Source organism: Artemia franciscana, chromosome 11, assembly GCF_032884065.1.
Source record: "Artemia franciscana chromosome 11, ASM3288406v1, whole genome shotgun sequence".
NCBI classification, from domain to species: Eukaryota; Metazoa; Arthropoda; class Branchiopoda; order Anostraca; family Artemiidae; genus Artemia; species Artemia franciscana.
In genome coordinates this window covers 45,148,753-45,292,931 of record NC_088873.1, presented here as the reverse complement: position 1 = coordinate 45,292,931, position 144,179 = coordinate 45,148,753, and the positions used below count along the sequence as shown (strand labels likewise).

Sequence of the window (144,179 nt, the reverse complement as noted above, 5' to 3'; positions counted from 1 at the left end):
AACCTAACGAGTCAGTTTTGTTAATAATCAATAGCCTAAAATCTATTTTATCCATCTATCAAATTATATTTTCACAATTTGTTTACCGTTTTTTTAGATTAAAGCTGTATGAATCATAAGAAAGGCCAAAGTATATCATAAATTTGACGCATAAAATGTAAGGTTTTGTTGACATTACTGTTTTCAAAAAAAGAGTTTCTCTTGAAATTTCACATGAAACTTCTGTCAAATTGCAGCTTTTTGTATATATAGGACTTTTGATAGGAAATATATGTACTTCTAGAAATAAATTGGCTTTTGCAAAAAAAAAGTTATGTTTTGACATAAAAGCTGGATGACGGTTGACAAAAAAAAAAAGGAAATATAATCTAGAAATCGAGGGCGATTTTACGCATTTGTGAAATAAAGAATAGTTAAAATAAAAACAGATTTTTCAACAGGGATCTCCACCAACCTGCAGTAAAAAAAGAAACCTAAAATCTTGGAAAACACTCTGTGGATTACTCCACAGAGTGGAGTAATCGGGATGAAACTTGGTTGGAAGAATAATTACAAGTTCTAGATACATGATTGACATAACCGGAACGGAATCGTTCTATTTGGGGTAGCTGGGGGGGGGGGGGGAGGGGGTGGGGTAAATCTGAAAAATTAGAAAAAATGAGGTATTTTTAACTTACGAACGGGTGATCGGATCTCAATGAAATTTGACAGTTAGAAGGATATTGTGTCTCAGAGGTCTTATTTTAAATCCCGACCGGACCTGGTGACATTGGGGGGGAGTTGGGAGGGAGAAACCTAAAATCTTGGAAAACACTTAGAGTGGGGGGATCGGGATGAAACTTGGTGGGAAAAATAAGCACAAGTCCTAAATACGTGATTGATATAACTTGAACGGATCCACTCTCTTTGGGGTAGTTGGGGGGAGGGTTAATTCTGAAAAATTAGAGATAAGTATTTTTAACTTACGAACAGGTTATCGGATCTCAATGAAATTTGATATTTAGAAGGATATCGTGTCTCAGAGCTCTTGTTTAAATCCTGACCGGATCCGGTGACATTGGGAGGAGTTGAGAGGGGGGAACCTAAAATCTCGGAAAACACTTAAGAGTGGAGGGATCGGGATGAAACTTGGTAGTAAATATAAGCATAAGTCCTAAATACGTGATTGACATAATCGGAACGGATCTGCTCTATTTGGGGGAGTTGGGGGGGGGGGAGGAGGTTAATTTCGAAAATAATAGAAATAATGACGAATTTTTAACTTACGAAGGAGTGATCGGATTTTAATGAAACTTCTTATTTAGAAGGACCTCGTAACTCAGATCTCTTATTTTAAATCCTGACCGGATTCAGCATCACTGGGAGGGGAGTAATTGGGGGGGGAGGAACCGATAATCTTGGAAAATACTTAAAGCGGAGGGATCAGGATGGAACTGGATGTGAAGAATAAAAACAAGTCCAAGATACGCGACTGACATAATCGAACCAGATCCGCTCTCTTTGGTCGGGGTGGGGGGGGGGCGTTGTGGGGGGGATAATTCGGAAAAATTAGAATAAATGAGGTATTTGTAACTTACGAACAGGTGACCAGATCTGAATGAAATTTGATTTTTAGAAGGATCTTGTGCTTTAGAGCTCAGATCTTAATGAAACATGATATATAGAAGGATCTTATGTCTCAGATGCTCCATTTCCGACTCGAATCTGATCCGGGGACAGGGGGTTGGAAGGTGAAACAGAAATCTCGTAGAAAGCTTGGACTGGACAGATGGGGATGAAACTTGATGGGAAGAATAAGCACAAGTTCTAGATACGTGATTGACATAATTGGAACGGGTCTGTTCTCTTTGGAGGAGCTAGAAGGGGGGTTAATTTGAAATTTTTTTAGAAAAACTGAGGTATTTTTAACTTAAGAACGGGTGACCAGATCTTACTGAAATTTGAGATGTAGAAGGAAATCATGAATCAGAGCTCTTATTTCAAATCCCGACCAGATCTTTGACATTGGGGGGAGTTGGATGGGGAAATCGGAAATCTTGGAAAACGCTTAGGGTGGAGGAATTGGGATGAAACTTGGTGGGTAGAATAAGCATATGTTGTAGTTACGTGATTAACGTAACCGTACTGGTTTCGCTCTCTTTGGGGGAGTTAGAGGGTGGGGCTCGGTGGTTTGGCGAGTTTGGTGCTTCTGGACGTGCTAGGATGATGTAAATTGGTAGGCGTGTCAGGGAACTGCACAAATTGACTTGATAAAGTTGTTTTCCCCGATTCGACCATCTGGGGGTCTGAAGGAAGAGGAAAATTAGAAAAAATTAGGTATTTATAACTCATGAGTGGGTGATCGGATCTCAATGAATTTTCATATTTAGAAGGGCATCGTGGCTCAGAGCTCTTATTTGAAATCCCAACCGGCATTAAGCCTCTGATTTTCCTTTTAAATCAATCTATTTATTCATAGAATTTTGCTAGAGCTCATACCATATGAGTTCTTGGCTCTTCCGGCCTCGTCACAAGTGCCATATCAGCTCTTAGCTCTTGTTTTTTCAAATATTGATCTACTGATTGATTACTGTCTTTTTGAAGTGATTGAACCTAACGAGTCAGTTTTGTTAATAATCAATAGCCTAGAATCTATTTTATCCATCTATCTAATTATATTTTCATAGTTTGTTTTGCATTTTTTAGATTAAAGTTGTAGCAATCATAAGAATCAAAATTAATATCATAAATTTGACACATAAAATGTAGGGTTTTGTTGACATTACTAAAAAAATGAAGATAAAAATGAAGATATTAAACCATTTCATGATTACACATGGTAAAGAATGTGATTAAAGGCTCTTTTCCTATGTCAAAAGTCTTAGTTTTCGAGGGTAATAGCTTCGTCCGTGGAAAAAATGAAGATATTAGACTATTTTATGATTGCACATGGTAAAGAATGAGATTAAAGGCTCTTTTCCTATGTCAAAAGTTTTAGTTTTCGAGGGTAATAGCTATGTCTGTGGTAAAAAAGAAGATATTATACTATTTTATGATTGCACATGGTAAAGAATGTGATTAAAGGCTCTTTTCCTATGTCAAAAGTCTTAGTTTTCGGCGGTAACAGTTACGTATGTTGAAAAAATGAAGATATGAGTCTATTTTATGATTGCACATGGTAAAGAATGTGATTAAAGGCTCTTTTCTTATTTCAAAAATTTTAGTTTTCGAGTGTAATAGCTATGTCTGTGGAAAAAATGAAGATATTAGACTATTTTATGATTGCACATGGTAAAGAATGTGATTAAAGGCTCTTTTCCTATGTAAAAAGTTTTACTTTTCGAGGGTAATAGCTATGTCTGTGGAAAAAATGAGGATATTAGACAATTTTATGATTGCACATGGTAAAGAATCTGATTAAAGGCTCTTTTCCTATTTCAAAAGTTTTAGTTTTCGAGGGTTATAGCTATGTCTGTGGAAAAAATGAAAATATTAGACTATTTTATGATTGCACATGGTAAAGAATGTGATTAAAGGCTCTTTTCCTATGTCGAAAGTTTTAGTTTTCGAGGGTAATAGCTTTGTCTGTGGAAAAAATGAAGATATTAGACTATTTTATGATTGTACATGGTAAAGAATGTGATTAAAGTCTCTTTTCCTATGTCAAAAGTTTTAGTTTTCGAGGGTAATAGCTATGTCCGTGGAAAAAATGAAGATATTAGACTATTTTATGATTGCACATGGTAAAGAATGTGATGAAAGGCTCTTTTCCTATTTCAAAAGTTTTAGTTTTCGGGGGTAAGAGCTACGTATGTTGAAAAAATGTTGAAAAGAATGTGATTAAAGGCTCTTTTCCTATGTCAAAAGTTTTAGTTTTCGGGGGTAAGAGCTACGTATGTTGAAAAAATAAAGATATTAGACTATTTTATGATTGCAAATGGTAAAGAATGTGATTAAAGGCTCTTTTCCTATTTCAAAAGTTTTAGTTTTTGAGGGAAATAGCTTCGTCCGTGGAAAAAATGAAGATATTGGACTATTTTATGATTGCACATGGTAAAGAATGTGATTAAAGGCTCTTTTCCTATTTCAAAAGTTTTAGTTTTCGGGGGTAATAGCTTCGTCCGTGGAAAAAATGAAGATATTAGACTATTTTATGATTGCACATGGTAAAGAATGTGATTAAAGGCTCTTTTCCTATGTCAAAAGTTTTAATTTTCGAGGGTAATAGCTACGTATGTTGAAAAAATGAAGATATTAGACTATTTTATGATTGCACATGGTAAAGAATGTGAATAAAGGCTCTTTTCCCATTTCAAAAGTTTTAGTTTTCGGGGGTAATAGCTACGTCCGTGGAAAAAATGAAGATATTAAACTATTTCATGATCACACATGGTAAAGAATGTGATTAAAGGCTCTTTTCCTATTTCAAAAGTTTTAGTTTTCGGGGGTAAGAGCTAAGTATGTTGAAAAAATAAAGATATTCGACTATTTTATGATTGCAAATGGTAAAGAATGTGATTAAAGGCTCTTTTCCTATTTCAAAAGTTTTAGTTTTTGAGGGTAATAGCTTCGTCCGTGGAAAAAATGAAGATATTAGACTATTTTATGATTGCACATGGTAAAGAATGTGATTAAAGGCTCTTTTCCTATGTCAAAAGTTTTAGTTTTCGAGGGTAATAGCTACGTATATTGAAAAAATGAAGAAATTAGACTATTTTATGATGGCACATGGTAAAGAATGTGATTAAAGGCTCTCTTCCCATTTCAAAAGTTTTAGTTTTCGGGGGTAAGAGCTAAGTATGTTGAAAAAATGAAGATATTAGACTATTTTATGATTGCACATGGTAAAAAATGTGATTAAAGGCTCTTTTCCTATTTCAAAAGTTTTAGTTTTCGGGGGTAAGAGCTACTTATGTTGAAAAAATGAAGATATTAAACTATTTTATGATTGCACAGGGTAAAGATTGTGATTAAAGGCTCTTTTCCTATGTCAAAAGTTTTAGTTTTCGAGGGTAATAGCTATGTCTGTGGAAAAAATGAAGATATTAGACTATTTTATGATTGCACATGGTAAAGAATGTGATTAAAGGCTCTTTTCCTATGTCAAAAGTTTTAGTTTTCGAGGGTAATAGCTATGTCCGTGGAAAAAATGAAGATATTAGACTATTTTTTGATTGGACATGGTAAAGAATGTGATTAAAGGCTCTTTTCCAATGTCAAAAGTTTTAGTTTTCGAGGGTAATAGCTATGTCCGTGGAAAAAATGAAGATATTAGACTATTTTATGATTGCACATGGTAAAGAATGTGATTAAAGGCTCTTTTCCTATGTCAAAAGTTTTAGTTTTCGAGGGTAATAGCTATGTCTGTGGAAAAAATGAAGATATTAGACTATTTTATGATTGCACATGGTAAAGAATGTGATTAAAGGCTCTTTTCCTATGTCAAAAGGTTTAGTTTTCGAGGGTAATAGCTTCGTCCGTGGAAAAAATGAAGATATTAGACTATTTTATGATTGCACATGGTAAAGAATGAGATTAAAGGCTCTTTTCCTATGTCAAAAGTTTTAGTTTTCGAGGGTAATAGCTATGTTTTTGGTAAAAAAGAAGATATTAGACTGTTTTATGATTGCACATGGTAAAGAATGTGATTAAAGGCTCTTTTCCTATGTCAAAAGTCTTAGTTTTCGGGGGTAAGAGCTACGTATGTTGAAAAAATTAAGATATTAGACTATTTTATGATTGCACATGGTAAAGAATGTGATTAAAGGCTCTTTTCCTATGTCAAAAGTCTTAGTTTTCGGGGGTAAGAGCTACGTATGTTGAAAAAATTAAGATATTAGACTATTTTATGATTGCACATGGTAAAGAATGTGATTAAAGGCTCTTTTCCTATGTCAAAAGTCTTAGTTTTCGGGGGTAAGAGCTACGTATGTTGTAAAAATTAAGATATTAGACTATTTTATGATTGCACATGGTAAAGAATGTGATTAAAGGCTCTTTTCCTATTTCAAAAGTTTTAGTTTTCGGGGGTAAGAGCTACGTATGTTGAAAAAATGTTGAAAAGAATGTGATTAAAGGCTCTTTTCCTATGTCAAAAGTTTTAGTTTTCGGGGGTATGTTGAAGTATGTTGTGAGTATGTTGAAAAAATAAAGATATTAGACTATTTTATGATTGCAAATGGTAAAGAATGTGATTAAAGGCTCTTTTCCTATTTCAAAAGTTTTAGTTTTTGAGGGAAATAGCTTCGTCCGTGGAAAAAATGAAGATATTAGACTATTTTATGATTGCACATGGTAAAGAATGTGATTAAAGGCTCTTTTCCTATTTCAAAAGTTTTAGTTTTCGGGGGTAATAGCTTCGTCCGTGGAAAAAATGAAGATATTAGACTATTTTATGATTGCACATGGTAAAGAATGTGATTAAAGGCTCTTTTCCTATGTCAAAAGTTTTAATTTTCGAGGGTAATAGCTACGTATGTTGAAAAAATGAAGATATTAGACTATTTTATGATTGCACATGGTAAAGAATGTGATTAAAGGCTCTTTTCCTATGTCAAAAGTTTTAGTTTTCGAGGGTAATAGCTATGTATGTTGAAAAAATGAAGATATTAGACTATTTTATGATTGCACATGGTAAAGAATGTGATGAAAGGCTCTTTTCCTATTTCAAAAGTTTTAGTTTTCGGGGGTAAGAGCTACGTATGGTGAAAAAATGTTGAAAAGAATGTGATTAAAGGCTCTTTTCCTATGTCAAAAGTTTTAGTTTTCGGGGGTAAGAGCTACGTATGTTGAAAAAATAAAGATATTAGACTATTTTATGATTGCAAATGGTAAAGAATGTGATTAAAAGCTCTTTTCCTATTTCAAAAGTTTTAGTTTTCGGGGGTAATAGCTACGTCCGTGGAAAAAATGAAGATATTAAACTATTTCATGATTACACATGGTAAAGAATGTGATTAAAGGCTCTTTTCCTATGTCAAAAGTCTTAGTTTTCGAGGGTAATAGCTTCGTCCGTGGAAAAAATGAAGATATTAGACTATTTTATGATTGCACATGGTAAAGAATGAAATTAAAGGCTCTTTTCCTATGTCAAGTTTTAGTTTTCGAGGGTAATACCTTCGTCCGTGGAAAAAAATGAAGATATTAGACTATTTTATGATTGCACATGGTAAAGAATGTGATTAAAGGCTCTTTTCCTATTTCAAAAGTTTTAGTTTTCGAGGGTAATAGCTATGTTTGTGGAAAAAATGAGGATATTAGACTATTTTATGATTGCACATGGTAAAGAATCTGATTAAAGGCTCTTTTCCTATTTCAAAAGTTTTAGTTTTCGAGGGTTATAGCTATGTCTGTGGAAAAAATGAAGATATTAGACTATTTTATGATTGCACATGGTAAAGAATGTGATTAAAGGCTCTTTTCCTATGTCGAAAGTTTTAGTTTTCGAGGGTAATAGCTATGTCTGTGGAAAAAATGAAGATATTAGACTATTTTATGATTGCACATGGTAAAGAATATGATTAAAGTCTCTTTTCCTATGTCAAATGTTTTAGTTTTCGAGGGTAATAGCTATGTCCGTGGAAAAAATGAAGATATTAGACTATTTTATGATTGCACATGGTAAAGAATGTGATGAAAGGCTCTTTTCCTATTTCAAAAGTTTTAGTTTTCGGGGGTAAGAGCTACGTATGTTGAAAAATGAAAATATTAGACTATTTTATGATTGCACATGGTAAAGAATGTGATTAAAGGCTCTTTTCCTATGTCAAAAGTTTTAGTTTTCGAGGGTAATAGCTATGTCCGTGGAAAAAATGAAGATATTAGACAATTTTATGATTGCACATGGTAAAGAATGTGATTAAAGTCTCTTTTCCTATTTCAAAAGTTTTAGTTTTCAAGGGTAATAGTTATGTCCATGGAAAAAATGAAGATATTAGACTTTTTTATGATTGCGCATGGTAAAGAATGTGATGAAAGGCTCTTTTCCTATTTCAAAAGTTTTAGTTTTCGGGGGTAAGAGCTACGTATGTTGAAAAAATGAAGATATTAGACTATTTTATGATTGCACATGGTTAAGAATGTGATTAAAGGCTCTTTTCCTATGTCAAAAGTTTTAGTTTTCGAGGGTAATAGCTATGTCCGTGGAAAAAATGAAGATATTAGACTATTTTATGATTGCACATGGTAAAGAATGTGATTAAAGGCTCTTTTCCTATTTCAAAAGTTTTAGTTTTCGGGGGTAAGAGCTACGTATGGTGAAAAAATGTTGAAAAGAATGTGATTAAAGGCTCTTTTCCTATGTCAAAAGTTTTAGTTTTCGGGGGTAAGAGCTACGTATGTTGAAAAAATAAAGATATTAGACTATTATATGATTACAAATGGTAAAGAATGTGATTAAAAGCTCTTTTCCTATTTCAAAAGTTTTAGTTTTTGGGGGTAATAGCTACATCCGTGGAAAAAAATGAAGATATTAAACCATTTCATGATTACACATGGTAAAGAATGTGATTAAAGGCTCTTTTCCTATGTCAAAAGTCTTAGTTTTCGAGGGTAATAGCTTCGTCCGTGGAAAAAATGAAGATATTAGACTATTTTATGATTGCACATGGTAAAGAATGAGATTAAAGGCTCTTTTCCTATGTCAAAAGTTTTAGTTTTCGAGGGTAATAGCTATGTCTGTGGTAAAAAAGAAGATATTATACTATTTTATGATTGCACATGGTAAAGAATGTGATTAAAGGCTCTTTTCCTATGTCAAAAGTCTTAGTTTTCGGCGGTAACAGCTACGTATGTTGAAAAAATGAAGATATGAGTCTATTTTATGATTGCACATGGTAAAGAATGTGATTAAAGGCTCTTTTCTTATTTCAAAAATTTTAGTTTTCGAGTGTAATAGCTATGTCTGTGGAAAAAATGAAGATATTAGACTATTTTATGATTGCACATGGTAAAGAATGTGATTAAAGGCTCTTTTCCTATGTAAAAAGTTTTAGTTTTCGAGGGTAATAGCTATGTCTGTGGAAAAAATGAGGATATTAGACAATTTTATGATTGCACATGGTAAAGAATCTGATTAAAGGCTCTTTTCCTATTTCAAAAGTTTTAGTTTTCGAGGGTTATAGCTATGTCTGTGGAAAAAATGAAAATATTAGACTATTTTATGATTGCACATGGTAAAGAATGTGATTAAAGGCTCTTTTCCTATGTCGAAAGTTTTAGTTTTCGAGGGTAATAGCTTTGTCTGTGGAAAAAATGAAGATATTAGACTATTTTATGATTGTACATGGTAAAGAATGTGATTAAAGTCTCTTTTCCTATGTCAAAAGTTTTAGTTTTCGAGGGTAATAGCTATGTCCGTGGAAAAAATGAAGATATTAGACTATTTTATGATTGCACATGGTAAAGAATGTGATGAAAGGCTCTTTTCCTATTTCAAAAGTTTTAGTTTTCGGGGGTAAGAGCTACGTATGTTGAAAAATGAAAATATTAGACTATTTTATGATTGCACATGGTAAAGAATGTGATTAAAGGCTCTTTTCCTATTTCAAAAGTTTTAGTTTTCGAGGGTAATAGCTATGTCCGTGGAAAAAATGAAGATATTAGACTATTTTATGATTGCACATGGTAAAGAATGTGATTAAAGGCTCTTTTCCTATTTCAAAAGTTTTAGTTTTCGGGGGTAAGAGCTACGTATGGTGAAAAAATGTTGAAAAGAATGTGATTAAAGGCTCTTTTCCTATGTCAAAAGTTTTAGTTTTCGGGGGTAAGAGCTACGTATGTTGAAAAAATAAAGATATTAGACTATTATATGATTGCAAATGGTAAAGAATGTGATTAAAAGCTCTTTTCCTATTTCAAAAGTTTTAGTTTTCGGGGGTAATAGCTACGTCCGTGGAAAAAAATGAAGATATTAAACTATTTCATGATTACACATGGTAAAGAATGTGATTAAAGGCTCTTTTCCTATGTCAAAAGTCTTAGTTTTCGAGGGTAATAGCTTCGTCCGTGGAAAAAATGAAGATATTAGACTATTTTATGATTGCACATGGTAAAGAATGAGATTAAAGGCTCTTTTCCTATGTCAAAAGTTTTAGTTTTCGAGGGTAATAGCTATGTCTGTGGTAAAAAAGAAGATATTATACTATTTTATGATTGCACATGGTAAAGAATGTGATTAAAGGCTCTTTTCCTATGTCAAAAGTCTTAGTTTTCGGCGGTAACAGCTACGTATGTTGAAAAAATGAAGATATGAGTCTATTTTATGATTGCACATGGTAAAGAATGTGATTAAAGGCTCTTTTCTTATTTCAAAAATTTTAGTTTTCGAGTGTAATAGCTATGTCTGTGTAAAAAATGAAGATATTAGACTATTTTATGATTGCACATGGTAAAGAATGTGATTAAAGGCTCTTTTCCTATGTAAAAAGTTTTAGTTTTCGAGGGTAATAGCTATGTCTGTGGAAAAAATGAGGATATTAGACAATTTTATGATTGCACATGGTAAAGAATCTGATTAAAGGCTCTTTTCCTATTTCAAAAGTTTTAGTTTTCGAGGGTTATAGCTATGTCTGTGGAAAAAATGAAGATATTAGACTATTTTATGATTGCACATGGTAAAGAATGTGATTAAAGGCTCTTTTCCTATGTCGAAAGTTTTAGTTTTCGAGGGTAATAGCTTTGTCTGTGGAAAAAATGAAGATATTAGACTATTTTATGATTGTACATGGTAAAGAATGTGATTAAAGTCTCTTTTCCTATGTCAAAAGTTTTAGTTTTCGAGGGTAATAGCTATGTCCGTGGAAAAAATGAAGATATTAGACTATTTTATGATTGCACATGGTAAAGAATGTGATGAAAGGCTCTTTTCCTATTTCAAAAGTTTTAGTTTTTGGGGGTAAGAGCTACGTATGTTGAAAAATGAAAATATTAGACTATTTTATGATTGCACATGGTAAAGAATGTGATTAAAGGCTCTTTTCCTATTTCAAAAGTTTTAGTTTTCGAGGGTAATAGCTATGTCCGTGGAAAAAATGAAGATATTTGACTATTTTATTATTGCACATGGTAAAGAATGTGATTAAAGGCTCTTTTCCTATTTCAAAAGTTTTAGTTTTCGGGGGTAAGAGCTACGTATGGTGAAAAAATGTTGAAAAGAATGTGGTTAAAGGCTCTTTTCCTATGTCAAAAGTTTTAGTTTTCGGGGGTAAGAGCTACCTATGTTGAAAAAATAAATGAAAATATTCTCCTTGCTAAAACGCAAATAGATAAACTTTTGAAGAATCCTTGACATCTCTTTAAAATAATAGCCGGAAATGTATCATGTGTTTCTTTTATTTGTTCTTTAGAATTATTCAAATTAGCTTCTTACCGGTATATGCCATGGTTAGCATGAGAATTAGAAAATGTGAAACTATTTTGCCAGAAAAATTTAAAGGTAAATGTGGCATTTCCCTAAAAGAAATCGGAAAAAAGCTGTAGAACAATTTGTTTAGTTGTCAAACTGAACAAGTTCTATTGTTAAGCTAGCTCGTTTGTTCATTTATTCTCATTTTGTCCTCAAGTTAAATATAAGTTTCTATTGTTTCCTTTTCATAAGGGTTTTCCTATGGAATTTATATTATGTAACATATCGTATTTGATACGGTAATAATATATTCTACGAGCCTTCAATCTCTCAAAATTAAAATTTTGGATACGTTTTGAGTAAAGGACCTCAGAAGCACTGATGGATCCAGGCAGGGAGGGGGGGGGGCAAGGGGTGTACGACTCTCCCCTTGAAAAGGTGGTGGATTTGTGGTTTGGGTAGGGACGAAAGTAATTTTTTTCGTAATTGGTTCTTATATTGGTTCTTAAATGACGTATATCGTCTTAAATGACGTATTGGTTCTTAAATATGGTGGTTATGGACTTAGAAATAAGTTACTGAAAATTATGAATGTGATTTTTGAAAAAGGGTCGCACCTAGCAATTTTAAGAAAATCCTAATTAAAACCTTTGTATAACAAAAGTGATAAAAGCAAATTGATTATTTTTGAGGTATCAGCCACAGCCTTTCTAATTAATTAGTTTCCACAGCTGGCTAATTAATTAGCATGATGGTAATCATAATAAGGACACAGGACTGAGACATTAATAATGAAAAAGTGCCTGAGTTATCGAACACCTTTTGTCGTCATTTCTATAGATTATGAGCAATGGTTTGATTCAGCTTATTGAAGACCTTTAGCAAAGGTATTGTCTTTTTATGGTGTAGCCTAACAAACAAATACATCAAAGTAATTAGTGCTATGTACATAAATATCAAAGCTAAAGTCAAGGTAGTAAAAGAGGTTAGTAGCTGGTTTTTTTCAAAATCAGGCGTTAAGCAGTTTTGTGTTCTCTGCCTATTTGGATAGATTGTTTTGATGGATTGGGCCTAAGGAGATAAGCAAAGGCTAATGTAAAACATGGAACCAATGGAGGAAGTAAACATTTCTTGGAGTTAGATTTTGTTGATGATTTCAGCATCCTAGATGAAAGTATGAGGAAAATGAATGAGCTTCTTGACGTTTTGCAAGTTCAGGGTGCTACATTAGGTTTGAAAATTAATGTTTAGTAGACTAGGTTGCTAAGGCTAGGAGTAAGTCAAAATGAACAGGTGACATTGGGTAACGAAACATTGATCAAGCAGACAGCTTAATTGACCTAGGTAGTAGTATTAGTAAAAATGGTGGGTGCATTGAAGATATTAAAAACTGAATACCTAAGTCCCAGGATATTTTTCCACAGTTGAAAAAAGTTTGACAGGATATGAAGAAAATTCTTCAAGCCCCGATTAGAATATTGGAAGCTAATTTGATGATAGAGTTAAGTATGGTTCTGAAGTGTAGGTGCTTCTAAAAACAGGAAGATTTTAAGATGCTTTCCAGAGAAATTGCCAATAGATTGTTTTGGGTACCCAACTGACTGACCATATTTCAAACAGTAGACTATACAAAAATGTGGTTCTAGTTTGCGTACCTATTATTTGTTTCCTGTGTATTTGATGGTAAGACCAATTTGGTCTCAGTGGTAAGAAATGTAAAGGATTTAACAACTTCACAACTTAACAATTTCAGCGTTTAATCGAAGCGAGGGAGCAAAACCAAAGTGTTGCGAGTGTTCTCGCAACACTTTACTTGGCGAAGCCGAACAAAGGTTGGCGCATCACCTCACGTCGGCCTTGCTACGTAGATCTAGTTTTTATCTTGCTCTTAATTGTTGCATTCTTTATAGTATATTCAGAATGTGTGCATTATATTCAATGTTAAGTACATATAAATTGAAATTGAAATATTCAACTAGTATTTACTGACGATTTTGTAATTTTTTTTTGGTTCCCACAATAGACTATTAATTTTTTTTCCAAGTCTGTATAAAACATTGTGGGTACAACGAATCAGATATACCAAATTTTCGAAACAAAACTGAATATTTCGCATTAAATTCTAAACTATAAAATTTAAGGATAAATTATATGATTTTATCAGCAATTATCTCATAGTCAACGCCACCTATATTTGAGATGTATGCTTTTTTTCAAAGAATATAGATGGCAATATCAACTTGTTATAAATGACTGATCTGTTGTATTTCCAATCCCAATGTGCCATCACAGCTTTATGCTAGTATTGTTTGGATAAAACTAACGAGTGAGTATGATGTCTGAATACAAAATACATATTTCTTGCTGCTTCAACTCAAAACATTATAATTAAAATCAGTTGTTGCTAGAACCAATGTTATTTTATCAACATTTTCCTTTTCTCTGTGATTTCATTTATATTATAAACATTTCAATAGCATTTACCCTAATTCATCTTTTCAAGTAAGTAGATGTCACTTCGTTTAAAAGGAAAGTAAAAATTCCACACCTACTATAATTTTTTTAATCCTCGATCACTCTTTATCTGGGTGATATATGCTTTCAAAATTCGATTTTTAATCTCTATAGTTTGTTGCATATACTACTTGTTTTCTTGCTGTGTTTGTTTCATAGTTTTCTTAAAGCAGTAAATGTATATAGTTTTTTGTTAATATTCACTTTTTGCAGTTCAACTTTTAATAAAAATTTTGCGAACTTCAAATTTGAAGGGCCATGTAAAATTCGCAAAATTAACTATCGATTCTTTGTTTTTTTTTCTCATTATATTAAAAAAATTTTAATTTTTTTCTGCAAAAGCTATAGTCTAACATTTCCCAAATTGTTCAATAGCCCTCCTTCCGCCAATTCTTTCGGTAACACTCTTGAGACATATCCTTGTGCCTGAAGGCACAGGTTTGTACAAAATTGACACATTTTCATAAATTATAATTTCTCTCTCTTATTCCTAGAGACTTCACGTAGTTGCAGTTAAATGATTAGCTTGTCTCGAGAATTGCTCCTTTTATATAAGCATAAAAAAATTAGTGTAATCTCTTTAATGATTATTACCTTGTAAAATATTCTATCAATGCCTGGTAAAAAGAGAAGTTTGAATATAATTAAGAATATTTTATTTTTCAGTAAGACGACAAGACAGTTATAGCTTCTATTACTCCTTCGCCGGGCTTGACCATGGATAATAAGAGTTGGAGTCAGTTGAAACCATAGATGATGAGTATCGTCTTATGTTCAGGGTAAGATGCGAGTTTTTTCCTGAAAATTCTTTAACAAATTTCTTGCCCTGATGCTTTAAAAGAAAAAGACTTTCGCCAGCTTTGCCTCTTATTCAGACTATCAGTCTTGGGTTTTTCATCAATTAGCCATGTCTTTTAACTCTTTAATTTTAAGGCCACCAACTTCATTCTAATTTTAAAATCTAACTGTTTAAATTCGCCTAAAGATGTAAGTCAATTAGAAGTGAGAAAGAAAAAAATACAACAAATAAATTAGTTTTTTCAATGGACCTCTGTCAATTAAATGAAGGATATTAACTTAATTCAGGAAGGTTCAGATTCCATAGTTTAAATTATGTTATGAAAGAGAGAGAAGAAGAAGAGGTTTTGAAGTAAAACAACGGAAAGAAACACATCAGTTAAATTATATTTAAAACAATATTACAATTTAAAATAACTTTTTGAACAAAATTGAATATTTAAATATGATTTTAAACAAAACTAAAACTTATAACGGAAACCAAATTCAAAAACATTAATTTTTTCTTAATTCCAGTGTTAGGCATTAAAGCTTTAAAACAGAAGTCTTATTTTTAATTCAAAAGTTTGAAGGGCCATAAGCAAAAGTGTATGTACTAATATCAATGATATTGTTTTACGTGAAAAATTTCCAAGATCTGCGTTTTTCCAGTTTGGAGCAACTGTCAAAAGTTGCCATGAGAGCCTACCTGATGTTGGTTATGACCCGAAGAAAACATAGAGGTTGGCAAAAATCTGTTATCAGTATTCTTGCTGTTACCTAACCGGTGTAATTGAAGCTGAAATAGGCCCTAATTAAAGGTATAAATACGTCTGGGAAAGCTTAGTTTAAATAAAGGAAAAGTAAGGTAGTTTGGCCATTGGGTGGGAGGGAAGTTTGAGCAGTGAACATCAAATGATGAAAGGTATAAACATGTGTGGAATGTATAAAAGCAGTACCAAAAAGTAAAAATTTGAATGAACAATGTATGGTAGCAATTTAAGGAGGAAGGTCAGAAAACTACCCCCGAGCTAGAAGCATGGGGATTTAGATTGTAAAAATAAGCTGTGATATTGAAAAGCAAAAATTAGCTGGTACAAAGGAACGATAAAAATTTACTGAGAGAGACGGGGTTATTTTTAGCTGAAGGGAAAGGAATCAAAAGTAAGAAACAAAAGAAGCAGATCTAAGAGAGGCCTAAGAGAGTCCCCCTGATAAGATTGATGCAAAGATATGCATGGAAAAGGGATGTCAATTTTAATAAGATTAAGAAAAACCCGAAGACTGGGTAGGGGTGGGGGCTTAAGCAAATAAATAAATATCAAACCAAAATGCTCAGAATTTTGAATTTTGTACATATAACCAAGACATCTGGAAGGGTTCGTTCTAGGAAGTATTTCTATTTTAGGAAATAAATCATTAAATAGATTCAGAACCCTTTACTGGTATTTCAATTGGAGTAATTAAAAACCACCATTCCGTGTGGTAAGTAAAGTAGGGACATATGAGAAAATATTGGTAGACGGATCAGAAGGTCCTCCCAGTGTAGAGGGACATGGACAGGAATATGTTAGTCTAAGAATACGCAAGCGCCTCAAATTGTGGGTCCATAAACACTTTTAAATTCAGAGTTATAGATTTTATATTTTTTGATCCTATTCGGATTTTGTGTAATAGCTTTGGCATGCGGTGTAATTTGATGGGACGTAAAAAAAAAATCAATAAAATTCTAGTTAATTGAGTTTTACTTTCATTAGCTCTTGGGCTCAAAGTAAAGCTCCTATGATGTTAAACACTCTAGGTCACGGACCTTTTGAATCCCCCCTCTCCAAATTGATATCCCAAAGATTGCAACTAAGATTTTTTATTCCCCCGTAAAAGTTTTGCCAACCTCAGCAAAGTTTCAAAACTGTCCTATACGATTTAGTATTGCTGCTCTTAATTTAAAGAAATGGTTGGATCCATTATCAAAGAGGTAAAACGTGCCTCAACAACCGAACCCAAAAATGGACACTTGGAAATGGACAAGTTTAAATATTCGAGATGGAGTAGCATCAGAAACTGAAACTTTCGCGATAATAAATGATGCCCAAAAGCTTTACCAATTGCTTGCTGAGGCCGTTTCCAGAAAGCAAGAAGAACGTCCCACTCCAAAAGAAACAGACTGGAAATTCTGTGCTGAAAATATGTTGAGAAATGAATGATGTCGTACAGGCTTTTAATCTGTTCAGTCTGCAAACACTACAGACGAATCGTTACTGGCCTCAAGCATCACCAACTTCTCCCCATCCCCTAAGCACCCAGGACCTTCAAGAACATGCGGTGTAATGAATGTGGATCACTTGACTCGTAAAGAGTAGCAAATACCTAGCAAAGATTCAGTACTACTTGAAGAGTTGCCTATGCCTTTTGGATTTGATCTTGAAATTTGATAAAACAGTGAACGAAATCCACTTTTTAATACACTACTATTTTTTCAATTTAAAACAATTTGGAGGCTAGAGGGGGGAGGTAAATTTTAAAACTCGTCTCTGTTTCTCTTCAAAACTGAGCTGTTTTTTACTTTCATTTGACGCGTTTTCTCTATAGGTTCAGCATATATTTTTCCCAACATATTAAAAAGGCGGGGCAGCAATAAAGATATTGTAATAAAAATTTATCGGTGTTTTTTTTTTGTCTTCTCAGGATAGTTTGATATTTTTTTTCCCAGGACATCCCTCCCGCCCCAAATTTCTGTTAGATTCTAAGAGCGTTCATTTCTCAATATTAATTAAAATCAATAAGGGGGGAGGCCTTATTGATTCTACTTACTTGATTTACCTGATTATATAGATGATTTACCTGATTATACCTGAATTGATTTACCTGACAAACAAGGTTTTAACAAGTCTTTAGTTGTTTTTAAAGCGTCTTTATATACTCTGTATGTCTGTGTATACTCTGATATAATTTTAATGACCCGTAATTACCTTTTTTTTTTAATATTTATCCACTGATTGATTACTGTCTTTTTTGAAGTGATTGAACCTAACGAGTCAGTTTTGTTAATAATCAATAGCCTAAAATCTATTTTATCCATCTATCAAATTATATTTTCACAATTTGTTTACCGTTTTTTTAGATTAAAGCTGTATGAATCATAAGAAAGGCCAAAGTATATCATAAATTTGACGCATAAAATGTAGGGTTTTGTTGACATTACTGTTTTCAAAAAAAGAGAAAAGAGTTTCTCTTGAAATTTCACATGAAACTTCTGTCAAATTGCAGCTTTTTGTATATATAGGACTTTTGATAGGAAATATATGTACTTCTAGAAATAAATTGGCTTTTGCAAAAAAAAAGTTATGTTTTGACATAAAAGCTGGATGACGGTTGACAAAAAAAAAAAGGAAATATAATCTAGAAATCGAGGGCGATTTTACGCATTTGTGAAATAAAGAATAGTTAAAATAAAAACAGATTTTTCAACAGGGATCTCCACCAACCTGCAGTAAAAAAAGAAACCTAAAATCTTGGAAAACACTCTGTGGATTACTCCACAGAGTGGAGTAATCGGGATGAAACTTGGTTGGAAGAATAATTACAAGTTCTAGATACATGATTGACATAACCGGAACGGAATCGTTCTATTTGGGGTAGCTGGGGGGGGGGGAGGGGGTGGGGTAAATCTGAAAAATTAGAAAAAATGAGGTATTTTTAACTTACGAACGGGTGATCGGATCTCAATGAAATTTGACAGTTAGAAGGATATTGTGTCTCAGAGGTCTTATTTTAAATCCCGACCGGACCTGGTGACATTGGGGGGGAGTTGGGAGGGTGAAACCTAAAATCTTGGAAAACACTTAGAGTGGAGGGATCGGGATGAAACTTGGTGGGAAAAATAAGCACAAGTCCTAAATACGTGATTGATATAACTTGAACGGATCCACTCTCTTTGGGGTAGTTGGGGGGAGGGTTAATTCTGAAAAATTAGAGATAAGTATTTTTAACTTACGAACAGGTTATCGGATCTCAATGAAATTTGATATTTAGAAGGATATCGTGTCTCAGAGCTCTTTTTTAAATCCTGACCGGATCCGGTGACATTGGGAGGAGTTGAGAGGGGGGAACCTAAAATCTCGGAAAACACTTAAGAGTGGAGGGATCGGGATGAAACTTGGTAGTAAATATAAGCATAAGTCCTAAATACGTGATTGACATAATCGGAACGGATCTGCTCTATTTGGGGGAGTTGGGGGGGGGGAGGAGGTTAATTTCGAAAATAATAGAAATAATGGTGAATTTTTAACTTACGAAGGAGTGATCGGATTTTAATGAAACTTCTTATTTAGAAGGACCTCGTAACTCAGATCTCTTATTTTAAATCCTGACCGGATTCAGCATCACTGGGAGGGGAGTAATTGGGGGGGGAGGAACCGATAATCTTGGAAAATACTTAAAGCGGAGGGATCAGGATGGAACTGGATGTGAAGAATAAAAACAAGTCCAAGATACGCGACTGACATAATCGAACCAGATCCGCTCTCTTTGGTCGGGGTGGGGGGGGGGGGCGTTGTGGGGGGGATAATTCGGAAAAATTAGAATAAATGAGGTATTTGTAACTTACGAACAGGTGACCAGATCTGAATGAAATTTGATTTTTAGAAGGATCTTGTGCTTTAGAGCTCAGATCTTAATGAAACATGATATATAGAAGGATCTTATGTCTCAGATGCTCCATTTCCGACTCGAATCTGATCCGGGGACAGGGGGTTGGAAGGTGAAACAGAAATCTCGTAGAAAGCTTGGACTGGACAGATGGGGATGAAACTTGATGGGAAGAATAAGCACAAGTTCTAGATACGTGATTGACATAATTGGAACGGGTCTGTTCTCTTTGGAGGAGCTAGAAGGGGGGTTAATTTGAAATTTTTTTAGAAAAACTGAGGTATTTTTAACTTAAGAACGGGTGACCAGATCTTACTGAAATTTGAGATGTAGAAGGAAATCATGAATCAGAGCTCTTATTTCAAATCCCGACCAGATCTTTGACATTGGGGGGAGTTGGATGGGGAAATCGGAAATCTTGGAAAACGCTTAGGGTGGAGGAATTGGGATGAAACTTGGTGGGTAGAATAAGCATATGTTGTAGTTACGTGATTAACGTAACCGTACTGGTTTCGCTCTCTTTGGGGGAGTTAGAGGGTGGGGCTCGGTGGTTTGGCGAGTTTGGTGCTTCTGGACGTGCTAGGATGATGTAAATTGGTAGGCGTGTCAGGGAACTGCACAAATTGACTTGATAAAGTTGTTTTCCCCGATTCGACCATCTGGGGGTCTGAAGGGAGAGGAAAATTAGAAAAAACTAGGTATTTATAACTCATGAGTGGGTGATCGGATCTCAATGAATTTTCATATTTAGAAGGGCATCGTGGCTCAGAGCTCTTATTTGAAATCCCAACCGGCATTAAGCCTCTGATTTTCCTTTTAAATCAATCTATTTATTCATAGAATTTTGCTAGAGCTCATACCATATGAGTTCTTGGCTCTTCCGGCCTCGTCACAAGTGCCATATCAGCTCTTAGCTCTTGTTTTTTCAAATATTGATCTACTGATTGATTACTGTCTTTTTGAAGTGATTGAACCTAACGAGTCAGTTTTGTTAATAATCAATAGCCTAGAATCTATTTTATCCATCTATCTAATTATATTTTCATAGTTTGTTTTGCATTTTTTAGATTAAAGTTGTAGCAATCATAAGAATCAAAATTAATATCATAAATTTGACACATAAAATGTAGGGTTTTGTTGACATTACTATTTTGACAAAAAAAAAATTTCTCTTGGAATTTCACATGAAACTTCTCTTAAATTACAGCTTTTCTTATTGTCAGGGCTTTTTATAAGAAATACATGCACTTCTAGAAATAAATGGCTTTTGCCAAAAAAATGTTGTTGTTTTTTTTTTTTACAAAAAAGCTACATGACGTTTGGAAAAAACAAGGAATTATAATCTAGAAATCAAGGGTGATTTTAAGCATTTGTGAAATAAAGAATGGTTAAAATAAAATTGTATGTTTCGACTGGGATCTCCACCAATCTACAGTAAAATAAAACAACCAAAAATCGAACAAAAAAAAAACATTTGAAGCAAACTCTATTTTGCGGAAAATCTTTTCCGTAAGAAAATTCCGCTGGAGAACCCCGCCCCTTCACCGGAAATTCCCATTGGGACCCTCCTCTCTATGGACTTTTCCATCTGCGGAAAATCACCGAAGGAAATTTTGACATTAACTTATTTCTTTAAATCTTTTATTTGGGTTTTGTGGCTGGGGTTTGAGCTCCATTATTGGATTGAGAAACAGAATATTTTAGTTGATTTACTTGTTGATTTGAAATTAGGGATTTCGGCCAATCATTCATGTGAGCTTTCGAAAGACTCCTTGATAAAGAAGAATGTACAAAAATTAATGCTTTGGTTTCCTTTCTGATTAAAGTAAATAGAAAATTACGTTAAAATGCTAAATGAATATTTTGCGAAAGTAAGATCCAAATTATCGCAAATATCTTCTATTCTATCTGTTACATCATCCCTCTGTTTTTCTCTCTATTCCTAGCCCCCTCTACACCTCGTTCCTCTTTCATTTACCACCTCTATTAGTAAACATATTTCTTAACCTCTTACTTGACTTTTTTCTCTTCGTTCTGCTCAATGCTGTCATATTCCCTTTGATAAAGATAAGTCTAGTTTTATATCATCTTTTAAAGTTGTCAAAGATTTTTTTTTACATCTGGTTTTATATTCATAGCTGTCAACTATTTTATTAAGTCTGAGAAATCACTCTTTATTAAAATAAATCGCGGTCTTTAAATTGTGATAATGTACATCTTAGCTTCACATATCTCAGTCCATTGGGTCAATTATAAGATCTTCAAAGAAAAAATCCTTACCGTATAATTTACAAGACATTTTAAAGTTTATTTTTTCAGTCACGGTTCTCATGGGAGTAAGGTCCACAGAGTCATTCACTTACGCACAAAGTTTCAGAGACACGGATGGATACTATACTCCTTTTATTTGTGGGATTCAGAATGATCCCATCAAGAAAAAAGGCTCTGTAAAAAAAAAAAAAAAAAAAGATTATGACTCAGTGAAATTTATGTTTAAAATATTGAATTCAAAATTAATGTATCAGGAAGTATTACTAAACCTGGTCAATTGTCCAATTTTAGTAAAAATTATATTTTGAAATAATTTGACTTTCAAAATAAAACATCTTGCCCTGACAGTGTACTCCCTTCTCCTGATTTACTCATTTATTGCTTTAATAACATATTTTCCTGCTATTTTTTTTTCATTGTTTAATCCGTTCTAATACTGCTTGTGTTAATTAGCCTCGAATATATCCAGTTTAAAATTAGTGACTGTGATGAATATTCGCGAAAAAGCACTTTCAAATGTTAAAAATTTGAATAATAATCCTACATGGAGTGTAGCTCTTGTGTATGTAATACTTTTCATTTGATTCATTTTTCAGGGTAAATATTTTACCAATGATAAACTTGAATTTCCACTTTTTGTTGTGTCTGATTTTTGCAAGCAGAAACCCCTATGCTCCACAGACAAAAGATAGATAGATGAAAAGTCTTGCTACAATATGGAACAGTTATAAGTGGAACAGTAGGGTGAGGCATACCACCATTTAGCAACGTCCACACTTTTCTCTTTGATATTGCATTTGATTCCACATTTTTGTCTCAAAAATCAATAAATATATAGAATTAAAAAGGAAAAAATATTGCTCAACATATGAAGAGGGCTGCAAGTTTTGATTGTTTTGCTTTTCGTCTGATCCCTTGTAAAAAAACAGAACTTCTAAATGTTTTGTATTTAAGCCAAAGTTATATTTAATTATTCCAGTTTAATTTTTTTAGAGTTAAAATTGATTGGAGAGTTACAGGCGCCCATGCCCTCTTTCTCGCAGATAGTCCATGTGTCATATAACCATGCCTCTTGGGCTTACACAGCCCCCACAGAGAGTGGGGGATAGGGCTGCCATTTTAGCCTGGGGGCCTATAGTTATTATGGAAGAGGTGATAATGTTAACTTTGGAGGATGATCGTTTGATTGATCTTTTAAAATTCTAGTTTTCTTTTTAAGAGTCAAAAGTGATTGGAGGGCAATAGGCCCCTGGAGCTTGGGGGACAATGGTTGTAAGTTGTGCCCCAAGGGTGTATAAGGTTATTTTGGAAGGGGTAGTGATATATACGCTGGAAGAGGCTGATTTGATATTAAAAGTTTTCTTTGTTAAATCGATTAAGTTAAAGATTAAGTTAATTATTTGTTAAATTCTTTGTTAAGAGGGGCTAGTGCAGCTAGCCCCTCTAGCATCCTTTTCCCCAAATATATCTGATCAGAAATTTGAGATAATGTTTTGTTAAAAATAGTCCACTTGTCATATAACACTGCCTCTGTGGTTTACACTGGCCCCCAAAGCTTACGGAAAAGGGCTATAAATTTTGGCCCTGGGGGTATATTTGGTTATTTTAGAAGGGTTGGTCATATCAACTTTGAAGGAGGCTTGTTTCATAAGAAATCGAAAGTTCTAGTTTCCCTATCTTATGAGTCAAAAGTCATAGAAGAGCAACAGCCCCTCCATGCCCTCTTTTTCCCAAGTATATCGAATAGAAATATGGAGACAGCAGCGTTGTTCAAAATAATCCCTGTGACATATAAAAATGTTCCTGGGGCTGACAATGCTACCGATCTAGGGGGCAAGAGTTTTAAATTGTGACCTTGGGGCATATAAGGTTATTTTCGATGGGTTGGTCATATCAACGCTGATAGAGGCTCATTTGATTTGAAATTTTTAGTTTTATTTTTAAGAGTCAAAAGTTAACAGAAGGCAACTAGCCCTCCTAACGCCCTTTCCCCCGATATGTATCTTGCCAAAATTTTGAGAAATCTCTGAGGTTGACACAGTCCCCTAAGATTTGGGAAAGGGCTCTAAGTTTTGTCCTGGGGCATATAAGGTTATTGTGGATGTGGTTGTCATACCAATTTAGAGGAGGCTTATTTGATCGGAAATTCCAAGTTCTATTTGTTTCTCAGACGAGTTTAGTATCCACACAAAAACCATTAAAAAAGATTTGACTTTTTTGTCGCTATTAAAGAAAAAAAAATAGTTATAATGCTTTATTTCGTTCCCTACAAATAATCCATATTTATCACATATTTATCACTATATCTATCACAAATAATCCATGTTTACTTTTCTTATTTTGTCAGTCCATGACGGCTAGACTCTTCTTAAAGGATTTAATTGATACCTGTCCTGGACTATAGAATACTGTTTATAATACTGTTATAGAAAACTGTTCTGTAAATGTGAGCATTAATTTTTGAAGTGAAATTCATGTGAATATCAGTTGCAGGAAAGCAAGATTCTAACGAGTATTCAAACAACTTAAAAATTGACGAAAGGAAAAGAAGAAAAGGAAACAGCAAGCTCTGCCGGTGAGGAAAAATTTCCTGACCAGACCGAGAACACTCAATACCCTAAAGCCAATCTTCTTTTAAAAGGTTTGTATAGCCAGTTGAGGTGCTATTGATTGATATGAATACAAAATTGATATAAATCAACATAATTTGAGGTTCCATCCTGGGACTATTCAGTCCACATGGACAGTGAAATAAGAAAATTGGTTCTAAAGCAAAAATTGAATTAGAGTATATTAAAGTTAAATTAGGATTATGAGGGAAAGAATTAGGATTGAACTCTAAATGTATTTGAATCAGAAATCAAAACATAAAGAAATAGAATTCAAAGGCATTATAATTAGGATTTTAAAATAAAAAATGGAATGCAAAAAGTAGATTTAGAATCCAAACAACTACATTAGAAAGCAAAAATGAAAGTAGGAAATTCTTGGCCATTTCTCTTGGTTTTCTTCGGAGCTCTTATGAGCCTTTGACAAAACTCAGAAACTAAGAAGAGGTTAAATAAAAATATTCCTCCCACTAGTTTACATGAGTTGTTCAGAAGTCAAATCGATTAAAAAGAACTTCTCAGATTTTCTAGTTTGAGGTTTTTTGTTAAAGGACTTAATTGAATAAAGTCAGTGTCTTATTCCCTAATTTCAGAAATCTGTTCAAAAAGTCGCTGAGTAATTGATTTATTGATTGACTATTTGACGAGTTGTTTTTTGCCAAAAATATGAAAATATTCTCCTTGCTAAAATGCAAATAAATAAACTTTTGAAGAATCCTTGACATCTCTTTAAAATAATAGCCGGAAATGTATCATGTGTTTCTTTTATTTGTTCTTTAGAATTATTCAAATTAGCTTCTTACCGGTATATGCCATGGTTAGCATGAGAATTAGAAAATGTGAAACTATTTTGCCAGAAAAATTTAAAGGTAAATGTGGCATTTCCCTAAAAGAAATCGGAAAAAAGCTGTAGAACAATTTGTTCAGTTGTCAAACTGAACAAGTTCTATTGTTAAGCTAGCTCGTTTGTTCATTTATTCTCATTTTCTCCTCAAGTTAAATATAAGTTTCTATTGTTTCCTTTTCATAAGGGTTTTCCTATGGAATTTATATTATGTAACATACCGTATTTGATACGGTAATAATATATTCTACGAGCCTTCAATCTCTCAAAATTAAAATTTTGGATACGTTTTGAGTAACGGACCTCAGAAGCACTGATGGATCCAGGCAGGGAGGGGGGGGCAAGGGGTGTACGACTCTCCCCTTGAAAAGGTGGTGGATTTGTGGTTTGGGTAGGGACGAAAGTAATTTTTTTCGTAATTGGTTCTTATATTGGTTCTTAAATGACGTATATCGTCTTAAATGACGTATTGGTTCTTAAATATGGTGGTTATGGACTTAGAAATAAGTTACTGAAAATTATGAATGTGATTTTTGAAAAAGGGTCGCACCTAGCAATTTTAAGAAAATCCTAATTAAAACCTTTGTATAACAAAAGTGATAAAAGCAAATTGATTATTTTTGAGGTATCAGCCACAGCCTTTCTAATTAATTAGTTTCCACAGCTGGCTAATTAATTAGCATGATGGTAATCATAATAAGGACACAGGACTGAGACATTAATAATAAAGAAGTGCCTGAGTTATCGAACACCTTTTGTCGTCATTTCTATAGATTATGAGCAATGGTTTGATTCAGCTTATTGAAGACCTTTAGCAAAGGTAATGTCTTTTTATGGTGTAGCCTAACAAACAAATACATCAAAGTAATTAGTGCTATGTACATAAATATCAAAGCTAAAGTCAAGGTAGTAAAAGAGGTTAGTAGCTGGTTTTTTTCAAAATCAGGAGTTAAGCAGTTTTGTGTTCTCTGCCTATTTGGATAGATTGTTTTGATGGATTGGGCCTAAGGAGATAAGCAAAGGCTAATGTAAAACATGGAACCAATGGAGGAAGTAAACATTTCTTGGAGTTAGATTTTGTTGATGGTTTCAGCATCCTAGATGAAAGTATGAGGAAAATGAATGAGCTTCTTGACGTTTTGCAAGTTCAGGGTGCTACATTAGGTTTGAAAATTAATGTTTAGTAGACTAGGTTGCTAAGGCTAGGAGTAAGTCAAAATGAACAGGTGACATTGGGTAACAAAACATTGATCAAGCAGACAGCTTAATTGACCTAGGTAGTAGTATTAGTAAAAATGGTGGGTGCATTGAAGATATTAAAAACTGAATACCTAAGTCCCAGGATATTTTTCCACAGTTGAAAAAAGTTTGACAGGATATGAAGAAAATTCTTCAAGCCCAGATTAGAATATTGGAAGCTAATTTGATGATAGAGTTAAGTATGGTTCTGAAGTGTAGGTGCTTCTAAAAACAGGAAGATTTTAAGATGCTTTCCAGAGAAATTGCCAATAGATTGTTTTGGGTACCCAACTGACTGACCATATTTCAAACAGTAGACTATACAAAAATGTGTTTCTAGTTTGCGTACCTATTATTTGTTTCCTGTGTATTTGATGGTAAGACCAATTTGGTCTCAGTGGTAAGAAATGTAAAGGATTTAACAACTTCACAACTTAACAATTTCAGCGTTTAATCGAAGCGAGGGAGCAAAACCAAAGTGTTGCGAGTGTTCTCGCAACTTCGTTTAAAAGGATGTCACTTCGTTTAAAAGGAAAGTAAAAATTCCACACCTACTATAATTTTTTTAATCCTCGATCACTCTTTATCTGGGTGATATATGCTTTCAAAATTCGATCTTTAATCTCTATAGTTTGTTGCATATACTACTTGTTTTCTTGCTGTGTTTGTTTCATAGTTTTCTTAAAGCAGTAAATGTATATAGTTTTTTGTTAATATTCACTTTTTGCAGTTCAACTTTTAATAAAAATTTTGCGAACTTCAAATTTGAAGGGCCATGTAAAATTCGCAAAATTAACTATCGATTCTTTGTTTTTTTTTTCTCATTATATTAAAAAAATTTTAATTTTTTTCTGCAAAAGCTATAGTCTAACATTTCCCAAATTGTTCAATAGCCCTCCTTCCGCCAATTCTTTCGGTAACACTCTTGAGACATATCCTTGTGCCTGAAGGCACAGGTTTGTACAAAATTGACACATTTTCATAAATTATAATTTCTCTCTCTTATTCCTAGAGACTTCACGTAGTTGCAGTTAAATGATTAGCTTGTCTCGAGAATTGCTCCTTTTATATAAGCATAAAAAAATTAGTGTAATCTCTTTAATGATTATTACCTTGTAAAATATTCTATCAATGCCTGGTAAAAAGTGAAGTTTGAATATAATTAAGAATATTTTATTTTTCAGTAAGACGACAAGACAGTTATAGCTTCTATTACTCCTTCGCCGGGCTTGACCATGGATAATAAGAGTTGGAGTCAGTTGAAACCATAGATGATGAGTATCGTCTTATGTTCAGGGTAAGATGCGAGTTTTTTCCTGAAAATTCTTTAACAAATTTCTTGCCCTGATGCTTTAAAAGAAAAAGACTTTCGCCAGCTTTGCCTCTTATTCAGACTATCAGTCTTGGGTTTTTCATCAATTAGCCATGTCTTTTAACTCTTTAATTTTAAGGCCACCAACTTCATTCTAATTTTAAAATCTAACTGTTTAAATTCGCCTAAAGATGTAAGTCAATTAGAAGTGAGAAAGAAAAAAAAACAACAAATAAATTAGTTTTTTCAATGGACCTCTGTCAATTAAATGAAGGATATTAACTTAATTCAGGAAGGTTCAGATTCCATAGTTTAAATTATGTTATGAAAGAGAGAGAAGAAGAAGAGGTTTTGAAGTAAAACAACGGAAAGAAACACATCAGTTAAATTATATTTAAAACAATATTACAATTTAAAATAACTTTTTGAACAAAATTGAATATTTAAATATGATTTTAAACAAAACTAAAACTTATAACGGAAACCAAATTCAAAAACATTAATTTTTTCTTAATTCCAGTGTTAGGCATTAAAGCTTTGAAAACAGAAGTCTTATTTTTAGTTCAAAAGTTTGAAGGGCCATAAGCAAAAGTGTATGTACTAATATCAATGATATTGTTTTACGTGAAAAATTTTCAAGATCTGCGTTTTTCCAGTTTGGAGCAACTGTCAAAAGTTGCCATGAGAGCCTACCTGATGTTGGTTATGACCCGAAGAAAACATAGAGGTTGGCAAAAATCTGTTATCAGTATTCTTGCTGTTACCTAACCGGTGTAATTGAAGCTGAAATAGGCCCTAATTAAAGGTATAAATACGTCTGGGAAAGCTTAGTTTAAAAAAAGGAAAAGTAAGGTAGTTTGGCCATTGGGTGGGAGGGAAGTTTGAGCAGTGAACATCAAATGATGAAAGGTAAAAACATGTGTGGAATGTATAAAAGCAGTACCAAAAAGTAAAAATTTGAATGAACAATGTATGGTAGCAATTTAAGGAGGAAGGTCAGAAAACTACCCCGAACTAGAAGCATGGGGATTTAGATTGTAAAAATAAGCTGTGATATTGAAAAGCAAAAATTAGCTGGTACAAAGGAACGATAAAAATTTACTGAGAGAGACGGGGTTATTTTTAGCTGAAGGGAAAGGAATCAAAAATAAGAAAAAAAAGAAGCAGATCTAAGAGAGGCCTAAGAGAGTCCCCCTGATAAGATTGATGCAAAAATATGCATGGAAAAGGGATGTCAATTTTAATAAGATTAAGAAAAACCCGAAGACTGGGTAGGGGTGGGGGCTTAAGCAAATAAATAAATATCAAACCAAAATGCTCAGAATTTTGAATTTTGTACATATAACCAAGACATCTGGAAGGGTTCGTTCTAGGAAGTAGTTCTATTTTAGGAAATAAATCATTAAATAGATTCAGAACCCTTTACTGGTATTTCAATTGGAGTAATTAAAAACCACCATTCCGTGTGGTAAGTAAAGTAGGGACATATGAGAAAATATTGGTAGACGTATCAGAAGGTCCTCCCAGTGTAGAGGGACATGGACAGGAATATGTTAGTCTAAGAATACGCAAGCGCCTCAAATTGTGGGTCCATAAACACTTTTAAATTCAGAGTTATAGATTTTATATTTTTTGATCCTATTCGGATTTTGTGTAATAGCTTTGGCATGCGGTGTAATTTGATGGGACGTAAAAAAAATCAATAAAATTCTAGTTAATTGAGTTTTACTTTCATTAGCTCTTGGGCTCAAAGTAAAGCTCCTATGATGTTAAACACTCTAGGTCACGGACCTTTTGAATCCCCCCTCTCCAAATTGATATCCCAAAGATTGCAACTAAGATTTTTTATTCCCCCATAAAAGTTTTGCCAACCTCGGCAAAGTTTCAAAACTGTCCTATACGATTTAGTATTGCTGCTCTTAATTTAAAGAAATGGTTGGATCCATTATCAAAGAGGTAAAACGTGCCTCAACAACCGAACCCAAAAATGGACACTTGGAAATGGACAAGTTTAAATATTCGAGATGGAGTAGCATCAGAAACTGAAACTTTCGCGATAATAAATGATGCCCAAAAGCTTTACCAATTGCTTGCTGAGGCCGTTTCCAGAAAGCAAGAAGAACGTCCCACTCCAAAAGAAACAGACTGGAAATTCTGTGCTGAAAATATGTTGAGAAATGAATGATGTCGTACAGGCTTTTAATCTGTTCAGTCTGCAAACACTACAGACGAATCGTTACTGGCCTCAAGCATCACCAACTTCTCCCCATCCCGTAAGCACCCAGGACCTTCAAGAACATGTGGTGTAATGAATGTGGATCACATGACTCGTAAAGAGTAGCAAATACCTAGCAAAGATTCAGTACTACTTGAAGAGTTGCCTATGCCTTTTGGATTTGATATTGAAATTTGATAAAACAGTGAACGAAATCCACTTTTTAATACAGTACTATTTTTTCAAGTTAAAACAATTTGGAGGCTAGAGGGGGGGAGGTAAATTTTAAAACTCGTCTCTGTTTCTCTTCAAAACTGAGCGGTTTTTTACTTTCATTTGACGCGTTTTCTCTATAGGTTCAGCATATATTTTTCCCAACATATTCAAAAGGCGGGGCAGCAATAAAGATATTGTAATAAAAATTTATCGGTGTTTTTTTTTGTCTTCTCAGGATAGTTTGATTTTTTTTTTCCCAGGACATCCCTCCCGCCCCAAATTTCTGTTAGATTCTAAGAGCGTTCATTTCTCAATATTAATTAAAATCAATAAGGGGGGAGGCCTTATTGATTCTACTTACTTGATTTACCTGATTATATAGATGATTTACCTGATTATACCTGAATTGATTTACCTGACAAACAAGGTTTTAACAAGTCTTTAGTTGTTTTTAAAGCGTCTTTATATACTCTGTATGTCTGTGTATACTCTGATATAATTTTAATGACCCGTAATTACCGTTTTTTTTTTAATATTTATCCACTGATTGATTACTGTCTTTTTTGAAGTGATTGAACCTAACGAGTCAGTTTTGTTAATAATCAATAGCCTAAAATCTATTTTATCCATCTATCAAATTATATTTTCACAATTTGTTTACCGTTTAGATTAAAGCTGTATGAATCATAAGAAAGGCCAAAGTATATCATAAATTTGACGCATAAAATGTAAGGTTTTGTTGACATTACTGTTTTCAAAAAAAGAGAAAAGAGTTTCTCTTGAAATTTCACATGAAACTTCTGTCAAATTGCAGCTTTTTGTATATATAGGACTTTTGATAGGAAATATATGTACTTCTAGAAATAAATTGGCTTTTGCAAAAAAAAAGTTATGTTTTGACATAAAAGCTGGATGACGGTTGACAAAAAAAAAGGAAATATAATCTAGAAATCGAGGGTGATTTTACGCATTTGTGAAATAAAGAATAGTTAAAATAAAAACAGATTTTTCAACAGGGATCTCCACCAACCTGCAGTAAAAAAAGAAACCTAAAATCTTGGAAAACACTCTGTGGATTACTCCACAGAGTGGAGTAATCGGGATGAAACTTGGTTGGAAGAATAATTACAAGTTCTAGATACATGATTGACATAACCGGAACGGATTCGTTCTATTTGGGGTAGCTGGGGGGGGGTGGAGGGGGTGGGGTAAATCTGAAAAATTAGAAAAAATGAGGTATTTTTAACTTACGAACGGGTGATCGGATCTCAATGAAATTTGACAGTTAGAAGGATATTGTGTCTCAGAGGTCTTATTTTAAATCCCGACCGGATCTGGTGACATTGGGGGGGAGTTGGGAGGGAGAAACCTAAAATCTTGGAAAACACTTAGAGTGGAGGGATCGGGATGAAACTTGGTGAGAAAAATAAACACAAGTCCTAAATACATAATTGACATAACCGGAACGGATTCGTTCTCTTTGGGGTAGTTTTTTTTGGGGGGGGGGGGCTAATTCTGAAAAATTAGAAAAAAATGGGGTATTTTTAACTTACGAACAGGTGATCGGATCTCAACGAAATTTGATATTTAGAAGGATATTGTGTCTCAGAGCTCTTATTTAAAATCTCGACCGGATCTGGTGACATTGGGGGTTGGGGGGTTGGGAGGGGGAAACCTAAAATCTTGGAGAACACTTAGAGTGAAAAAATCGGGATGAAGCTTGGTGGAAAAAAGCACAAGTCCTAGATACATGCTTGACAGAACCGGAACGGATCGGCTCTCTTTTGGGTAGTTGGGGGTGGGGGTTAATTCTGAAAAATTAGAAAACAAGAGGTACTTTTAAACTTACGAAGGAGTGATCGGATTTTAATGAAACTTCATATTTAGAAGGACCTCGTAACTCAGATTTCTTATTTTAAATCCTGACCGGATTCAGTGTAATTGGGGGGGGGGACCGAAAATCTTGGAAAATACTTAAAGAGGATAGATCAGGATGAAACTAGTTGGGAAGAATAAAAACAAGTACAAGATACGTGACTGACATAATCGGACTGGATTCACACTCTTTGTTGAAGTCGAGGGGGGGGGGCAGGAATAATTCGAAAAAATGAGGTATTTGTAACATATGAATAATTGATCGGATCTTAATGAAATTTGATATTTATAAGGATATTGTGCTCTAGAGCTCCGATTTGAAATTCCGACCAGATCCTATGACATTGGAGGGAGAAACCGGAATTCGTGGAAAACGTGAAAGTTGGGTTATCTTTATCTTACGAAGAGGTGATCGGATTTTAATGAAGCTTGATATATAGAAGGATGTTATGTCTCAGATGCTTAATTTTCGACTCGAATCTGATCCGGGGACATAGGAGTCCCTTGATCAAATTTTCATAATCTTGGAAAAAGCTTAGAGTGGAGAGATGGGGATGAAACTTGATGGGAAGAATAAGCACAAGCTCTAGATACATGATTGACATAATTGGAACGGATCTGTTCTCTTTGGAGGAGCTTGGGGGGGGGGGTCTATTTAAAAAAAATTGAAAAATTGAGGTAGTTTTAACTTAAGAACGGGTGACCGGATCTTAATGAAATTTGATATTTAGAAGAAACTCATGTCTCAGAGCCCTTATTTCAAATCCCGACCAGATCTGTTGACATTGGGGAGAGTTTGAGGTTGGAATCGGAAATCTTGGGAAACGCTTAGAGTGGAGGAATCGGGATGAAACTTGGTGGGTAGAATGAGCAAATGTTGTAGATATGTGATTGACGTAATTGTACTGCATTCGCTCTCTTTGGGGGAGTTAGGGGTTGGGGTTCAGTGCTTTGGTGAGTTTGGTGCTTCTGGATGTGCTAGGATGATGAAAATTCGTAGGCGTATCAGGGAGCTGCAGAAATTGACTTGATAAAGTCGTTTTCCCCGATTCGACCATCTGGGGGGCTGGAGGGAGAGGAACAATTAGAAAAAACGAGGTATTTATAACTTACGAGTGGGTGATGAATGAATTTTGAATTTTGACATTTAGAAGGACATCTTGGCTCAGAGCTCTTATTTTAAATCTCGACCGGTATTAAGCCTCTGATTTTCCTTTTAAATCAATATTGATTCTTAGAATTTTGCTAGAGCTCATACTATATGAGCTCTTGGCTCTTCCGGCCTAGTCGCAAGTGCCGTATGAGCTCTCAATACTGTCTTTTTTGAAGTGATTGAACCTAACGAGTCAATTTTGTTAATAATCAATAGCCTAAAATTTATTTTTTCCATCTATCTGATTATATTTTCACAATTTGTTTTGCATTTTTCAAGTTAAAGTTGCATGAATCATAAGAAAGTCCAAATTAATATCATAAATTTGACGCATAAATTGTAGGGTTTTATTTTGAAAAAAAAAAGAATTTCTCTTGGAATTTCAGATGAAACTTCTATTAAATTACCGCTTTTTTTATAGTTAGGGCTTTTGATAGGAAATACATGCACTTCTAGAAATAAATGGCTCTTAAAAAAAAAACGTCTTTTTCTTTTTTACATAAAAGCTGCATGATGTTTGAAAAAAAAAACAACAAGGAATATAATCTAGAAATCGAGGGTGATTTTACGCATTTGTGAAATAAAGAATGGTTAAAATAAAAACAGATTTTTCAACAGGGATCTCCACCAACCTGCAGTAAAAAAAAAAAAAAATGGATCTCCGCCAACCTGCAGAAAAAAACAACAAAAAACCGAACAAAAAGAACAACCTTTAAAGCAAACTCTGTTTTGCGGAAAATCTTTTCCGTCAGAAAATTCCACTGGAAAACCCTGCTCCTTCACCGAAAATTCCCTTTGGGACCCTCCTCTCTACGGACTATTCCATCCACGGAAAATCACTGAAGGAAATTTGTGACATTAACGTATTTCTTTTAGATCTTTTCTTTGGGTTTTGTGGTTGTGGTTTGAGCTCCATTATTGGATTGAGAAACAGAATATTTTAATTGATTTACTTGTTGATTTGAAATTAGGTATTTTGGCCAATCGTTCATGCGAGCTTTCAAAAGACTCCTAGATAAAGAAGAATATGAAAAATTAATGGTTCGGTTTCCTTTCTGATAAATAAACTAAATAGAAAATTACACTAAAATACTAAATGAAAATTTTGCGAAAGTAAGATCCAAATAATCACAAATATCTTCTATTCTATCTCTTACATCATCCCTCTGTTTTTCTCTCTATTCCTAGCCCCCTCTACACCTCGTTCTTCTTTTATTTACCACCTCTATTAGTAAATATATTTCTTAATCTTTTACTTGGTCCTCCTCTCTTCGTTCTGCACAAAGCTTTCATAATCCCTTTGACAAAGATAAGTCTAGTTTTATCTCATCTTTTAAAGTTGTCAAAGATTTTTTTTTACATCTGGTTTTATATCCATAGCTGTCAACTATTTTATTCAGTCTGAGAAATTACTCTTTATTAAAAAAAAAAAATTCGCAGTCTTTAAATTGTGATAATGTATATCATAGCTTCACATATCTCAATCCATTAGGTTAATTATAAGATTTTCAAAGAAAACATCCTTACCGTATAATTTCCAAGACATTTTAAAGTTTATTATTTCAGTCATGGTTCTCATGGCAGTAAGGTCTAGAGAGTCATTCACTTACGCACAAAGTTTCAGAGACACGGATGGATACTATACTCCTTTTATTTGTGGGATTCAGAATGATCCCATCAAGAAAAAAGGATCTGTAAAAAAAAAAAAAAGAAAAAAAAAAGGAAAACCAGATTATGACTCAGTGAAACTTACGTTTAAAATATTGAGTTCAAAATTAATATATCAGGAAGTATGACTAAACCTGGTTAATTGTCCAATTTTAGTAAAAAGTATATTTTGAAATAATAAGACTTTTAGGGACGTTTTATACTTTCACTTAACGAGATCTGTAATTACTTACAGGAGTCGGTAGCGTAATGTCTATATTGTCAGAGATTTCGTTATAACTGTTCACAACACAAATTTTTCTAACATTTTTCAAAATAATAGAAAATGTATTGCACATTAGCATTTCAGGGTATAGATTAGCACACTAAGGGGTTGTAAAGTCATTTCTGTGGTTAATGAATTACTTAATGTATGCTAGTTTTCAAAATAAATCATCTTACCCTGACGGTGTACTCCCTTCTCCTGATAAACTCATTTATTGCTTTAATAACATATTTTTCTGTTATTTTTTTTCCATTGTTTAATCCGTTCTAATACTGCTTGTGTTAATTAGCCTCGAATATTTCCAGTTTAAAATAAGTGACTGTGATGAATATTCGCAAAAAAAGCCCTTTCAAATGCTAAAAATTTGAATAATAATCCTACATGGAGTGTTGCTCTTGTGTATGTAACACTTTTCATTTGATTCATTTTTCAGGGCAAATATTTTACCAATGATAAATTTGAATTTCCACTTTTTGTTGTGTCTGATTTCTGCAAGCAGAAACCCCTATGCTCCACAAACAAAAGATAGATAGATGAAAAGTCTTGCTAAAATATGGAACAGTTATAAGTGGAACAGTAGGGTGAGGCATACCACCATTTAGCAACGTCCACACTTTTCTCTTTGATATTGCATTTGACTCCACATTTTTGTCTTAAAATCAATAAATATATAGAAGAAAAAGGAAAAAACATTGCTCAACAAATGAAGAGGGCTGCAACTTCTGATTATTTTGCTTATCCTCTGATCCCTTGTAAAAAACAGAACTTCGAAATGTTTTATATTTAAGCCAAAGTTACATTTAATTATTCCAGTTTAATTTTTTTAGAGTTAAAATTGATCGGAGGATTACAGCCACCCATGCCCTCTTTCTCGCAGATAGTCTATGTGTCATATAACCATGCCTCTTGGTTTTACACAGCTCCTCCCCCCCAGAAAGTGGGGAATAGGGCTTCCATTTTGGCCTGGGGGCCTATAGTTATTATGGAAGAGGTGATCATGTCAACTTTGGAGGATGGTCGTTTGATTGATAATTTAAAATTCTAGTTTTCTTTTTATGAGTCAAAGTGATTGGAGGGCAATAGGCCCCTGGAGCTTGGGGGATTTTGGAAGGGGTGGTGATATATATGTTGAAAGAGGCTGATTTGATATTAAAATTTTACTTTGTTAAATCGATTAAAGTGCAGCTAGCACCTCTAGCATCCTTTCCCCCAAATATATCTGATCAGAATTTTGAGATAGTGTTTTGTTAAAAATAGTCCACTTGTCATATAACACTGCCTCTTTGGTTTACACTGACCCCAAAGCTTACGGAAAAGGGCTATAAATTTTGGCCCTGGGGGTATATTTGGTTATTTTAGAAGGGTTGATCATATCAACTTTGAAGGAAGCTTGTTTCATAAGAAATCGGAAGTTCTTGTTTCCCTATCTTATGAGTCAAAAGTCATAGAAGAGCAACAGCCCCTCCATGCCCTCTTTATCCCAAGTATATCGAATAGAAATTTTGAGACAGCAGCGTTGTTCAAAATAATCCCTGTGACATATAAAAATGCTCCTGGGGCTGACAATGCTACCGATCTAGGGGGCAAGAGTTTTAAGTTGTGACCTAGGAGCATATAAGGTTATTTTTGATGGGGTGGTCATATAAACGTTGATAGAGGCTCATTTGATTTGAAATTTTTAGTTTTGTTTTTAAGAGTCAAAAGTGATCAGAAGGCAACTAGCCCTCGTTTCCAATCATTGTGTGAAAATCATATATCTCCTATCTTTTCTATCACTTGTCTATGTCTTGTTTTACACTAAACTGAAAGAAACTAACGAAAAAACTGGTTTGTTCTTGGGTTTTACACAGCGCAAACTTGAGTGAGTGGTGTATAACAAAAAGTACCAAAATGTCTTCCCTCCACAGAAAAAAAAATCAAAGATCAGTTATTATCAAATGTAGAAAGCCTTATTTTTACTGGGGGTATTAGCCATGGGGGAGGGGGGTATCTTCCTTTGGGGTCTTTTCTGGGAGGGGGTAATTTTGCGCGGGGATATTTTGCACGGGGGTATTTTCTCGGGAGGTGTGGGGTATTTTTTGGTGGTGGTGGGGGGGGGGGTATTTTTCAGGGAAATTAACGCTTAGAACCACCAACGAGCCCAGAGTCCTCAGGACAAGGACTGCAAGTTAGACAATTTGCTCATTTTTGACACAAGTATAGGCCTATGCTGTCGAGAAGGGTTCTAGGTATTTACCCCCGGTGTTTACCCCCCCCCCCTCCATAAAATACTATGTGTTAAAAATATATAGTATAAAACATATACTAAGTGTAAAAAATGAACGGATTGTCTAACTTACAGCCTTTGTCCCGAGGACTCTGGGGTGGTGGACATCCCCATAGATATAATTACTGGGCCTTTCATTAATTCTAAACAAAATAGCTCTCTTTCAATTTTTGTCAGATATATTTTGGGGAAAGACAGGCTTGGGATGGCTGACTGCCCTCCATTCACTTTTGACTCTTAAAAAGGGCAGTAAAACGTGTGAATTCCAATGAGATGAGCTCCTTCCGATCGAAAGTTTATACGGATACCCGTTCCATATGAGCCTTATATGTCCCAGGCATAACTTACAACCCTTGCTCATGGGCTCTGGGGGATTTTGTCCACCCTAAAGACATTGTTACATGATTTTTTTGTTATTGCTTACAAAATGTGTATCTCAATATTTCAATTGAATGCGTTTTAGGAACAAAGGATATCAGGGAGGGGGGCTAGCTGCTTTTCGTCATGTTTGACTCTAAAAAGGGAGCTAGAACTATACATTTCAACTCAAATGAACCTCTTCTAAAGTTCACATGATCACTCCTTCTATGAAAACGTTAGATAACCCTGGGACATAACTTATAACCCTGGGGCATAACTTACAACCCTTATTCCAGTCTATAGAGGATTTCTTCCTTCCCAAAGGTCTTATTATATGATATTTGGACTCTTTTTAACCAAATGGCTATCTCAAAATTTTTGATGCACTTCTAGAAAATAGGACATAGGGGGGGGGATATATATGATCACTTTCACTCTTAAAAAGTACTAGAACATCTGATTTCCAATTCAATGAGCCATCTTCGAAGTTTATACTGCCGCAATTTCCATAAAAACCTTATTTGCCCAAGGGGCATAACTTACAACCTTTACGCCGAGGGCTGTGGGGGGAATGTCAACCTAAAAGACATAATTTTCAACTAAGCAGAATAAAATGCCCATCTCCAAATTTTTATTAGATGTGTTTTAGGAATTGACAGGTGTGGGGGGGGGGGCTTGTTGCCTTCTAATCTATTTTGACTATTAAGAGAGGTCCTTTCAATTTCCAATCGAATGAGCCTTAATGACAAGAAATGGCCATCTCAAAATTCTATCAGATACATTTTGGGAAAATATGAGGTGGGGAGGGGGTTGGAATCCACCCTTCGATCAGTTTGAATCTTAAATAGCCTTACTAGAATTTCTTATGACCAATGCAATGACCCTCTCCAAATTTTATGCGACCATCCTTTCTATTAAAACATTATATGCCCCCAGGGCATAATTAATTCTTGCGCTGAGGGCTTTTGGGGGGTGGGGGTGTCATCAAAGACATACTTTCTGGACCTTATTAACAAAATGACTATTTCAAAATTTGATTGGATATGTTAGGGGGTATGGGTTTGGGAGGGGGGTTAGTTGCCCTCCAATCATTTTTGCAATTTATAAGTGGCACTAGTCCCTTCAATTTCCAGTCGAATGAGCATTTTCTGAAGTTTCTGTGACAACAAATTGGTCATCTCAAAATTTCTACCATATACAATTCGGGAAAATGCAAGGTGTTCGGGAGGGGCTTTCCACCGTCCAGTTACGCTGAATCTTAAACAGGGTAATAGGACTTCTGATTACCAATCCAATGATCCTCCTTCAAAGTTTATACAACCAACCTCTCAAAAGAAAACCTTATATGCCCCCAGGACACCACTTACAGCCCTTACCCTGAGAGCTGTGGGGGGGGGGGATTTTATCCTTAAAGACCCAATTTGTGGATCTTTTAAATACCCTGAACAAAATGGCTATCTCAAAATTATAATTGGATATGTCTGGTAAAATGGTGGGCGTTGGAGGGGGGTTCGTTGTTCTCTAATTATTTTCAACGATTAAAAAGTGAACTTGCTTCGTCAATGTCTAATCGAAAGAGCCTTTTTCCAAGTTTCTATGAAAACAAATGGCCATCTCAAAATTTCTACCAGATGTATTTTTGGGAAAATACGAGGTGTGGGAGGGGGGGGGGGCTACCTACAGTCCAATCACTCAGAATCTTGTAAAGCGGACTAGAACTTCTGATTATTGCTCCAATGAACTCCCTCTGAAGTTTATATAATCACCCTTTCTATATAAACCTTATATGCCCCCAGGGCGTAACTTGCAGCCCTTGCCTTGAGGGTTTTTCTTTAGGGGGAGGGCATAATCCCTACAGACATAATGACTGGCCCTTCCAACTACGTTGAAAAAATGGTTATCTAAAAGTTTTGATAATTGAATTGAATTGAATTTATTTATAACCCGTTATAATATACATGAAAAACGGAGATTCGTCGAAGCTCCTTCGTCTCGGTTATCATAAACGTACGCCAAAAAGGTGCAAGGTATAGGAAATTCGGGAGTGCAGAAGCATTGCAAAGTTTTGCTAGCAGTTTGCGGTTGAGTCGAAGTTCGTTTGCTACCAAGCTTCCGTATGCAGTTGCTTTTTGACGTTGGAAATGAAGGATCAAGAGCCTTCTAGTTGCTTTAAGAGTGTCACCGATAGGAAGCCCTAAATATTTCATTTTTGAATCTGGGGAAAATAGTGGGAATAAAAAAAGGGCTAGTTACCCTCCACTTACTTTTCACTTTTAAAAAGGCACTAGCCCTTTCAATTTTCAATTGGATTAGCCTTTTTCGAAGTTTCTACGACCACTCCTTCGATTCGAAGTGCCCTGGTCTCAAATAAAACAAAAACGACCAACAAAAAAGAATAATAATTCATTGTGCCCACATCGCTGTTTACTCTGGCAGTGCTATTGCGCTGCCTATCACCAAAAAATTGAAAGGCAAATAGTCAGTTTTTCACAAATATGTTTTCCACAAGGATATTTGATAAAGAATTTTAAATGGCTATTATTTTCTGAATTGTTAACAAGTCTCTAAACTCTGCCTTTGGGAATGACATGACCCCTATCAATTTCTGGGTATAAAACCGTAGGCTATAAAATTTGCCCATCGTTAAACATTGTATTTTTATTTTGAAATGTATGGGCATTTTTCTAATGAGGAGAATTTCCTGGGTAAATTTTACACCGAGAAGGGGGGGGGAGCGGTCCCTGACATCCTCTGAAAAATGGTGAGATGGTAAATACTTAGAAACATTCAACTAAAATATTTCAAAAGAAGCAATATCAAATTTTAAAGCGAACAGAAGCTATTTCGTATATTAAGGGCACTGCCTATGACCAAAAAGATTGAAAGGCAAATAGTCCCTTTTTCACACCAATGTTTTCCCCCAAGATATCTGATAAAATTTCTTAAATATATATTATTTTCAGCTTAGTTGACAAGTCTTTTAGCTGTGCCTTTGGGACTGACATGACCCCTATTAATTCTTGTGTATAAGGCCATAGGCAATAAAATTTACCCATCATTAAATATTGTATTTTTTAATTTGAATTGCATGGACATTTTTCGATTGGGTAAAATTCCCTGGGTAAATTTTATACCGAGAAGGAGGGGATTCACTGACTTCCTTTGAAAAACAGTGAGATCCTAAATTATTACAAAAAATATTTACAAAAAATAGATTTAAAATTAAATTACAAATACAAAATTATTTACAAAATATTTACAAGAAAAAGGCTTCGAAATCAATCACAATTTATAGTCAGCATTATGGATACAAAAAGTATTGATTGCTATCCGTCTTCTTATTTGATTTTGTGTTAATTCGGTGCTGACTACACATTAAACTCGTGGAGCTTTGTATTTGATGTTTACAAACAATGGTTGAAGTAAAATTACCCTTGCATTATCCCATTGTTTTTTTTTTAAGTCATTCATTTATTTTATTTTAAAACGAAAATTACAATTTCAATAAATATTTCTCCCCAAAATAGAACCATTTAAAGTACTGTTTTGGTGAAAGGGTAATTCTTTCACCATTACTTTGAGTAGATCTTCATATTTTAGTTTTTGTGTTTGTTTCAAAGTTTTTTTTTTATATTATCGTTGGTTTTTGTCAGTAGTTTTTATTTTAATATTAGGCACTGAGGGTTGTCAAGTGGAGGTTTTGACTGAAATATTTACATTGTTTTCTATGTTTTTCACTGGCTTGTGTTATTGTTGTTTCTCAATTCTTTACTGTTTTTTTTCCATTATATCACTACTTTATTCCACCCCTGCCTAATTTGTAAATATATGGCCCAAATTAAACATTTTTGGGTCATTTTCTATTTTTATATTTTATCAATGCTTCTTTGCTTATAAATCTATTTTTAGGAAAGAGTGACAGAACAAGAAACTAAAATACATAGGAAATATAAACTATGGTATGAATTTGTTTGTCTAAGGGAGGGGTAGGGGGTAAATTGAAGCCATTTTAGGAATGCTTTAAGTATGTCAGCTTTGAAAAAAGCTGTTCTCAGAATTTTATATTTTGTCCTTTGAACAGACTTAATTATACACTAATGCCCTTTTTTGAAAAAGGGGAAGTACCCAATGATTTTAGGAAAACCTTAATTAAACCACTGTATAAGAAAGGTGACAAGAGTGAATGTCGGAATTATCGAGGCATTAGTCTGGTCTCTGTAGGTAGCAAATTACTGAGTAATATGATACTTTTTAGACTGAGACATGCGGTAGACAAAGTTTTAAGGGAAGAACAATGCGGTTTTAGAAAAGGTAGAGGATGTGTCGACCATGTTTTCACTCTTAGGTTAATAATTGAGAAGTCCCTTCGTTGTCAAACACCTTTGGTCCTTAGTTTTATCGATTATGAGCAAGCTTTCGATTCTGTTGATAGAACAGCGTTAACAAAGGTCTTATCGTTATATGGTATACCAGAAAAATACATTAAAGTGATTTGCGCTATGTACGAGAATAATACTGCTGCGGTTAAGGTAGGAAATGAGGTTAGCAACTGGTTTTGTATTAAATCAGGAGTTAAGCAGGGTTGTGTTCTATCCCCCTTTATATGGATCATTTTGATGGACTTCGTCTTAAGGAGCACAGGAAAGGCAATTGGAGACCATGGAATCAAATGGGGAGGAAGAACGCTCCTGGACTTAGATTATGCTGATGATTTAAGCATATTTGATGAAAGTGTGAGCAAAATGAATGAATTTTTAGAGGTTTTACGAGTTCAGGGTGCTAAAATAGGCTTGAAAATTAATGTTAAGAAGACTAAGTCACTAAGGTTAGGAATAAGTGAAGATGAACAGGTGACCTTAGGTAACGAAAAGATTGATCAGGTTGGGAGCTTCAGTTACCTTGGTAGTATTATTAGTAAAGATGGTGGGAGCAGTGAAGATGTTAAAAGTAGAATAGCTAAAGCTCAGGGTGTTTTTTCACAGTTAAAAAAAGTTTGGAAGAATAGAAAGATAAGCCTACAAACCAAGATTAGAATATTGGAAGCTACAGTGATGACAGTGGTCAAATATGGCTCTGAAGCATGGACACTCCGAAAAGCAGATGAAAATTTACTAGATGTTTTCCAGAGAAATTGCCTACGGATTGTTCTGGGTACCCGGCTGACTGACCGTATTTCAAACAGTAGGTTGTACGAAAAGTGTGGTTCAATCCCGCTTTCTGGGGCTATAATGAAAGAAAGGTTGAGATGGCTAGGCCACGTTCTACGGATGAAGGATGACAGATTACCAAAGATTGTCCTTTTTGGCCAACCGTCTGGGGCTACACGGAAAGCAGGTCGTCCTTGTCTGGGTTGGGAGGATGTCATAAATAAGGATTTAAAGGAAATGGGAACTTCCTGGGAGGGTGTAAAGAGGGAGGCTTTAAATAGACTAGGTTGGAGGAGGAGCGTGCGTAGCTGTGTTGGCCTCAGGCGGCTTGGTGCTGCAGTGAGTTATTAGTAGTAGTAGTAGTAGTAAACTATTTTAAATACTATCATTCATAAGAGTGTACTGCCTTATTTTTAATACCACTTTCCCCTTTGATGTTCAGATATATACCCCAAATAGTTATGTTCTCATTGAATTTTCATGGTATTAACCAAGTGACATATAGCAATTGCAAATCCTGTTGGTCTGTCTGTCAGTCCCAGTTTTGCTACTTTAGGCACTTCCAGGTAAGCTAGGACAATGAAATTTGGCAGGCATCTCAGGGACCAACCAGATTAAATTAGAAATAGTCATTTTCCCAATTTGACCTAGGACAATGAAATTTGGCAGGACTATCAGGGACCAACCAGATTAAATTAAAAATAGTCGTTTTCTCAATTTGACCATCTGGGGGGGGGGCAGTGGGGGGCCTGTTAATTTGGAAAAAATAGAAAAAATGAAGTTTTTTAACTTATGAATAGTTGATCAGATTTTAATGAAATTTGATCTTTGGAAGGATATTGTGTCTCAGAGCTGTTATTTTAAATCCTGACCGGATCTGGTGACATCGGGGGGTTGGGAGGGGCAACCTAAAATCTTGGAAAACACTTAGAGCGGAGGGATCAGGATGAAACTTATTTGGAAAATAAGCACAAGTCCTAGATACATGATAGACATAAGTTGAGCAGATCCGCTCTCTTTGGGGTGATTGGGGGGGGGGGGTAATTATGAAAAATTAGAAAAAAATGAGGTATTTTTCACTTAAAAATGGGTGATTTGATCTCAATGAAATTTGATATTTAGAAGGATATTGTGTCTCAACGCTCTTATTTTAAATCCCAACCAGATCTGGTGACATTGGGGGGAGTTTGGGTGGGGGAACCTAAAATCATAGAAAATGCTTAGATTAGAGGGATCAGGATGAAGCTTGGTGGGAAAAATAAGCAGAAGTCATAGATACATGATTTACATAATTAAAACGGATCCGCTCTATTGGGGGGGGGGGTATTCTGAAAAATTAGAAAAAAAGACTTATTTTCAACTTAAAAAGGAGTGATTGGATCTTCATGAAACTTCTTATTTAGAAGGAACTCGTAACTCTGATCTCTTATTTCAAATCCCGACCAGATCTTTCGACATTGGGGGAGTTGGAGGGGGAAATTTTGAAAAACACTTGGAGTGGAGGAACTGGGATGAAGCTTGGTGGATAGAATAAGCAAATGTCCTTGATACATGATTGATGTAACTGTACCGGATTTGCTCTCTTTGGGGGGGAGGGGCTCAGTAATTTGGCGAGTTTGGTGTTTCTGGACGTGCTAGGATGATGAAAATTGGTAGGTGTGTCAGGGAGCTGCACAAATTGACTCGACAAAGTCGTTTTCCCAGATTTGACCATCTGGGGGGCTAAAGGGAGAGGAAAAATTAGGTATTTATAACTTACAAGTGTGTGATTGGATCTTAATGAATATTGATATTTAGAAGGACATCATGACTCAGAGCTCTTATTTTTAATCCTGACTGGCATTAAGCCTCTGATTTTCCTTTTAAATCAATCTGTTGATTCTTAAAATTTTGCTAGAGCTCATACCATGAGCTGTTGGCTCTTAGCTCTTCTTGCCTTGTCACAAGTGCCATATGAGCTCTTAGCTCTTGTTCATAATAAAACTTTTCTTTCTGCTCCTGGGTTACTGTTAATTTAATAAGAAGAAAGACATAAGCTTGAGAAAAGTCATTTGTAACATTCTATCTTGGGTATTGGCTTGGATAACTTTCTGCATTTTGGTAATTATACTAAAAAAGTAGCAGCAAATTAGAGCCTTTATTTTTGTATATTTAACTCTAGTTTTGCTTGGCCAGGTCTAATCTCAGATAGATTTCTTGATTAAAAAAATATTTTTTTAATGTATTGACAACAGGCTTCTAATCTCAAACATAAATAGTTGAGATTGGTTGAAATGTAAGACTAGACTAGTTGGGAATAACCAACTACAATCTTTGAAAACTAAAATCATATACATACTGCACAGATTTTAACAAATTCTTTGATGAAGCAGTCTACTTCTTAGATTGTATGTTAGAAAGTTTACAAGGATTTAACTGTTGAACTATCCAACTAATCTTTTGTTTAGGATTGAACAGTATTTTCGAAGATAAGACTAAAGCTTTAAATGTACATCTTAGAATAAGCTCCAATATTGAATATCAATGTATTTAAAACATTCAGAATTTTTAAGGGGCTATTATATTCTGGATAATCACATTCTATTGAGCGAAATTCAGAAAAATAATTAAACTATATAGTATTACATTTCAAAATAGAATGATTACTGTTATACTTTTGTCATGGAAAGGCAGTGTGCTCTTCAAAGTCAACTATCTAGTTCTTGGTGTTATAAGAAATTTTACACCCAGATTGTTGGAAATAAGGATAGATGGTATCCTAGATTAGGTAAATTAGATAAAGAAAAAGAAACAGTAATGGCTACAGGCTACTGCAATTATATAGGTATTACAACTATAGTTATAACCAATACAGTATTTAGTTGTACATGGCCTATACCTTTGCATGGTGTTCAAATTACTGTAAATCAGCTAATCCAATAGATTTTGTTGTTGCAAACTAAAGACTGTTAGGATCAATACAAGATACAAGGGCATATAGGAGTACTGTTATTGATGTTAAAAGTAAAGATCACTGTCTAGTAGGGTTTATGGCTAATTCATAGCTGAAATTAAGGAAAAATAACTACATTTCAGGAAGGTATGCTTTTAGTAAACTTTATGATGATAATTTGAGAGAAAATTTCCAAGAACAGTTGAATATCAAACTCAATAGTTTGAAACTTGACAGTGTAGAAGATGGATGGAATAATTTTTGGAAAGTCATATATAAAGTTGCTGATAAAGGTACTAGTTTTTTTTAAACTTCAGCTTATATTATGTGCTCAGTCTCATTGAGAGACAGTTTTTGGTCTTGCGTCAATTTTCTTGCCCAAATTGACAAAATTCTTGCCCTGATGCTTTAAAAGAAAAAGGCTTTTGCCAACTTTGTCTCTTACTCAGACTATAAGTCTTGGGTTTTTCATCATTTATCCATGTCCCTTAACTCTTTTATTTTAAGACCACCAGCTTGATTTTAATTCTAAAATCTAACTGTTTTAAATTCGCCTAAAGATGTAAATCTATTAGAGGTGAGAAAGAAAAAATTACAACAAATAAATTCGTTTTTTATGGACTTCTGTCAATTAAATATAGAATATTAACTTAATTCAGGAAGGTTTAGATTTCTTATTTTAAATTATGTTATGAAAGAGAGAGAAGAAAAAGAGATTTTAAAGTAAAACAACAGAAAGAAACGCATCAATTAAATTATATTTAAAACAAATTTACAATTTAAAATAACTTTCAACAAAATTGAATATTTTAACATAATTTTAAACAAAACAAAAATTTATAACTGAAATCAAATTCAAAAACATTAATTCTTTCTTAATTCCAGTATGAGGCACTAAAACTTTGAAAACAGAAGCCTTACTTTTAATTTAAAAGTTTGAAGGGCCATAGAAAAAAAATGATGTACTAATATCAATGGCATTGTTTTTATGGCACTTGGTATTAACCAAATGACATATAGCAATTGCAAATCCTGTTGGTCTGTCTGTTCTGGTTTTGCTACTTCAGGTACTACTTCAGGTACTTCCAGGCAAGCTAGGACGATGATTTTTGACAGGTGTATCAGGGACCGGACCAGATTAAGTTTGAAATAGTCTTTTTCCCGATTTGATCATCTGGGGGGGGGGGAGTGTGGGGCCGGTTAATTTAAAAAAAATAGAAAAATGAAGTATTTTAACTTACAAACGGGTTATGGGATCTTAATGAAATTTGATGTTTGGAAAGATATCGTATCTCAGAGCTCATCTTAAATCCCGACCAGATCCGGTGACATTGGGGGAGTTGTGGGGGGGGGGGCAAACCTAAAATCATGGAAAACGCTTAGAGTGGAGAGATCAAAACAAAACTTGGTGGGAAAAATAAGCAGAAGTCCTAGATACGTAATTGACATAACTGGAACCGATCTGCTCTGTTTGGGGGAGTTGGGGGGGGGGTAATTCTGAAAAATTAGAAAAATGAGGTATTTTTAGCTTACAAAGGAGTGATCGGATCTTAATGAAATTTGAAGTTTGGAAGGATATCGTGTCTCAGAGCTCTTATTTTAAATCCCGACTGGATCCGGTGACATTGGGGGAATTGAGGGGGGGGGGACCTAAAATCTTGGAAAACGCTTATAGTGGAAGGATCAGGATGGCACTTGGTGGGAAAAAAGTCCTAGATACGTGATTGACATCACCGGAACGGATTTTCTCTATTTGGGGGAGTGGGGGGGGGGGTTAATTCTGAAAAATTAGGTATTTTTAACTTGCAAAAGAGTGATCCTATCTTAATAAATTTCATATTTAGAAGGACTTCGAAACTCCGATCTCTTATTTTTTTATCCCGACCGGGTCCAGTGTCATTGGGGGTTGGGGACCGAAAATCTTGGAAAATGCTTAAAGCAGAGAGATCAGACTGAAACTTGGTAGAAAGAATAAGCACAAGTCCAAGATAGGTGACTGACATAACCGGACCGGATCCGCTCTCTTTGGCGGAGTTTGGGGGGGGGGGGAGTAATTCGGAAAAATTAGAAAAAATGAGATATTTGTAACTTACGGACGGGTGATCATATCTTAATGAAATTTGATATTTAGAAAGATCTTGTGCTTTAAAACTCTCATTTTAAGTCCCGACCATATCCGGTGACGTTGAAGGAAGTTGGAGGAGGAAGCCGACATTTTTGGAAAACGTAGAATCAAGGTATCTTACGAATGGGTGATCGGATCTCAATGAAACTTGATATATAGAAGAATCTTATGTGTCAGATGGTCCATTCTCAATTCGAATCGGATCCAGGGACATAGAGGGTTGGAGGGGGGAAACATATTTCTTGGAAACTGGAAATCTTGGAAAATGCTTAGAGTGGAGATATTGGGTTGAAACTTGATGGGTAGAATAAAAACAAGTTATAGATACAATATTGATATAATTGGTACGGATCCGTTCTCTTTGGGGGAGATGGGGGTTGTTGATTTGGAAAAATTAGAACAATTGAGGTATTTTTAACTTAAGAACGGTTGATCAGATCTTAATGAAATTTGATATTTAGAAGTAACTCATGTCTCAGAGCTCTTATTTTGAATCCCGACCAGATCTGTTGACATTGGGGGAGCTGGAGGGGGAAACCTGAAATCTTGGAAAATCCTTATAAATGTCGTAGATACGTGAATGACTTATCCGGACTGGATCCGCTCTCTTTGGGGGAGTTATGCGGTGGGATTCAGTCCTTTGGCGAGTTTGGCGCTTCTGGACGCACTAGGACGATGAAAATTGGTATGCGTGTCAGGGAGCTGCACAAATTGACTTGATAAAGTCGTTTTCCCAGATTCGACCATCTGGGGGGCTAAAGGGAGAAGAAAATTAGAAAATTTGAGGTATTTTTAACTTGCGAGTGGGTGATGGGATCTTAATGATTTTTGATATTTAGAAAGACCTTGTGACTCAGAGCTCTTATTTTAAATCCCGACCGTTATTAAGCCTCTGATTTTCCTTTTAAAGCAATCTATTGATTCTTAGAATTTTGCTAGAGCTCATACCATATGAGCTCTTAGCTCTTGGCTCTTCCGACCTCGTCACAAGTGCCATATGAGCGTGTGTTACTGGAAATTTTTTTTAAGATCTGCGTTTTCCCAGTTTGGAGCAAAAGTTGCCATGTTAGCCTGGCTGTTGTTGGTTATGACCCGAAGAAAACATAGAGGTTGGAAAAAATCTGTTATCAGTGTTCTTGCTGTTACCTGACCGGTGTAATTGAAGCTGAAATAGGCCCTAATGAAAGGTATAAATACGTCTGGGAAAGCTTAGCTTTAAATAAAGGAGAAATAAGGTAGTTTGGTCGTTTAGCGGAGGGGGGGGGGATGGAGAGGTGAACATAAAATGATGAAAGGTAAAAACACGTGTGGAATGTATAAAAGGAGTACCAAAAAGTAAATATTTTAATGAACGATGTACGGTAGCAACTTAAGGAGGAAGGTCAGAAAGCTACCCCGAGCGGGAGGCATGGGGATTTAGATTTAAAAATAAGTTATGATATTGAAAAGCAAACTTTAGCTGGTACAAAGGAACGATAAAATTTACTGAGAGAGACGGGGGTATTTTTAGCTGAAGGGAAAGGAACCAAAAATAAGTAACAAAAAACAGATCTAAGATCTAAGAGGGGTTTAAGAGAAACCCCCTGATAAGGTTGACGCAAAAATATACATCGAAAAGGGATGTCAATTTTAATAAGATTAAGAAAAGACTGGGGAGGGGGGGCTTAAGAAAATAAATAATATCAAACCAAAATGCTCAGAATTTTGATTTTTTTACGGATAATCAAGACATCTGGAAGGTTTGTTTTAGGAAGTAGTTCTATTATAAGAAATAAATCATTAGATAGATCCAGAACCCTTTTCTGGTATTTCACTTGGAGTAATTTAAAACCAAGGTTTTTGAGACATAATAACAGTTCAGTGTAGTAAGTAGAGTAGGGACATAAGAGAAAATATTGGTAGACGGATCAGAAGGTCCTCCCAGTGAAGAGGGACATGGACAGGAATATGTTAGTCTAAGAATACACAAATGCCTCTCATTTTGGGCCCATAAATGTTTATTAATTCAGGGTTATAGATTTTTTGATCCTATACGGATTTTGTCTAATAGCTTTGGCATGTGGTTTAATTTGATGCGACGTACAAAAATCAATAAAATTCTAGTAGTTTGAGTTTTGCTCTCATTATCTCCTGGGCTCAAAGTAAAGCTCCTATGATTTTAAGACACTCTAGGTCACGGACATTTTGAATCCCCCCCTCTTCAAATTGACATCCCTAAGATTGTTTATTCCCCAGTAAACGTTTTGCTGTCTTAGCCAACTTCAGCGAAGTTCCAAAACTGTCCCATACTATTTAGTGTTGCTGTTCTTAATTTAATAAAATGGTTGGATCCACTATCAAAGAGGTAAGATGTGCCTGAACAACCAAACCCTGTGGACCAAATACCTTTGATGCAAACTCTGTTTTGTGGAAAATCTTTTCCGTAAGAGAATTCCGCTGGAAAACCCCGCCCTTTCACTAGAAATTCCCTTTGGGACCCTCATCTCTACGGACTATTCCCTCTGCAGAAAATCACCGAAGGAAATTTGTAAGATTAATTTATTTCTTTTAAATCTTTTCTTTGTTTTTTCTTTTCTGGTTGGGATTTGAGCTCTATTATTGGGCTGAGAATCCATTGGGTGTATTATAAGATCTTCAAAGAAAACATCCCTGCAATATAATTTACAAGGCATTTTAAAGTTTATTTTTTCAGTCACGGTTCTCATGGGAGTGAGGTCCACAGAGCCATTCACTTACGCACAAAGTTTCAGAGACACGGATGGATACTATACTCCTTTTACGTGTGGGATTCAGAATGACACATCAAGAAAAAAAGCTCTGTAAAAAAAAAAAAAAAAAAAAAAAAAAAAAAAAAGAAAAAAAAAGAGAAGAAAAGATTATGGGTCAGTAAAACTTATGTTTAAAATGTCCAGTTCAAAATTAATGTACCAGGAAGTATTACTAAACCTGGTTAATTATCCAATTTTAGTAAAAATGATGTTTTGAAATAATAAGACTTTTAGGGGCGTTTATACTCTCACTTAACGAGATCTGTAATTACTTTAATGGGTCGGTAGTGTAATATCTATTTTGTCAGAGTTTTTGTTATAACTCTTTACAACACAAGTGGTTGTAACATTTTTCAAAATAATAGAAATTCTATTGCATATATGCAATTCAGTTTGTATATTTGCACACTAAGGGGGGAGGGGGTTGTAAAGTCATTTCTGTGGTTAATAAATCACTTAATGGATGCTAGTTTTCAAAATAAAACTTCCTACCCTGACTGTATACTCCCTTCTCCTGATACCCATTTGTTGCTTTAATAACATATTTGTAATTTTTTTTTATTGTTTAATCCATTCTAGTACTGATTGTGTTAATTAATCTTGAATATATCCAGTTTAAAATGAGTGACTGTGATGAATGTTTGCAAAAAAAAAACTTTCAAAGGTGTAAAAATTTGAATATTAATCCTACATGAAGTGGTAAATATTTTACCAATGATAAACTTGAATTTTCACTTTTTGCTGTGTGTGATTTTTGCAAGCAGAAACCCGTATGCTCCACAGACAAAAGATAGATGGAAAGTCTTGCTAAAATGATCTATAAGTGGAACAGGAGGTTGAGGCATACCGCCGTATGTTGAGGCATAACCTTGAATATATCAAGTTTAAAATGAGTGACTGTGATGAATGTTTGCAAAAAAAAAAACTTTCAAAGGTGTAAAAATTTGAATATTAATCCTACATGAAGTGGTAAATATTTTATCAATGATAAACTTGAATTTCCTTTTTTTTGCTGTGTGTGATTTTTGCAAGCAGAAACCCGTATGCTCCACAGACAAAAGATAGATAGAAAGTCTTGCTAAAATGATCTATAAGTGGAACAGGAGGTTGAGGCATACCGCCGTTTAGCAACGTCCACATTTTTCTCTTTGATATTGCCTTTGATAATACATGTCTGAATTGATATGGGAAGCTCTAGTTTTCTTTTTAAGAGTCAAAAAGTGATCAGAGGGCAATTAGCCCCCCCCTCTCCAACACCCTTTTCCCCAAATATATCAAATTTTTCAAATAGCTTTTTTATAGTCCACCTGTCATTTAACTGTGCCTTTGGGGAAGACACAGTCCCTCAGAGCTTTGGGGAAATGATTATAAGTGGTGCCCTTGGGACACGTAAGGTTATTGTGGAAGGGGTGGTCTCATCAACTCAGCACTTTTTGATAGTCGGAAGTGACCAGAAGGCTTCTAGCCTTACCCCCTAATGCATTGCCCCTCCAAATTTAACAGATCCAAACTATGAGATAGCCCTTTTGTGCAAACTTGTCCATATGTCTTAACAATGCCTCTGGGTTCGACAACCTCCCCCCTCGGCCCCCAGAGCTTATGGTGAAGGGCTGTAAATTGTGCTCCGAGGGCATATAAGGCTATTGTGAAATTCATTATTGTCAAATAATGTGAAATCTAATAATGGTGGCACATATTAATCCTTTATAAATGTATTAATTATATCATTCCACTTTACATTATTTTCGTAGGGGAAAGAGATTTTTCATGGTACCCTCATTCTTTGCCTTTTTGTTTTGTTATTCAACCTTTTCAAAAATAAAAGTGTCAGTTATTAGCGCCCTTATCATATTACCCTCCTTCCCCTAAGATTTTGCTCTAGAGCTAACTTCTCAAACATAAGCTCCCTTTTTTTAAATATCAAACAGTTCGTGGTAACGAACTGTAGTAAGGAGCGACCCGGCTCAATAGTAACCGAAACTCTAAAAAATGGAATTTTGATACCAATAGTTACATCAAAAGAATTGCATTTTAATGCTGATTTTAAATATATAAGTTTCATCAAGATTAGTCTTACCCATCAAAAGTTACGAGCCTGAGAAAATTTGCCACACTTTAGAAAATAGGGGGAAACACCCCCTGAAAGTCATACGATCTTGACGAAAATCACACCATCAGATTCAGAGTATTAGAGAACCTTCTTCTAGAAGTTTCAAGCCCCTAACTATAAAAATGTGGAATTTCGCATTTTTCGCCAGCAGACAAATCACGGATGTGTTTTTTTTTCAGGGGTGATCGTATCGACTCAGTGGTCCTAGAATGTCGCAAAAGGGCTCATTCTAACGGAAATTAAAAGTTCTAGTGCCCTTTTTAAGTGACCAAAAAATTGCAGGGGACCTAGGCCCCCTCCCACGCTAATTTTTCACCCAAAGTCACCAGATAAAAATTCTGAGATAGCCATTCAGGGGGATTTTTTTGGTTTGGGGGGTTACGTGGGAGGATCTTTCCATGGAGGATCTTCTCATGGGGGAAGAGACTTTCAATGAAGGGGGCGCAGGTTTTTCTAGCATTATTTAAAAAACGGTAAAAAAATGAATATGAAACGCTTTTTCTACTGAAAGTGAAGAGCAGCATTAAAACTTAAAACGAACAGAAATTATTACGCATATGAGAGTTTACCTCTTCGTAATACCTTGCTCTTTACGCTGAAGTATTTTATAATTTCAACCATATATTTTACGGCCTTTGTTATTCAGGGGTCATTCTTAAGAAATTTATACAAAATTTAAGCTTTAGTGTAAAGAGCGAGGAATCGACGAGGGGTGAGCCCCATCATATACGTAATAAAAATATACGAATATGGAAGTTCGCTTCGGAAGTTAATTCGTAAGTAATATATTTTTTACTTATGAAAACGTTCGTAAAAAATTAAAAGTTATAGTTGCCTTTTTAAGTAATCAAAAAACTGGAGGGCAGCTAGACCTCCTCCCTCGCTCCTTTTTTCTCATAATCTTCTGATAAAAACTATGAAAAGGCCATTTATCCCCAAAAAATTTAGCCCCAACAGGACAGTCAACCAAGCTTAGTAATACTTTCTGGTACATTATTTTTGATCTGAATGTTTTAACCTTAAATTTTAATGAGTCAAAATCTTGTTTTCCCTACGTTAATTTCTGTTTTTTTTTTTTTTTTTTTTTTTTTTTTTTTTTTTTTTTTTTTTTTTTTTTTTTTTTTTTTTTACAGAGCTTTTCTTCTTGATAGGATCATTCTGAATCCCACAAATAAAAGGAGAATAGTATCCATCCCTGTCTCTGAAATTTTTTGTGTAAGTGACTTGCTCTCAGGATCTCGCTCCCATAAGAATCTTGACTGAAAAAATACGATGCCACGTATATTGTATGGTTGTGATGTTTTTTTTGAAGTAACAGTTAACCTGGACGATTAAGTTATGATACACATTATCATAACTTAACGTCTGCGAACTGTTTTTGGACATAAAGAGTGATTTCTTACAATGACTAATATAGTTGACTGCTATAAATATTAAAACAAATGGGAAAATACTTTGACAACTTCTAAAGAAGAGATAAAAACTACACTTATCTCTGTCAAAGGCAATATGAGGGCATCGTGCAGGACGAAGAGATGGGCCCAAGTGAAAGGTTAAGAAATAAATTTACTAATTGAGGCGTAAAATCAAAGGGGAAGGGAAATGATGTGGAGAGGGGGCAAGGGATGGAGAGAAAACAGAGGGATAATGTAAGAGATAGAATAGAAGATATTTGAGATCTTTTGGGTCTCGCTTTAGTAAAATATACCTTTAGCATTCTAGTTTAATTTAGTATTTAGTTTACTTATCGGAAAGGGAGCCAAACCATTCATTTACGTGTATTCTTTTATATCTAGGAGTTTTTCAAAAGCTCCCATGAACGATTAGCCAAAATTTCTAATTTTAAATAAACAAGCAAATTAATTTAAACAATCCGTTTCTCAGCCTATTAGGAGAAGTATAACACCAATCGCACACCTCAAAGAAAAGTGTTAAAAGAAACAAGTTAATACATTTTCTTTAGGTAATTTTCTGCGGAGGGAATATTCCGTAGATGAAGGAGGGTCCCAAGTGGAAATTTTGGAAAAGGGATGGATTTTTTTCCAGTGGAAATATCTAATGGAGAAGATTTTCCACAAAAGATAGTTTGCTTCAAAAGTTCATTTTTTATTTTTTATTATTAGTTTTTTTTTAGCTCTAACTATCGGCTAGAGGAGATCCTTGTCAAAATATCTGTTTTCATGGCACTTGTGTTAACCAAGTGACATAGCAATCGCAAATTCTCTCCGTCTGTTGGTCCCGGTTTTGCTACTTTAGGCACTTCCAGGTAAGCTAGGACGATGAAATTTGGCAGGCGTATCAGGACCGGACCAGAATAAATTAGAAATAGTCGTTTTTTCGATATGGCCATTTGGGGGGGGGGGGAGTAGGAGGCCTGTTAATTTGAAAAAAATAGAAAAAATGAAGTATTTTTAACTTACGTACGGTTGATCAGATCTTATTGAAATTTTATGTTTGAAAGGATATTGTACTCAGAGCTGCTATTTTAAATCCCGACCGGATCTGCTGATATTGGGGGGGGGGGATTTGGGAGCGGGAAACCTAAAATCTTGGAAAACACTTAGAGTGGAGGGATCGTGATGAAACTTGGTGGGAAAAATCAGCACAAGTCCTAGATACATGATTGGCATAACCGGAATGGATCCGCTCTCTTTGGGGTTGTTGGGGGGGGGAGGGTAATTCTGGAAAATTAAAAAAATGAGGTATTTTTAACTTCCGAACCGGTGATCGGATCTCAATGAAATTTGATATTTACAAGGATATCGTGTCTCACAGCTCTTGTTTTAAATCCCGACCGGATCTGGTGACATTGAGGGGAGTTTGGGGGGCCTAAAATCATGGAAAACGTTAGATTGGAGGGATCGGGATGAAACTTGGTGGGAAAAATAAGCAGAAGTCTTAGATACGTGATTTACATAATTGGAACGGAGGTAATTCTGAAAAATTAGAAAAAATGACGTATTTTTAACTTACGAAGGAGTCATCGGATCTTCTTGAAACTTCATATTTAGAAGGACCTCGTAATTCAGATCTCTCATTTTAAATCTCAACCGGATCCTGCGTCATTGAAGGGGGGGGGGACCGGAAATCTTAGAAAATACTTAAAGCAAAGAGATCAGGATGAAACTGGATGGGAAGAATGAAAACCTGTCTAAGATACGTCCAAAATACGTGACTTACATAACCAGAACGGATCCACTCTGGATCCGGTGACATGTGGAGGAGTTAGGGGTGGGGGACCTAAAATCTTGGAAAGCACTTAGAGTGGAGGGATCGGGACGAAACTTGGTGGGGAAAATAAGCAGGAGTCCTAGATGCGTGATTGACATAACCAGAACGGATCTGCTCTATTTGGGGGAGTTGGGGAGAGGGTTAATTTTGAAAAATGAGAAAAAATGAGAAAAAAATGAGGTACTTTTAACTTACGAAGGAGTGATCGTTAATGAAATTTCATATTTCGAAGGACCTCGTAATTCAGATCTCTCATTTTAAATCCCGAAGGGATCCAGTGTCATTGGGGAGGGGGGGGGGGAAACACTGGAGAACACTTAAAGCAAAGAGATCAGGATGAAACTGGATGGGAAGAATAAAAACCTGTCTAAGATACGTGACTGACACAACCGGACCGGATCTGCTCTCTTTGGTGGAGCTGGGGGGGGGGATAATTTGGAAAAATGAGGTATTTGTAACTTACGAAAATGTGACCAGATCTTAATGAAATTTGATATTTAGAAGGATCTTGTGCTTTAAAGCTCTAATTTTAAATACCGACCAGATCCTGTGACATTGGTGGGAGTTGGAGGGGGAAACCGGAATTCTTGGAAAACGTGAAAATTGGGGTATTTTTATCTTACGAATAGGTTATCGGATCTTAATGAAATTTGATATTTAGAAGATACTCGTGTCTCAAAGCTCTTATTTCAAATCCCGACCAGATGTTTTGACATTGGGGGTCAAAACATGATGTTTTGAGTTGGAGTAGGAAATCTTGGAAAACACTTGGAGTGGAGGGATCGGGATGAAACTTGGTGGATAGGATAAGCAAATGCCCTTGATACGTGATTGACGTAACCGTACTAGATTCGCTCTCTTTGGGGGAGTTGGGGGGAGGCGTTCAGTGATTTGGCGAGTTTGGTGCTTCTGGACGTGCTAGGACGATGAAAATTGGTAGGCGTGTCAGGGACCTGCACAAATTGACTTTATAAAGTCGTTTTCCCAGATTCGACACATCTGGGGGGCTAAAGGAAGAGGAAAAATTAGAAAAAATGAGGTATTTATAACTTACGAGTGGGGGATCGGAACTTAATGAATTTTGATATTTAGAAGGACATCGTGACTCAGAGCTCTTATTTTAAATCCTGACCGGCATTAAGCTTCTGATTTTCCTTTGAAATTTATCTATTGATTCTTAGAATTTTGTTAGAGCTCATACCATATGAGCTCTTGGCTCTTAGCTCTTTTGGCCTCGTGACAAGTGCCATATGAGCTCTTAGCTCTTGTTTTTTATGGCACTTGGTATTAACCAAGTGACATATAGCGATCACAAATTCCGTCGGTCTCTCGGTCCTGGTTCTGCTACTTAAGGCACTTCCAAGTAAGCTAGGACAATGAAATTTGGCAGGCATACCAGGGACCGGACCAGATTAAATTAGAAATAGTCGTTTTCCCGATTTGACCATCTGGGGGGCGGGAGTGGTGGGGGTGGTTAATTCGGAAAAAATAGAAAAACAAAAGAATTTTTAACTTACGAACGAGTGATGGGATCTTAATGAAATTTGATGTTTGTAAGGATATCTAGTCTCAGAGCTTTTATTTTAAACCCGACCAGTTCCGATCAGATCTTGAAAAACGTTTAGAGTGGAGGAATCGGGATGTAACTTGGTGGGAAAAATAAGCAAAAGTCTTAGATACGTGATTGATATAACCAGAACGGATCCGCTCTGTTTGGGGGATTTGGGGGGGGGGGGAGGAGGAGGGTGAATTCTGAAAAAATTGAAAAAATGAGGTATTTTTAACTTACGAAGATGTGATCGGATTTTAATGAAATTTTATATTTAGAAGTACCTCGTAACTCAGATTTCTAACTTTAAATCCCGACCGGATCCAGAGTCATTAAGGGTGGGGGGTTTGGGGGGAGGGTAACTGGAAATCTTGGAAAACACTTAAAGTGGAGAGATCAGGATGAAGCTTGTTGGGAAGAATCAAAAGAAGTCCAAGATACGTGACTTACATAACCGGAATTGATCCGCTCTGGATCCGGTGACATCTGGAGGAGTTAGGGGTTGGGGACCTAAAATCTTGGAAAACGCTTAGAGTGGAGGGATCGGGACAAAACATGTTGGGAAAAATAAGCAGAAGTCCTAGATGCGTGATTGACATAACCAGAACGGATCTGCTCTATTTGGGGGAGTTGGGGAGAGGGTTAATTTTGAAAAATGAGAAAAAATGAGGTACTTTTAATTTACGACGGAGTGATCGTTAATGAAATTTCATATTTAGAAGGACCTCGTAATTCAGATCTCTCATTTTAATTCCCGACGGGATCCAGCGTCATTGGGGAGGGGGGGCGGAAAACACTGGAAAACACTTAAAGCGGAGAGATTAGGATGAAACTTGGTGGGAGGAATAAAAACATGTCCAAGATACGTGACTGACATAACCGGACTGGATCCGCCCCTTTTTGTGGAGTTGGGGGTAGGGAGTAATTCGGAAAAATTAGAAAAAATTAGGTATTTGTAACTTACGAACGGGTGATCAGATCTTAATGAAATTCGATATTTAGAAGGATCTTGTGCTTTAGAGCTCTTATTTTAAATCCCGACCAGATCCGGTGACATTGGGGGGAGTTGGATGGGGAAACCGGAATTCTCGGAAAACGTGAAAATTGAGGTATCTTTATCTTACGAATGGGTGATCGGATCTTAATGAAACTTGATATATAGACGGATTTTATGTCTCAGATCCTCCATTTTCAATTCGAATCGGATCCGGGGACATAGAGTGGAGGGATCGGGATGAAACTTTTTGGAAGAATAAGCACAAGTTATAGATACGTGATTGATTTAATTGGAACGGATCTGTTCACTTTGGAGGAACTGGGGGGTGTTGATTTGGAAAAATTAAAAAAACTGAAGAATTTTTAACTTAAGAACGGGTGACCAGATTGTAATGAAATTTGATATTTAGAAGGAACTCATGTCTCAGAGCTCTTGTTTCAATTCCCGACCAGATCTGTTGACATTGGGGGAGTTGGAGGGGGAAACCGGAAATCTTGGAAAACGCTTTAAGTAGATAAATCAGGATGACACTTGGTGGGTAGAATACGCAAATGTTTTAGATGTGTGATTGACGTAACCGTTAAAGATCCACTCTCTTTGGGGGAGTTAGGGGGTGGGGTTCAGTGCTTTTGCGAGTTTGGTGTTTATGGACGTGCTAGGACGATGGAAATTGGTAGGCGTGTCCAGGAGCTGCACAAATTGACTTGTTAAAGTCCTTTTCCCCGATGAAACCATCTTGGGTGCTGAAAGGAGAGGGAAAAGTAGAAAAAATGAGGTATTTATAGCTTGCAAGTGGGTGATCGGATCCTAATGAATTTTGAAATTTAGAAGGACCTCGTGTCTCAGAGCTCTTATTTAAATCCCGACCGGGATTAAGCCTCCGATTTTCCTGTTAAATCAATCTATTGATTTTTAGAATTTTTCTAGAGCTCATACCATATGAGCTCTTGGCTCGTCCGGCCTCGTCACAATTGCCATATGAGCTCTTAGCTGTTGTTTGTAGTTGAGCTCACGAATTAATTAGTAAAATCGAGAATGCACCGAAAATCTAATTTTATTAGCTTTAAAATTTAATGTAGTATTTAGGTGTTTGTTTACCTGCTGAAAACGGATCTTGGAAAGTGGCTAACCAATATGGTCTATGCTATTAGCATCATAAACAGCGCAATAGTACTAGAGATATGCGGGCTCAATGTATTACTTGTTTACTTTTTTTTGTTTTTATAGACCAGGGCATTTCGTGTATAAGGAGTAGTTGCAGAATCTTTGAAACGTGTTCAGTCGATTTGAAATTGAGACCTTTTTGACAGTCGAAAGTGATAGGAGGGCAACCATCCCCCCTCCCATGACAATCAATGCCCCAAAAATACCCAATAAAATTTTGAGATAGCCATTTTGTTCAGCTTTGTTGAAGGGTTCAGAAATTATATCTTTTTGGATGACTTATCCCCCCTACTGCTCTCAAAATCAGAGTTTGAAGTTTTTCCCCGGGGGCGCATAAGTTTATAGAAAGGATTGTCTTATTAAACATGAGTTTATAGTATGTTAAAACAAAACTTCGTAAAATAAAACTTTGGGTCGTATAAACTTCGGAGGGGGCTCGCTGGATTGGAAATCAGACATTTTAGTTCTTTTTTAAGAGTCAAAGTGATCGGAGACCAGCTAACCCCTCCCCTCCTCGCCATATTTTTTCCAAATGAATCCGATAGAATTTTTGAAATAGCCATTTACTGAAAAAATTGTCCAAAGATCACATTGCAAGGCCTCTAGGGTTGACGCAACCCCTCAGAATCTGGGGGAAAGGGTTGCAAGCTATACCCCAGGGGCATATAAGGTATTTATGGAAGGGATGGTCGTGTGAACCCTAAGTGGAGGCTCATTGAACTGCAAATGTATAGGTCTAGTTACCTTTTAAGATACAAAACTGGTGGAGGGCAACTAACCGGTGAAATATTTTGTTGAAACTACTAGGACATGCAACTCCTAGTTAAACTCAGGACATGAAACTCTTAAGGCTACAGCTATGCTATTGCCACAACTAATGTTATTAGTGCTACTCCTACTAATGTTTTAGTGTTAGAATATTTGAAACTAAATGAAAAGGTAGTAGTTCAATATGGTTGTGGAAAAGGTAGATCAGGAACGCCAGGAGCGTTAAGTTGAAACTCTTAGGGCTACTGCTACTACTACAATCATTAGTTGGACTAATAGAATATAAAGTAAAAACTTGCGAGAAATTTTAGTATGAATTAAAGCTAAATGAAAAGGCACAATGTAACTGTTGGTTTTCAAAGTGGTAAAGCGTATATTTTGACTAGTACCATGAACAAACCGTCCTTAGTGCTCGAAAAAGGAAAGAAAAAAAAAAGTAAAGTGAAATGCCAGAAACAATAACCAAGTCAAAGCAATGAAAAGATCATTCAGAAATTAGATCATGCAAACAGTCTTTTGCTAGCGATTGATGCAGTCTGTCTAATGACCGGATTTGGTTTCTTATTAGTTATTAAATAAAAAAAAACTAGTTTTTTTAACTGAAAGTAAGGAGCGACATTAAAACTTAAAACGAACAGAAATTACTCCGTATATGAAATTGGTTGTCCCCTCCGCAATCCCTCGCTCTTTGCGCTAAAGTTTTTAATTGTTTTAAAAAGTAGAATTGTGGCAAAGAGTCAAACTTTAGCGTAAAGAGCGAGGGATTGCGGAGGGGACAACCCATTCATATACGGAGTAATTTCTGTTCGTTTTAAGTTTTAATGTCGCTCCTTACTTTCAGTTAAAAAAACTAGTTTTTTTTATTTAATTTCTGAACGTTTTTGAGTTAATGCATGTTTGATTTTGGCTCTCCGCACATAAATTATTGAAATGAAATTAGTATTTTAAATTTTTTTTTTTTGGCTAAATGGCTTTCTCTGAGTTTTGATCAGACGATTTTGAGAAACAAGGGGTGGGGAAGGAGGCCTAGCTGCCCTCCAATTTTTCGGTTACTTAAAAAGGCTACTAGAACTTTTAATTTTTAACGAACGTTTTTATTAGTAAAAAATATACGTAACTTAAAAATTAACTTACGTAACAAACTTTTATATTCTTATATTTTTATTATGTGTACGAGGAGGTTTGTACCCTCGTTAATACCTCGCTCTTTACACTAAATCGTAAGTTTTCTCCCAATTCTTTAAGAATGACCCCTGAATCAAAAAGGCCGTAGAATAAATAGTTGAAATTACTAAAAATATTTTAGCATAAAGAGCGAGGTATTTATCTCCTCCTAAATACCTCGCTCTTTCTGCTAAAGTATTTTAGAACCCCTCATATGCGTAATAATCTCTGTTCGTTTTAAATTTCAATGCTATTCCTTACTTTCAATTGAAAAAACGTTTTCATTTATATATTTTCATTGTTTTTTTTTATAGTAATGCTAGAAAATCCTGCGCCCTTTTCATTGAATTTTTCTTCCCCCATGACAAATTCTTCCAAGGAAAGATCCTCCCACATAGCCCCCTCCCATCAACCCCACCCCCAAACCAAAAAATCCCCCTGAAAACGTCTGTACATTTCCCAATAACCATTACTATATGTAAACACTGGTCAAAGTTTGTAACTTGCAGCCCCTCCCCCAGGATTTTCTGGGGAGTAAGTCATTCCCAAAGACATAGTTATTATGGTTTTCGACTATGCGGAACAAAATGGCTATCTCAAAATTTTAATCCGTTGACTTTTGGAAAAAAAATAGCGTGGGAGGGGGCCTAGGTGCCCTCTAATTTTTTCGATCACTTAAAAAGGGCACTAGCACTTTTCATTTCTGTAAGAATGAGCCCTCTTGCGAAACTCTAAGACCACTTGGTCGATACGATGACCCCTGGGGAAAAGAAAGAAAAAAAAAACAAACAAATAAACACGCACCCGTGATTTGTCTTCTGGCAAAAAATACGAAATTCCACATTTTTTTTAGATAGGAGCTTGAAATTTTTGCTATTGAGTTCTCTGATATGCCGAATGCGATGGTGTGATTTTCGTTAAGATTCTATGACATTTAAGGGATGTTTCCCCCTTTTTTCCAAAATAAGGCAAATTTTCTCAGGCTCTTAACTTTTGATGACAAAGACTAAATTAATTGAAACTTATATATTTAGAATCAGCGTGAAAATTCGATTCCTTTGATGTATCTTTTAGCATCAAAATTCTGTTTTTAGAGTTCCGTTTGCTATTGAGCCGGGTCGCTCCTTACTACAGTTCGTTACCACGAACTGTTTAAAAAGAAAATAATTCGGTATTTCGGGGCTTCTGACATTATTACTCCTTTGCAGAAATTAGGCTCAAAATTGGAAAAGGATTATATTTTTTCTCTGGGCCCCTTCCACCTCTTAAATCGTTTATTTTCCCATTAGTTTTCACCTGTTTTCGCTTTATAGTTGTGTTATCTCTTGCAGTTCTTTCGTTAGTTGAGTTATGGTTGTGGTATATATGTTTTATCGCTCGTATAGTTGTGTTATTTTCAAATTATACTCCATAATAGAGAGGCTCCGAACACCCAGCATTGTATATTAACCTCTGAATTTGACGTTTTTTTCTAACGTGACCAGATTCGTCCTGCGCCCTGTGCCCTTTTCATTGAATTTTTCTTCCCCCATGACATATTTCTTCAAGGAAAGATCCTCCCACATAGCCCCCTTCCCTCAACCCTACCCCCAAAACCAAAAAAATCCCCCTGAAAACGTCTGTACTCTTCCCAATAACCATTATTATATGGAAACACTGGTCGAAGTTTGTAACTTGCAGCCCCTCCCCCAGGGACTGTGGGGGAGTAAGTCATCCCCAAAGACATAGTTATTATGATTTTCGACTATGTTGAACAAAATGGCTATCTCAAAATTTTGATCTGTTGACTTTGGGAAACAAATAAGCGTGGGAGGGGGCCTAGATGCCCTCCAATTTTTTTGGTTACTTAAAAAGGGCACTAGAACTTTTCATTTCCGTTAGAATGAGCCCTCTTGCGACATTCTAGGACCACTTGGTCGATTCGAGGACCCCTGGGAAAAAAAAAAAAAAAAAAAAACAAAACACAAATAAACACGCACCCGTGATTTGTCTTCTGGCAAAAAATACAAAATTCCACATTTTTGTAGATAGGAGCTTGAAACTTCTCCTTTTCGTTAAGATCCTACGACTTTTATGGGGTGTTTCCCCCTATTTTTCTAAATAAGGCAAATTTTCTCAGGCTCGTAACTTTTTATGGGTAAAATTAAACTTGATGAAACTTATATATTTAAAATCAGCATTAAAATGCGATTCTTTTGATGTAGCTATTGATATCGAAATTCAATTTTTTAGAGTTTTGGTTACTATTGAGCCAGATCGCTCGTTACTACAGTTCGTTACCACGAACTGTTTGATAGCAACCACGCCAATGTTGGGAGAGCGTAAAGTTAGAAAATAATTGTTGCTTCATGGTATTAAGAATAATTTAAGCTATTCCCTTTTTTCATGCAGACCCGGTGTACTTTACCCCCTCTCCCCTAATGTACAAAAACAAAGTCCAAATTATATAAGTCAATTGCATTCTGTCATCTGTCACTTGTTTTCCGGTTCTTGTTTCGTCACAGTGATTCAATTTACAGGAACACAGGTTGAATTAAGAGAGCCCTATTGGGAGAATAGCAGGGAAATATTTAATTCAGGCTATGTATTTCCAGATTAGAAGGGGACTAGGGGTACAGTATAGCGGGTGTGCATGCAAAATGTGTTTGCTATAATTATACTTTATTCTGTTTTCTAAGTTCACTTCATGTGTGTGGTCGTTATAATTAACTTCTTGGGTGTGGTCGCTATAATTATCATTTACCCAGATTTGTTCTAAACCGGCGAGTTTGCATTGTTTTCAGATTGTATAATTTTTTCCAGCAGAAAGTAAGGAGTGACATTAAAACTTAAAAGGGACATAAATTATTGCTTATCGGACAAAAAGGGTACTACATGTTATTCATCCCTCGATCTTTACGCTGAATTTTGAAGTTTTGACCCAATTCTTTATAATCTACTCCTTAATCAAAAAAGCTGCTGAATTGTAATAAGAAAATTCGAAAAAAAAGAAAAATTTAGTGTCTGAAATAACTTTTATACTCAATATCTGACCTTTATAATATCCTGCTGTAGAATCCCCATCTCAGTGTAAAATTTGTCTGCAAAATTCCCTTGAAAACTTTGCTTTCCAAAATTCTTTCTGTGGAATATCCTTCCCCCCTTGCCAAAAACAAATTTCTAAGGACTTTGGGGTGTCTTGTCATTCCCGGAGACATAGCTATTGGGTATTTCTATAATGCTGAATCAAATGGCTCTTCCAAATTTTTTATTAGATGATTTTTGGGGAAAAAGGAGCTTGGGCGGAGGCTAGTCTCCCGCCAATCTCTTTGGTCACTAAAAACAGGCCATAGAACTTCTGATGTTTGTTCGAACAAGCCTTATTCTGACGTTCCAGGACCATTGGCTTTATACGATCATCCCTGGGGAAAATTCAAATCGGATCCGTAATCTTTTTTCTGGCAAACAACACAAAATTTTCTTTGTAGATATGACCTAGAACCTTTTTTAAGAATGTTCTCTGACATGCTAAATCTAATGGTGTAATGTTTATTAAGATCATTTGAACTTTTCTCATTTCTGAAAATAAGGCAAATTTTTCTCAGAGTTGCGGCCTTTTTATGGGCAACAATAAAGTTAACGATTTTTGGTTATTTGGATTCAGCATAGAAGCCAATTCTTTGGTTCTATGAATTTTTATGTAAATTTCCTTTTTTACAGCTTCGATTACTTTTGGGCCGAGTCGCTCTTTTCTCACAGTTCGTACCACGAACTGTTTGATAAAGAAGAATGCTATTTTATTCTTGTTGCATTAAGTTATTAATCATAGGGTTGGTAAAAAAATATCTTATTATCTCTTTTATTCCTGTGTTCATATATTTATCTTTAAATTTCAGTTGCCTCCCTGAAAGGTTGTTTTTTGCCATTTATCGTGGTAATTGAAGTTGGTTTGTCAATCAAATTTTAATGATTTAGGTATGTGAAGGCATGGAAAGCCAAAGCAGTCAAGATCTTAACTTTTATTTTTAGACGTTAGAGAATTATTGGTGCTTTCGTGTTAGCCCAATAACTTTGAGGAAGTTTGCTCTGTTTGTCGTAAAACAGTGGAAATTTAATTTGAATGAATATCTTGACCCCATATCCCAGGGTCGTCCTCAGAAAATCATAAACATGTAAAAGAAGAAAAACTTACAATAACAAACGACCAATGAATCTAAAATGGAAATTTTTTCAAACAGTCCCAGCATCCTTACTTCAGCGAGGTTCAACCAGGACTCAACCTAAAAAAAAACTGCGTGATAGGGGAGAAAGGACATGAATAGACATGAAATTGAAGCACTTTGTATCTACCAAGTGACATATAGCGATCGTAATTTCTGTCGTTCTGTCGGTCCTGGTTCTGCTAGACTTCCAGATAAGCTAGGACGATGACATTTGGCAGGCGTATCAGGGACCAGACCAGATGAAATTAGAAATTTTCGTCTCCTCGATTCGACCATCTGGGGGGAATGGGGGGGGGGGCTGTTAATTTGAAAAAAATAGAAAAATGAGGTATTTTTATGGCACTTTACCAAGTGAGATATAGCAATCGCAAATTCTGTCGGTCGGCCTGTCTGTCGGTCTGTCCCGGTTTTGCTAGTTTAGGCACTTCCAGGTAAGCTAGGACGATGAAATTTTGCAGACGTATCAGGAACCAGGCCAGATTAAATAAAGAATTTTTCGTTTTCTCGATTCAATCATCTGGGGGGGGATGAGTGGGGGTCGGTAAATCAGAAAAATTAGAAAAACAGAGGTATTTTTAACTTACGAACGGGAGATCAGATCTTAATGAAATTTGATATTTGGAAGTATATCATGTCTCAAAGCTCTTATTTTAAATCACGACTGGATCCGATGACATTTGGGGGAGTTGGGAGGGCGGAACCTAAAATCTAGGAAAACGCTTAGAGTGGAGGTATCGGGATGAAACTTGGTGGGAAAAATAAGCACAAGTTCTAGATACAAGATTGACATAACTGCAACGGATCCGCTCTCTTGGGGGAGTTGAGAGGGGGGACGGGTAATTCTAAGAAATTGGAAAAAATGATGTATTTTTAACTTACGAAGGAGTGATCGGATCTTGATGAAATTAGATTTTTGGAAGAATGTCGTTTCTCAGAGCTCTTATTTTAAATCCTGACCGGATCCAGTGACAATGAGGGATTTAGGGGGGGGGACCCAAAATCTTGGAAAACGCTCAGAGTAGAGGGATCGGGATGAAAGTTGGTGGGAAAAATAAGCACAAATCCTAGATAAGTGATTGACGTAACTAGAACGGATCCACTCTCTTTGGGGGAGCTTCTAACTCCGAAAAACTAGAAAAAAATGAGGTATTTTTAAGTTACGAATGAGAGATTGGATCCTAATGAAATCTCATGTTTAGAAGGACCTCGTAACTCAGATATTTTGTTTTAATTCCCGACTGGATCCAGCGTCAATGGGGGAGGGGAGGGGGAAGTGGAACCGAAAATCTTGGAAAACGCTTATAGCTGAGAGATCAGGATGAAACTTGGTGGGAAGAATAATCAAAAGTCCAAGATACGTTACTGACATAATCCAACCGGATGCACCCTCTTTGGTAGAGTGGTGGGGGGGGGGGGGTAATTCGGAAAAATTAAAAAAATAAGATTTGTAACTTACGAACGGGTGATCATATCTTAATGAAATTTGATATTTACAAGGATACTTGTGATTTAGAACTCTTGTTTTAAATCCCGTTCAGATCTGGTGATATTGGGGGGGGATGTTGGAGGGGTTAGCCGGAATTCTCGGAAAACGTGAAAATCGAGGTATTGTACGAATGGGTGATTGGATCTTAATGGAACTTGATATATAGAAGACTCTTAATTCGAATCGTATCCGGGAACATGGAGGGTTGGAGGTGGAAAGAGTCATTGGACTGGATCCAGTGTCATTGGGGGGAGGGGGAACCGGAAATCTTGGAAAACGCTTAGTGGAGAGATCAAGATGAAACTTGGTGGGAAGAATCAGCACAAGTCCTAGATATGTGATTGACATAACCAGACTGAATCTGCTCTCTTTGGGGGAATTGGAGGGGATGTTAATTTGGAAAAATTAGAAAAATTGAGGTATTTTAAACTTAAGAACGGGTGACCGGAACTTAATGAAATTCGATATTTATAAGGAACTCATGTCTTAAGGCTCTTATTTTAAATCTCGTAAATCTCGACCCGATCTGATAACATTAAAGGAGTTGGAGGGGGGAACTGGAAATATTGGAAAACGCTTAGAACGGAGAGATCGGGATGAAAGTTGGCGGATAGGATAAGTAAATGTTGACACGTGATTGACATAACCAGACTTGATCTGCTCTCTTTGTGGGAGTTAGAGGGAGGGGTCCGGTGCTCTGGCGAGTTCGGTGCTTCTGGACGGGATAGGACGGTGAAAATTGGTAGGCGTGTTAGGTACATGTACAGATTGACTTGATTAAGTTGTTTTCGCCGATTCGACCATCTGGGGGGCTGAAGGGAGAGTAAAAATTTGTCAAAACGAGTTGTTTTTAACTTACGAGTGGGTGATCGGATCTTAATGAATTTTGATATTAAGAAGAACCTCGTGTCTCAGAGCTCTTATTTTAAATCCCAACCGGTATTAAGCCTCTAATTTTTCTTTTAAATTTATCTATTGATTCTTAGAATTTTGCTAAATCCTAGTAATCTTTTATGTACAGATCTAGAAAGACTTCTATTTTCGTGTACTAGTGTCAATACAGAGATTCTATTGCTGTTGAATAACCGCAGCTTCAACTTCAGAGAATACTTGCTAGACCTCAAAATACTATTTAATTAAGAGAATGCTGAACTTGAATGCGTAATTCAAAGGATCATCTCCCTGTTGCAACTGCCGTTTTGAGTTATTGTACTACCTACACTAGATACTTGAATTTACTGACTTCCTCTGTTTCGAGTTCCTCGAATTTAAGACCTGTTTGTAGCAAAGTGATAACGCCATTTCACATTACCTTGGATTTGCTCATATTGATCTGCAGGCCAGTTTGCTCCTCAGTCTTCCGTTGCATATTTTTCAGTCATCCATAAGTTCACTTCTGCTCTATTTGGCCGAGACACGGTCCCTTGAATCTATTATCCTGAGTACGAAAGAAGACTGTCAGATGAAAAAACCAGAATCAAGGAAAACCGAAGATTTGATTTTATTAGTAACAAAAGCAACTGCCCCTGTCCCTGTTCATCAAGCACCATTCTCAACTGAGGTTGCCGAGTGAGCCCTCGGATGATTTTGGCATCTCTGTATTCCACCGGTAGTTAGTCGAATTACCCCATATTGCATGGTTGGTCGCGTCCGAGGGGCAGATCTTGGACGAGGTGGAAGGGCAGTTTAAATAAGTTCCTCAAAATGACATACATTATCGTTAACAAGCCTCTCCCCCTCAGCTCATAGCTGCAGATCGGTACGGTTAAAGGACTAAGCTTGCGGCACACTCTACACCAATGGAGGAGGAGTCAAGTCAAGTAAAAGCCTACGAAAAGTCAATGTATCTAACTTGAAAACCAAATCTCTTGAAAGTGACTCTCCGATAAAGAGAAGTGTAAAGTGACTAGGAGAAAAAGCTTGCATAGATAGGTTTTAAAACCATACTGGCTACACGTGTTGTGAAAATTTTTCTTGTTTGGTTTGTCATTTTTGTTCTCTTCATTTTATTTATTTTTTGTACGGAAAAGTAGCCAACGTTTTTCAATTTCTCTGCTGGCTGATTAATCTGCTGTTCTGGTGTAAATATTTTACTTAACGAAAATGCGTCTTGATTCAGAACAAAATGCCACGAAAGCAAATTGCCCTATATCTCTGAAGACCGTAAATCTGGTTTAATTCGTATAAATCCTGGATGATTGTTAAGGAAATATTTGATGATAATCATTTAGATGTAAATCCACTTATTTAAATGGCGCAAAATTTTGTCATTCAAACTTTTTTTTCTGCTTTTTTCATCGTTCTCCTATTTCTTGTTACAATTTTTTACAATGATTTACAATTGTAACGCTTCGTTTTACAGGCGACTTTAATGAACAACTTCGTGACTTTGATCACTCTTCAGAGGTGTGAAGATCGTCTTTCCCCTCACGATGCGTTGGGCGATACTGGACGAGATCCTAAAATGCTTGAGTGCATGAAAGCAATTCTAGAGGAAATTAAAGCTCTCGATAAGAGGCTTGTCACACTAGATAGAACAACACAAGCTCTTGTAGATGGTGCATATAAACATGGATCAAACGCCTGTCATATTGCAGACCAAGCTGAAGCTATTAGGGGACGATATGCAGACCTTCACCAGCAGCTTGAAGAAATATGTGCTGCTTTGCAAGTGGCATTTGGAGCTGCAGCTCAATTTTCGGTCAGTTTCTATTTTAGTAAAATAATTGAAAGTATATCATTCCTAAGTAGAGGTGTCATTTGAGGTTCTCAGGCTGAGACTATACTCAGTCTTAATAGAAAAAGAAGGTTTTTATTCTTGTCGTAGTAAGTGCTCCACTGACCCTCAGGAGAGTTAATTCACTAAATTATTGGGGGAGGGGTATATGTTTTTAAAATTGAGATAAGGGATTTTTTTTTTCAATGTAAATACCAAAAAAGATGTTTTTTTTTCCTAAAATATGTAACGTATCCTTGTGGAACTGTGCTTGGACGCAGTTAAACTGGAATAGACTTGGAAAATCCAATAATACAAATTTTTAAACTTAGTGAAGGAAGAATTTTGTCATTATACTGTTTTAGTTCAGAAGAGGGAATTATTATTATAATTATTGTTATCATTGGATGAGCTTAAATAATTATTGAAGCTCTTGCTACAAAGGCATATTGCATCCACTTCCAAACACAGGGGGCTATTTGGGCCTTTTCGAGCTTGGTAATTTGAAATAGGACTCGTCTATCTGTTTTTCCTTGGCATAGAAGCCTTCCGTGGTAGTGCCAAGGTATCCACCATTGTTTCCTTGAAGTTGAGAACCCTACTCACCAGCTTCAGACCGGCTTGGGCAGGAAAGATTGAAGGGGAGAGCCAGCGATCAGCGGCTGTAGTGCTTGATCGTCAGAACTGGTTCTAATAATGAATCTCTTTTCCCCACCTTGGATTGTTCTTCAAGGTATATTTTCTTATGCCACAGTCAGCCCTTCAGGTGTCGAGGAGGATTGACCGCTTGGGCAGCAATTACTGACCTCAATCTGTCCAGTCTCGGCAGGGTATCCCAAAGAATACTCTGCCTTAGGGTCAAGGTGCTGGCAAAAACGGCCAGTGGCTACACGTTGACTGATATTAGCAGTAGCAGGTCTTTATTTGTTCCTACTACTCCAGGGTCACACGAGAATGTTGGTTTCCGCCCTCCCACCAAGGGGTTGATAAACTGATTCCTCCCATAAAGGTTGATAAATTGATCTGTTTTCGCAGCTAGTTGAGAAGGGAATGTTATACTAAGATTACAATTTTTGTATTCGCTTTCAGTTTAATTACACCCCTCCCTCCTATTGCATGGACATAGTCCTTTATCGAATATTAAGTTCGCTAGGTTTTCTTCCTTTTTTCCTTATTTATGAGTCTAAGTAAATATTTTGCTGTTGCATTGTTTATTTCATAAGATGGAATAAACTAGACTGTAACCTAAAAAATGGACAAAAAGACAACATATCCCTCGTAACCTTCTGTAAAAATATTTATTCTAAAATAAAAAATCATCATCTACACATGTTTTTTTTATTATGTTTGTTGTTTCTCAGAGCCAACCCTCAAACCATCCCTGGGGGGAGGAGTCTCATCCCTCACTAAAATATCTTGAAAGAATGCCACACCAACTTATTCTTGAGAGTGATATGTAGTGGTGAGGTTTTAAAAGTACCGCTTTTCATTACAGACGGAAACGATAAAGGGGATGCTTTCGATAATACAAACGAATAATATTAGAAAGTCTTACACAACAATTATGAACATTGAAACTAGAAAAGTATATTAGCATGACAAAAAATAAAATTTGTGTGTGTTAAGCGTCTTATTAGAAGAAAAAAAAATGAAAACATTTTATAGCTTATTAGTCTAATGAAAGTATTGTAATTTCAAGAACAGTAAAATGGACAAAAACAAATAAATACAAGTATATAATATTTTATGAAAATTCAAGTTATTTACCGAAAGTTATTAGCTTAAATTTAAAAGAAAAAAACAACAAAAAAAATGCAAGTTCGTAGCATTTATGAAACTTCTGAGTTACCTACCGAAAGCTATTCATCCTGTGAAATTTCTGCAATAATAATAAAAATGTATGGCTGACTGTACTGTATCTTTTGTCTAATTTACTTTTTTCCATGTTTGCAATTTGTTGTCTTAATTTTTAACCGCGGTGCATGTAAACTAGGTGCTGGAATATTTGTCAACAGTATCAAAACAACCTCGTTTTGTTTTGCTGATGTTCTGCTGATCCTCCCTGTTATAAAAAACCTAACAAAAGGTTTTGACAATTATCTCAGATACCTCCTGTAGGTGTGACAGCGAAGATTCCAGATGTTTATTTGAACTTTCCATCTAAGATCAAATAAAAATGCAAAGCCAATAGAAGATAAATAAAAGGCTGGTCTCATGTAGCTTTTTACGGTGTGGATTTACCAAATCGTTGTTGATTTGCAAAGAACGGTGCCGATTTGAGCTGGAAAAATTTTCAGATATTCATTGTCAGTTTACAAAAACAGTTTCAAATTTCATCATGATTATAAAAAAAGTCTTCAATCCTCAGCAGCAAAAATCCCTCTCTTCAGCAGAAAAATCAAAGAATTAAATAATAATAGTAATCAAACAGTTAATAATCAAAGAACTTCATAATTTAATAAGGAAAAGGCTTAAAATGTAATGAAATTTTCTAAATGAAATAAAAAATTAAAAAGAATAAAAATTTCAATCATGTCAATCAACTTAATAATAATGATAAAAGAACTAAATAGTAAGTTGAGATCAATCATCCAACTAAGATAACCTACAGTTGACTATTGATGTCCATGATGTTTAGATTTGAATATCTCGCTAAAACGCACTATTTTTGTACTACTATCGTTTGCCCACTGAGCTGGTGAATTCTGTTCCTGAAAAAGTTACGTTTGTCTGGCCCTTAAGGAAAGTTTAAAAGAACCCTGAAAAGAGAGAGTTGAGCATCGTGTCTCCACTGATTTAAAACGAAAGCAGCTTTAGAAAGTTTAAGTGGTCTTCAGAATCTTTGCTGCGGTTTGCGAAAACCAATTTTTTCACTGAAGACAGCCTTGTTTGTGTTCTGGTTGTACATCTGTGTTGCACAACGCGGCCAAAATGGTGTAAACAGCCCAGTGTTTTTTTTTGCTTTATCAACAAGGCATTGGGCTACCGGAAATGATACCGCCAGTATCTGTTGCCGGGAACCCTTTTCGTGAGTCTTCAAGGAAAACAGCCTTTTGTTTACGGAAAAAATGTGATACTTATTAATTGTTTTATAGGAGGTGCTCAAATCTGTCACAGTTGATCTATCTTCATTGGAGCAAGAATTTGACAGTATGGAAGCACCGGCTCGGTTGTTGCCAGTTGTTCAAACACAGCTGGATCAGGCGGCTGACTTTTTCGCTGGGTTGCAGCAGTACCATGACCATCTTGAGGAGACTCGCAGCGCAAGTGAGAAACTGACAAAACAGGGGAGAGATATTCAATCAAGTACAGATCAGATTACGATTATGGAAAAGCATATACTCAAGCTGGAAGAGAGATCGAAAGCTCGTAATGATGAATTGGAAAGAGTTCTCGGGAAATTGAAAAGTTTCTATGGACTGTTGGATAAGGTTTTGATCAATATTGAAGATGCTTCCAATGAAGAGGTGAAGTTTAAAGCTGTTTAAAGCTGATCAGGCAGCAACAAGCTGAGTTCAAGGTATGAACAGATGTTTTTATTTAATGATTTTCCCTTGTTTTTTTCTCATTTTTAGTTTTTTGGTGTATTGCAATGAAAAGATGACAAAAGTGGAAAATTGTGAGTGGGAAGTTGGAAATTGTAAGCGGGAAAGTGGAAAAAATAACAAAAGTGGAAAATTATAGATGGGAAAGTGGAAAAGATAACTGGAGTGGGAATTTGGGCATTGACTTGAAATTTTGGATTTTTTTTGTCGTCTTATGGCTTCCAGAGAGAATTGGAGAGGGGGGGGGATAAAATCATTGCTTGTAATGGATAATATCCGATTTAGAGGGATTGTTGGTTACTTTGAAGTCTGAGATCGTAACCCGTATAAATTTTTCCAAATGTTCACCGAAGAGTCTAGGGGAATACCTGTTGATAAATGTGTGAACTGAATGAGAAATCATTCAGCCAAAATATTTGACAAGTTCGGCTAGATACTATTTACATCTTGGAAACATATCGAGGAGGGATGAACAGATTTTTTCTATTTCATTCTTTTACCGTTATTCTTTTATTATTCTTCTTATTTGTTTCCTGTATCACAATGGATAAATATAAAAAAAAAAACGTGAGAAATTTTAAGCTAGTTAATAAGTCATGAAAAAAAAGACAGTTCCTCTAAGATTTCACCCAATTTAAGTTAATCGATTGGAAACGCTCGTAGAAGAATATAAAATACATTTTGCATATTTATATATATGTTATATGTGATGTTATGTATGGTGTACGTGATATAATAACGCATATACATTGTTACATTGATGATGAATTGAGAAAAGTTGAAATTTTTATTTTTTTTCAAATTTCAAATTTTAAATTAATTCTGTCCATGATTTTTATTAGCAAAAAAAACTATAACCTGTGGGTGATCTATTGATAGCCAATTATTCACATTTTGAAAATATAACAGATTTAGTATGAATTTCGTCTTTTTTCGTATAAGTTTACATTAAAATTATCTCAACAAATATTTCGAGCGAAATTGGAGAAGGGGAGCAATCGTTTTGACCGACCAAAATCGATATCTCAGGTGAAATCAAAACAGCTGGATTAAAAATACGGTAAAATTTATATTGATCATAAATTTTAGTTTAGTACTTCAAAAAAGGTAAAGTTCAAAATAAAATGTAAAAATTTATAATTAAAATGTCCTAAAAATTGATGACTGTAAAATTAAAGGTCTCGGAAATGTTTCATTTTTATATTTCCTGTGAAACACGTGGGTTTACTACTATTCTAGAGATCATGGATAATAATAGTTTCAGGTTAGTTTCATGGGTAACATATATTCACCAAGCTGGAAGTTATGACATTACTTAAAGAGGCCCTAGATGGTCAACCATTTTGATCAAAAGTTTCCGTTAATCGATTGATGTGTGCTTTTGAAGGTTGTCTTGAAGGTTTTGCTTCAAGCTTCAATCGAATGTTCAATCAAAACCTTCAATCTCGATTGAAGCTAATCTAACACCTGTGTGGTCAAAATGATTGAGTCATTCAAACTTTCTATCAGTCACAGTCAACGCTTGACCCAAGCGTGAAATAGGTTCATAGACTTGAGTCAATCCATTGACGGAAGCTTTTGGTCAAAATGATTGACCCTCTCAAACCTTCTTTAGACGTTTCCCTAGAGTTTAATCTAAACTTGCTCAAAAATAGTAAAATTCTCCCATTTCCAAGAAACCTTTTTATTTTGTTGTTATAATAATGAGGGAGGAGAGGGGAATGCAAAGTAAATACGATCCCTGTCTCATTAACAGTTTTTTTTCAGCACAGAGGTTCTTGCAAAAATGTTTGCTTTGTCTTTTCATCGCGCTTCTTCTCCACTAGACGAAAATTTACCCTCGTTATTTGGTTTCTTGTTTTTTTTATGTTTTTTTATATATATAAAAACGTATGCTAGAAATTCCAAAATATAATTCGGTCGATAGATAAACCTGTATCTCTTAATGACTAACTCCTTAAGTTGAAAAATTAAAGCCGCTTGAGCGCAAAGACAATAACATATCAAAAACATATACAGGGAATATAAATCTTGAATTGGTAGAAGTATCCTTATTTACACGATTTAAAGAATAATTTTTTCTTTATAATTTTAAATAATATTTTAGGAGTTCTGTGAGAAGCTGAGAAACTCATTGGAAGAAACCGTCTTGGAAGCCAACAAGTTCAATCTGCAGCACCAGGCGTAACCACTACTAAGCTGGAAGGTGATATAGAGAATATTAATGAGAAATGGAACACATAAAAGGCTAAGGTGAATTCATCTTTCTTCAGGAGTGTCACTTGGAAGCGGGAAGCTTTCCCTTCCTAGTTTTTTATGCACCCGCCCTAGATTTTGGAAAATATCATTTTTTAGGCCGCTCAAAGCTAAAACCCAGATTTGCCGCTCCCATATCTCGGTTTGCACCCTAGAACCCAGTTTATCCCCCCCCTTCTAAACTAGTTTTTTGAAAATCTTATCAAAACTAAGATAAGCTTGCATAATTTAAGTATCTGCAGAAACAGGTATATCTTTACCTTTTTGGTACTATTTGGTTCATTTTTTGTCTTTTTCACTTGATTAGGAAAAATTGGCTCCAACTTTGCCCCCCTTCCTAAAGATTTTGACAAGGTTACGCCATTGTATTCGTATAAATGAAAACCTGGTCAATTTCAATGAAGCCCCAAATAAGGGATTAAATCAATTAATTATTATTTGACTCGCAATCTTAGTACCTATGAAAAATTAGAAGTCCAAATCTCCTTGTCCAAATTAAGTCCAAAAAAAGTCCAAGCTAGTTGCCGTCTGAGGTGAGAAGACAGCTCGCACATCTCGAGCAACACCTTGGGCAACTCCGCATCCAAGCATCATCCTGTCTTCTGTTTGTGCTTGAAATATTATTTTATACTTATCTGAAAACATAATAGATTAGTAAGGAGGGTTATTTCTTTTATTTTATAGCGTTTGTGATTTTTAGCTATTTAAGTTTATAATTTTTTCTATCATTTTATCAGTATTATTAAAGCTTTACCGGTTCTCAATACTTTCATTTAATTTAATTATAAATTTATTCGTTCTAAATTCGTTTTCATTTCACTATTTCTTATATTTTTACAAATATGGGAAAAGTTATATGGAAGTACTTTTTATTAAATTGTTGGCTTAGATTCTTTTCTAGGTAAGTCCATCGTCCCTTAAAAATTTTCCTTCCTTTATTTATTGTGCTTGTTAATTTACTGCTAAAATAAATCAATCTTAATGAAATTTCATTTATTGTGTTTTTGCATCAATCTTTTTCTGAATATCCCCCTTCCTCTGGCCTTTTGTATGTAACTCGATATAATTACGCTTTAAGGCCGAGGGTTCTCAAAGAAAGATTCAATTACAGGTTCTCAAATTTGATTAAATATTAGTTCGTTTTGTCATTTCATGTTGGGGCACGAATTTGAGCATTCTTGCTCTTGAATCGTATATCCTGAAGTAATTTATACTAGATTGTTTTTGTGTTTTTCGCTAGATGCTCGCTAGCGTATTTGTTACATCGTCTAACGCGTAGCAGTTTTTTTTTTTTTTTTTTTTTTTTTTTTTTTTTTTTTTTTTTTTTTTTTTTTTTTTTTTTTTTACATATTGTTTTTTGGAGTAGGAAATACTGGAAAGTGGTATTATCTGATAAACATGGACGGGGGGAGATTGTGGGGGGAAGGAGGGTGCATTGGCGGTAAAGTGATAAAGAGTACCATATGTCATACCTAAAACATGCCAAATAATTGCTAGAGATTCCCGAGTAATGCCGTCTAGTTCGTTGTATTTCAGATTTAAGTATTCTATGTGTTTTTTTTTTTGTGTATTTTTTAGGCCTCTCATCCGACAAGCTTTGTTGCTGGTATGTATAAGAAAATACAACCGGAACTATACCTAAGAATAATAGATTTTATTCTTTTCACTTATCTTTGGATGTTGCTTGGTGCGATTATCTCAAACCTATTTTTTTGGAACTTAGTCCATTATAATGCAGGACCGTCTGATTTTTAAACAATTTTTCTTTTTAGTTGTTCGAACGAGAGAGAAAATTGGATGAAGGTCTCCTTCAATCTGGTAAGTTCAGGGAAGCTTTAGACAGTCTTGCCAAATGGCTATCTGACACTGAAGAAATAGGCACCAATAAAAAACCCCATCAGCTGATTACAAAGTTGTCAAGGCACAGCTTCAAGAGAAGAAAATTTTTAATGAAATGTTTATTCAATCGGCAACACAGCATGTCCGCTCTTTTGGATATGGGTCACGACCTAGCCTCGAAACTTGAACCAAAAGAGAAAAAAGGATTTGGAAGAAAGGATGCAAGAGCAAGTAGCCAGATTTGACGTTTTGAGCCAGATGACTGATGAAAGAATGCAGGCCCTAAACACTGCTATGAGTGTGGCTAAGTAATTCTTGGTAAGTTTTTTTTTCATGCTTTTTTTTTCATATTCTGTCAACAGTATGCTATGTCAGGTCTTTTGGATATAGGTCACAAATTGGCGTCGACAGACCCCCCCCCCCCCTAAAAAAAGAAGAAGACGAAAAGAGGGAAGAGTTAGTAGCTATGTTTAATCTTTTTAGCTAGATTATAACAGGATCCAGATGAGTAAATTCAAGTTATTTATTCAATTCGAATGGAAGGGTAACCCACTCCATGCAACAATGAAAAGGCAACTGAATAAAAACACCAGAAATTGAATGGCTATTCGATAGGCCCTTTTTATTTTAGTTTTTTTAAGGTTGGTTTTGTTTTAAATTTATCCTAAGGACTTCTATCTCTGCAGCCACTCTTACAGCCGCTCTGTGATCTACATGTTTGGACTTGTTAAGCTTGATTAGTTAGAGCAATGGTGCCCAAATGATTTTCGGCTCTACCCCATCTATGCATTTCGATAATCCTGATGCCTTTGTTGGGATATTAAATTTTTTTTATCCAAAATTTTACATCTTTTCACCTGAAGGAAGTTTAAAACGTCATTAACTTGGTATATTTTTTCAGGTCTTCGTCGAGACGTACTAATGGCTTACTATTTTGTACCAATGAAAAATATTGTCTGAATACAATACTTTTACTCAATGTATGATGTCATTGCAATGCTGTCATGTATCTTTCTGTTCTTTAAATGAATATGAATGTAACGTCAATTACATGAAAATGTGATTTTCAGAATTAATGGTATAAAGTATAGTCATCCGAAGGGTGCACGGGATCGCTATGTGGTTGTTTTCAGAATTAGGGCTGTAAAGTATAGTCTGCCGAAGGGTGCATGTCCTGCCCATGATTCAGCTATATAGTTGGGTGTTTTTCAGTTGTATCATTGGGGGGATAGGGGTTGGGAGTAAAGTTTAGCAACACTGCATAAAAATGTGTTAGGTACAGTTTTTCTGCATAGGTTAAAAAACCTATATCCAATTGAACAAAATCATGTAAAACTAAACCCTCACACCTTGTTACCAAAGAGGAATTGAGAAGAACTATATATATCAATGAATAGCTAAAATTCTAAGCTATGCTTCAATATTTGCATTATTAGAATTATATAGGATCCAACACTTGAAATTATTAGTTTATTGACTTATGTAGAAATACCTCTTTTTGGAAATACATATTATCCTATTTTGACATATATATCCTTTCATTCTTTCAGTTTTATTGACATTAATAGAAAGCTGAATTTCTTCTAATCCTAAAAACGTAACTTTTATTGCTTGATATTTATTCTATAAGCCACAAATATTGAATATAACGTATTTTTTTGATTTGCTGGTCGAAACAGAGACTATATTTTTAATTCCTGCTGACAAATTATTGGTGAAAATTTCACCTAAAAGGAGGGACTCTTGTTACTACCCTGTACTCTCGTATGGGTTGGACCTGTGCCCTACGTTTGGAATCGCAGCCCTACGTTGGAGCATGTAGCACATTTTTAGTGAATACTGAAATGTATGTTGACATGCCACCAACTGCATCGCATTAGTAACCACATTCCTCTATAGGCTAGAATTTTCTTTTTGAAGCTAATTTTCTATTGAAAAATTACTTCAACCCTCTAGTTGCAATTGTGTCCCTTAGAGTTTGGTTATTTTCTTTTGTCTTATTAAAAAATAAAGATATATATAAAAAAGCCCCTCCCCGCTAGATTAAAAGAAAAATACCTTATTTTTATCTTTGTTAAAAAAATTGAAAAAGCCTCCGCTCCCCCAATTGTTTGAAAGTGGACATCACACTATTAATTGGGGTAGAGGGTGGAGCTAAATCAAAAGACACTGTTTGCATCCAGGCTATCCAAAAAACAATGTCTGCAACATTTAGGGGGATGAAGCAGAGACTTTTGTTTAGAGTAAGAGAGATGCCTGAGGGAGGGGCAAGGGGACTTAAAATTATGTGTTAAGAGAGGGATTAAATAAATTTAATGGTCAACTGGAACGTTTTTGTTTCGACGCAGTTAAGTGTCACAAAATTCCTTGGAAACAAGAATCTCATTTATTTTCCTTTGCAGATGCATATCTGACTAACTCAAGACTTTCGTATTACATTCACCATTTTAATTTGTCCGTAGACTTCTGATCTTTGCGTAGCTTCAGTTTCTTGTTATAGGTTTCTTACTATAAAAAATAACCCTCCTCTCCCTCGCCCTCCTCACCAACCTTACCCTCCCTCCCCTCTTCCCTTTTTCATGTCTTGAAATAATCTATCTACCAGGATCAACTGTCTCCTTTAATGGAATAGTTGGACAAAAATGGGAAGAAAATTAGGGATATGGATAAAAATAATATAATAAACAATATGTAATATAAAAAGTAATTTAAAAACTTATTTCATTCTCCTCTGCCTCTTTTCTGCGTCATAGAGTAAGTTATTTCAATCCCTTTCAGGATCAATTATCTCGTATAATGGAATGGTTGGATAAAAATGAGAAGAAAATTATTGATATGGAAGTGATACCTACCGATGAAGACAAAAGTTTCAAACGCGACTTTGGAACACGATCTATTGCATGAAGAGATCGTGGCAAAAAGACCGGGCTTTGAGATACTTTCAGATACTGCTTCCGCTCTTATGATCCTTGTTGGTGACAAAGAGGCCTGTGGTTTGGCAGATAAATTGGCCTACATCACTGACCGCTATGTGGGTTAGTATGTTTTAGTATTAATGAGAACATATATATATATATATATGTATATATATATATATATATATATATATATATATATATATATATATATATATATATATATATATATATACATATATAATGATGTCTTCTAAGCGCTTGGCCATTGCCCTGACCTTAACACCTTATTACAAAGAAGAACAATTATCGGTATCAAAATGGAAAGAAAATTCTTAAATAACAATATTGGTAAACAATCAACACCCGCAGCAGTACCACCTTTTAAATTCTTAAATATTGACTATTGACTTAATCTCTTGGCCATTCACATCACCCACTAAATCATAATCATGTTCTCTCATGGGATAAATAACCATCTCTGGGGTATGCGCTACCTCCTGAAGATCTGCACAAACACCTTCTAAATTATTTAGGTAATCAGGCCATGAATCAGCTTCTGGAATAGCCTGGGTATTAACATTTTTCCTTCCACTATCATTCTTTATATAGCCCCAAAACTTTTTAAAATCTTTATTTCTAAAATCATCAGCAATATCCAGTTTCTTCTTATTCTCGTACTCTTTTTTTTTCTTTTTATTAAACTTTTATATTCTCTTCTTTTATCTTTATATTTAGCCAATTTTAGATTCATTCATCAAATTCATTCAAACAATTTCATTATATTTTGCTTCTTCTTTCATTAACTTGCAATCCAAGTCAAAATATCCCTCATTCTTTTTTAATTTTTTAGTCAGGCCACATGATTCTGCACAACTGCCCATTATTTCATTTAACAGCATAATTACACTATGTGCATCTTTTTCATTGTCTTCTAACGCTTTCAACTTATTTTTTACATGTGAGTCCAAGAGCTCCCTTCTAAATGCCTCAATATCTTTATCTGTTAAATCATTTCTATTTCGTTTTTCTAAACTTATTTTTCTATAATCCGCATTATAGAAATTTCTTACTCGTGAACCGTGGTTCACAAACTGCCCAATCTTCACCTCAAGCATAATAGCTCTATGATCAGATCCAACTAAATCTAATACTCCCATATTTATTGATTCAGGTACAAATTGCGTATTAATTAGCACATAATCTACAGCACTTGGAGTTGGACCCGAAAGGCAAGTGAACTCGCCCCTACCCTTATCATTCCCAAACCTACCATTCGCAATCATCAGACCATGTTCCCCGCAAAACGCCAGGAGCTTTCTTCCCCATACATTTATTTTTCTTTTTTCATCCTTGTTGCTTCGTGGTATTCTACAACAAATTGGGACAAAATCACCTAAATCTGGGATCAACACATCTGGGATCTCAGCTTCCAGGCCGGTATAAGCATTGAAATCCCCCATTAACACACAATCCACATCTTTATAACTCTTGTATTAACGAAAATTCTTCTCCTAAAATTTCCCAAGTATTTTCTCGATTGTACGAATTATTCTGTGGAGGTATATACACTACACCCAAAATTAATTGCTTCCCACATTTCAAATATATAGACAACCAAAGCTAGTTTTCAGATCTACTACTAATTCTCTCATAGCCGTCAATAGCAGATGCTTTAACCAAAACCAAAATGCCACCATAATATCTATTATTTCTTGCTACATTACGCACGGTCTGTTCAACGAAATATCCGGGGAAAGGTGATATAGGAGAACAATCGTTCCATGTTTCAATAAGCGAAATCACATCAAACAAAAATAAATCGTCATATAAATAGGTCAGCTTATCACGTAATCCTTGTATGTTACATGACACTAGACTCAGTATAAGGCCCTCTATATCCTATGTTTCTACGCCTTCTGTTAGCACGTTAACATCACTAGCCTTTGGTTGAGATTGCTCGTTACTAGTCTTAGTCGGGGGAAAGGCAACATGATAATACTCACGAGTGCGGTTATTTATATCCGCTATCTCACTTCGGTGTTTATTGTCATAAAAATCACGTGAAAAACCACCACGATGTCTTTCATTAAACTTTTTTCTTGGCGAATGGCTTCCTTTGGGTGCTACATTACGAGAACCTGGTCGAAACAAGTCATTTGGGCTGACAATAGCACTAGCAGGTCTTTTCGCTGTCGATACTGCCTGAGGAGTGGTGGTCGATGGTACTAATGTCTCAGTATCACTATCACTGGCATCACTAACTAGCCTCATCGGAATATTATTGGGATCATTTGGGAGCCTAGCACTAAAGGGTGGACCAGAATTTTGTACTGGCTTCAAATTACGCTTAATCTCGACTATTGAATTTCCATCATACCTGAATATTCGGCCTTCTATGAATATTTTGTCACCTTGTAATTTTGCATCACGGCCATCATTTTGCGCAGTAGTCAACATTTCCTTTAAGTGTTTACGGGCCTCCCTTTGTATAGCTGTGTAATCCGGAGCCACCGATAAACGGAACCTTCTTAATACGGAGCTGTTTCTTAAAATATAGTCTCTGATTTCAACCGAGTTTAGCTTTACTACTATTGGCCCTGATTTCAATTTAAAAATGTCACGTATATCACTTCGATTTATTCCGAGAGACGGCATAGTACGATTTAATAACCCCGTTATTTCTTGCTTCAGAGTATAATCGCCGAGTTGTTGAGGGGTGAAATTATAGAAGATTAAATTCGCTCTTTTCTGCTCTGCTTCGAGCTTGTTGGCTCGTTCATAAGAGACTGCTAGGTTAGATTTCACATTTTCCAGCTCTTTTTTAATTTCATCATTTGTCTTAGCATTGTTAGATAACTGCGTAATAATGTTACTTAACTGTACTTGTATGGCATCAATGCTATCCGAAAGTTCAGGAATCGTATTAACTTTCTGCGAAAGCACCGGTAATAAATCCAGTTTAAAATCAATTTCTTGCAAGAACTGGGCACTTTGCATTTTCTCGGCCTCTCGTGTTTGGACTGCCATTTACACCTTTATAAACTTATCAAAGTGCAAAATGAAAAATGTTTATCACTCCTTGATTTGATCCAGTATCGTTAATTAGTAATAAGACTTTTTTTTTCACCATTCAAAAAAAATCACATTATTGGCTCAAAGGCACGCGGGAGAGAAACGTTATTTCAATCTTGGTTTAAACTAGTTAGTTACACAATTTGTCTAAATGTAAGCATGGATGTTATCCGAAAGAAATGAAATCTGGTTTTGTTGTTAACTCCTTGAACTCTGAATGAAAACCGACACACACACACACACACACACACACACACACACACACACACACACACACACACACACACACACACACACACACACACACACACACACACACACACACACACACACACACACACACACACACACACACACACACACACACACACACACACACACACACACACACACACACACACACACACACACACACACACACACACACACACACACACACACACACACACATATATATATATATATATATATATATATATATATATATATATATATATATATATATATATATATATATATATATATATATATATATATATATATATATATATATATTTATATATATTGCAAAAGATTGTGCTATTGAGTCATCGGTTTGGGGCAGAACGAAAAGTAGGTCATCCCAAGTATGTTCGGCAGAGGTCATAAGACAAAATTTGAAGGAAATTAAAAGTTCAAGGGAGAAGGTGAAGAGTGAAGCTTCGAATAGGCCGGGGTGGAGGAGTATGGGAGCTATGTTGGCCCTAGGTGGTTTAGCACTACACTGGTTGCTAGTAGTAGTTGTAGTTCAAGTTAACTTTCATTTCGTTTAGTGGTTATTTAATTGTGTGGTCCGTCTTACTTTGGAATTTGCTCTTATTTGAAGTCTGAGGAGTCGTCTGATTTCATTTTTTCAAGGAACTTTCTGAGCAATTTATAAAAAAAAAATGGAATTTATAAAAAGAAATTTAAAAAAATATAATTATGTTATTGAAACTGGAATTTAGTAAGAACAAAGTACAAAAAACTGAAATATGATCCTCAATGCATATTGATATATGAACTAGTTCATTTTTATAGCACTTGGTATTAACCAAGTGACATATACCAATCGCAAATTCTGTCGGTTTGTCGGTCCCGGTTTTACTACTTTAGGCACTACTTAGGCACTTACTACTTTAGGACGATGAAATTTGGCAGGCGTATCAGGGACCGGACCAAATTATATTAGAAATAGTCATTTTCCCGATTTGAACCTCTGGGGGCGAGTGGGGGGCCCGTCAATTCGAAAAAAAATTGAAAAATGTAAGTATTTTTAACTTACGAACGGTTGATTATATCTTAATGACTTTTGATGTTTGGAAGGATATCGTGTCTTAGAGCTGTTTTTTAAAATCCCGACCGGATCTGGTGACATTGGGGGATTTGGGAGGGGGAAACCTAAAATCTTGGAAAACACTTAGAGTGGAGGGATCGGGATGAAACTTGGTGGGAAAAATAAGCACAAGTCCTAGATACATGATTGACATCACCGGAACGGGTCCGCTCTCTTTAGTGTAGTTGGGGGGGGGGGGGTTAATACTGAAAAATTAGAAAAAATGAGGCATTTTTAACTTACGAACGGGTGATCGGATCTAAAAAAATTTGATATTTAGAAGAATACCGTGTCTCAGAGCTCTTATTTTAAATCCAGACCGGATCTGGTGACATTGGGGGGGGGGAAAGTTGGGAGAGGGAAACCTAAAATCTTGGAAAACACCTAGAGTGGAGGGATCGGGATGAAACTTGGATAGAAAAATAATCACAAGTACTAGATACATGATTGACATAACCGGAATGGATCCGATCTCTTTGGGTTAGTTGGGGGGGGGTTAATTCTGAAAAATTAGAAAAATTGAGGTATTTTTAACTTATGAACGAGTACCTAAAACCTAAAATCTTGGAAAACACATAGAGTAGAGGGATCAAGATGAAACTTGGTGGGGAAAATAAGAACAAGTCCTGGATACATGATTGACATAACTGGGACGGATCCGCTCTCTTTGTGGCATTTGGGGGGGGGGGGTTAATTTTTAAAAATTAGAAAAATGAGGTGCTTTTAACTTAAGAACGGGTGATCGGATCTGAATGAAATTTGACATTTAGAAGGATGTCGTGTCTCAAAGCTCTTAATTTAAATTCCGACCGTATCTGGTGACATTGGGGGGAGTTTGGGGTGGGGGAACCTAAAATCATGGAAAATGCCGCTTAGACTGGAGGGATCGGGATGAAACTTGATGGGAAAAATTAGCAAAAGTTTAGAAAATTGAGGTATTTGTAACTTACGAAAGGGTGACCAGATCTTAATGAAATTAGTTATTTAGAAGGATCTTGTGCTTTAAAGGTCTAATTTTAAATTCTGACCAGGTTCTGTGACATGGGGGGGAGTTGGAGGGGGAAACTGGAATTCTTTGAAAACGTAACAATAGATGATCGGAAACGTATAGATATTCGAAACGTATCAGAATAGATGATCGGATCTTAATAAAATTTAATATTTAGAAATAATTCATGTCTCAGAGCTCTTATTTTAAATCCTGACCGGCATTAAGCCCCTGATTTTCCTTTTAAATCAATCTATTGATTCTTAGGATTTTGTTACAGCTCATGCCATATGAGTTCCTGGCTCTTAGCTCTTCTTGCCTCGTCACAAGTGCCATATGAGCTCTTAGCTCTTGTTAGTAGATAGTAACTTATAGACTAAGACTTTATTCTGTAGCTGGTGACGATCAGCTTCAAACCGAAAGATCCCTATTTCATTTTAGCTTGTAGGCGTCTCCAAATGTTTAGGTGTGCCAAATCAAAAAAGTACTTTTTTGATAAATAGTGTATTTTCTATGGATTATCTATCTACAGGATTGGGTCCCTAATTAGACTGTTACAGCCCGTGGACTCTTTAGAAAATAATAGGGCCCGTGGACCTTTATAAATATATTTGGCCCTTGGACCCTTTTAAAGTAAGTTGAATTATTGAGACAATGCTTCTATTTTTATACTGTCCTACCATGCATACAGGGGTGGATTCTGAGAAATCAGTCCTATCAATTCTGTACTTATCACATTTTAGAGTCTTATAAATCAGATATGAGAACATTTTATTCCCGAGAACTGACAGGGTAGCGATGTCGGACTGAAGTCCATGTGAAACTTCAGTCCATACTATTTCATCGCTGGTAAATATGAATGTGTGGACTAGGGACTATTTTTGGTAATGTGAATGATCTGGTTAATCTCCCGACTATATTTAATTTTTTGGCAATTTCGGGTTTAAAATACTAAAATTGGTAAATAGAAAGGAATTTTAGAGTTATTTTGATCTCTTAAGGTTAATATTTTGGATCGAGTCCATTGGCCGTTTGCGCTTTATTATTGAATTACCAAAGACATCAAGAATCTTAAACAATTATACCAAGGACATCAAAGTGAAAATATTTTTGGCCGCTCGGACACATCTTAGGTCTATTCATTTCTGAAAACCGCAACGTTTTCGGATTTTTCTCTTGTAGGGCTAAAAATTATGATTGTTTCTCTTTTGGAGAGAATCACGTTTTTGCCTGTTTTCCTAGATTCACCCATGAAAATAAATATCTAGTGATCCCAAAAACAAGGTTCAAGGTTCAAGGTTCTTTTAATATAACCAATATATACAAAATACTAGGTAACTCAAGGCTGAGAGTATAGCTCGAATGCAATTGAGCTACCTTTAAACCTACACCTTCACAACTACACAACTACACCTTCAGAGAGAAGTTGTACCTACTTAAGCTTTTTGGTGCTAAACAAAATTATTTTAATTACCAAAAACCACTCAACTGCATATGGAGGTCTTTTGTATTAAAATTGAGTTACTTTTCTTTGAAGACATTCTTTTCATTCAATATTAAATAAGTAAATAAATAATTGAAATAAGTTATTTTTTAATATAATTAATAATATAATTAATATAATAATATAATAAAGTAGGACATAATAATTATAATAAAGAAATTATTTTCTTGGTTAAATAAGTGATAAGTTGAGAGGAAGAAAAGAAATTTGAATCTTCTGTGTAGGGAATCTTGAGTGTTTAGTGTAATTTCTTGTGAATTTCAATTTCTTTGGCAGTTGTGCCAAAGAGCACGGGGAGAGAGGGCCACCACAATAGAAGGCTTAGTGCAAAGAGACAATAGTCGGTTTTATGCCATTTGTGAACAGATACAGAGACGTGGGTAGCGGCTGCAACTTACTAAACAGGTGTGTTGCATTTAAGACTATTTTGACATAATTTATATAATTTTATCCATTTCTGCGTATAATGAGGATACAAAAAAATCCTAAGATGAGGAAATGGATATTTTTAAAGAAACAGAAAGGACGATATGAATAATTTCTTCTAAATCTGGTTTTTGATCCCTCCCCTCTCCTTCGCTACTTTCTGGGGTAAAACTGAGTGAAATACCCAAAACGTCATTTATTTGGTCCTTTAAATATCCCTTTTTGGAGTGTCCGGTCTCCTCTAGTCTAGAGGGGACAATTCATGCCTATGTCTAATCCTATTCAGTAGCTGCATGTGGAAAACATGTCAACATCTGCTGCTAATGCCAACATTCTACAAAAGGTGCCATTCAATTCGACGTTGAAGCTTAGATTTTGCAAAAAAAATCCAAGTTTAATAAATGTCTTAATAAACTTCATAATTTTTGGCATATATATATATATATATATATATATATTATGTATGTATATATATATATATATATATATATATATATATATATATATATATATATATATCTATATATATATAAAAATAAGTTGTCTGTCTGTCTGTGGATCAGGTGACGTCATGTTTCTGTGTCGGCTGACGTCATGAAATTAGTTGTCGTCAGTTTTGCTTTGACGGTGACGTCATTAGACCGAGACAGAGGGAATATAAGTGACGACCGGGAACCTCAAAGAGAAATTACAGACTGGGACACCCGGACACAAATCACGACCGGGACACAGGGAATATAAATGACGACCGGGACACAGGGACACAACTACAACGGGGACGCCGGGGGCACAGGCGGGATATATAAATGACGACCGGGACACAGGGATTGTTCGAATAGAAATTACAGACCGGGACACCGGGACACAAATGACGACCGGGACACAGGGAATATAAATGACGACCGGGACACTCAAAGAGAAATTACAAACTGGGACACCGGGACACAAATGACGACCGGGACACAGGGAATATAAATGACGACCGGGACACAGGGACACATCATTAGTATAATGAGGTATAGATCTGAATACGGATTGTTTTTCCCATGGACAATTATATGTTGCATGTTCAAGAGTCAGTAAACCTGACAATCTATTTATATGCACAGACAATGGGATAGCGAAGAATGTTGTATATTCGTATGTTTTACGTAGTTAAAAACATATATTTATATCTATCTCTATTCACAGGTGGGACACAGGGACACAACTACAATGGCGCGTAACTAATATGGCGCCTAACGACTTACGCGCGCGGGGGGGCTTTTGGGGCGCGAAGCGCCCCACCAACTAGGTGTTGGGGTGGCGCGAAGCGCCACCCCAACATGGGCCTATAAATTATTGATATCTACTTTTTTGTTTGAATTAGCACTATTGAAGAATACAATTTGTAATAATCAGGGCTGTGGAGTAGGTTATAACTTACAACCCACTCTGACTTCAGATATTTTCTGTATACCGACTCTGACTCTATTCAGCAAAAAGTTATTAAAACTCCGTCTCTGACTCCACAGCCCTATTTTAAAGCTTTCGTTCGGTAGATTTTATAACTTATAACCGACTCCGACCACAGACATTATCATATTGACTCCGATTCCATTCAGCAAAAAATTACTAAAATTCTGCCTCTGACTCCATAGACCTGTTTAAAAGCTTTGTTTGAGTAGATTTTATAAACTATAACTAACTCCAAATACAGACATTATCATATGGACTCCGATTCCTTTCAGCAAAAATGTATTAAAACTCCGTCCCTGACTCCACAACTCTGTTTTAAAGCTTCGTTTAGCTAGCTTTTATAAGTTATAACCGATTCCGAATACAGACGTTATCATATCTATTCCGATGTCATCCACCAAAAACTTATTGAAATTCCGTTTGTCCATAAAAATTTCAAACATTAAAAATCTATTGATATCCAAAGACAGCTGCACCTTCAAAGGAAACCTACATTTTATTGGCACACATTGAATTAAGTGTGCCATATGTTTTTTTTTTTTTTTTAGTTTTTGCTAGTTTCTCACCAATTTTCTGTTTTTTCTGAAATTCGACACTCAATAGAATTGAAAACTGCATTTCTGCGCAAGTACCAAATTTTTCTATTTTTTAATATACTCATATGTTTTTAACTTAAAGAATGAAAAAAGGATTTTATTTTCACTGTGCCTGGTACTTATGAGCAAAATTTGATTTATTCCAGAAAATGACCGCTGGAATTTCTGAACACTAACCTTTGGTTGGCAAACTTTTTTTATGATGGTACACAGCATTTCTTTTTTATTAAAGTACCCTAAAAATATGATCCTGCCGTTAAAAGTGTCGCTAATAGAGAAAAAACCGTTTAAACCTGGCAAAGCCCTAAGAGGTATAACAAAAATAAAAAAATAACTATCACAAAGGAAACTTCTTTTTCTTACAGACCGCAACTTTTAGATGTAGCATGAAAGAATTTAGATAATCACAAGCCGTAGCATAAATTCGAATCTAGATCTTACTATAAATTTTTGAAATAAACTGAAATATTTTAAGTAAAAAATCCACGAGATTTTTTTGTAAATAAAAGTGTTTGATCCAAGTTCTGTGCTAAGATAGAATTTTAATATCAATGTTCCTTCTCTTTTTTTTTTACCTTGAAATACCAAAGGAAAAGACAAATTGACGCAACCTCCGATCAGGAAAAAACCGAAAATTCAATTACTAATTTGGTGGTTGTTGGCACTGAATTAAAAAAATAAAACCAGAGATAACCAGAAGTAGTTAGAAGTCGTTAGTCGTCTTAGATAACCAAAAGTCGTTGCAAAAATTCGACCTTAACTCTTACTATATATTTTCGAAATGAACTTTAAAATATTTTGTAAAAAAGTTACGTGTTTTTCTAGCAAGAAAAAACAAGTGTTCGATCCCGGATTGGCGCTAAGATCGAATTGGAATTTAATAATGTCGAATTTACATAATTGCTTATTTATTTTGACGATTCAACGTCGCAACACTGATAGAAAAGTGACATTGTTCTAAAACCTCATTGATAATTAATAACCACAACAAAAATCTTAGAAAATGATAGTTTTCAAGAATGAATAAATTTAGGGCGGATCCAGGAGGCAATTTTTATTTTATTTTAATGCCTCTGTTATTTTTACTTCTTGTATCTTATTAAGCTCCTGTTTCAATAAGGTAAAAAGTAATATATTATTAATCTATTTTATACAAATTCAAAATAATATGTTCTATTTTTTATTTTATATTTCAAAGATTCTAATCAGAATATGATATAGTCGTCAAATTACCTTTGGCATTAATTTTTGATAAATTGTTATTGACTATAAGTTTGTTTTTTCAGTGTTTTCCAAACTTACCATGAGATTAAGGTTGAGTTCTGGATATATTTTAAATCTTGAAGTTGACTAAATGTATTGTCGATATATATTCTATATATATATGCATTATATATTAAAAATTCATTATTTCTTCTCCCCCTCCCCCAACATTGACTTGTTCGTTTTTTAAATTTTGGGATTTTATATGCTTATGACTGTCATAAACCAATACAAATTTCCAATATATTTTACCATAGCACATTAAACCATATTTTATGGTGAAAGTATCTTAAATTACCGAAAGTATCATAACAATAAAAAAGATTGTTTTCCTAGTTTACTTTTACCTTGCCATGAAATTCATTACAAAGTTACTTTGCTTATGATATCTTTATATTAATGTAAAATAACCATGAGTCTTTAGCCATAATAGTAATAGCAGGGTTATACGGGTCTTTGTGACATAAATATGTGATTTCTGTCAATATGACAATCATTAGACACAATCATTATTTTTTCTTGAAGATATCAAGAAAGATGGATAAACTTTCAAAACTCTGGGACAATGTTGTAAATGCTACATTTGAGGGAGGCAGATCGTTGGAAGAAGCCCTTTCCATTGCATAACAAATCTGGGACGAACTTCAAAACGTTTTGGCCTCCTTGAAAGATTTGCAGGTACGTGATTCAGTATATCTGCAATGTCCGTGATTTCCCTTTATTTCCCTGCATGAAAATTCTCTGAAATCTCAAAAAAAAACGTCAGTGAAGACTTTCGATTTGTAGTTCATCTTAGCGTTCTTTGGTTTACGAACGTTCATTTTAGAGCTTTAAACAATCAATTTAGCTTCTTGTTTTTTACTAGAACAGCGATGTACATGCCCAATGGTACACTTAGCACTGTGAATAGAAAGCACAGACAAAAACGAAAGCCATTTTAACCATCAAAGATAAAACAAAAGATTAAATCAATGATAATTAAAAACGTTTCCGTTAAAATATTTGGTTATTAATGGGAAAGCCTGTAGAGAGCAAAATAATTAGCTCAATGAGTAACTTATTAAGTTGATTAAATATTAATTACATTTGATCGAAAGCTTCCCCCCCTCAAGTGTCTACCGTTGATCCAATCCACCCTCCTTGAAAAAAAAAACAAACACAGTAGAGATTAACAATTCTAATTTTAGTCTGCTTAAAAGGGGGAGCAAAAGCCAGAACAAACAGGTAACTACAATTCCAACATTCTCATTTTTGAAAAAAGGAGCTCTGTTTGACTATCTCATTGAACTCCTCCTACCCCGGTAGCACACACATCTTTTTTATAGGTTAGTTTGCTTTTTAAAGCTTTTTTTTGTTAAGATGTGTATAAAAGATTGCATTAGTTATTAAGTTCATTGATAACTAATATAGTCACTTGACCATTTATTGTATTTGATAGGAGGCTTCGGCCACTTTACTGCCACTTGCCATAGAATTCAACCGCATTCCTGTTGAAAATAATACCGGATAATCTTGACAATTTAATTTTTTAAATACCCCTGAAAAATTGCGCAAAAAACAGAAGACAACGAAAACTACAATCCAAGGATAGCCACTCACTTTTTTTCAGGAAGAAGTCTTATTTCCTCTCCCATTTAAATCTTCCTATTCTGCCACGTGTCAATTTAGAATTTAGGAATGGAAAGGTTTGGCCACATGCTTTAGAGCCAAGCCACATTGAATTTAGGATTTAGGAATTTAGGAATGGGAACTTTTGGTCACATGCTTTAGAGCCAAGTCATATTTAATTTAGGATTTAGGAATGGGAAGCTTTGGCCTCATGCTTTAGAGCCAAGCCATGTTTAATTTATGATTTAGGAATGGGAAGCTTTGGTCACATGCTTTAAAGCCACGCCACACTTAATTTAGGATTTAGGAATGGGAAGTTTCGGCCACATGTTTCAGAGCCAAGTCACATTTAATTTAGGATTTAGTAATGGGAAGGTTTGGCCACATGCTTTAGAGCAAAACCAAATCTAATTTAGGAATGTGAAGTTTTGGCCACATGCTTTAGATTTAGTGGCCAGCCACATTTAATTTAGGATTTAATAGTGAAATCTTCAGAAGGCTGCACAAATCGTTAATTATATGCTTCGCTGAAGCCTTCCCCATTTGAGGTTTACAGCAACGTTAGTTTATCTTTTAATAGCGAAACTCTCAGAACTCAGCACAAATAGTTAATTATATGCTTAGCTGAATGCTTATCCATGTGGGGTTTCCCGCTGGAAACTTTCAGAGTAAGCCAATTTTTCAATCTGAGTCTTAGCAAACTTCCTGAAACGTAGATTTTTTAAAGGATCCTATATTACGAAATGGTTCCTTTGAAAATTTTTTTTGAGTTATTCTTGATTTTATGGCAAATGATTTGTTTATTTTACCCCTATCTGATAGTTATTAATATTCTAATTTGTCTGGTATTTTGACTATTCTGCCTGACTTGGTTGTTACCTTTTCGTCTTTACGTTCAGCATGCTTTTTCTTTGGTTTTGCTAACGATATTAAATCGAAATTTTTATATTGTTTCCTTAGGAACTTTTGACCTTTCAGTCGTGTCTTTTTGGTATGAGCAAGAGCGCTATGTTACCTGAGTCCCTGAGCTTATCTGCGTCTGATTCACTTTCTGTTTCAGAGGAACTGGTACTCGTAGATTTAGTACTTATTTCTTTGGAAGATGTTTGAGATTTTGGAGTAGATCCTGCTCGACCTTCAAAAATTTCTTCTCCTCGTGATGTAGAGGGTTTACTACTTGGTTCTTCTTGTTGAATTCTTTGCTCAGGGGAGTTGAATGATTCTTGGAAACTAATTGAGGAGTCGAGGGTTTTCTTAGGATGTCTCCATTGTTTAAAAGCCATGTCCTCAGGAGGATGAGGAATTGATTGCATCATGGTTTCCTACCAAGATAGCCAGTCCTTTGGTTTTGCTTTTGAAACGGTTATATCATGATACTGGGGTTCACCAGTGGTTGGACTAGCATTAAATGTGCTTTTTCTAGTCTTAATCGGATAATTAATAAGATCCATGGCTTCTCGTAATGTTTGTCTTTGGGGCTGGTTGACCTGTTCTGGCTCTTTTTCCCCAGGAGTCTGTATAACCTTATTTAATTCATCGTATAACGTAAGAGATCCGCCTATTGCTGTGACAGGGTTTACCATATTATTCGGGGAAGCGTTTTTTTTTTGGGGGGGGGGGGGGTAAGGAGTTGAGATTCTATCTGGGAAAAATTGTGTTTTCGGTGAAATTGTATAGTCCAATTCTTCCGATTCTTCACTTGAAGATGAGTCGGTTTTCTTGCGTGTCCGCGTGATAGGGGTACTTTTTTGGGGGATAACCATATTTGTCATTGTTAGAAATTCGTAAAATTTTTCCTCATCAGTACTATTTTCGAATTATCCTTGTTTAAAATTGAAAGGTTTAAGCTCACTTAGTCTAAATTGAGGCAGTTCATTTTCTTCTTCCGAGGTATTCGATGTTGACGGTTGCGGGGTCCATGTTTTTGTGAATTTTGCCCTTTTTATACGACTAATATGCGTCTTATAGACTTTTCCTGTTTTTGGTTTTAAGAGTAAATGTAACATTGTTGCCATACTGTTTTATTATTCAATAAGGTCCTGAATATCTATCAGAGAGTTTTTTGCCGTCCGCTTTGTTTTCATTTTTTAAGTAAACGCAATCTCCTATTTGAAATGTGAGGTCACCCTTAACATTTTGAATATTTTTGGCTTCTTGTTTTGTTTTTGATTTTTCGATTTCCTGTTTCACAAGTTTATAAGTTTTTCTCATTCTGTTAATAAATTCTTGTTTTTAATCTTCGGAATCATTATAGTATTGTCTTGACTCTATAATTTCATTATACGGGATTCGAAAATCTCGTCCGAATAATATATAAAATGGGTTATCACGTATAAATAGGGAGTAAGCTGTATTAATCACATTTGTTAAATAGGGTAAGGTTTCGTGCCAATCTCTGATTATGTTTTTTGTAAATACTCAAAATATTAGAGAATAGCTTATTTCTGTTTTCAATTTTACCATTTGCTTTGGGGTGATATGGGGTTGTTACCAATTTATTTATTTGAAGAAGACATTACACCCCTGGTTACTTTTGATACAAAATTAGGACCATTGTCGCTTAATACTGTATTAGGAATACAAAATTAAGAAATATTTTAGCAAGGGCTTTGCTTGTGACGTAAGCGCCCTGGTTTTTCAATGGCTTAGCAAACGTGAAACCAGAAAAATGATCAATTACTAAATGAAAATATATCAATTAGCGTATGCAAGTATGTCCTTTGTTAGACGTGGGTAATCCTCCGCTAGTACCATATAAATCAAAACAAACTATATCAAATGGAAACCTGGCCGTAGGTGTTCTTCCTATTGTTAGATTAGGGTAGATTTGAGGATTTTTTTCTTAAATTACATGTTTTACAAGTATTAACAATTCTTCAACTTTGTTAAGGCTGAAGTTACGAAAAAGTATTGTTTTAATTTATGGAAGGTTTTGTCTATACCCTAATGTCCACCTACCTCAGAATGAAAAAATTCACAAGCGGGTTTTTCTAGAATTTGGGGTAAAACTGGTGCGATGGAAGTTTGATTTCTATTATTATTATCGGTCATTATTCTACATAATATTTTTTCATCTAAATCATAATAGAAATTATCATTTTTTTTTTAAAGATTTCATAGTATCAGGTAGTTGTTTATCATTTTAGAAATAATGTATTAGAGCAGCGCATATATTGTCTTTCTTTTGACATATTTTGATGTTATTTAATGAAAACGGGCTGCTTTTGTGTTCTTCCTTAACCGGATAATTGGTTTTATTTTTAAATTTTTACTTTTTGGAGCCTATTTCGCTTTTATTGTGTTAACTTCTTCGTTTTCATTTTTACGGGAGTATTATTTGGAAATCTACTTAGATAATCACATGGGGCATTTTGTTTTCCCTTAAGATATTCAATTTCATAGTCTAAATCTCGCGAGTATCCCCGTTGGCTTCTTGAAGGTCTGTAAATATTGTAGGCTTTTATGGTCGGAACGTAGTTTAAATTTTCTTCATACTAAAAAATGCCTAAACTTATGGAGATGATGTATAATTGATAATAATTCAAGCTGTGTAGCAGAGTAATTACTTTCTCCGAGGGTGAGGGTACGAGAAGTGTACGCTGTAACTTTTTCTTCTCCGTTTATTATTTGGGAGAGAATCGCCCCAATTCCCTTGGTTGAGGCATCCGTTGTAACAACGAATTACCCTGAATGGAAATCTGGTAATGATAATGTAGGTTCTGAAATAAGAGCCTTTTTTAAGTGATCTAAGGATTCTTGAGCTTTCCTAGACCAAATAATCTTTTGTGGGTTCCCTCTAGTAAGGTCAGTTAGTGGTTTCGCTACCTATGCGTAATTCCTTATGAATTTTCAAAAATAACTCATTAATCCTAAGATTCCTCGTAATTGCTTAATAGTTTGGGGGGGGGGGTCATATTTTTAACAGTTTTTATTTTTCAGGGTCTGGAGAAATTTGTCCTTGTGTTGCAACTACTCCTAAAAATGTTAGTTTTGTTTGAAGAAGATTTAATTTTTCTGGTCTACATTTTAAATTACATTCTCTAAATTTCTCGAATACTTTAGCTAAGGTTTCTAAATGGTCTTTGGGATCTTTGTCCATGCAAATCACATCGTCCACGAAGTGAATTATATTATTTAAACCTCCTAATAAGTGAAGTTTGGGTCTACACAGTGCACTTGAACTAGTTTTTAGTCCAAAAGGTATCCTTAAATATTCATAAGAGCCACATTCTGTTGTAGAAAACGCGGTTTTGTATACATCCTCCTCTGCTATTTTTACTTGATAGCCTTGTGTCAAATCTAGGGAAGTAAATGTTTTATTTTTATTTGATATGGAATCTAGAATTTCAGCTTTTCTAGGTAGGGGAAAATTGTCACTGATTACCTGCTTATTCAGGGCTCTATAATCTACTACTAATCTAAGATCATTATTTTACTTTGGCACAAGTACAACGGGCGCAGAATATACATTTATGCTTGGTCTTATGACCTGGTTTCTTTCGAGGTCCTGGATTTTATTTGTTAGCCATTCCTTATGCTTATATGGGATACGGTAGGGCTGTTTTGCCACTGGTAGTCCCTTAGTTTGGATTGCATGTTCGTAAAATTGGATAAGTCCTATGTCGTCTTCAGATATCGAAAAAACATCTTTATATTCCCATAGTATGTCGCATAATTTTTGTTTCAATGGAATGTCAGTTATGTGATTTAGTTCGAATTTTGCAAGAAATTGAATTCTTGTCAGGGGATATTCCTTGTCAACTTCAATATTTATAATATTCACTAATTTTTTTTCTGATTTTTTTTCATTTATTTATATCCGTTTCCGATACTCTTTGTATTTCTACTAAACATGTTCCTTTGCTTAAGGTAATCTGGTCATTTGCGTGAGTGTTCGTTACCCAAATGTAACCTTCACCCTTTTCGTAATTTATAATTTGTTCTTCGCATGTTATATTTTTCGGAATATCCTCCAGTGGTGAGGCTATCCAAATTTCGTTTTTATCATTAGTGGGTTCTAGCATTTGGGATATTTCGACTTTTTGCATTGATTCTGGGGGAATTTTAGTTTTTCGTACTAAAAATTCATAATATTTTTCTATATGATTTTCTTCTATTAAGTTTAGAATATTATCTGTTGGTTTTTTCCTGGGAATCTCTACACTAGTTAGTTTTTTCCATAAATAAGAAATTTCTTGAATTTGTTTCTTTCTATACTCTTTCATATTGCATTTTTTCTCCTTTACCTTGTTTGCTTGTATGTTATTTATTGTTGATTTGGTACCCGTCGGGTAGATAAATTTTGAATTTACTACATCCAATAATATTTTATTGGCTTTTATTAGCGCCTATCATGGCTTCGTATGGAAAATTTTTACAAATTATAAATCGAGTATGGAAATTTCTGTTGTCCTTGCGTAAGTTTAGATACACAGTTCCCCTTTCGTCCAGATTATGCCCGGTTACGCTTGATAACTTGGGACACATAGTATACATTCGTTGTTTAATATAATTGGGCAATTTGTTAAATACGGATGTATTTATCACATTCACTGTCGCCCCTGAATCTATAAGGGCTGAAAAATAAATATTCCCTACATTAAAATTTTTAAATATTATTAACATATTATTATTATTTGGACTCAAAATGGTATAATCACTGGTGAGGACCTATAAATGTGCTTACCGCGAAACTTTGGTCCTACGAATTTTGGAGGCTTGTATCGTTTCCCTGAGGTTCCCAGATGTTCGGTGTAGAACTTTCATTTGTTCTACTTTGGTTTTCTTGATTATAATTTGAGTTGGAGTTGTTATATTGTTGCTGTCGGCTGATATAACTACCTCTTGTATTTCTATTCCAACCGTTACTAGGTTGATTTGTCCTTCCGCGATACCCTCCCCGATACCGATATGTATTGCGTTGGAAATTCGGATTTTGGGTTTGGTAATTACTTCTTGTTAAAAAGGTGTTCCCTTTATTACCTGTGGTGGCGTACCACATGATGTTGTCACACTTGTCAAACTTCTGTGGAAAAACTGAGGAAGATTTTTATGCATGTAGATACTTATATTAAATTACTTAATGAGAGAAAAACAATTGTATAGATTTTCAATATTATATTTAATATATATGTATTAAAAATATTTAGAAATATCTAGTATTTAAAAATACAATTACTTTCATAAAAACTTACCATCCATAGAATAATTCGGGGAACCCATAGGAAAAGAAATTCAATGGATAACATGCTTCACTGAATGGGCAAAGAAAAGCGGCCAATATATATTCGGTTGTTAAAAAGTCGATGAATGCGTATACGAAATAAATCGGACATTTTGAAAAATGTCCACCTTGGATACCTTGCATATACATTGTCAACGGTTCTTCATTCGCCTAAAAGTTGAGATTGCAAATTTAAACACTATCAATCAAAATGGCTAGAGTCGAACTTGTGGATTTTACAAATTAAGCACTTTATATTGGGCAACTATATATATGGATAGATATATAGATAGAAAAGACTTTATTTTCATGGCACTGCCAAATTTCTTATGGTATAGTCACACTAAAAAGCGATGCAAAATGAAAAACAAAACAAAGAAAAAAAAAACATCAATCCTCCTGACTTTCGTTATGCATTTTTACAAAGCTAGGTATTAAAACTCTTCTCTAACCGCTGGTGGGCACAGCGTACCGGCTTATGTTAATCAACAGGCACTGCCACCCTGCACGGGAGTCGTTATGTTGTGGATTGAGGGGGAAAAAGGGTTTTGTGGATTGGGTGGATCAAAGATTTTCTTCCGAAATCCGCGCAGAGTTTCTCTCTTCTTTTTTCCAGAGTTTGTATTTTAACTTTGTCAGCAGCTCTTCATACAACATTTCTGCCGGCTTTGAAACTATCATTAGATCTCTTTTCTGAACTATTTCGAGCCTGGCGCTTTGCTCAGCCGTCAGTCCAAAATGCCATACAGGAGCTGCATATTCCAGAATTGGGCGAATACAAGATGTAAATATTCGGAGGAGGTGAACTGGAGGGGCACTATGTTTCGATATAAGCTTGAGCATCTGCAGCCCAGCATTACCCCTTTTTACTAGACTAGTTGTATTTGCTTCCCATTTCAAATTCCTGGTTATAATAAGATCCAAGAGTTTAATCTTACTGATGTTAAGAGAGTCAGAGATAGTTGGTCGGAAATTAGCTTCAGAAGAATCTAAAAATGAAATAGTTAAAATAGAAGATTTACTGTCATTTACTGTCATATTTGAATCGGAAGCTTTAGTCATCATATTATCAATTAAAGTTAGGACTTTGCTACATTCAATCTACATTCGTTGATTTTTGAATTTAAAAAAAAGGGAATAGTTGTGGGAAAAGTCAAAGTCATGGCCAATTGTAGAAAAAAGCCAAGACAGATTGTCCAGCCCAGTCAAGGTTAATTTTACCCCTTTGATGGCCGTTGTTACTGTCTCCCATTTATGCTCCGTGCAAACGTGTCCCTTCACAATGCTGAACTAGAGTCGTACCGGTTGGAGGTTCTCGCTGGGGAACAATCGCAGGTTGACTACGAGTTGACTTGCATGACAGATTTCACAGATTTCTCCAAGGGTAAGTTCATCAACATATTTCTAACGGACTTCACAATCATTAGCAATATTATTAATCATAACTAGAAACAGAATAGGACCCAGTATGGTACCTTGAGGTACACCACAAAAAACTGGCTCAGGTTCAGAGAAAGACTTCTTATATTTTACAATTTGGAACCTATTTATTAGAAAACTCTGAATGATTTTCACAACAGCAGGCTTCACTCTAAAATCAATTAAAAGCTTAGAAATTAAAATGTCATGATAAATCAGATCGAAACCCTTTTTAAAATCAATTGTTATGAAGTTTAGCCATTTACCAGGCTCATCAATAAGCTTGAGAATAAAATGTAAAATATTGACTAGATAATGGTATGTTGATGTATTCTTTCCGTTACCGTACTGATGAGGATCAAGGAGGGGTTTAACTTCAGCTTTTAGCCAATTTGCTACAAAGCTTTCGTACATTTTGCTGAATAAGGGGGTCAAAGTGATTGGTCTTACGTCGTCGAAATTAAGTTCAGTGTCTTTTTTAGGGATTGGAGTAACATACCCCGTTTTCCATATCTGTGGGTACACTGAAGAAGTGGAAATGCAATGAAAAATTTGCATTAGTGGCTTAGTCAATTTGTCAGGAAATCCTTTTATAAATTCAATCGGAATATCAATGGGAGTTCTACTAGTTCGTTTAAGTTTCTTTATTTTACTAAAAACTTGACCCTCAGAAATAGTAGGTAAAGGTATGTCGTTATGTGGTATTTTCTGATACTCTTGGGTCGTTTTATTTACATCAAAAGGCGGCAAAGATTGGATTATTCTGGCCAAATGACCATTTAACTGGTTAGCAACTTTTTCATCATTTGAATCTGAACAAAGACTAACAAAGACTTAACAAGCGAACAAAAAAGAAAGAAAAGAAAAAAAATAAAAAAATTAAAATATGACCAATTTCTAATCATTAAAATAAAACAAGAATATGTAAAAATAAAAAATGACAAAACATTTATTAACCAAGACCCAAAAGAAAATTTTTCATTTTTCTCTTAAATAAACCCCCCGAACGCTCTCTTGAAGAGGATTCCAAACCTTAGGACCTAAGTATCTGAAATAGAAACCTGCTCTAGTTCCACTTCTGTATCCAGTGACTATATTATCAGCATTGCGGGTACTATAACTCTGAGGTGATTTATTTACTTCGTAAAAACCAAGAAATAAGTCGGGACTGATACAATTCCAACTCTAGTACGACAACCTTCCTGCTTGGTAGTCTTGATGTTGCCAAACATTACGCACTCAAAGTTTATTATAACACCCCTGAATGTCATTAATTTTTTTTTCTATGCATCCACCAGTAAGTCGTATAGCTTTGTTTTGAAGAATTTTTACTTTTTTTAAAATTTGAATAAAAGTTGCTTATAAAACAAACGGAAATACGGACGCTTTACCAGGATTTCAACAATTTACAGGCGTTTTTACAGATTGAGTGGGAAGTATTTTTAATTGAGTGAATAATCATAAAGAAACCGGGAGACGGTCAACAGTTTTATTTATAGAAAACCTAGGTGTTAATTTTATGCCTCGGGATGTCCCGAGGGGAGTTGAGGGCACAACCCCCTTCTCAATGTTTTGGTAATCGGTAAGATTTTCACCTAAGGGAAAATTTTAGAAGAAGTTTTGTAAAATTGCTAGTTTGTGCAGAATAATCGGCAGAAATCAGGTAACAATTCGGAAAAGTCCACGTATTTCACCCCCATGGTGAACTCTGAAAAGAGGCTCAGGACACCCTTGTATGCCACTTCATCCATTGATATTCAATGTCAATTCTAGAAATAATTTTAGAGTGCACGCTTATATTTGCTTAAAGAAGAGTTTCTTGTCTTTCTGTGTACTTTTCATAGAATGACTCGAATGAAATATTACAAACGTTAAAATCGAGAGTTTTTGAAGATAAAGATGAGAAAAATCCCGATTTCATATTCCATACCCGGGATTTCCGCTATTGTTTCCAGATACTTTTAAGAGGTATTATTAAATTTTTGCCTGGTTTATAGAAGAGAGACTATATAGTTCTTTAAGTTATAAACTTGTTTAGTTTTTAAAAGATTTGCGTTTCAAGCTAAGCATCTTTTCTCTTACAAAATGTATCAATCATGATAGTTGGGCTGTAATCATGACCTTCATAGGCTGCAAGTTATGCATTAATGTACTGAATTGTTGGTTGCTCTATTTAAGATATCACTCAGGATATATTGCAATTTGAAAAGAGCCCATCAGGAGAATATGAATAAAAATAGAATTTTTTGACAGCAATACAACAGGGAATTTTTTGGGAAAACAGGAGAAAAACTCTTCCTAAAATATCCCAACTTAACCTACCCCCCTTTTTGGGCTTAAATTCACCCTGAATTGCGAGCCAAATTCGCTCCAAAAAAATTTTGACAGAGATCTGTAGCTTTCAAGTCTGTTTTTCTGCATCTGTGTTATATTTTTTACCAAACAAAGAATAAACAAATGAAACCGAACTTTCAGGTCCCTGACAATTATGTGACACAATCTTTTGTTCCCAAGAGATTTTTAGCAAGATAAAAAAGTCTACTATTCGGAAAACCTTCAACTTTATGAACTCAAATTATTTTTGAGCTTTGGTTCTACTCGTCTCAAAAAAGAAATTCTAGAGTAACCTTACAGACAAATTCATTAATGTAGTTACCAATTCTAGGTAGGCCATGACATAAAAGATGTTTAAACTCAAGGCAATGGTAATTGAACGTCCGTTAAAAAATAAAATTCGTCTTTTCATGGTAACGCTTCCTTCTCTGAATAATGTCAGTCCGTAACAGTAACCGATAGCAGTAACAATGAATTTAAAACTCAAGTTATGGAAATCAACTATATCCCTGAAAAAAAAGTAAAGCAAATACTTTTCATTTATCTTTGATTACGAACGAAACATTTTCTATAAATAAATAATAATAAACCAACAGTAAAATTCTACAAACTTTAATTGTCTTAACTTTTAAGTTTCAATGAATTCACCTATAAGGGGCAAATTTGAAAAAATAAGAAGATAATGACCTGCTATTTCGTGCCCATTTTATATCCGGAACATACCCATGAAACAAAAGGGTTGTCTCCATGAAAATACCCGAACAGTGCCACGGCTTAATTAGCACTTAAGATGTTAAAATTTTCCTCAATCGGAGGCAAAGAGCAGCTTAAGTTTAACACAACATGAGCATAATTCAATACTAAAACATGAAGTCCCCGATAAATGCAACTAGTGACCGTATGCGGCTGCACCTCAAGGACATTATTATTATTATGTGTAGAAGATATTTATTATTTATAGAAGATATTATGTGCACATTACCTAATCCCTTTTCGCACAGGAATCAAACTCTTAGAAAAAAAAACACCATCAACAGGTACCTAAACATGGAGCTACCTATGCATACTTCTAAAGCACGTAACAATTGAATGATCAAGACTTCGAGCCCGAGGGTTAAAGTAGCTGATACGAGTTTATACCCAAATGGGAAGCTCGACACACATCATGACTACCAAATATTAGGGACCCCCAAGCTCCCTCGACTCATTTAAAAAATCTGAAATAATACATAACGTATAAATACAGTATAAAATATAATTAATTCAATAAATAAATATGATATATAATATAATTTGTGGTGATAATTTTCTACAATTTTCACCGTTTCGAGGAAGTGTTCGATTTAATTAGTAAAAAAAAAAAAAAAAATCATCGACATACATGTGTTTCACTAGTTTACTTTGAATTAAGAAGGATTATCTAAATGTTTTTACAAGTGGAGATACCCCTCCCTTGTCCAAACGCGTTTAACCAGTTCCTTCCAGAACCAAAAAAGTTCGTTTAACCAGAAATGAGCCTTCCCCAGAATAGCTCATTAAATTCTACTTAGTAAGACTTTTCACTATGTTTATCAAGATTGAACTGTACTTTTCAATCAAGAATGCCTAGTCAGGATTCAAAGAAATGAGCCTTCCCCAGAATAGCTCATTAAATGCTAATGGTTTCAACTTCACACTACACGCAGTTTTTGAAAAAATTCGGATACTCCTTTTCAACAACGATTTTGCAAAAAAAAAAAAAAAAAAAAATAAATAAAAAATCTGCGGAATAATTCCTGAGGCAGGGTTTTTTTCAAAGGGGTGAGCGTATAGAAAGAAGGGTCCTAGAATGCCAGGACAAACTAGTTGGAATTAAAAGTTGTAGTGTTTTTGTAAGTGACCATAAGAGTACGAAATGGGAAAGTATGCTTTTTTGGGGAGCTAAACTATGATTTTGCACCAAAACAGAAAAAGTTGTTATCAATCGACAGTTATGAAATAGTAAATCGACTTAAAAGCATAAAAAAAGTCTTTTTATTGCCAGGACACATTTCTTTGCGAGAAAAAAAATTATAAATTTATTATATTTGACTGTAGGAACTTGAAAGTTCCCTACAAAGTTTAGTTTGACAAGCTGAATCTAACAGTGTGATTTTCATTAACATTTATTGATACTTTGAAGGGGTTTCCCCTCTTTTACAAAAATCAGAAACATTTTAATCGAAGCGTAGCTGTTGATGCGTAGCTTTGAACTTAATGCATTGTACATATTTGAAATAGGCATAAAAAGCCAATTATATTTCTCTAGTAGTCAAACAGTTCGTGGTAACGAAACTGTGGTAAGGAGCGACCTGCCTCAATAGTAACCAAAAGTCAAAAAAATCGAATTTTGGTACCAGTAGCTACATTAAAAGAATTGCATTTTAATGCTGATTTTAAATATATAAGTTTCATCACGTTTAATCTTACCCATCAAAAGTTACGAGCCTGAGAAGATTTGCGTTATTTTAGAAAATAGGGGGAAACACCCTCTAAAAGCTATAGAATTCTCAACGCCCTTCTCTTTAGGCTAAAGTATTTTACTGTTTTAAAATGTAGAGTTAAGAGAAAGAGTCAAACTTTAGCGTAAAGAGCGGGGCGTTGAGAAGGCAAAGCCCCTTTCATATACGGAGTAATTTCTGTTTGTTTTAAGTTTTAATTTCGCTTCTTACTTTCATTTAAAAACTTGTTTTTTTTTTATTTAATTTCTGAACATTTTTGAATCAATTTATGTTTTGATTTTGGCTTTTTTTGATTTTTTCAATAGATAGTAACTAACCATCTTTAGTCGACAATTACAGTTTTACACCTCCAAATGAAACGAGGAGCGAATTTACCACAGTGCAAACTTTTTGGATACCAAAGAGCTCCTAATTTTAATTCTAGAGAGCCCTCTTCGGATTTTATTGGATCATCGGGTCCATGCAATCACACATGCGTGATGATGAGATATTCAGCAAGATCATTTGCCCTTTTGGAAATGAATGATTTAAGAATCAGGCGAAGTCCCTAATGCTGGTAAATAAAAAGAAGGAATAATAGTAATGAATCAAATAGGCTACAACACTTCAGAATAAATTGGAGATTAAACTTACAATGTCAATTGCCAGAGATTTCCTTCCAAGTAAAGCTTATGAATATGTGAATTCATGTGACGAAGAAAAAATAAGTATATCACCAAAAAGGCATGGTCCTCTAAGTCAGTCTCGCGCTCGAAAATCCAACCCTGAAGCGAAATGGATATTTCCGTCAGAAAAGATCCACAGAACAAAATCCTCTAAAAAATATATGTAAAATTATATATAACCATTTTGTATCATTAATTATCATATTATTACTTGTCCATAAATTTATAAATGATATACAAGTAAAGGTGACAAATAATCACTTAAAATTGTTAATTAGAACACACTTTTTCCTGAACTTTATTTCTAAATTCTTCAAACCTTGTTATGTCATTAACTGTCTTATCATTACTATTCAAGAATTTTATTCCTCGATAAAAAAAAAGGAAAACTTAGATCTTGTAGTCATTGTAATTGGAGCAGACAACCCCTTGCTTGTTAGAATATTATAATTTTCGCAATTAGACCTAACCTTAAATATGCCTGAGAAGCATAAAGATAAATTATTGTTGTTATACTTGAACAGAAATAACTGAAGAAAAAAATTCCATACTCCAATCTCATAGAATCACCAAAAGATTCATTACAGAGTAAACGGATCGCATTAATTTGGAGAAGTCGAATTGGATTCACTAGCCACGGTTCTTTTCTCTTACAAAATGTATCAATCATGATAGTTGGGCTGTAATCATGACCGTCATAGGCTGCAAGTTATGCATTAATGTACTGAATTGTTGGTTGCTCTATTTAAGATATCATTCAGGATATATTGCAGTTTGAAAAGAGCCCATCAGGAGAATATGAATAAAAATAGAATTTTTTGACAGCAATACAACAGGGATTTTTTTGGGGGGAAAACAGGAGAAAAACTCTTCCTAAAATATCCCAACCTTAACCTTACCCCCTTTTTGGCTTAAATTCACCCTGAAAGCGAGCCCGATTTGCTCCGCAAAAATCTTGACGGAGATCTGTAGCTTTCAAGTCTGTCCTTCCGCATCCGTGTTATATTTTTTACCAAACAAAGAATAAACAAATGAAACCAAACTTTCAGGTCCCTGACAATTATGTGACACAATCCTTTGTTCCCAAGAGATTTTTAGCAAGATAAAAAAGTCTACTAGTCGGAAAACCTTCATCTTTATGAACTCAAATTATTTTTGAGCTTTAGTTCTACTCGTCTTAAAAAATAAATTCTAGAGTAACCTTACAGACAAATTACAGACAAAAAAGACATTACAGACAAAACAGACATTACAGACAAAAAGTCTACTAGTCGAAAAACCTTCATCTTTATGAACTCATATTATTTTTGAGCTTTAGTTCTACTCGTCTTAAAAAATAAATTCTAGAGTAACCTTACAGACAAATTCATTAATTTAGTTACCAATTGTAGGTGGGCCATAACCAAAAAGATGTTTAAACTGAGGGCCATGACCATTAAACGTCCAATCCAAAATGCACTTTGTCTTTTTATGGTAATGCTTCCCTCCCCGTACAATTTCTGTCCGTAACAGTAAACCATAGCAGCAAAAATGCAGGAAAAAGTCAGGTTATGGAAATGACAAATATCCTTGAAAAAAGAAAAAGTAAAGCAAATACTTTTCATTTATCTGTGATTACGAACGAAACATTTTTTTATAAATAAATAATAACAAACCAACAGCAAAAATCTACAAACTTCAATTGTCTTAACTTTTAAGTTTCAATGAATTCACCTATAAGGGGCAAATTTGAAAAAATAAGAAGATAATGACCCGCTATTTCGTGCCAATGTTATATCCGGAACATACCCATGAAACAAAAGGGCTGTCTCCATGAACATACCCAAACAGTGCCACGACTTAATTAGCACATAAAATGTTAAAATTTTCCTCAATCGGAGGCAAAGAGCAGCTTAAGTTTAACACAACATGAGCATAATTCAACACTAAAACATTAAGTCCCCGATAAATGCAACTAGTGACCGTATGCGGTTGCACCTCAAGGACATTATTATTATTATGTGTAGAAGATATTTATTATGTATAGAAGATATTATGTGCACATTACCTAATCCCTTTTCGCACAGGAATCAAACACTTAGAAAAAAAACGCCATCAACAGGTACCTAAACAAGGAGCTACCTATGCATACTTCTATAGCACGTAAAAATTGAATGATCAAGACTTCGAGCCCGAGGGTTAAAGTAGCTGATACGAGTTTATACCCAAATGGAAAGTTCGACACACATCATGACTACCAAATATTTTGGGCCCCCAAGCTCCCTCGACTCAATTAAAAAATCTGAAATGATACATAATGTATAAATACAGTATAAAATATAATATAATTTTGATGATAGTTTTCTTCAATTTTCACCGTTTCGAGGGAGTGTTCGATTTATTTAGGAAAAAAAAGAATCATCGACATAAATGTGTTTCACTAGTTTACTTTCAATTAAGAGGGGTTATCTAAATGTTTTTATAAGTGGAGATATCCCCCCTGTCCAAACGCGTTTAAACAGTTCCTTCCAGAACCAAAAAAACTCGTTTAACCAGAAATGAGCCTTCCCCCTAATAGCTCATTAAATTCTACTAAGTAAGACTTCACTATGTTTATCAAGATTGAACTGTACTTTTCAATCAAGAATGACTAGTCAGGATTCAAAGAAATGAGCCTTACCCAGAATAGCTCATTAAATGCTATTGGTTTCAACTTCACACTACACGCAGTTTTTGAAAAAATTCGGATACTCTTTTTCAACAATGATTTTGAAAAAAAAATAAAATAAAATAAAAAATCTGCGGAATAATTTCGGAGGCAAGGTTTTTTTTCCCAGGGGTGAGCGTATAGATACAATGGTCTTAGAATGCCAGGACAAACTAGTTGGCATTAAAAGTTGTAGTGCTGTTTTTGTAAGTGACCATAAGAGTACGAAATGGGAAAGTATACTTTTTTGGGGGAGCTAAACTATGATTTTGCACCAAAACAGAAAAAGTTGTTATCAATCGACAGTTATGAAATAGTAAATCGACTTAAAAGCATAAAAAAAGTCCTTTTATTGCCAGGACACATTTCTTTGCGAGAAATTTTTTTATAAATTTATTATATTTGACTGTAGGAACTTGAAAGTTCCCTACAAAGTTTAGTTTGACAAGCTGAATCTAACAGTGTGATTTTCATTAACATTTATTGATACTTTTAAGGGGTTTCCCCTCTTTTACGAAAATCAGAAACATTTTAATCGAAGCGTAGCTGTTGATGCGTAACTTGTAACTTAATGCATTGTATATATTTGAAATATGCATAAAAAGCCAATTATGTTTCTCTATTAGTCAAACAGTTCATGGTAGCAAACTGTAGTAAGGAGCGACCCGGCTCAATAGTAACCAAAAGTCTAAAAAATGGAAGTTTGGTACCAATAGCTACATCAAAAGAATTGCATTTTAATGCTGATTTTAAATATATAAGTTTCATCAAGTTTAGTCTTACCCATCAAAAGTTACGAGCCTGAGAAAATTTGCGTTATTTTAGAAAATAGGGGGAAACACCCTCTAAAAGTTATAGAATTTTAACGAAAATCACACCATCAGATTCAGCGTATTAGAGAAGCCTACTGTAGAAGTTTCAAGCTCCTATCTACAAAAATGTGGAATTTTATGTTTTTTGCCAGAAGGTAGATCACGGATGCGTGTTTATTTTATTTATTTGTTTTTTTTTGTTTTTCCCAGGGGTGATCGTATCGACCCAGTTGTCCTAGAATGTTGTAAGAGGTCTAATTCTAACGGAAATGAAAGGTTCTAGTGCCCTTTTTAAGTAACCAAAAAAATTGGAGGGCACCTAGGCCCCCTCCCACGCTAATTATTTTCCCAAAGTCAACGGATCAAAATTCTGAGATAGCCATTTTATTCAGCGTAGTAGAAAAACCTCATAACTATGTCTTTGGGGACGACTTACTCCCCCACAGTCCCTGTGGGAGGGGTTACAAGTTCAAAACTTTGACCAGTGCTTACATATAGTAATTGTTAGTGGGAAGTGTACAGGCGTTTTCAGGAGGATTTTTTGGTTTGAGGCAGGGGTTGAGAAGAGGGGGATATGCTGGGAGAACTTTCCATCGAGGAATTTCTCATGTGGGAAGAAAATTTCCATGACGGGACCGCAGGATTTACTAGCATTACTTAAAAAAAAAATACAATTAAAAAGTTTTTTTCAGCTTGAAGTAAACAGGAGCATTAAAACTTAAAACGAACAGAAATTATTACCCATATGAGGGGCTCACCTCCTCCTAATACCTCGCTCTTTATGCTAAAGTATTTTTAGTAATTTCAACTATTTATTCTGCGGCTTTTGTGATTCAGGGGTCATTCTTAATGAATTAGGACAAAATTTAAGCTTTAGTGTAAAGAGCGAGGTACTCACGAGGGGGCGAACCCCCTCATATATGTAATAAAAACATAAGAATACAAAAATTCTTTACGTAAGCTAATCTATAAGTTACGTATATCTTTTAATTATAAAAAGATTCGTAAAAAATTAAAAGTTCTAGTTGCCTTTTTAATTAACCGAAAATCAGAGGGCAACTAGGCTTCCTCCCCCGCTCTTTTTTTCTCAAAACCATTCGATCAAAATTATGAGAAAGCCATTTAGCCAAAAAAAAACAAATATACAAATTTCGTTTTAATTATTCCTCTGCGGAGAGCCAAAATCAAAACATGCATTGATACAAAAACGTTCAGAAATTAAATAAAAAAAAACAAGTTTTTTTAAATGAAAGTAAGGAGTGACATTAAAAATTAAAACGAACAGAAATTACTGCGTATATTCTATATAGTTTTTTACTGTTTTAAAATGTTGAGTTAAGAGAAAGAGTCAAACTTTAGCGTAAAGAGCGGGGCGTTGAGAAGGAAAAGCACCTTTCATATACGGAGTAATTTCTGTAATCTCGCTCCTTACTTTCATTTAAAAAGCTTTTTTTTTATTTAATTGCTAAAAAGATCCGATATTTTCCGTTCTAGTTACTATTGCCAAGTCACTCCATACTCACAACGTTTTGCCAAGATCTATATGAAATTGGCTAAGTGAACTACATAGATTCTTCATAGATCTTTTTATATTAATTGGTTATCTCAGTATTTTCAATAGATAGTAACTAACCATCTTTAGTCGACAATTACAGTTTTACACCTCCAAATGAAACGAGGAGCGAATTTACCACAGTGCAAACTTTTTGGATACCAAAGAGCTCCTAATTTCAATTCTAGAGAGCCCTCTTCGGATTTTACTGAATCATCCGTTCCAGGCAATCACACATGCTTGATGATGAGATATTCAGCAAGATCACTTGCCTTTTTGGAAATGAATGAATTAAGAATCAGGCGAACTTCCTAATGCTCGTAAATAAAAAGAAAGAATAATAGTAATGAATTAAATCAAATAGGCTATAACACTTAGAATAAATTGGAGATTAATCTTACTCTGAGATCTGCTTTCTTGACCTTGATTTTGATTTACTTGATTTTGCTTGGTTCAATATTAGCAACATTCAAAGAAGGATAGCCACATAAAACAGGAACAATGTGCCGTCCAATGCGAAATGAGAATCGGTTCCAGACACGGAATAGTGAAATTGGACACAAATAGCCTGTTCACTTCCAAACGATGCTGCTGATAAAATTCTCTAAAAAAATATATATCAAATTATTTATAACCATTTTGAATAATTAGTTATCGTATTAATACCAGTCCATAATTTTTATAAATGAAATAATAATTTATTTTTTACCCACAACAATACTATAAAAGCATTAAAATGTAGAGTTCAAACAATTAAATACACACAAAAAAGCAAAACATACAAAAAATAAAAAAATATGACTAGAAATTTTTTACGTTAAGACAAAAAATTAAATAAACACACAAAATAACGAACTATGAAAAAGAAAATGAACATTACACACAAAACAAATACACACACAAAGTCAACGAAAAAAACGGATAAGATGGTCGTGTGGGGATAGGCGCGCATAAGCTGTACTGGAGAGTTGTCGGTGAAGAATCTCCAACTTTAAAGTTATGTCAGGAACTGAGAATTTTTTAACAAGAGGCCGGTTATTTGTCCAAGGTGGAAGAAACTGAAGAAATTTGCAAAATTTTAAAAATTTATCCGAATTCTTTTTAAATTACCATTATTAAGAAGGGGGAAAAGACATGAAGCATAAAGGACAGAATGATCACAGAAAGTAGAATAAAGTTTAGCCAGCGCGCGTCTATTATACTTCCCTCTATTTGCAACAATTTTTTCATAACCAATCTGAATCTTTTTACTTATATCACAAACAGTACGCTGACGTAAGCTCGAAAGATTGTTAGTAATAGAGATACCAAACCAACGAATACAATCAACAAGAGGGATAGTGAAGTTATTACTGTGAAGGGGAGTAGCAGTAATACAGTTATAGGGAAGAAACTCACATTTATCTATATTAATTGAAAGGCCAATATCAGAGAAAGCATCAGAAAGATATAGAGACTATTTTGGAAAGACCCTTTTTGGAACAGCTAATCAGAAGCAAGTCGTCAGCATACGCAAGATAAGAAACATCCGCAAGACCAGAAAGGTATGTACCTGAAATCTTAGCCAGCACACTAGAAATACAAATCTTAAAAAGCGTAGGGGACAGAACACCACCCTGCCTAACTCCTCTTCGCATTCTTATAATAGTGTCTGGTGCAGATCCTAATTGAAGAAACGAATTTGAATACCAAAACCTAAGAAGCATTATTATAGGGAGATTGACCCCAGAATTATACAAGGAAAAAATGAGCTGACTATGGACCACACTATCAAACGCTTTCGAAAGATCCAAAGCACAAATATAAAGACCATTTCCCCTGGAAGAAGTATCAGCCAATAGAGAAGACAGAATCTTATGCGCATGCTGACAACCCACCCCACTCTGAAAACCAAATTGGTTTTCATCCTCAATAATATTTTTAGTCAAAAATGGTAGAAGGATATACTCAAAAACCTTACTAATATTGTAAAATACAGTAATTGGTCGATAGCGAGAACAATCAATCGGTGACTTTCCCTTTTTTAAAATTGACGAAACAGTTCCACACAGAAAACTCAGGTACGTATGAAGTACATAGACACATTTGAAAAAGAAGCTGAAAGTGAGATATAAGGGGGCATTCAATGGGCATATGCATCTTAGAAATACCATCCTTATCTATTGGATCAGATTTTAAACTTTTAACAGCATTAATTACGGAAGAAAAAGATATGGGCACTATATGGCGTTGCGAAAACGTTGTACTAAAGAAGGGGGTAAGAAGGCGAGTATATACAGAATGCACTGAATAATTAATCACTGAAAAAATCGAAGAATAATGTTTATTAGCTGAAGTTGGGAGGCAATTACTTGTCATAGTTTCATCATTTATCTTGTCAGAATTGATCACTTTTCGCCAATCCTCCCTACTTACAGGGAAATCCATACCGCGGTAACGTGCCGACCTCAGATAACGTTTATAATTGGTTTTAGTTTTACGTTTGATATCAGCGACACACCCAGAACTTGGCCGACCACATTCATTCCATATCTGGAGCCATAATTTTGCTTTATTTTTTATCGACTTTAAACAAGGGTCCATTGGCCAGATAGGTTTTTGTGTTCTTTTACGAATACGTTGCCGAGGTATGGCAGCTTCTTCTGCCCTTTTCATACATATCACAAGTTGGTTATAATAACAGTCAATATCGGCTTTACCATTCGTAGGTACCTGGCGCTGACGAAGATGATATGGAACACATATGGTAGAAAGAAGGGTTGTCAAGGTAGAGATTTAGTGCGGTATATTGGCTTTGCTCCAATTACTTTTTCAAACCACTTTGATTTTTGTCACGAGCAATTGGTTTCCGATAGATCAATATCCATTGTAAATGTCGCTGAAATTAGCATTTGGTCAGAATGTGTGGAAATTAGCATGAACAGAAGCAGAAGAATAGATAATACCAGACGAGCAAATAATATGCTCAATATCACTTGTGCTCCCAGAATGATGAACTTATGAAAAATTGTGGGATTTAGGCACAACGCGGTATGAAGGAAGACACTCAAAAAGCAGCTCACTTCTTACAGAAGATCGATTAATATCAATATTTAGGTCCCCAATTATTATATTCTGTAGAGAGTTTAACAGTACCTGATTCATAAGATTCTTAATCAGACCACAGGCCTTTCCGAATTTAGTTAAGGATCTGATCGAGTATCCTTCATATGGGAGATAAGAGTTTATAAATACAATACTGCCGACACGCACAGCCGAAAAAAATTCGTCGGAGTTGAAGAGTACTGGGGAGGGTAGATGAATGTCCCGTTTAAAGACACAGGCTAGCCCACCGCAAGGGCGACCGCCAGTAGCTTTTGCTGGACTCAGGAACGCAGTATGATGCTGACTTCGACGCAAAAAATTCAAACTTGAAGCAGCGAGAAGATGCTCCTGGAAACATACCAAATCGTAGGAACCACACAACTCATCAATAACAAAATCCTTATCTTTGGTGCCATTTATATTGAATGAAATAGCTGAGATTGATGCACTCATGGTTGAAAGGTGGATTTGCACTTTATTCGATTCTTAATAACGGGGCAAGAAAAGCTATAGGAAGGGTGTTTTTGGCCGCAATTGGGATCAGCAATGCATGGCTTATCTTTTGTTGATATGTTTGGCCCTCCACAACGAGCGCATTTCGGGAGATCGCTGGGACAGGAGTACTGTAGATGGTCTAGTGATCGGCATTTAAAACAGCATTTGGGTAGGTCCTTAAACTCGTAAACAGGAAATATTTCATAGCCCACTATGAGGCCATTCTTGAAAAATTGCGCAAAAGAATCCAAAAACTCGATTTTCACAGACTTAGATAGGTCCAATCTCTTAGCATCTATGATACTGTGTTGGCTTCCGAGTACCGTAATGTTAACGTCGGTAGGAAAATTACGTGATATACCAAAAAACTGCTTGGAAACCACTTTTGGTGTAGTACCGGAGATAATGTTCTGTATTGACGACCAGAAGTCCTCCGTAGCAGACTTGTCCGTATTAATATACCACTTGTCATTGATGGGCTTTACGCTACGTACTAATTCATGTCCAGTAATTTGGTCTATAGCAGCTTTTCGCTTAAGAGGGTCAAATAAGGCGTCTGGCACCTTTGAGACGATAACTGTTGCATTTGAATCTAGCACTGAAGCTGGCTTGGGTGATTGGGGGAAGCTTAATTCCTAATTGTCAAGTTTTGAAGACATTCCCAAAACAACCTGATGGAGTCATTAAATTTTGAGAATAAAGAGGTGTAGGCAGTGGCAGGGTAGAACGCTTTATGACGAATGTCGGAAAATCATTGTCAGTCTCGTCAGGAGATTTTAATAAAGAAATTATGTCCCTGAAATGGCTAACCAATGCATTATTTCCCTTCCGAATAGGGCAATCTTCATGACCTGGACAAAGCTGCCACAATAACGTCTTTGGCACCTTGACCGAATTAGAGTAAAAAAACTCCAGTCCATGCCTTTTTATCACGTCATCCTCTGCTCCGATTAGCAACTTGCTCTGTACAAAATTCAATATCGGCGAGTCAAGAAGGACAGGATTATCGTCACTGGTAACAGGCATCACGCTGGTTCAATTAGTTCAATAATAATAGCTAAAATAAATATTTTGTTCTACAATTCATGCACAAATAGTTCTTTTGATAATCCTCCTATGTAGGTCAAGGTTACAAGTCACTTTATCGTTAACCAGTTATTGCGAAACCTTGAATTATAATTAACTAATTTTTATTCGATGAGAGCTTATTGCTGAGTGTTGAAATAGTTCACAATTCTTAAGCTAAAAAGGGCTTACTGAATTAATAAGTTCATAAAATATCCAATTTAATCCAGGTGTGTTCACTTTGAACTCAGATTCAATACTTGTATGCAACTTTTACACTTTTCAATCTTGTCTCTTTTATTTTTAAATTGTAAAAGAGGCCACACTTCCTTTCACGTCTCCAAACTATGATCGTAATAATGAAGACACATATCACGAAACACCTCTGAGTAAATGTTTCTAGTTCACTATTCCCTATATTACTTCCAAAATCCACGATGGCACATCCAATAATGAACCCAAAGAAAATGTACGCCAAAGTTAACTCATCCATTTCCATCTTTGAAATAATAAGATTATGAACGATAAAGCCCACCCCACCCGCCATTTTCCTTGCTTCCTAAATCGCAAATAAAGGTGACAATTAATCACTTAAAATTCTTAATTAGAACCCACTTTTTCCTGAACTTTATTTCTAAATTCTTCAAACTTTTTTATGTCATTAACTGTCTTATCATTTCTATTAAATAATTTTTTACTCGATAAATAAAGGGAAACTTAGACCTTGTAGTGATTGTAATTGGAGCAGACAACCCCTTGCTTGCTAGAGTATTACAATTTTGGCAATCAGACTTAACCTAAAATATGCCTGAGAAGCATAAAGATAAAAATTCCATACTCCAGTCTCGTAGAATCACCATAACATTAATTGCAGAGTAAACGGATCGCATTAATTTGGAGAACTCGAATTGGATTCACTATCCACGGAAATATCCCTAACCATCCCGAAGGACAAACTATCCCAAAATAAACAGATGTATTATAGAGAAATGCTACAACCTTAAAATGCAATGCAGTACAAAATGTGCGATTCTTCTAAGGATTCCGATGTGCAGTGACAAAATCACTTACATGTTCCCAAAAGGTTTCCTAAACAACAAAGTTTCATCAAGTGTAATCCCTAAATACTTGAAACAAGACTTCCTTTCAATCTCGCCATAACTGTATTTTAATCGAGTATTTCTATGGATAGGATCCATGGATAAAGCTCATCAAATTGGATTACGAACAAATAGAATAAGCTTTTATTTCTCATATTTTCGCTTTTTGTGCAGCTATGTGATGTGATATGAATAACTAGTTCATCATACCTTATTTAAGGTGATACTTCAGGGGATTTAAAGTGAGTGGTCGGTTAAAAGTTATCCGATTAATTAACATAGATCTCGTTGATTACCATTTTTATGGCACTTACAATCTCTGCAATACTAAATAGAATGAGCGATCGCAAACTCTGTCGGTCTGTCCCGTTTCTGCTTACACTTCCAGGTAAGCTAAGACGATTGTTGTACGCTAGGTTTTATTCCGTGTTAAGTAGATTCTAAATAGATGCAAGTGTCACATTCACTTTAGTTTCTTTTAAATTGTTCAAATGGAAACAAGCAACAAATAGAAGCAAAAGTTTAACAACCAATGTAAAAACCAATAATGCACTAAAATACACTTAAACTCACTGGAAAAGGAATACATTTGAATTCACTGATCGGTAGAATTGACTGCTATCGAGTCTTGAGCGACCGAACTTTACTTCTGACACCTTTCTACAAAGTTAATTGCAAACTTGGAGGTAATACTTGGAGGCTTTGCTTCTCTCCATGGAAATACCATTTTAAAGAATATTCAGAAAGTTTCTCGTTGCGGCCGCAATCGCGGAGGATCCGGGATCTAATTCAATCGCAAACATTCCAAAGCGGTGGCTCCAAACCTTTTTCGGTCCACGTACTATAGTCAAGGCCCCAAAAAGGTTGCGTGCCTCGTACTTTGAAATTGTTGTTTTAGTGTCTCTTCAACCCTTGATCAAATTGTCAAAAACACAATATTTATTGTCATATATAACGGTGCATAAAACTTTACAAGCATGTACAAAAATCAATGTGGGAATTGTGTTACTTCAAATTTTTTAATTTCTTTTCTTTTTTTAATTTCTTTTCAAAGTCGACTGCCTTAGAATCATAATTTTAGGTACTAATAGATCAACCATTTCACTTTTAAAATCAATAATAACGATTTTCTTTCCATATTAAACAACATTCCATTGTAGTAATCACGTTTTCTATTCCAATGTATAATCTTCTTCCTAATATTTTGAATGTATTTATTTTCCATTTTAATTTTGCCTAAAACTTCCTCCGATTAATAGTAATTTATTTTATTGAACAAACTTCCAAATCAAAAATAATTTATATATGAACATATTACTTAACTATCAATCGTCTTCATAATTGCTCTTCACTGATCCACTTACAGTTGATCCACTTCAATAAATATTCAATTCATGCTTTGAAACATTAAAAAAGATAAAGACATTAATATTATTATAAAAATCGTTTGGTTATATTCTTTAATCATTTTTTGTTTATTCTAACTGTAAAAATCGTTGATAAGCGTTAGAATAATCTTCAGTAGCATTGCTGAAATCACATTTCAAATCTTCTTGTGGATATTTACATTCATCTACTGTCACTTCAATTCTGTCGTTGTTCAAATTGGCTATTCTAAGATAGTTGCTAATCGAGGGAAGTATAATAGACGTGCACTCGGTAGACTATATGCTACATTCTGTGATCATTCTGTCCTTTATCTTTCTGGTCTTTATCCCCTTCTAAAAAAAGATGTTTATCAGATTCGGACTTTTTATTTCAGATATTGTAAATTTTTACTTTATCTCCACCCTTGGTATAGCAATGGGAAGATAATTCGTAAGTCTGATGTCCCTGATATAAGTGCAACTCCTTCATGGAAGGTTTTTGGAGTCAGCTTTTTATCGTTTATCGCCTCATCATCCTTTGGTCCGTCTGTTCGGTTAATCTCATTGTAGTGTAGTTTTTTTTCTATTTGTAGTGTATTTTATTTGCAGTATGTTTCATGTTTTTCTTTCTTTTTGTTAATACACAAGTGCCATAACTTGTTATGATGTGGGTTATAAATAAATTATTATTATTATATGGTCAAATACCTTATTGTTTTGCGTATAACTGTTATCTTCTTCAGATTTCTTTAACAAAAAAACTATTTTATTTGTATTATAGAGTTCACTGACTACCCTTATGTTAATTCTTTATCTATTTTATTGTCACTTTTATAGTTATTACACACTTTCAACATTAATTCAAACGAGCCTTCCTTTCCTACTGCAGATATTAATTATTCTTGCTTTTTCGTTAATGCAGCTTCTAATTGAATTGATATGGGTAAAGTTAGATATAATACTAGTAGTACTGGTAACTTGGATGTAATGCTCGTATATCATATCTAATATATCGTTGCTGGTCAATATCTAGGTCGATGTTGTAATTGGATAACGGAATATACTCAAAACCCCCCTGTTTACAAAATCCCAGGAAGATCATATTTCTCTTTGATCTTTCCTAATGACATCCTCCTACCTTATTTACAAAGCTCCCTCTTTTCGTTTTGCCAACACGCATGATCTTCAGAAATGTATTATCTTCCATCCATGGAATGCTTTTTAGCCATTTCAACCGTGTTTCCTCAACTGTCTCTTGATTTATCACGCCTTCAAAAATGATTTTTTCATTTAGAATATAGCAAACTTCAAGATTAGGGCCTGAGCTATATTGACCTGTCAATATTTAACTCAGTTTTATTATTGGATAGCGGAAAAACAGTTAAATCAAATACAGTTTTTGTCTGGACAGTAACTTAATTTTAAGCCGGTACACGAAAGTCTGATTGAAGTACACGAAAGTCTGATTGTGAGATATTTGTTGAAATTCTTAAACAAATGAAATGACTCAATTGTCTGAAAAAAGGACTACGAGCTGTGATTAGCTCTTATTTTGTTTTGATTTGACTTCTTTGTTTGCTATAATAAATTTGTTTAATCTTTATTAATTAAGCTCGGTAATTTACCTAGAATTTAGAGGTTTTTAGGCTTTTATAAATGGTAGTATTTAATCTCATACTAAATTATTATACTCAGCAATGTCATACCCAGCGTATTTTGCAGGAAGTTTGCATTTGCATAGAGTAATCTGAGGCTCATCTTCTCTAGATGATCCTGATCTTTTTTATTTCTTTGTATCTTTTATAGTCTTCGTATCTTTTTATTATCCCTTTCATCCTGCCAAATTCTCATTAAAATTTCATTCAGCTTCTTTTCATAAGTCTTCTGCTTCTTCTCTTAGGTTTATTGCCTCTTCTGAGAATTATTTTTATTGCTATTTCATATTCTCGCTGAATTTTTTCTATCGTTTGGTTTTTGCTCTGCATTTCCTTCTGAACTTCTTAAATTCTTAGCTGTTTTAAAATTTGCCTTTTTATTGAAGTATGTTGCTCTGAATGTAATAGGGTATTGGATCATTCTCCTAAAATAAAAAACACAAAATTTTAAAGAATTTTGTTGGACCATGTAAGGAAAATGAGACGAGTTAAATTGATTTTTCGGAAAAAACAACAATATTTGAAAATCGCAAACTTCAAAATTAGGGCTCGACCTACAAATCAACCGGTCAATATCTAGGTTAGTGTTACAATCAAATATTGAGAAAGCAGTTAAATCAAATAAAGTTCTAGTCTTGACAGTAAAACTATTTTAAGCCATTTTAGTTACATGAAAACAAGTACAAGAAAGTCTCATTGGGAAGAATAAGATATTGGATGAAATTTTTTAAAGGAACTTCAATGACTCCATTGGCTAAAGAAAAAACTACACAGAGCTCTGATGTATTCTTATTTTATTTTTATTTGGTTTCTTTTTTTACTACTGTTAATTGTTTTTAATCTATAAATTTAGCTCGGTAGTTTGCCTCGAATTTTGAAGTTTCTAGGCTTTTATGGAATTTTCTCCTTTGGAGAAAATTCTTCGCTGTCAGTGGAAGCGGTAGCTTCTGCAGCAGCAGCAGCAACAATCCCTGGGTCAATGCAATCAGGTGGATCTGAATTGAGTAGTATGTCGAAGTGTTTCTTCCATAGATCAATACATTGGGATTGATCGTATATGGTTTCTCCATTCGCTGCTTTCAGGCTTGTAGATGCCATGGAGTGTTGCCCTGTCAGCTCATGCAAGATCTTGAATGTGGCGCCTATGTCTTTCTTTTGGGCAGCTTGCTCGAGCTCAGTGGCTTTGCCTCCAATGAAGTCTTTCTTGTCCTTATAGAGTTGCGCTGTTTGTTTAACTGTCTTTAGAGTGTCATCTCTTCGTAGTTTCACTCGCCGTATGTGGTCACTCACTCCGAACATCTGGCTACTAATCCACTCTTTCTTTATTCACTACTTCAAGCCTACAACTTCTGTTGCTGCAGTGAGAACATTAGCCTAATCGTTCCACGTTGACTCACTTTCTGAACACTGTTGGAGGGTCTACAAAGCGGTTAGAGACCTCAACTATATACCGTTCACGAACCGAGGGATCTTGCTTCAATCGAGAGGTGTCTACCTTCTTTGAGGAAGAGGAGTTACCCTTGTTGGCTCCTCAGCTTGAGTTTGATCCTTGCAGAAAGAAGACGCTGGTCAGTATTTCCGAGCTCGGCACCTCTGTATGAGCGGTAGTTCTGTCTAGACTAAAGCCAGTGTCGTCGTAAAATGATGTAGTCAAGCATCTTTTGTATGGCTGTCATTGTTGTAACATGCGTGCTTCGCAACGTCTTCTCACGAACCATGTATTAATGACTGATAGAGTGTGGATGACGGGGCCATTAAGCAGCCGCTCACTATTCTTCTTCAGAGCGTCAACCGTCAAAGGTCCTAAAACGGCATTATATAGGCCAGAGCTGTTAGCGACAACGGCATTGAAATCACCTATGACAATAAGGTAGTCGTCTGACGGGATAAAGTAGAGCTTGTAGGACAGCACTGCATAGAAGTGGTCCTTAATTCAATCTTCGGCCTATTTTGTCGGTGCATAGCAGGTAAGAACAGCTACCTTCCCATGCTTGCCCTCAATTCTCTCTCAGTAGACGTGACGAGATAGGTGCGAATTACAGTAGAGCTTTCCGGGTAAAGCTGTTGAGAACAAGGTCGACTCCCTCTCTTCTTTTGATTCCGCCGGACGAAAACAGTTTCCGTCCTTCTCCAATATCTTCTTCACCGCTTCCTGAAAGGTGCGTCTCTATTATTCCTACAATCAGAATTTGTAATTTTTTAGTTCGTTTGCTAAAAGAAACTTAGAACCGGGCTGGTTCAGCATCAATATATTCCAGAAGGCAATATTAATGCCACCTTGATCAGCAATGTTCAAAGGGGTATGTTTTTGGGCTAGTATGGCTCCGTTTGGGAAAGCAGATGGGGTATCCGAGGCTGTATTTCCAGTTCCATTCATAGCCAAGAGTATCAGGAAGAGGCCTGCTATACCAACCGTTCTTAGGTGCATTTGGTTCTTCGGTGGCTTGTCAGATATCCAGAGACACGCGAAGTCAGCTCTGTAGACAGCAAGAATACACGAGAGCAGACTTTGGACGAGCAACAATACCTCATAAACGGAATGATTTATGTTCATTTTGAATATTAAAGTTGCTACTTACTTTCAATAGAAAAAATAAGTTTTTTTCAATTTTATTTCGGAGTTAATGAGAGGTTTAATCTGGGACTGCAGCCAATTTCGAAGGACAAATGTTACAGGTTAAAGAATAGCTTGTTTATTTGGGCATCAAGTCTGCACACTAATAGGGATGTCTAAGCATGTAGGAGATTGTAATTGAAACGGTAATAGGCAAATAAATATCCTTTTGAGAAGTAATTTAGGTCAGGTAGTTGATGTGAAAATTCAGTGAAGACTCAAATAAAACAAGTTGCATGTCTTCATTATAGGTCAAAAGCTTGATTTTATGCCAAAATAAATAAGTACGATTTAGTTCCAAACAAATTTTAAGAAAATTTGGAACCTAAAGAACTCATTTGGCTCAAGGGTAATACAAGTGGATTTTGTATAGCAGTTTCATTTGCAAGAGTGCTAGATTGGTTAGAACATTGAAACTATAGGAGAATACAATCAGGTTAACAAGGGTTCGGTGTTTTTGAGTCCAATTATCTGGAGGTTTGAAGAATGCTAGATAGACATCTGAGAGTCAATGTTGGTTTATTAAGCAGATACCGGAGAAGAAAGTAGGTGCTTCTAAACGGTTTAGAGCCCGACCGATATAACGGCCGGCGGACATATCAGGCTAATCAATATTGGAGTCAGTGACATAATCAGATATCAGCAAAAAAAACAGGCTGATTTTTTTTTCATACGCAACTTATCAAGAAAATGGTTCGAGATTATTTGGTAATTTCTCCTTGTCCAGTCCTTAGAAATGATGCCACCAGCTAAGTGAGCATGGTGGAGGGATCAGCAGAGACGAGTCAAATGAAGTCAAAGCATATTTGTTGTCAATGTACACCTACTTGTCGAATCACAATTGGTGCATCAATATTCGAAGTAAATGCGGAGCTCACAAACGTACAATTTCTACCAAAACAACTAAATAGAACACAATAAATCGTACGTTTTGGTTTAATGAATGTTCACTTGCGTGGGTAAGAGATCCATGAATCATTCCATTAAAATCGTGATATCCAGTTAGCGGCATGGTTAAGGGAGGGGATTTCATTAGGCGAGGAGGGGGGAAGTTCGGTATGCGGTGCCAATACCTTCAGAGTTTTGACCATTTACATTGGAAATCTAACTTGTGAGTCAAAATTTGTCGGCATTTTTCGGACAATTTCTATAAATCCCTTCTCCAAACTTACAATGCTAGTTGCACCCCTGCATTGAAAAAGAGAGTATGAAAAGCAGATTGGATTGACAGCATGTTTGAAAACAGACTTGCAACTTCGACAAGGGATGAAGAAGCGTCAGCAAATAATATTAATGAGGAACTGGAAAGGTACCTGAGTGAGGATGTCATTGACAGGAAAAAAAAAAGCTTCCTTTAGAGTGATGGTGAAGTAACAGCATTCGTTTCAAAGACTGGCATAACCTGCTTGGAAGTATTTCTGCTGTCCACCCTGTTTTGACCCAAGCAAAACAGATTTCAGCATAGTTGGGAACATCTATAATAATAAACAAAGGGGTTTGAAAGGCGAAAGTGCTGAAACATTTTGCTTTGAACTTGCTTGTTTTGTTTTGGTTTTGTGGCTTTGTGTTGCTATGGCCTAAAGGAATTTGAAAAATATTATGTTATCGGATGCATCGGACTCAGACAGTTTCATTGAATTGTTTGGCATCATTTTAGTAGTTTCATTGAATTGTTTGGCATCATTTTAGTAGGCAGAATTCAGAAAGTTGAAATCATATTTCCTGTTAGTGGAATAAAGCCATAACAAACAGTTCGTGGTAACGAACTGTAGTAAGGAGCGACCCGGCTCAATAGTAACCAAAACTCTAAAAAACGGAATTTTGATACCAATACTTACATCAAAAGAATTGCATTTTAATGCTGATTTCAAATATATAAGTTTTTTCGAGTTTAGTCTCACTCATTAAGAGTTACGCGCCTGAAAAAATTTGCTTTATTTTACAAAGCAGGAAGAAAACTCCCCTAAAAGTCATAGAATCTTAATAAAAACCACACCATCAGATTCAGCGTATGAAAGAACCCCACTGTATAAGTTTCAAGCTCCTATCTATAAAATTGTGGAATTTTGTATTTTTTGCCAGAAGACAGATCACGGATGCGTGTTTATTTGTTTTTTTTTCTTTTTCCCAGGGGTGATCGTATCGATCCAGTGGTCCTAGAAAGTTGCAAGAGGGCTCATTCTAATGGTAATTGAAATTTCTAGTACCCTTTTTAAGCAACCAAAAAAATTGAAGGGCACTTAGGCCCCCTCTCATGCTCATTTTTATCCCAAAGTCAATGGATCAAAATTATGAGATAGCCATTTTGTTCAGCATAGTCCAAAAAGATAATAACTATGTTTTTGGAGACTATGTACTCCCCCACAGTCCTCGTGGGAGGGGCTGCAAGTTTCAAACTTTGACCAGTGCTTACATACAGTATTAGTTATTGGGAAGTGTACTTACGTTTTCAGGGGGATATCTTTTGGTTGGAGGGATTGAGGGGAGGGAGGTACGTATAAGGATCTTTTCTTGGAGGAATACGTCACTGGGGAAGAAAATTTCAATGAAGGGGTGAAAGATTTCCTAGCATTATTTAAAAAAAACAAAGAAAAAATAAATATGAAAAGTTTGTCAACTAAAAGTAAAGAGCAGCATTAAAAATTTAAACGAACAGAAATTATTACGCATATGAGAGGCTCATTTCCTCCTAAATACCTCGCTCTTTACACAAAAGTATTATTAGTAATTTCAACTATTTATTCTATGGCCTTTGTGATTGTGACATCATTCTTAAAGAATTGGGACGAAATTTAAGCCTAATGTAAAGAGCGAGGTATTAACGAGGGGGCAAACCTCCTCATATGTATAATGAAGATACACAAGTACAGAAGTTCGTTACGTAAATTAATTCGTAACGTACGGTTATATTTTGTTCCTAATATAGATGGCGGTAGGGGAGCTTGTTTTTTTTTTACAGAGGCAGCAGCTATCTTGCTAGTAGAAAAAAATTATTTAGAGCGTGTTCTATGTGAAAAATCAAGTAACTTTAAAATAATTAGAGAAGTTACTTAAATTTTACATTCACCAGGAACGGCATTCGAAGTAACTAAGGTGTTATTCATCTAGAAAAAAATATTGGGACCAAGATTTTGATAAAAATTTGCTTTAGACTCATTTAGTCTGAACTTAGAATAACTTCCTGCGCATATGCCCTTGTAAATATATTTGCTAAAGCCACTGACCAATAAAGGAAACTTAGAATATGTTGGAACTGACGTTGAACTCAAAAAATTTAGATATACTCTAGGGGTAGGCCTATATGAATAGGATATTCTAGTTGCATGTTTAAACTTGTTTGGCTTGGGTATAGTTTGAACAACCTAACCCCTTGCCAAGATAGCAAAAAGTAGTTAAACTAGAATAGTACCACAGTTAGTATTTTTTGCATTGTTTCCTGATGGTTCAAGCTAGCCTCTATATTTTAGATTTGACCTACTGTATAAAATCGACCTCTTTGTTCACAAAAAGAAAAACAGAATGTTGCATAAATAACTTAATGCTAAATTCATAATGGAAAAGCATTAATTTTGCAATAAATTTGTGGGTATTAACCTAGATTTGATTTAAATATCCTGTTTCTATATTAATTTCAGTGCTTTAGTGTCTGAGATAGTATACAGTAGAGTTGATTATTGAAAGTTTTTGGAGTAGACATATCACCTTCTGACATTCAATTGAACTATTAAGGTTAGAATTTTAGACTAGGCTAGTTAAGATTTCTAATTGATGGCCATTTCACTAGGCTATCTTTAAAAGTAATTGAGCTTGCTAAATGATTTTTTAGTAATGGATCTAGGGTCCAACAGTAGCATCAAATGAGAAGGAATTCCTCTAGATTTGGCAAAATACTTCGAGAATTTTCATCGAAATATATATATTTTGGTACATCAATCAAAGAACCCCCCCCCCCCCCAAAAAAAAAAATTCAAAATATATTTCCCTCCCTCTTCCATCCACAGTCTTGTGAATTAGTGCGATTCGTGAATTAGCACAGCAGAAAGACTTTAGTTTTGTCCTGGATTTTGTATTATTTTATACTTGACTGATTTCAGCTTATTCATAGAAAATTGTAAAGGTTTCATGTCTGCATTTTTATAGAATTTGTGTTTTTTGTTTGTTTGCAAAATTTTATAGTATTTGCTTCTGAGTAGGTTAAACTTGTATCAGACCAAAGGTATAAGCTATATTAAAAATGTCCATTTTTCATGAAAATTTAAAAAAAGTTTCTTGGGCATTAATTTGTGAGCTTGGAACATTTAGCTGTTAGGGTAATATGATTTTCAGAAACTTTTTTAATAACCAAATCAGGCTCATGCTTTGCCATGACCTAAACTTAACAAGAGAAATAAACATATACTTGTAGGTAGGATTTAATTTAGAGTAAAGTGGATGACATATTTTGAAATATTCAGTTCACCAAGTTTAACCTTCATAAGGTAGAGTAGTCACAACTCAGTTTTCCGTTTACAGTATTTGCTTCTAATTAAATCGAGGCTTTCATTGAGACCACAGTCCAAAATAAAAATGATTTAGTCAAAGCCCAATAAAGGAAAAAAAATTTACAGCCTCCATCAAATATTCCAAAATTCATGAAAAATATAGCATAGAGATGGGTGGATAAAAATTCAATGACTGACTTAGGATTTTTCTGTGAAGTGAAATTTCTCTCTTCTGATGGCTGTTCAAAACTGTTGTTTTTGATAGGTAGAAAACAAAAATAACATAGCATATAGACTTTGTATGCATTCCTTCCATCTCAAATACTAGATACTCTTCAAAACACTCACTATTATTGAAACAGATATCTTATAAAATCCTAAAATATTGAATAACTTGAGAAATTCAATGGAGTGTCTCAGCTAGAAACAATTTCAGATTTTACTGTTTTTTGTTAAATCTTCATACATTGAGCTCTGTCAGTGGTACATCAGACGTGGTACAACATTATTTAGTTCTACAGTTGCTTATTGATGAAATAATGGATACTGATGTAGAATCAAATGAAGATGAAGAATTGATGGTGGTAAGTTGTAATACAATATTCAATTTAATCTTGCAAGCTATTCTTTTTCTAGACACAATCTTTTATATTCAGGTATGAACAAAGCTCCAAAGTTGCCAATAGCACACTTAAACAGAATTCCAAAAGCTGCTCACACTTTAGCAGCCACTGCCAAATAGTATTACTACTTAGCTACCCCATTCTTTCTATTGTGGGGTATATAATAAATGAATCTTGGAGTAGAGATAAGTATTATGTTGACCAATAATTTGTGATTTCTTTATATTACATAGAAACAGTTTTTTAGGACTGAGAAAATAAATTCTGATTTTATTTAAGAATATATTATTTTGTTTTGCTACAAAGTCATTTATTGTTGTAACCTGCGATTATGATGTTATTCATCATCTTGTATACAATCATTTTGAGTCTTTATTTGGATGTGTATATTTGAAGAAAAAATTTACCATACATATAGACCAAATAGTAACATTTTGACTAAATGCCTGACAGCCTGTACAACCAACAGGTCTCTTTTTGTTTCCTGGCTTTTGGCTGTGGTCTGTTTTACGCTTTCTATTTTGCTAATTTTGTTTTTCTGGTTAAATAGCAGATATATTCTTTATTTGACTATGTTTTTTACTTTAGGCTAATTTATGTTTTTCATTTAGCTATTTTCTTTTTTGCCAAGAAAGAATCTTGGTTAAATAGCAAAAATATTCATATAGACTACATCACCTATCACTTTCTTCGTAGAATCAACTTCTTATTTCTTGGAATTAATTTTTTTAAGGTTATGCATTAATAAATTTACTCATAGATATAATTGGCCTGAAAAATTAAAGTTTTGAAAATTCCATAAAGTATTTTGCCCAGTTTCATGCTCTTTGATATGTTAATTCCAAAAACTGTCCCCATTTTTTCCGTGTCAGGGTTTTCTTGAAAAATACATATTATCAATTTTAGCACAAACCCATTTGGAAAAGAAACATGTTGCCCAATTTCTTGTGTATTATCTGGTAACATTTATTTTACCCAAAGCCAATAATTTGTAATTTCTTTATATTACATAGAAACAGTTTTTTAGGACTGAAAAAAGTTTCTTATTTTAACCAAATGGTCCTTGTGTTTCAAGAGTTGGTTTAAAGAATTGGGACAAAACGTCAAACTGTAGCATAAAGAGTAGAGTATTGTGAAGTGGAATCAAATCATATAACTTTTCCTAGCTAGAATTTCCTCTTTGTGGAGAATTTTTCCTGGAGCAAATTCTCCCATCATACATTTTTCCCCCTCAGAAATACATTGATAAGCATCTTATCATTTTGGTTATGGATGCAGTTGTTGGCTCGTTACAAAATTACAAATTTCTGATGGAACATAAACATCAACCAGCTTTTCTGAATTTACAACAAATTAGCACAAATACTTAATTTGGTGGTGTCCATTGTAATTCTAAGTAACTTGCAATGATAACATTGCATAATACAACTTTGTTGTATTATACTTTATATGTAAAGGCTCTGTTTCCAAGATTTGTCAGGGGCTAGTAGATACAGTAAATTCTTCTAAATTGACTATTGCATGTGATAAAAATTTTTCCAAAAATTAGTTATCTAATATGAATTAATGTCTTTCTGTTGTAGAATTTTACAGTATTTGTAAGAAGACATAAAACAACGCTCTTCAGAAATTATTCTGTCACATATATTGAATTATAGGGGTTAGATGATGATATGAATCTTTGATTTCATGTAAATTGTGTGGCCAGTAACTGTTGGAAAATGAATCAGGATTATTAATGTTTTGTCTCAATTATCAACCACTTATAGTTCTCTTTAAGTAATATTTTGCTTAGCTTGTACATGATTTTTGCTTTCTAGCATGTGTTACCGCTGGAGAAGTGAATGAAAATATTTATTTATCAAAAATAAAAGGGTTTTATGAAGTAACAATCCCTGTTGTGAGTGACAAAGAATTTAAGTCTCACTTCCAACTAGAGAGGGGAACAGCTGAAGCTCTGCTGCAGAAAATTAGCTCCAAACTGAGAATTAAAGGGGTCAATTTTGAGCCAAAATATGCCTCAGTAAGCAACTTCTAAGTGCTTTATGGGTATGGTCAACCCCTGGCAGCTATAGATCAGTCTCTCAGAGCTTTAATGTTTCAAAATCTTTTGTTGCTAGAACTTTGAGAAGAATGGCAGATGTTCTTGTTGGAATGGCATCTTCTTTAATAAAATGGCCAGAAAGACAGCATGCTCAGAATGTAAGGGAACATTTTAACAAGATGTCAGAGTTTCCAGGGGTTATTGTCTGTATTGATGGAACTCGTATATTGCAATACCAGCTCCTACTGAGCAGAGTGATTCATATGTGAACAGAAACGGGTATCATTAAGTACAAATGCAGGCAGTTTGTCAACATAATTTAAAGTTTACAAATTTCTATGTTAGTCAAGTTGGCTCAGTACATGATGCTTGTGTATATTGACATTCATACCTGGGGCAAGATATGAAAAATAATTTAACAATCTTTTCACCAGACTGTCATATTATATGAGACAGTGCTTATCCATTGAGCCCATATCTATTAACTCCCTATCGAGAAACAGGAAATTTAACTAGATACCAGCAGAACAACAACTTCAGACACTCATCTACAAGGATAACAATTGAGAGGACATTTGGCAAACTGAAAGGTCGTTTCCGTCGCTTACAGTTTTTTCCTTCCCCAGATATTGCATTTATATATAAATCAGTGATTTTGTGTTGTGTATTACATAATATTTGTGTGGATAGCAGTGATTTGATTAATTTTGATGCTGAAAATTACAGGGATCCAAGTTTGACTAATAGTAACTTTGATGTAAGAATAGTAGAAAACCAACAAGAAGATGGAAAAGTAAACGTGACCATAATGCTGCAAATATTAGGCTTTCATTCCAAGTTACTGCAACATACGTATTTATTCCTCTTTTGATTTGTTTTCTATGTTTACAAAATAAAAAGTTTTCAATCATAACTTTGGAAACAGATAGGTAAAAATCTTTAAAATGTACTTCAAGTATAAGTCATTTCAAAAAAAAATGTGTATCATTCTAAAGATGAGGTAAAAACATTCCTGTAGAAAAGAAACAAGACAGATGAATAAAAGAACATATACCATCTAAGCCCATTAAATGTAAGATACAAAAGAAGAAAACTTCAATTATACATCTGTTCTTTAAACAAGCAGGAGGACAAATTTAATCTCACTTTTGAGACCAGGTGTAAGACTAATTTATCTGGGAATTAAAACAATAAATCCCTGGCTTATCTGTTGACACTGACAGTGAAGGGAATAAAAACATTTATTTTGTTCCGTCTATTTGTTCAAACAGAGCCTGGACAGTAATTTGGATATTTTTTGGCTGCCCTTGCAAGCTTTTACTACATAGTCGAATGTTATTTCAAAAACAAATTTAAAGGAATTTTTAAAAAGAGCTTAACACCCATTGAAAATGACTTAAGCAAAACTTAAGTCCTTTTTGAGGAGTTTCAGGCTCATTTAAGAATTCTGAAAAATTATTTTCATACTAACATCTAACTATAAAGAATAAGGAAAGAAAAATTTATGCTGTGAAGTACCCAAGACTACAAATTTACCCTAAAAACAAGCCTATAATGAGTCGTTGTGGTCCCCATGAATGATACAAAATGGAACTAGTCCCTATGTTGGAAAGGAGCATGCAAAAGGCATCAAGTGATGTGATATTTTTTCCTGGCTGAATTGCATTGAAAGGTAGGCCTATAAATAAAATATTCCAGATAATTGTTAAGATTATTGACTATTGTTTCTTTTTCTGGAAGAACAAGGATTCACTGAAAAATTGCTCCAGGTCACTATCACACAAATATGAAAAAAAAATAGAATACATACTCTATTTCTAATTTACTTTCTTTGAAATAATACATTTAACTAATTCCTTACTGAGATTGTTTACTGTTCCTTTTTCAAATAATATTAAAAAGTTTATTATATTTAAGTTCATTTATTTTTTACATTGATTAAAAAAAAAAAATAAAAAAAAAATTTCAATGAGCTTTTGAAGTAATTCAAGCGCAGCACTCTTTTTTTCAAAAGCTAAATCCTGCCGTAAAATACATTCCTTGTGTCGCTTATTTGTATGTGCATTCATTTGTAAGATTGTCTCTGCCACAGTAGGTTTTGGGGCAATTTTATTTTGTGGTAAAGAGGATTCGCTGTTAACTCTCCTCCTCTTACTGAGCCTGAACGCTTGTTAAGAAGGGCATGGATTATCCGTCCGTTCAACAGGTGATTCAATAGAAAATTCAGCAGGGGTAGGCGAGGGAAAATTCTCTTCAAAGGTTGTCACAGTGTCTTTTAAAACTACCCTTGCTGCCCCATCATCAACAGCAACTGGCTGTATCTGGTCTATCTCCAACAAAGTCTCATTATTTTGTAGTACCCCCACTTTATATTCCCCTCACCGCTTGTCCCAGCTTTGTCTTTTTGAATTTTGTATTGATTTTTTAAATTGTCATATTTGTTCTTGCACTGTTGATCTGTGAATGGATGCCCATTTTCTTGCATTGTTCCCTTCACCCCGTGCCAAAACTTGATATTACTGGTAATTTTCTCCTTTTCCCTTTCTGGACAGATTTCCTATCAGGGAATGGTACTGTGATGGTCTCACTTGAGCTTTGTCTTAGTGTTGATAACTCTCATGTCTCTTTCCCTAAAAAAATAAATAAATTACAAAGTAACTTGATTATTGGTAGTCAGATATAGTCTGTATATATATAAAGCAGCTGTTTCATACTGCTGCTTTGGGATGGATTACCCAATAAATCCAATAACATGGCTGTTGGTTTGGAAGGAGTGACAGGTCTTGTAAAAGAGATTTAGAAGTACAAATTGCTAGCCTTGTTAAGGATTGGACAGAAAGACAAAGTCTTTGGTTTCCAAAAACAAAATAACAACAATTTCCGTTCTGCTTAACCTGAACTGTGTAGCATTCCACTATGCTTGGGCTTAATTCCCTGCTTTGGCTATACCATGCTTTGCTTACATAATGCTTGTACTTTTCTTTTATGTTGCTTTATTTTAGAGGTAGCCTGGTGCAATAAACATTATTCATCCTAAACATTGCAAACTGTACAGTAGTTCTTTAAGTACAAAGGTTAAAAACTAGTCAGGAGATTTACCAAAGATTAACACCAATTTTTTAAACATACATTTACCTAAAACACAAAAAAAAGATCTAAACAGTTAAGAATAGTTATATTTTTCCTGCTACCTATAGCAAAAATAAATTTTAAAATCATAAGTATGGGATAGTATTCACTTGGAAAGTTAGAAATAAGCATGTATGCCACAAATTAGACAAATAGACTTAGAGATCATCTCCATTTAGCATTTTAAATAGCAACGAAGACCGCACTGCCTATCCACCACAAACTCCAAAACCAAGAAGAACAACAGTTTTTCGCCCTGTCTGGAAAAATTCCCCATTGTTCTTCTTGTTTTTGGTGTAGGTGATTTAGTATTTTCTACTGTATTGATTATGAAATGCGTCATAATTTTACTGTGTAATGTTATTGACAATGGCAATTCTAATTATGTACTTTTCATTTACATTGAACACCCATTTTCAAGAAAATTCTGTGGGTCGTTCAGAATTCCTATAAATTTATATTGAAAATAACATTTTCCCATTAAGATTAATCTGAATAATAATTGCTATTCTTGAATTAGATTCCTATGGGATGTGGTTTGCTTTTTACTTATTTGCAGCTATTGTTGTAACAATGTTCGACTAGCCAAATGGCTTTATTTCTCAACAGTACAAAATTTAAAATACCTAAATACTGACTAGAAGTTTATTGTGTAACAACTCTGAATTTGAATCCTTAATATCAAGGTATCAGATGTGCCTCTTGAACTTTAGCAGTTCTCTGATTGCTAAGGAAATTAGAACAGCCTGAAAATTAATTCCTCTTGTTCGAAAAAATGCCGGTAAACACCCCAAAAAGTCAAGTGACTTCAAAACAACATCTGGTTTAGCACATCAGAAAACTATCTTTGAGGTTTCAAGCTACTCTCTACAAAGATGTGGAATTTTGTATTTTTCTGACAGAAGGAAGATCACGGATACATTTTCATTTACTTGTTTCCCAGGGGTGATCATATTGAGCCAATGATCCTAGGAGATCATCAGAGAGCTCATTTAACGGAAATCTAAAGCTCTGGTACTCTCTTTAAGTCACCAAAAAGATCGGAGGCCACTTAGCTCCCTTTTCTCGGGCCCTTTTTTTCACATCAATCCAATCAAAAATTAAGACATTCGTTATAGATCTAATAACTATGCTTTTGGTGATGAAATTAGGCTCCACAGTCCTTTAAGGAAAGGGCTGTAAGCTATGTAATCTGTCCATGTCATTCACATATAACGATCAATTTATAATCGTCCTCGCAGCAGAATTTTTTTTATTTTATTTTCATGACGGCATAAAAATTATGAAGGTGGAGGTACCATCAAGAAACTTACTAGGAGAAGAGATAGTTGATGCCAAGAACTTTGTTTTTATTTACGTTTAAATGGTAACATTCTGTTTTATATAGTCATTTTTTCTATATTAATTATGCAGTTGATGGGAACGAACTGCAAGTAAGAAAAGTCTCATGCTAAGAGTGACCGAAAATCCAAAAAAGAGGTTTATATTACAATGAACATGATAAGGAATTGCATTTTCATGAGTATTCATTCAAGGGTAGGTTTTCCGTGGAAATGGGTGGTAGATTTACCGGTATTATTTGAAAAATGAAAATAAATTTAAAATAAACCAGTTTTTTTTAGTTGTAAGTAAGGACCAGTGTTACAACCTAATGCACTTTAGAGCGAAATTTCACTTACTATCCCAATTTCTTTCCTAAGGCTGCTGAAACACAAGGGCCGTTTAAATGAAATTAAATTTTGTTTTAAAATACTAAAAAACTTAAGCGTTTAGCGAGGTAGTGAGAACGGGCAGCTTTCCTCATTTACGCAATACTTTCTGTTTGTTTCAAGTTTAAATGTTACTCTTTACTTTCAGTTGTTGTTTTTGATGATAGAAGGTAATAAGCTTACCTAATCTATTGATGTCAGGTGATTGATTTTTCTTCTAACGATAATTTCGACAGGACCTGTGCCTGTCATCATCAGGCTAATTCAAATTTCTTGCCAGAAAGTAAAATCACTAAATAAATAAAACTAAAAGCACTTAACAACACTAATGATGAGCCGAACCTGGAGTTATTGTTGTGCCATGGCCTGAATTTTGGTAGAGGCGTTGACGGCTGCTGTCCTAGTGGATCTTAAAGAGATTGGGCCCTTAGGAAAGGGGTGGAGTTTTTTGTGAGTTTTCAATTTATGGGTGATTGGTTCCCAAATTTCGCTAATATGAAACTCACCATTCTCTTTATTGATGGCTGATTTGTTTTTAGCAATTTCCAAAGCTTCTCTGATTTTCTGCTTTAAGAGTTGTGGGACAATAGCAATAAGTTGGGCTTGGTCAAACATAATGGAGTGGGAAGGGTTTTCAAAGATATGATGGGCCAATGCAGAGGAATTATCTTCCTCCTTTAGCTTTGTCTTTTTAAGGCAGGCATCAATGGAATCAGCATGTTCTTTTAATCGGTGATGTAGAGGTCTCATGGTACGACTTATATAGGTATCACCACAACTGCAAGGAATCTCATATACCCCTGGTGGATCTGAAGTAATCTTATCCTTACCTTTGTTCAAGAAGGAGGAAATAGTCCTTCCAGAGGGAAAAAATACCTTAAAGCCAAGTTTAGTGAGTTTGGAGCTTAGAATGTCAGTAATGCCCTTGATATAAGGTAATGACAAAAAGGGTTTATCATCTTCAATCTTAGGAGCGAAATTCTTGGTAATTCCACTCATCTTTCTCCTGAAAATAACCTTGTCAATGACTTTTTGGGGGTATTCGTTACCTATCAGAACATCTCTTATATAATCAAGTTCAGCCTTCAGCTCAAAATCAGAGGAGCACACCAGAAATGCTCTATCAACCAATAAATAGACTACAGAATTTTTAACTATAAGGTGGTTATAGGAGTCATATCTCAGATATCTATCACTATGAGTTGGCTTTCTATACACACTCAAGTCCAACCTAGTTTCTCGTTTTGTAATGAGGACATCTAAGAAAGGTAAATTGCGGTTATTTTCAAGTTCAATGGTGAACTTAATATCTGGGTCCTGCTCGTTAAAAATATTGAGAAAGGATCTTAATTTGTCTTGTGCCCTATAATTTCCATTTTAAGTTTTAATCTTGTTCCTTTTTTTCTGATTTCATAGAATTACTAACTGCTTAATCATTGGTAGCGCTGTAGCGCAGGGCTAGAAGTCCTTAAGTCTAGCTTTGGTCCTTATTGGTCCCTAAATCAGTGCTCTGGTCTCTTAAGATTTTTTCCTGATCAACACTCTTCCATATTAGGTGAATATCTTATCTCTAAGTAACCTTGTTCAGTTCAAGGTTTTCTTGTTCAAGGTTTAATAGCCGCCAGATATTTGTCAGCTATTAATTTCAAACGGTGCGACAATAGATGCCATAGATTCTAGGGAAATTATACCTTTACTTAAAGCTGTTATGACTGAAAATCTAGATATTTGTCAGTTATTGATTTCAAAGGGTGCTACAATAGATGCCATATATTTTATAACTGAAACACCTCTACATTATGCTGCTTTTTATGGAAAACTAAAAGTCTGTCAGCTATTGATTTCAAACGGTGCTACAATAAATGCTTCAGATTCTAGTAACTCAACTCCTTTACATCTTACTGCACAGAACAGTCACTTGGATGTTTGTAGGCTACTAGTGTCAAAAGGTTCATTATTTCCAATAATGAGACACCTTTAATGCTAGCGTTTTTTTCTAACCGCTCAAGGGTAAGTGAATATCTTTTAGAAAATAACGCAGTTTTTCATCCGTACACGTTGAAATCAATTTGCTGGGATATAATAAATAAAAATGTGCAATAATGTTTTGGAAATACCGGAAATTTTGAAAAATTACCTATCTTATGAGGAAGAACTCGTAAGTTTTAAAAATATCTTCTTTTAGGTATTTTTGCGGAAAATGCTCTTTTTGATAGTTTCATTTAATTTTTAACTTTAAATTTGCCCCTCCCCCTTAGATTTTGTAAGTTACTAATACTCCAACCCCTTTACATTTTTGTTAATTGACGCCACTGGTTTTACCACTTGCCAAATAGGGTATTTTGTGAAGAATTTCATGGTTAAAACATCTAAAACAGAAGTTTTTATTATGAATGCTGTGGCCATAAGTAAATATTGTTTCAAGCATAGATTAAGATTTTCATCATTTTTATTTGGTTGTTATAAATTTCAAGCGATTGCAGTGAATTCCATGCATCTTGCGAAATTATAATCTAGATCCCTGCTTTCTTAATTAGTCTACAAGATGATTAGTCTGACAAAATTGATTCCCTTTGAAGATTGATCCAAACATGACTTCAAAGAAAAGTAAAGATATTGGGGGCCTAGAGATCCTATCTCTAGAAATATATACCGCGTATATAAGATAACGGTTATTTAAGTCTTCTAAGTATCTGTTTGATTTGCCTTTGTGCTATAGAAGTTTGATGGCTATTGTGAAATTCAAAGTTGCTAACCCAAAGGTCCACGGTCTCACCAGACGGATAGCGAAAAATCCAATCAAAAAATGCAGGGGGAATTTAAATAATTGGACTCGCACATCCTTATGCAGTGATAAATTGCGTTTTTCCCTATGCTCTGTTTTGTTGTGTGTTTGATTGTGACGGCTTTTTCAACAGTTTTTAATAATCTACATGTTAATTTCTACAGACAGATGTATAATATAAAATTTGACAGATGTGTAATTAAAATTTTTTATGATAAAACTTAAACTTTAGCTCATTCAGTTCTTTTTCTATTCTCTTCTTTTCGTGGAACTGGTGCCAGTACCATTCCGTCGGCACGCAAACATCGGTCTCATGTATCCCCTAAAAAAACAAAAAAATAAATGAAATTGACAATGTACAGTAATTGAGACGCATATAATAATTTGTCGCAAAAAATTAAATTTAGAAAAAGCAAACATCCAGATTTTGGATGTTTGCAATCATGGAATTTGTTTAGAAAACAAAATACAGTTTGAAAAACTATACACATGTAGCGTGTTTTAGTTCCATTCCCCTTCAACCTCCCCTCAAAATTCCTTAAAAATTTCACCTTCATACCATTAGGAATAGTTGTAATAGTAGTCACAGTAGTAGTATTAGTGTTACTAGTAGTAGTATTAACAGTAACTTCAGTAGTCCTAGTAGAAACAGTATTATTAAAGTATTACCTTTTGGTCAGTTGAACACCCCTCTCATCAAAGTCTGAAAGTTTCAACTTGATGTAATTAGCCATTGCTTTGAAATTAGTGATATATGCTCTTAGCCTTACAAGTAGTTGAAATAGAAGTAGTGCTTGAAGTAGTAGTAGTAGTAGTGGTAGGATCAAATGCACCAATGATAGTTATATTAGTGATAGCGTGTACACATTGCCTTTTGGTCAGATGATCGTCTCCTTTAAGTATTTTCTGATTTTTCTCAATTTTAAATTGAGTATTGTGGTAGCAGTAGAGATAGAAGCAGTAATGGTGGTCATTGTAGTAGTGGTGGTCGGTCTATGTTATCATTTTGATCTTCTTCCCTATCATTTCCTGAAAGCTCCAAATAAATAAACTCAGTCTTTCCTGAGCTAAACCCTTTTGACAATCCGTATACACACAACGTATTCTAGTTTATTTCAACACTCTACTTGACATTCTAGTTAACTTAACATTCAACAGTCTCTTAACATTCCAACATTCTACTTAACATTTAGGACCCGCCTGAACGCTCTTTTTGGAAAATAAAAAACAGAACATATACCTTTCACTAGCCCTTTCAATCTTCAATGGAATGAGCCCTTTTCGAAGTTTCTATGACAACTTCTATACGAAATGCCCTGGTCTAAAACAAAACCCCTCATCGCTCTTTACTTAGGCAGTGCTATTGCAGTGCCTATGATAGGAAAAATGAGAATAAATGTTATAAACCTTTCACATACACTCTAGTCGATCGGAGCATACCAGAAAGATCAATATAAAATAGGTCAATAAATAGAGAAAAAAAGAAAAATAATTTTTACATAAAACAAGGTTTCAATCAAAAATTCATTAAAATGGCGCAATAAAACCGTTAGCACACAATAGCACAGAATTAACGCTTATTTAATTGATATTAGGTTAAACCATCTCTTGATAATATTGGTAAAAAAGGGACAGAAATTGGCAAAAGATATTACCCTTTCACCTTATCATATCCTAGGATCCACGGCTAAAACCTTTCTGTCTTAAGGTGCTCAATGAGCGCCACGAGACCTTCGAAGCAAAAAAAAAAGTAGCCAAAAAACTGAAAAATCTTTGTGTTGCTGCGTTGTTTTCAGGCTGCGTTGTTCTTAAAAGTTTGTTTTATTTTTATATTTTTTTTCTTTGTGGATAGTGCAATAAAATAAAAACCAACTATGTGCCTTCTCTTTGGATTTATGTTGTTGATTGTCTTATGAACAGGAATACAGTTGGGTTCTAAACAAGTGCTGCGTCACTTTTATCTGGCCTCCCATCTCTAAAGTATAGCCAGAACATTTGAACAGAAAGATGATCCATATTAATAATTACTGAAAGATTATGTTTCCCACCTTCAGATCAATCTTTAAAGGACGATTTCCTCTAACAGCAATTTGCAAAGAGGAGCAAACTCGTTTTTATCGTAATTTTCAAGAAACTAAAAATTTTACAATAAAACATCCCTACAGAACTCTGTTGACTCAGTAGCAAAACCTGGCCTCCCCCTTGTCTTTAGCATTTAATGTAGAACAGCATTATTGTCTTTAGAAACATTACTAAATACATTGTTATAATTGGCTCATCTATTAAAAAATTATAATGGATAAATAGTATGTTAACACATAGTGCTACTCAAGTATTAATTATTCGTAATAATCTAGAAAACCAACCATTTATTTTATCTTTTGATTTTTGTCTTATAAACTGAATGAGTTAGCTTTCTGAATAAATTATGTGTCCTTTTTGTTTGCTTTGTGAAAAGCAAATTATGAAATAATAGAGTGTCCCTTTTTTCATTTTTTTCCAAGAAAAGAACATTTTGAGGTACTATACTAATGACATCAACTTGATTAGATTCATTGTGCATAGAAAAATAACAATGGGACAAGAACCTCATTGACACTGTCATATTTACTTTTAAGTTTGCAAAAGTAAACTAGTTGCTTAATTGAGATTTCGAACTTCATTATACCAAAAACCCGAGGAAACTTTTCAGGATATTCATCCCTGGAATTTTTCAATTGTAAAAAAACAAAAAAAAAACACACTTTTGGTTAAAGGTCCATACTTGAACGCTTCTTACTGGTTGGGAACAATAATTCTTGTGGTTAAGGATCCATACTTATAAATATCCACATGGAATTTGTTGTGGTTAAAGGTCCATACTTGAACGCTTCTTACTGGTTGGGAACAACAATTCTTGTGGTTAAGGATCCATACTTATAAATATCCACATGGAATTTGTTGTGGCTAAAGGTCCATACTTGAACGCTTCTTACTGGTTGGGAACAACAATTCTTGTGGTTAAGGATCCATACTTATAAATATCCACATGGAATTTGTTGTGGTTAAAGGTCCATACTTGAACACTTCTTACTGGTTGGGAACAATAGTTCTTGTGGTTAAGGATCCATACTTATAAATATCCACATGGAATTTGTTGTGGTTAAAGGTCCATGCTTCAACCCCTCTTGCTGGTTGGCAACTGTATTACTATTCACGATATGCGACTTAAAATATATTTGTGTAACTCATCTAGTTAAAATTGATACATACAATCGATGAGTTCGCTGATTCATATCTTATTTTTTTTCTAAAAAAAATTTGATGTTTGCAAAGTTTACAAAATTTGTTGCATGTCCTTTGCTCAAGTACAAAAATTGTTTGAATTTCGGAATTAAAATTGTTTTTTTTCCAATTTTTCAAATACTAATGGTAATTCAAAAGCCCCAACAGCCTTGTTGACCTATGGACTAATTTGAACAGAAGAGCTATCACAAAATTTCAATTGGATGCATTTCGGTAAAATATGACGTGTTTGTGAATGCTTGTCTGTGATTGTGCTGGAGGGTTAGATGCCCTCCAATTACTGTTCGTCTTAAAAAGAACACTATAGCTTCTGATTAACAATCCAAGGAGACCCCCCCACCGAAGCTTATACGACCACTCTTTGCATCAAAACCTTATCTGCCCGATAAGGAATAACTTACAATCCTTGCCCTGGACACAACAAACAAACAAACAAAAATTAGTAATAATAGATTGTGGCAACATTCCTCAAACGCATAATTACTGAACCTTTCAACAATGCTCAAAAAGTAGATGTCTCAAAACTTTGTTTGAATGTTTGTTTTTTGGAAATGATAGGCGTGGAGGGGGGTGTTGGTTGTTCACAAGTCACTTCTAATTCTTAAAAAGACACTATAACTTCCAATTTCAAATCAAATAAGCCCCATCTGAACTTTATACGGTATACCGTTCCATAAAATCTTACATGCACTAAGGGTATAACTTACAGCCCTTGACCCAGGGCTCAGGGGGGGGGGGGGCTGTGCCAACCCTAGAGGCAATGTTATATGTTCTTTGGACTACTTTGATCAAAATGGTTATATCACAATTTCAATCAGATGCATTAGGTGAAAAAGGGGTTGTCGGGATACAACCCTAGCTGCCCCCATCAGTTTTGATTCTTTAAAAGGAGCTAGAACTTCCGATTTTCAACCAAATGAGACTCCTCTAGAGCTTATACAGCCATCACTTCTATAAAAGATGGTTTTTTTTCAACACCAAAATCCATGATCTTTGGACTATTTTGAAAAAGGGCTGTCTCAAAATCTCAATCAGATGCATTTCGGAGAAATACGACGTGTGTGTGGAGCAACTAATGATTAACAATACAATAAGCCCCCTCCCCCGAAGCTTATACGACCATCCTTTCTATAAAAACCTTATTTACTCCTAGGGCATAACTCACAACCCTTACCCTGAGGGCTGTGGGAGGGGGTCGTACTCAAAGACATAAATTCTGGACCTTTCAACTACGCTCAACAAACTGGCTATCCTAAAATTTTGACAGGTTACCTTTGGGTAAATGATTGGCGTGGGAGGAGGGTTGGCTACCCTACAATCACATTTGAATCTTTTACGAAGTGCCCTGGCCTAAAACAAACAAGCCAAAATAGATAATAAATTGTTCCAACATCGATCTTTACTTAGTCAGTGCTATTACGCTGCCTGTAAAATATGGGAGCTGACCCCTGGTCCTCCCTCCATGGCCCGATCCCCCACCCTCCCAAAAAACAACTTATTAACGATTTATTGTTGTTATATACTTATTAACAAACTGATCCCTGGGTTTCTCTCCATAACTTCCCCCTCCCCCGCTCCAGAGAACAACTTATCAACGATGTTTTATTCAAAATCATGGGAGCTGACCCTTCGTCATCCCACCATGGGCTGCCCCCACAAAAAAAATCATTAACAGTATTTTATTCCAAAAATCTTGGTAACTTACCCCTTCCCCTTCCTTCATGGCCCAAACCTGACCCCCCTAAAATACATATAGTTTAATGCGTATAAGAATACGTAAAATACGTATAGGAATAAAAGATAGTTTATTCCAAAAATTATGAAAGCTGCCCTCTGGTCCTTCTTCTATGACCCCTCCCCCCAAATGAAAGCAAAACTTATTACCGATATTATATTCCAATAATCATGGGATCGGACCCCTGGCCATCCCTCAATGGCCTGAAAAAAAACACATTAAGGACATTTTTTCCAAGTTTTTTAAATATTATTTTAAAATAGGGAATTCAAAAAAAACTTGAAACTTGGCAATCAAAAATGAACATAAATTAATTCAAAAAAACTTTCCGGAAAAATAGTTTTTCAAAGAAAAATAAAGACCATATTAAACTTAAGATGAGATGAATATAAATCTACAATAACTCAAACTCAAGACGGCCAAAAATTACTACTATAGAATAAATGAAAAACAAAACGAACAGAAATTGAATAAACAGTCATAGCAAACACAGCAGGTAGTAATATAAATGACCAATAAATCCTAAAACGAAACAAACTTAAATTGAATATGCAAATCAAGCTCGAAACGAACAAAAGTCATTACAACAAGAGTCTGAGTATTGCCTCCTTCTCTCACTGTAGAAGTCTAAAACATACTACGTCATTGGTGATTTACTGAAAACCAATTATATTACAAACGTTTTTCTTTAGTTGTTATTACACAATCGAAAATAAACATAAAAATTACAGTAAAATTAAGTGTTGAACCGAAGTCATCAGCAATTAGTATCATTATATAACCAATATTCAGTTTAATTTTATTAGTTCTTTCCAAGACAAATATACATTCACTACAAACAAGAGTTTAGATACCGCCCCCTCCCCTAAATCCAAAAGTCTTTTATAGAAAAAAGGACTTTTCTAAAAAAATACTTTAATAGCGAAAGAAGGAAACAATACCAAGACTCTTGTTTATAGTGATTTTTGTTTGCTTCAAGCTTCATTTGCATATTCAGTTTAAGCTTTACTCCTTTTAAGATTTATTTATTCATTTATATTAGTACATATCGTATCATGAAAAGAGAAATCACCAATGCAACAGCACAAACACATAAAAAAGAGACAGAAGGAGAAAAGGAAGAATGTTTTCCTAAATTAGTGATTAATATAGACCAGCACTTGAATGAGGCCTTAGCCCTACTCATCCATACAATCACATAGGTCAAACAGCATAGCCAAACACAATCAACCATAAAGAATAATCCATGACAGGCAGTCATGTCGTCAATAAGTATAAGTCGTCATTTACCAAACAATAGAAAAAAAATAATAAAGACAAATAATTCAGAGGCAACAACCCAACAAAAGGGTTCATCAGGAGAATACACTGGCCTATAGGGTTTCGCCACTTTAAATTATCTACCCAGCCAAGGGTTGTGGCTACCACAGAATATCCATGGCATCCCCGTGTCAGGTATCACCCCCAAAATACATGCCTATGAAAAAAAAACAGCAAATGTAAAACAACAAAGTAACACCAAAACAAGCTTATCCTGGTAATATATCCCTCTTTTAACAACAATAGCTAAACTAAATATGATAAAATTTACCAAATCACAAGTATTAACACATTGCAAAAAAAAAAATTAATGAACTAAACAATTTTAGAATTCATCTTTACAATGTGGCTATTTTTTTAAAAAATCCGCTCTATTAGAAAAACAATTCAAAATAAATGGCGCTGCATCATCATTTGTCGAACCTCCGAAATTAGTTGAAAATTTCTTTAAGTATTTCCAGATAATTCTTTTGATATTTATTTAAAAGTTCGTTATAATGAAAACTAGATTTTTTAAATTGCCAAGTTAATTTATTTGCAGAAAAACCTCTTGATATCAATTTTTAGCTTAAGATTTTATATCTATTTTTAAAATCAATATAATTACTACAAATCCTTGCATAACGAAGTAACTGTGAGAAAAATGCAGAATATGTGATATTTGAGTGTATATTACTTTCAGGGAATCGGAAACTAATCACTTCAAAATCAAAATCATCCGTTTTATTATACGTTTTAAAACTTAATTTATTATTATCACAAATATTAACATTTAAA

At 34.9% G+C, this 144,179-nt stretch overlaps 1 protein-coding gene across 3 annotated transcripts; it reads left to right on the top strand.

Moving 5' to 3' along the window:
- The first annotated feature begins 23,028 nt into the window (after positions 1–23,028).
- LOC136033277 (uncharacterized) lies at positions 23,029–130,718 on the top strand. 3 transcript variants are annotated; one of them, XM_065714034.1, is made up of 10 exons: positions 23,029–24,173; positions 27,409–27,521; positions 69,560–69,898; positions 73,009–73,433; positions 75,566–75,711; positions 77,487–77,871; positions 80,332–80,588; positions 91,658–91,810; positions 127,209–127,356; positions 129,216–130,718. In XM_065714034.1, the coding sequence occupies exons 2-4, from the start codon at positions 27,513–27,515 to the stop codon at positions 73,399–73,401; spliced, it is 741 nt and encodes a 246-aa protein (XP_065570106.1). In that variant the 5' UTR covers positions 23,029–24,173; positions 27,409–27,512; the 3' UTR covers positions 73,402–73,433; positions 75,566–75,711; positions 77,487–77,871; positions 80,332–80,588; positions 91,658–91,810; positions 127,209–127,356; positions 129,216–130,718. The 3 variants fall into 3 exon arrangements, with proteins under 3 accessions (XP_065570106.1, XP_065570108.1, XP_065570107.1); XM_065714036.1 differs by lacking the exon at positions 127,209–127,356; XM_065714035.1 differs by lacking the exons at positions 127,209–127,356; positions 129,216–130,718 and adding an exon at positions 118,418–119,844.
- Positions 130,719–144,179: the final 13,461 nt, after the last annotated feature.

Coding starts and splice junctions, on each gene's coding strand:
- LOC136033277 (XM_065714036.1), top strand. Junction 69,899..73,008: donor GAGCTGCAGCTCAATTTTCG/GTCAGTTTCTAT, acceptor ATTGTTTTATAG/GAGGTGCTCAAATCTGTCAC.